The following is a 144,179-nucleotide window of genomic DNA, read 5'->3' on the forward strand; positions in this document are numbered from 1 at the left end:
CTAACTATAGAATTGCCATATGATCCAGCAATTACACTTCTGAGTATATATCCAGAAGAATTTTAAGCAAGGACATGAACAGATATATGCACACCAATGTTCATAGCAACATTATTCACTTTTGCCAAAAATTGGAATCAGTCCAAATGCTCATCAGGAGATGAATGGATAAACAAAATGTGGTACATGCATGCAATGGAATACTACTCAGCTGTATGGAGAAAGACAGTGCTAAGAAATGGGATAGTGCTAAGAAATGGGATAACGTGGATCAATCTTGAGGAACTTATGTTGAGTGAAGCAAGTTAGGCATTGAAGAACAAATATTACATGAAATTTGAGCAGAATCATAGAGCTCTTTTTGGAAGACAGGTTTACAGGAAATAAAAAGAGAGAGAAGGTTGTGAGCCAATGCCCTTGTGAGTGAATTCTATGATAAGTTGGAAGTGTGTAGTTGGCAGTGAAAGGATATGAAAGGAGTTTAGTGATGATATTGGATTGGGCAATACAGGTTTGACAGGGGGTATATTGGGGAGTGTGGGTTTGATGGTCCATGGAACTGGGAGGAAGGCTGGAGGAAGGACTAGGTGAACACTGAGGATTGGTAGGTATGTGGTTGAAAGTACAATGTTGGGAACACTCTTATGGCAATATGACAAGGAAGGGTTACTGGTTTAGGGTGTTGGATGGGGGAGCAGTCAAGACAGGGTGCAACTGGAGCAGGCTTCCAGGGCATATGCGAGCAATCATTTTGTCATAATGCATTGTATCATTAGGTGGAGACCCACATAATGAGCAGAAAGAAGTTGGATTCCCATGCCAGGGAGGACCCATGAATTCTCAAAGGGGCGGGATTCTCTTGGGAGCATGGGCAGTTCCTAATAGGGGTGAACAAACCAGTGTGTCAAGACCTCAGTGTTGTTGCAAGTAACTGTGAATCTTGTCATCCAAGGAGTGAAGCCCAAGTTGTTGTCATAGGCCCTGAGAGGAAGGAGAGGGAGGAATAGAATAGATGTAACAGAGGGTTTTTAGTGGGTAATGGACGTGTTCTACATGCTCTTGCAATGACGGGCACAGGCCATGTTAAATATCATCAAAATTTAAAAAGGGTACAATCTAAAATATAAACCATAATGTAACCCACTGACCATAGTTACTAGCTATGTTTCACTATTTGTGTATATGGGAGTCCCCTGTATTTTGTAAGTGACTTTACTGTGACCTAAAACTTCTTTGGAGACAAAATGAAAAAAGTAAGACACTGGGGAATAAATGGAAGAAAAATTCACTGTATATAAAGGACAACAGATATTACACTGATAAAAGGTCAAAAAACTTTTAAAATATTTTTTAATACCTCAATTTTGTAATCATTTTATTTTAGTTTTCTTAAATTTTTATGTATTTTATTTCTTATATTTAAACATATTTCATTTTTCTATTAATTGTATTTGGCTATTTTATTGGCTTCATTTTTGAAGAAGCTTTGGACACAGAAGGGTTACAATTGGGGCAGGGGGGGAAATCATTGGTGTGGGGTGTCAGTGATGGGGGACACATGAGAGGAAGTTCACTTGGACATACGTATAAGATGTAGAAATGTGTTCAAATGTTCACAGGACATTGTCACAGTGGGTGGGGGATTCACACAATAACTGAAAGAATATTGAATTCCCATCCTGGAGAGCTCTGCCACATTCTCTAGTGGAACAGCAACAATCCCCCAAGAATAGGGCCAAATGACTAGCAAAGGAGGATGGTCCATTGATGGACCCTTGATATTGACAACTATGCTTATAAGCCTTTCCTTTTGAAATTGAAACTTAGCCTAGTGTTATGGGGTGCCTTAGCATTTCCTCCTGAGAGTCTCATTGTTGCTCAAATGTGGCCTCTCTCTAAGCCAAACCCAGCAGATAAATTCACTATCTTCACCGCAGCATGGGACATGACTCCCATGCTGGTGATGAGTCTACCTGGAATTGAGGAATTACTTCCAAGCACCTGCTAGGATTTGCAACTGGAAAAAGACCTCTACTGAAAGGGGGAAAAGGTAAAAACAAATGGCTAAGAGACCTCAAAGTGAGTTGAGAAGTCACCACAGAGGTATTGCTTATATACATCTCAGCAGGATCTCATAGTCTGCCAAAGTAGATACTACCCCAAGTAGTGGGGCTCCTAAGGGCTCTGGAAACACCCAGGTCCTATGGTCAGGGCAGATAACTCCAGAGTTTGGTGCCTTGCCAGTGGGCCCTACCTTGGTGTTTGTGCTCCTGTGATTGACAGAGTTGGACTCAGATATGGTTTCCCTACAAATGGCTAATCTGCCCCTTCTAATTGAACCTGTAGTTGTTGCTGGAGTTGGTAGGTGTATATCCAAGAGACTTAAATCGTAGCGTTGTCCATGTGCCAGTTGGGCCCTGAGCCTCAGCAGAGTTATAACACCCACTTTCTAGTTCATTGTACTCATCTGGGACAACTAACAAGGAATTGAGGATGGACAACCACCATACCAAAGAAATGGAGACCCTACAACTGCAAGCAAGATAGTCCCATCCATTGGCTATATGGGATCAAAGCCCCCTCTCAATTAGAGGTGGAGTCGACACCACCATCCCAGAATCCTCAGGATTGGGGAATGAGCTATGGACTAGAGTAGACTTACTGGTATTCTCTATAGACTTATTGTAATTCTAGTAATGGAAGAAATTACAGCATTGTTGTGGAGGCAGTGGCCACTGGAGGTCAAGGAGAGGTGAAAAGTAGGTATAATATGGGGACATTTTTAGGACTTGGGAATTGTTCTGAATGACATTGCAATGACAGATATAGACCATTATATAACTTCCCATAACCTACAGAATTGTTTGAGAGAGAGCGTAAACTACAATGTAAACTATAATACAAAATGTGTTTATCAATGTCCCAAAATGTGTTTATCAATTGCAATGAATGTACCACACTAATAAAGAATGTTGTTTATGTGGGATGTATGGGGAATGGGGCACATGGGAAACTATATTTTTTATGTAACCTTTATATAATCTAAGTATCTTTTAAAAATTAAAAAGATATATATTTAATTAAAACAAAACAACAACAACAAAAAAACAAATGCAGTGATCAGTTATCAGACCTCACATCCTAGAATCTAGGAGAACAAAGTCTTTGTATCCCAACCTATCACCAGCAATCTGCACCAGGATCCTAGGTTGAGCACATAACTGCTGCTTGCCACAAGGCTGGGGGATGGAAATAGTAAATAGTGCCTGGAGAGTGAAATTCACCAATATTTATAGCAATTTACTAGTCTTCCCTACCAATCTCCCTCCCACTTTTGCTGCACAGTGTTCTACTAGACCTTAGAGTTTCAAATGGTTGATTCGGATAGTTTCTGTTTGTTTAATAGTTGTTCTAAAGGAGGTACGATTCCAGGAGCTTCCTATTTCACCATCTTCTAATAACAGTTATTTACATCTTGAAGAAATATACTTGGCTTAGTTTGCCAGGTTGCTAAGATAAATATCACACAATGGATTGGCTTAAACAGCAAGCATTTATTTTCTCATGGTTTCAGAGGCTAAAAGTACAAAATCAAGACTTCAACAAGGCTGTGCTTTCTCCTTAGAATCTGTGCCATTCTGGTGCTAGCTTACTGCAATCCTTGGGATTTCTTGATTTGCATTTTCTGCCTCTCATCACATGGTAATCACTTTCTCCTTGTGTCTGTGCTTCTTGTTTCTGCTGGCTTCCTGCTTCTTCCTGTGTAGGCTTCTCTGAATCCTGGCTTCTGATTTCTTCTCTTTATAGGTCCTTCAGTAGTGTGGATTGAGACTTACCCTGTTCAGTTGATCACACCTTAATTAATTAAATTATTTTCAAAAGATCTTATTTACAAATAAATTTACACCTATAGGAACGCAGATTAAGATTAAGAAAATGTCTTTCATCCGGGTACGTAATTCAACCTACCACAATGTTTAGTAAGTCTTTCATAGAAAAAGACCTTTAAATGGGGAGAGGAGCGTTAGGGAATGTGCTGTGATAGAGTGGAAAAATCTGGTTATTTATGATCTGTGAGAGTTAGGAAGGCAATGGACTGGTAGGTTAACAAAGCAGACATAAGAAGAGGAATTTGAGAAAGATGAAGATTTATTTTGCCTATTTCATTTTTTCAGAGACAGTGCTGATAAAAGTCACTGATACCTGGAAATGAACCATTCATTTGATCGACAGTCAGTGAGCAGTAATTAGAATAGCCTCCAATGAAATAAAGCACTGGGGGTTTAATAGATCATCAGTGAAGCACACTGAGTAAGTATTGTTCAAATTGTTATGAGCCAAGTGAATGTGTAAGCATGCAACTTAGTATTGTTTTCTAAGAACTCCTTCTAATGACTTCTAGCAGTAGGCAAGTATTATTCTTGTCACTTTTAAGAAAAGTGAGAAATGTAGAGCTAATTTACTTGTTGAGAATGAGGAAGAAATTTGATAATGAAAGGAGAATGAAAATCTAGTTCCTTCTATTACAAGTCACCTGTGGCCCTTGAAAATAATCTTAACTCTAGAGCTCCAAAATGGAATTTTTCAAGTAGTTTTACTGAAAGACAGTATGACTTAAAATGATACCCAAGCCCACTTAAAACATATCTTGGTTCTTCTTGATTCTTTAACTCCTTAAATTTTAATAAAACTTCTTTAAAGCCATATTAAGTATAAAAATCATCTTTGGCTGCCCTTAAAATGGAGACGTGAAATTTTCCTACTGCTGAGGTAACAATTAATGATTTTTCATATAAAAGTATAACATTTTAAATTCGAAGGATTATTAGGGATTATTTATTCCATTCCTTTTATTTCATAGATAAGAAAACTGAGAGTCAGAGGCATTAGTTGAACAGGTGAAGGACATATAACTAGCATGTTACACAGCCAAGACCCACCCACACATCTTCTGACTTTCAGATCCTTATTCTTTCCATAATAACACTGCCACTTTCCAAACCATGCACCATTTTTAGGGCTGAGAAATATAATCATTAACAATATCCTTTGGACTCTTGGTAGAAGATTTGAAATCAAATGATGCAGAAAAGAAATCAGGATTTTATTGCCTGTTTTGCTAAAGTACACTTTTAAAAAATATATGCAGAGGGTTATAGGAGAATCAGGAGTTCCAGAATCTGAATTCTTTTTTTGGTATATGGGTGCCATGAACAGAATTTTTAACTTCATTAATCAGTTTCCTTATTGATTACAAGGAAATATAGTCCTTACCTTGGCTATTCTAATGAAGCCTACAGGACTAAATATGCATGCATAGTCTTGTAAATTCAAAATTGTCAAGCAAATGTAAAGGATTGTTAGGTCCTCACATATAGTGAGCACTAGAGTAGTGAAAGAAGTGATATATATTATGTATTTCTATTTGAGGTTTACAATGATAACTTTTTTATGGTTTACAGGAACAACAGGTAGCTTATTTTATGTCAAAGTAATTAACACTAAGAGTTGCAAAAAACCCTTCAGAAATTTCAATGGCTTACCACAACAAAAGTTTGCTTCTTCTTGAGATATGTGATGGAAGTTAGTGGGACATTTTTGATTCTGAAAATAGAATTTTCCCAGCTTTGGCACCAAAACCTCAGCATGTGACTTCCAAGCAAAAAGAGAGAAATGGAGGTACATTGACTCTTAACTGCATTACCTGGGAAGTAATATAGTTCTTGTGCACAATCAATTGTCCAGAAATAGTTGTATGGTCCCAACTTGCCCAAAGAAGACTATAAAATGTAGGAGAAAATTTGATGAGCGCATCCTATCTCTGACACATCTATGGGCCATATTTGTTTACCAGTCTTCTCTCTTGCATGTGGTGTCAGAAACTGATGAGATGATATCCTACATCTGAGACCCAACAAAGGTAAGAGAAATTGAGAGAAACTCAAAAGCAACCATATTTTGGAGAACACATAAGAAAAAAATATTCATGATACTGGATTCTTTCTCTTCAGCTATATTAATGGAATTTTTATTTTTATAATTAAATGCTTATATATACATATTTAAAAACAAATATCATAGAATATAACTTCCTTGCTTAAAACCCTCTACTGGCTTTCCACTGAATATAGGGAAGACATTTCTGATCTTACCTCACACCATACTTGTTTGAATTCATTATACACTATCAAATTTGCACTTTTTCTATTTCTTAGATATAACAAACTTATTTCTGCCTCAGGAACTACATACTTTCTTATCATTCTGCCTTGAATGCCTTTCTCTGAGATCTACTGCAAAGTGACTCTTTTTCATCCATTAAGTTTGGCCCAAATATCAGCATTCTGACCTCTTTTCGAAAGTTGCTACTGCACCTTGTATCATGTTATTCTGCTTTACAAAGCAAAATAATTTGCTTGAATTAATACATTTTATGCATTATTGTATAATTATCTATTTATATGAAAATTAACCAACTAATTGTAAGCTCCATTAGAATTGGAACTATATTTTACTAACATTTTCATTTTCTCATAATGTCTAGTACATAATAAAAAAGTCAATACGTACTTTTTACCCTGAACATTTTGGCTTAAAGATCACTTAATAGTTTAGACACTAGGTTATGACTCATAATAAAAGAGGACATGAGAACATCCTCCAAATCATGTGAAGTAGAAAAGAGAACTTGTTCATTTTAAATGTTGCAGCATCACTTCTACCTTTTGGTCAGTTTTCCTGGGATGTTCTTCTATTCAAATCTCTGGGTAAATAGTAAAGGTCAGATAGCATTTTCTAAGCTTAAAGAGTCAAACCCACTTTTGGTTAGAATATTTAAAGTGATTCTAAATGTAATGCAAATTTACAAATTGCTAAAGATTCTCATTTGGCAAAAGAAAATAAATAGCTCAGGAAATTGTAAAAGGAAAATTGAGGCAATTCGAATTTTTTATTAATGTTGAGGTGGGCAACAATTTGCTAATTGGGAAGTACCAAACCAAAAGTGATAAGGAGTTCTCAGAGGGAGTGGGTAAACATGGAAGCAAGGGAGAAAATATTCTAATTGAATATCTAAGCTGCATTACCTTATTTAGGGCTGCGTCCGTGGAAAACCCTTTTCTAAATTATCTATTTCTGATTGGTTGTCATTAAGGCTCTACCTACTAGTACCTAGGCATTTATGGGAAAGGAAGTGTCTCTCAAGTTTCCACCTTGTTACTTGTGTTTGTTGGGCAGGGATTGGCCAAAGCTGCTCACTTCATTCTAAAGTCCTCCTCTTTTATATTAACAGAGTTCAACTGAATAAAGAGGGACAGGTTATGAGGCTAGGGCCGGGTGCAAAGAGATAATATGGACAAGTTTTAATTGTAGGGTAAGATGATGGTTTTCAGTAAGGATTGGTATATGATGAAAAGGGAGAAAGTAGAAATAAGTGTTACAAAACCGAAAAAGTCATCTGAGAGACCAAGAAAGATAGGTAAGCCATCAGTGTCTTTATAGAAAGGACAAGAATTACCTGTGGCTTCCTTGAAAATATCTGGTACATTTGAGAATTTGTTTAAGGAAATGATCTTAAAATGGACTTTTGTGAAACCCTGCCTTGGCAGAGGAGGAAAAAAAACAATCAAAAAAAGGAAAAGATATTTGGAACATAAAATTGTAGAAATTAAATAGGTGATTGTTTCCTATGGATTGTTAGTTCATTAACTAACTAATCATCTCCATTTAGAGCCTCCAAAAACCTGGTAAGATTTCTAGTTTTCTTAATCCAGCTTCGTGTAACCTACTCTATGTAATCACACATCTACTCCATGCCTGTGAATACAGTGAATTCTAACAACTGATAGGCTACTTTCTGTTGTACCAATACATTTATGCTCAGTGGCTCGAGCTGCATGCTTTCCAAGTCTGTTCCTAAACCTATTGAATTGAGAATTATGTATACAGATGAAATATGACTACAAAAGAGATATAGTAATAGTTTCGCTGAAAACTCTGAAGGCATTATACAGTTCAAGTAAAGCTGAGTTCCTAAAACATTGGAATTAAATCAGTTGGAGGAAAAAACAACTTTAAAACTCTTAGGAAAAATCATTTAAAAAATAGATGGATTCATCAGTCATATATGTATTTGTTAAGTCAGATTCCAATTAGCAAACATGAGCTCAAAATTCAGCATCCTAATTCAAAAGCTTGTAAAATGCATGTGCATTTTTGTTGTTGTTGTAAAATAAATAAAATATATAGGGCACATATAAATCATTAAAAACTCCTTTTCTTTCCTTGTGTGATTTGTCATTAATGACCGGCCTCACAGCCTCAGATAAAATATTTCAACTCAATTATGCTCATTCAATACACTGAACAAATGGAGCTTCAGAGTTGCTGAGTGACTTGGCTAACTGATAACAGCCAGAGCAGTTTCCCTAACTTTCTGCCTCGTCTTCCTCCATCATCTTAGACAGTATTTCTTCATCTCTCTTTTATGGTCTTGCATTTTAGAATGTTGCTTTAATTCTAAAAGTGAATTTAAAAAGAAATTTCTCAAAGATATAAATTAGTGGTTCGTGAAGAGAATATGGGAATTTGGAGATCTCTGTAGACAAGCGTGCTGTGGGGAGACAACTCTGGCTGCCACGCCTTTGAATCCACTAAGGTATTAATGCCAAGGCCTTTACCCAGGACATATTTGCCCCAGGGTGCTCCCAACCAGTGACGGAGCTCAGTGGGCAAATAAGAGCCAGAAGATTAGCGTTCCATGTGGGACTCCTCTAATGGGCAGCATGTGATGGGGACTCCCCATAGGCCTAGTCAAAACATTCTCAGATCTGTGTCTCAGTTTGAGGCTCTTTCTATCCAGTCTTTTCTTCTTTGTTTCTTTCACAAGGATTAGACATGCATCACAGTCTGAAAACTCTCCCTGCTTACTCTTGCTCTCTCCTGCCACATCCTTCACAGGTTACATTAGATTTGCCCAATAAATTATGTGCACATCTAAATCCATTTTTGGTGTCTGCAATTCAGAGAACTCACACAAGTGGTACTGGGAATGGTCTAAGAAAATAGGTTGTGGCGGTGGACTTGGCCCAGTGGTTAGGGCGTCCATCTACCACATGGGAGGTCCGAAGTTCAAACCCTGGGCCTCCTTGACCTGTGTGGAGCTCGCCCATGCGCAATGCTGATGCGCGCAAGGAGTGCCCTGCCATGCAGGGGTGTCCCCCGCATAGGGGAGCCCCATGCACAAGGAGTGCACCCCGTAAGGAGAGCCGCCCAGCGCGAAAGAAAGTGCAGCCTGCCCAGGAATAGTGCCGCACACACGGAGAGCTGACACAACAAGATGACACAACAAAAAGAAACACAGATTCCCGTGCCGCTGACAACAACAGAAGTGGACAAAGAAGACACAGCAAATAGACACAGAGAACAGACAACTGGGGGCGGTGGGGGTGGGCAGGAAGGGGAGAGAAATAAATATATCTTTAAAAAAAAAAGAAAATAAGTGGTAAGACCTGGTAAGATGGAGTTTAGGAATTTCTCACTTACTGCTTGGCTGGCAAGGAGGATCACAGTTTGATGGTAAAATGGGTATGGGTAGTTCCTAACACAAGGGGATAACCTGATGGCTGAAGATTTCACCAGTAGTAATTAGGAAAAAAAAAGTTCCACTAGAGGAAAATATACTTGCCAATGTGTGATTCAGTCATTTGAAACTTACAGAGGAAATAATGTCAACAAGCACAGTGGAATTGGTTCTCTATTGCTAACTTTGATGACTAGCAGAGGACTAATGAGACAATAAGGCAACAATAGCAAACAAAGGCTGAGTGTGAGAGCCTGAGGGCTTTTTAGGTAGTGTACTAAAGGGCCCTTATGCCTATAGTTCAGGAGCAGGACACAGCTAGGAGAAACTCAGGATCTGCTATTTGGTGTCACAAAGCAACAGAGACAGTAAGTGCTTAGCCAAGGGAGGGTTGTTTTGCCATGGTTAGGCTATGAGGACATCTAGGTTTATGCCCCTGAAGGCTTTGCCTTTGCAGACTCCCTATGAATCTTCCAAGTGAGGTGGCCCATCACTTGGTAAGTAAGAGCTGGCATGTGAGAAGTTATAATAGAGTCCTCTCTGTCTCTCAAGATGACAGGTTTTTGCTATAAGAGTTACCCCACTTCTTATTTTTATTTTTTATTTTTGCAGTTGGGCAAACACCTAGGGTTAAGTCTCAGCATAATTGGAAACACACAGAGCCTAATAAGGTAAGGCATATATCATACTCCCAAAGAACTGTAAGAATTAGCTAGCATATACCTACTGAAGCCATGGTAATATACATAGGATTAAGCTTTGAGGGTGTTTGATCAGAAGCCTAGACATAAGACTGGAGAAGCAAGGATTCATTGATTTGGTGACATGTTTTGGGGACATAAGATTTAATAAACTGGCAAGGATCTCAGGAGATTGAGTGACTTGCTTCTAGTATGGTTCTTAAAAGTCTGTAGGAGGAAATGGCTCATGCTGAGAAAAGTAGATAAGTCTGAGTTTCCCTGGAGACAGAAGAAGAAGAAATAAAAGGTGAAGGAAAGTGGTCATGTTTGTATGGCTATGTTCTGTGTGGTCATAAGACCCACCAGAGCATTATGTTTTATGGGAAGAGCCAGCACCCTTCATCAAGGCCATCAGGAACATTCTGGTGAGAGGGCACTAGTGGCACTATGTAGTTATTGTGTGGTTCTACAGGCCAGGGCTGACATTTGGAGAGGTGGTCACAGAGTCAGCTTCTTAATAGTCATAGGTATGGGGTCCCAAAATAATAGAGGCCAGGTAACTGAGCTTAACTGATGGAAGGTAAGGGCTACATTATCTTAAAAACTGACAAAGTCAGAGCAATGGCAAAGGAAATGTGACCTACAGGGAGTTGGGCAAATGGTTCATACAAGTCGATGTCCTTGAATATAGGTTACTGGGCAGCCATTGATGGTGCTATTTAACATCTATAAGAAGAAGAAAGCAAGAGGGGAGAAGCAGGAGGCTGAGGGCAGTCATCCTAATAAAAAGCCACAATCTTGTACTCAGTTCCAGGTCCTCAACCATTTTTTTTTTCTAGATACAAAGACTACTGACTAGATAGAGAGCTGATTCCCTAAGAGGAAGAAACCTACCACAACATGACATATATATATTTTAATGTTTTCCCAAGTGCTATGCGAATAGGACCCATAGCATTTTGCTTGAATGACTGAACACTGGGGAAAGTGGAATACTCAGATATTTCATGGATTATTGGACATAGGGTATTAGCTGACATTGATACCCAGAACTCCTGGATTTTACTGGCCCTGGTTAAGATAGAAGACTTGAGCTTAGGGTACTAAGTGATTGTGCATCTGGGACATCTGTCAGAAATCCAGTTTTGAACTAGGTTCTTTTAGACTGACTATGCCATAAAGATAGGCAGACACACTAGCAGTCCATTGTAAAATGGAAATGGTATGTCTGCTTTTGTGTTCATACAGAACCAAAGGACACTAGTAAGCAGGAGCTCGGATCCTCTTATCACCCACCATAGCACCATCTTTACCCTAGAGCTCTATGGAGAGGAAATTCTAAATGACCAGGTAACAGTAAAGGAAAACACTAAACTTTCTGTATTGAGTCATTATGTGAATTCAAGCTGAAAATGAATAGTGACTACAATATAGGAAAACATTCTGGGATGGCCTTGGAAAAAATGCAAAAATTCTCAATGGATAAAGCTGCAAGCGGTTCACCTGGTCTCCCAACTTTGTAAGAAAAATGACTAGGGGCAAAAAATATATGTAGATGCTTTAGTAGGGGTGAATGGTCTAGCTAGCTAGTCAGAAACTTGGAAGATTGAAGACAAAAAAGTTTGGGGTAGAGGATGTGGATGAACATATGGGTATGGGCATGAATACATTTTTTTTAGATCACATACAACATCAACCAGAAAACATCAATCATGGAAGTGGTATTGATAAATCAAGTAGAAAAAAATGACTTTGCATGCTCATGTTAGCCAGTCTTTGCCATTAACTCCTCACTCCGTCCGTCTAAAGAGGAAATGTTTCTTTTTTTTTTTAATTTTATTTTTAAAGGAGTTTTAGATTACAGAAATGTTACATCAAAAATATAGGGATTTTCATGTACCCCACCCCTCCCCCTTCACACATTTTTCCCTATTAATATCTTTCACTAGCATGGTACATTTATTGCAGTTGATGAACACATATTGAAGCAATGCTACTAACTGTGGATTATAGTTTACACTGTAAAATTTTATAGGTTTTGACAAAATATATAATGGCCTGTATCCATCATTGCAGTATCATGCAGGACAATTCCAATGTCCTGAAAATGCCCCATGTTGGACCTATTCTTCCCTCTCTCTCCCCTCAGAACCTCTGGTGACCACTATTTCTATATCAGTGCTACAAGTTCTTCCATTATTAGAATAATAATAACAACACTATTTTAGTCCATAGTTGCACTCTCCCCTTATATTTGTACATTCCTTAATTTTGAGGTTTTTTAGCATGGTGATGTCCATTTTGCTTCTGATTAAGAGGGGGCAGATGGATGGAATTGTCTTGCTTGCAGTTATAGATCCTCTCTGTTTTTGGGATGTGTGTTGTCCATCATCATCATTTTGTTAGGTGTCCTGGGTGAGTTTGATGATTTGGAGTGTAGGTGTTGTCGGCAAGTCTCCTGAGACTCAGGGCTCAACTGGCAAATGAACAGACTGAAGATTTATTTAATGAATATAGAGCTAATTATAGGCTCATATATTTAATGAGTATAGTGCTAATTATTGGTTCAAATGAAGGGGAGCAGAAGAGCCATATGAAAGGAAATTATAAATGAGTCTGACTCTGTTTCATTGGGGAAATAGGTTAACATGTATTCCACAAAAGGCCCACTAATGGGGTGCCAAATTCCTGGTGTTCTGTGACCTACCTATAGTGTCCAGATGTCTCTAGAGCCCTTGGTAGCACCCTTGCTTGAGGCACTGTTTACTGTGGCAGTTAGTGAGATCAGCCTGAGACTTGCATAAGCATAAACTCTGGAATGACTTCCTAACTCACTTTGAAATCTCTTATCCATAAAAACTCTTATATATTTAATATTTTCCCTTTTGGTCAAACTATCTTCCCAAATGCATTGGTACGTAGCATTTGATAGTAATCCCTTGGTGCTAGGAAGACCCATTCCTGAGAGTCATGTCCCATACCAGTGGGGAATGCAGTGAGTTCATATGCTAAGTTTGCCTTAGACAAAAACAGGTTTTCAGGAGCTAACTCTTAGGCAATAGATAATACTAGCCTAAGTTTCAATTTCAAAGAATAAGATTCATAAGTACAAGAATTACTATCAAGGGCCTGAGGTATTGGTCTGTCCTCTCTTTTACTAGGCACTGCCTATTCACTCTAGAGTTTCTTGCCACTCTCTTAGAAAATGTAGCAGACTCCCCAAGATGGGAATTTAATATTTTGTTGGTTATTGTATGGGTCTCCACCCACTGAGATAATACCCCATGGCCACATGAACACATTTGTATGCCATAGAGGAATGCTCCAGGTACATCCTTCCCCACACATCACCCCAAACCATCCTCCCCTGCCATAGCTGTAATTTTTATGTAATATAAAACCTACCCAAAAATAAAGCCAACAAATTTTTCTTGCATTGTGCCTTTCATCACCATAAGGTCTGTTATCTTTATGTATGAAGACAATTTCTTCTGTATGTTCCCCCAGTTTCTTCTTATTTTTTTTTTCACTTTATTCTCAAAGATGCTTTAAGTTACAGAAAAGTCACATTGAAAATATAGGGGATTCCCATATACCCAACCCCTCCCCCCTCACAATTTTTGCCTATTAATAACATCTTACATGAGTATGGTAAATTTGTTAAAATTGATGAATTAATGCTAAAGTGTTGCTACTAATCATGGTCAGTAGTTTACATTATGGTTTACACTTTGCACCATACAATTTTATAGGTTTTGACAAAATGTATAATGACCTGTATCCATCATTGCAAAATCATGCAGGACAATTTCAATGCCCTAAAAATGCCTAATGTTCCACCTAGTCTTAGTTCCTCCTCCCTGTGGAAACAATGGTAACCACCGTTTAAATTTTTCAATAATAAGTTTCATAGTTACATGCATTAATATTAAAGTCTTGACATATTGGTCTTTTCTCTTTTATTAGGCACTGTCTATGTAGTTGAGGGAATTTTGCCCCTCTATTTGAGAAGGGAGTAGGACTCCCCAGGACAGGAATTTGATATTTTCTTGCTTATTGTGTGGTTCTCCACCCACTGAGATAACATCCTATGACGATATGGAAACATTCATATTCCTTAGAAGTATGCCCTAGGTTCACTATTTCCCACACCTTCCCCCACCACCAACACCCTGCACCAGTGAACCTCCTCTGTTATAGACCAAAAAAAAAAAAAACATTCCCACAACTCTATTTTCAATCACAGACCTACACTTGCCTAGAGTTCACCTGTTCTTTCCTTTAGCCCTCCACCCAGACCCATGGGTAGATCAACCCACACCCCAACCCTTCTCACCCTCACATTTCAGCACTGTCAACACTGTGCATAACCCTACACCACCATCACTACCATCCACTGCCAAACCACTCCTTCCATCTTATATTAGGTTTTGCCCAGATTGAGCATTGGCTCATCACTCTCTACTCCCTGTCTCCTGGTAACCTGTCTTCCAGATTCTACCTCTGTGAGTCTGCTCAGTGTGCTGAGGTCTTGTCAGTGAGGTCATGCAACATTTGTCCTTTAGTGACTGGCTTAGTTCACTCAACATAAGGTCTTCAAGATTGATCCATGTTGCTGTGTGTGTCAATACTTCATTCCTTCTTACAGCTGAGTAATATTTCATCATATATATATATATATATATATATATATATATATATATATATATATGGTGTGCATATATCTGTTCATGTCTCTGATTTCAATTCTTCTGGTTATATACCTAGTAGTGGTATTGCTGGATCAAATGACAGTTCTATGGGTAGCTTCCTGAGGAACTGCCAAACCGTTCTCCACAATGGCTGCACCATTCTATATTCCTACCAGCAGTGGATGAGTGTTCCCTTTCCTCCACATCCTCTTTAACACTTGTAATTTTTTTTCAATAGCTTGCAGTTTAATAGGTATAAGATTATATCTCATTGTAGTTTTGGTTTTCATTTTCCTAATAGCTAGTGCTGTTGAGCATCTTTTCATGTGTTTTTTAGCCATTTGTGTTTCCTCTTTGGAAAAGTGGCTATTCAAACCTTTTGCTCATTTCTTAAGTGGGTTGTCTGTCTTTTTATTTTTGAGATGTAGGATTTCTTTATATATGATCGATATTAGACACTTATTGGAGAAGTGATTCCCAAATATCTTTCACATTTTGTAGGATGCATATTTACTTTCCTGAAAAACTCCTTTGAAACACAAACGTTTTTAATTTTGAGGATGTACCATTTATCTATTTTTTTCTTTGCTCATGCTTTGGGTGTAAACTTTATGAAACCATCATTTCCTACTATAAGATCTCTTAGATTGTTTCCTACATTATCTTCTAGGAGTGTTATGGCCTTGGTTCTTATATGTAGGTCTTTGATCCATTTTGAGTTCATTTTTATATAGGGCATTCTTTCGGATATGATTATGCAGTTCTCCCAGCACCATTTGTTGAAGAGACTATTCTGTTCCAGTTGAGTGGGTGATAATTGTCGAATATAATTTGTCAGTATGTGCATGGATCTATATCAGAACTCTCAATTTGGTTTCATTGGTCAGTACATCTAGGAATGGTATTTTAGGTGGTTAAGTTTAGGAGAAAGATCAGTCTGCCTGAAGAAAACATTTAAGACTTTTCTTCTGAATGCAGGCAGTAAGTTTGGCAGGATGAAAGCATTTAGTGGGTCATGAGGTAGAATGGGAGCATTTTCTGAGCTGTTAGAATGCTGACTCAAAATGAATGTCTAATTCAGGAATATACTTGTAGCAAGCACCCTGGAATTATGGGCCCAAAGACACAAACTTCAACAACTTATTCAGTAATAAAACTGATAATTTCTCTAGATCTGCCTGACTTCCACACCCATCTTGCCTTTGGTCCCTACACTAGGTTATATAGTGTCCCCCAAAAATCCATATCTGTTTGGACTTCAGAATGTGATCTTACTTGGAAGTAGGATGTTTTGAGATATAATTAGTTAAGATAAGGTCATACTGGATTAGGATGGGTCCTAACTACAATGATTGATGCCTTTATAAGAGAAAGAAGAGGGAGATTTGGATACAAGACATAGACAGAAAAACACACAGGAAAAAAGCCATGTGAAAATAGAGGCAGAGTTTGCAGTGATGTGGCTACATGCCAATGAACACCAAGGATTGCCAGCAAACAGAACCTAGGAGAGAAGCATTGAATAGATTCCAGAAGGAACCGACACTGCTGACATCTTGATTTTGTATTTCTAACCTCAAGAGCTATGAGGAATTAATTTCTGTTGTTTTGAGCTACCAGTTCACAGTGATCTGCTATGGAAGCCCTAGGAAACCATAGTTCCTAATGTGAGTGTTATTCATTAGCCTCTGAAATTCAAATAACTCACAAAATGGAAGGTAAAGATTATTCACAAGTCCTCTGTTTCTTCTGCATGAAAATTATTTTATACCAGAAGAGTAATTTATGAGAAAGAGTAGTCAATAGTTAATTTGATTTCTCTCATTATATTGTAGGTATCTTTCATTTCTCCTATTAAAAATTATATTGAGCGTATCTTTCATTTCTCCTATTAAAAATTTCATTTTTAAAAAGATAGAGATATCAATTATTCAAAAACCATACTCTATATCTACGTTTATTAAGTTTTAAAAGCCAGAACATTGAGCTCAGAAAATCTCTTTAGAGCAATGTAAGTCCAGATTATTCTCTTTGATGGCTGCACAGAGCTGGAAAAGCTCCCACATTCCTCAGAACAGAATCACCTGTACTACAGCATATAAGACCCAGGCATAGTGGGACGCTGCTTTCCCAGCCACCATTATCATTTATTTGAAAATGGTCATGTAGTGCTTTGAAGAACCTTTTGCATTCCTTACTTTTATTTCTGTAGCTGAATTCTTAGATTCTTGAAAGTATTATCCATATGCTATATACATATAGATATTCAAATTGCAAATGGAGGGGATTTTTTACATCATCTAGTGATATGGTTTTTAACCTCTTTTTTTTTTAATCAGTGATTTTTTTTCACTAGGAAGCCTGTAAGTAAAACAAATCAAATAGAAGCTACACTGTTTTACAGGGTAGGGATATCACAATTGCAAACCAACTGCCCAGAAGCCACATTTTGAGACCCACAGAATTCTGGGTCTAGCATCTTTGAACTTAGATTCTTTATTTTTAAATGGAAGTGTTAACCCTACCCATAATGTGTGTGTCTGTTTTGTTTTGTTTTACTTTCGGAGGATTAAGACAGAATAGCACCTGTTACAATACCTGGTTTTATTAGAGTCCTCATAAATGTTAGTTTCTTTATCTCAGGTTTGTCTTAGTCTCTTAGTTTTAATTTTGCCTCACACAGGCCATAAGTTAGTAATAAGCCTGGCATGGAGAATTGAAAATTCTAAGAGTGGCTCAATCTGGATGAATGGTCCAATGTCATTCTGAGCCTTATTTCCTTTTTTGCCAGTTTCTTTATTGATAGAATGGCAATAATCCAACAAGCACATAATGGAAGATGCACTGTTAATTTAAAAAGTTGGTGGCTTGTTAACCATTTGTCTTGATGGCAAAGTATTGATTTTGCCTATTTCCTAGATTGTCTTATAATGGTAATTATAAAAGAATAGAGCTATGGTCCAGAAGCAAAATGTGAAACACATCTAGAATCCCTTGAGTGAAGAGTATTCATTGATATTTGTTTTTAAAAAGAATATATTGGGAATTTTTCTATTTGCGAATAAAAGATACAAGACAAAATAAAACAAATACAATTCTAACATATACAATTTACCCTGTAGTTTTTTTAAGGTTTTTGAAGGCATTTAACACTTCTGCTTGCATTTCTAATAGATGAATCACAAACACCAAGATTATTTTCTTCACATTGAAAATGTTTTTTATTAGTAAAAGGAACAGATTTATCTATCATGTCAAAAATGTCAACATGAGTTAAAACAAATAATTGATTCAGCTTTGTTATTCCTAAGTGCTTTCCAACACTTAGACCAAATACAAACAGCTCATAGTCCATTACCTTTTAAGCTTGAAAATACAATGATTTACTCATGCAATGTGAAAATTCCTTCTATTAGGAAAAAAAGAAAACCAGGTTGTTATTTCAAAATTGCTATTTTGCGTGACAGATAAAAAATTAGAAGCAAATATTTTCTTTCAAGCATGAGAAAGATAATATTTCAATGATCATATTAAAATGTTTACTGTTTATAATACGATCTTCACTTTTACATATTGTCTTTTCAGCTCTCTCTTTCTTATTACTCTGTCAAACTCAAACTTACAAAGTTGCTAATTACTATTTTGAGTTCCAAAACAACTATTGGATTTAAGCATTTTTAGATCTGCATCTCAAGACTTCTTTGTGAAACTGTGGGTGGATTTCTCCTGTCTACGCCTGAGAGGAAAGTTTCTACTTTCCTCTGAAATTGTGTCAAGAGAATTGGACAATTTGTTCATGGTCTGCGGAGGATGGATGTTTATTATTGTGCTCATGTTCCTTTTTACTTGATTCTGCATAACACCATATCCTGTCAACTGCCTATGGATAGAAATTTCCAAATTGTCTGACTTCTTCAGAGACAAATAGTTCAATTTGGAACAGGGCGTACACAATGTGTGTGTATGTGTGTGTGTGTATTTGTAATGGGAGAATTTAATAATTATATGAACACTTTTAGCAAACTCTTACATTCTTTCTCTTCCTTTTCTCACCATTTTAAGAAGTCTGCTTTTAAGCTCTCCAAGTCTATGTACTTTCCCCCCCAAAACATACCACCTTTCTGCAAAGGAAAACAGTCCATGTTCAAGACCCAGCTCTATCACGTTGCAACTTCTACCAACTTTAACTTTTGACTGAAGGTTTATGCAGTCTTCCACTGCCTGTTGAACAATTTTCCTAGGATGCTGATATGGATGGCCAGTGAGCTCTGTTTCACCTGTCAGGGTGAAGATGGGTTAATAAAAGCAATTATTTCCTCAATTTAATTAAATTGCATCATAAACAAAGCTGTTGCTACTTTTACCCTTGAAGCAGAGGTTTTCAAACTGTTGTGATCATGATTCACATTCAGATACATACATGTGTGCAATGCCCACTCCACCGTACTGTCATTTCCTGTACCTTTGCTCCCTTGTGACCTACTCAGTCAGAAGACTTTGTAATTCTTCTGCATCATTACTATATTTTTGGAATTTTGAGGATGGCTTGCTTCCTTGACTTGACCCTGGGCCCTGTGCTCACATCTACTTAGTGCTACCCCATACATCTTTTCTAAGAGTCTCTAAATATCCTTTTACTTGCACTAAGACAACTTTAAGAAGGTAAATTGCATGAGTTAAAGAATTCAGCAAAACCTCTCTATTATTTATCAGTTATGGATTAGTTTCCTTCTCTAGCCACCCCCACAAGCTCTTTGATAGTCTCCCTGTTTCGATCCGAATGTTAAATTGGATGACCTTAAATAAAAACCATACTATTTCTCTTTACTAGGGAATAGGAAAAAGAATAGAAGCAAAAGATAAGATCAACAATTGGCAAGGGAAAATTTTAGAATGTGTATGCTTGTTTATATGTGTATGTGTGTAGGTTTGTGTGTGCGTATAAACAGTAAGTATATTCGATGTGTCCCATCATTCCATGAATGTATTCAAACTTGACCAAATGAGCTTAGTTTCAAGTTTGAGATGCCTCAGCAGGTGGCCCTGAAGATAACCAGCAGATTACCAAGCCAAAATTAATTTTAGAGTTTCTCATTAACATAGGTTAAGAAAAAAGAAGAGGGAAAATGTGTACATAGTTAGGGAGATGAATCATTATTTATTACAGGATATTTACAACAGCTGAATGACATGGAAAAATTTTCTGTCCAGAAACAAGGAAACCAGAATTGGGGAATCTATGGTTTTTATACATATGAAAACTTGCTATTGAAGTTTGTTTTAATTCTTTGTTCATACAGGCTTATCATTCTATAGGGATCTGCTGACTCAGCAAGTAATATCTCCACTTTTATCCTTAGTGAAGTGACCGATTTATTGGTGACTGAGAGTTTTTTATGGAATACGAGAAAATAAAGTTGCCACGAAAATTTTAGAGAATGCTTATTCCTTTGAACACTTTGGATTCCTATGAAAAAATAAGTATGTTAAAATGAAATGTAGTCTAGAATGGCATTAGGAAAGCAGAGCTCCAGATCTATGCCTGCTTCTCATTAGCTGTGTGACACTGTGTAAAGCTGTATTTCTTTGTCCAACAATATCCTCATCCATAAAAGGAATCTTGGACAAGTTCATTCCTAAGGACCCTTCCAGTTCCATTATTTTATGGTTGGACAATTTCAGATATTCTGCCTCTGCACTCTTCTTTTGGCTAACTTGGAATATTTATTCTCATAATAACTTAGTGCTACCCCATACATATAACAGTATGGATTATCACTTTATTGAGAATGCAGAGATTGACACACCAAGGTGAAGTGACTTGTGACAGTCTCCAAAAGGGTGAAAACTAGAATCTACTCTGCTGTATTCATTTTGTTATTCTATCAATAGGTAATGATGCATTCTACACTGAATGTATAAACTAGAATACAGATGTTCTCCAAATATACCCATAAGCCAATGTGGTAAGTCTTAGAAATAAAGAGTCTTTTCAAATCTGCCAGTACATATTAAGAGCATCATGCTTGCTGAGGTAATAGTATAACAGTATAGTGTAGAGAGAAGAAAGCAATGATGAGAAAAACTCTTTGACCTTCTGTAAGCTAACTTCTTTTTTTATTTTTTCATTTTTGTTTTGTTTTTCTTTCTTTCTTTATGCCGTCAAACTTCTTGAGATTGAGTGAGACCCTGGGCTGGACTGGGACTTTCTGGCTCCCTGTAATACTTCATGTGAGGTACTGAGGGTCTTTAATAAATTTGCCTGTCTGAGCATTGAAGTTACTTTTCAGGAAGGTCAGGAGGGCCTGATTGGGGTTTCTAACTTCAATCCAAATCTGCAGAGTCCTGTATCCTCCCCAAACTTTTCCTAGGATTGGGAAATGTGAGTCCAAACTGCTTACATATTTTGCCAGGTTTCTCTTGATATTGTAACAAATTACCACAGATTTAGTGCATTTAAACAATACAAATTTATCTTACAATTATGGATATCATAAATCCTAAAATCAAGTTGTTGGCAGAGCTGTATTCCCTCTAGATGCTCTAGAGGAAAATCTGCTTCCTTGCCTTTATCAACTTCTAGAAGCTGCCTCTATTCCTTGGCTCATGGTGCATTCCTCATTTTCAAAGCTCACAGCAAATTATCTTCAAATCTGTCTCTGACTCTGACCTTTCTGCCATCCTCTTATAAGGACTCTCATGATTACATTGGGCCCACGTGGATAATCAAGGACAATCTCCACATTTCAAGATCCTTAATTTAATCATATCTGCAAGGTCATTTTTTCCATGTGACATAATATAGTCACAGGTTCTAGGGATTAGGTAAGATGTGGCTGTCTTTGGGGGCTATTTTTCTGTCGATCATACATATTGTGATGGTAAATTTTATGTGTCAACTTGGCTAAGTTATAGTACCCAGTTATTCAATCAAACATTAATCTAGGTATTGCTGGTGATGGTATTTCTGTAGATGTGGTTAACATCTATAATCAGTTGACTTTCAATAAAGGAGATTACCTCAGTAATGTAGGAGGGCCTCATCTAGTCTGTTGGAAAAATTTCCAACTGTCTCCCTTACTTGTCTAGTCCACATTTTCCTGTTCTAGTTTAAAATTATCCATAGCACTTATTATTTCTTATAACTATATAATTTACTTATTTACTGTGCTTATTATTCATTGTCTTCTTCACCTAAAACTTACCCTAGAATTCAGGTTCTAAGAGGGTAGATGTTTCACTGATATATCCCAAGCCTCCAAAATTTGCCTGGCATATATTAGATCCTCAATAAAGATTTTAAATGAATGACTAGAGATAAATCTCAGGTACTTCAGCTAATATACCTTCATTGTCTCATTTTCAACTGTCCCCCACTCCATTTCAGTTTTAATAAATTACTAATTTTAACCTGTCAACTTTTTTTTTTCTCTCCTGTATTTTTAATTCGTTGATCAAAATTTGACTTTCATAAGAAATCTGGCTCAAGTTCATCTCTAACTTTTTCAACCATGGGTACATCCAGATTGAAAATTCACCCTAGCTCTGGCTTTGGAATGTAGACTGGCACCAGTTTACTTGGTCGGTACCTCAAGTGGACCCATCTAACTCAACATCAATATTTGGTAATTTTATAACAAATGCTTCTTTAAAGTACTTTCATATGGGTTTCCCGAAGTGGTTGGAGTTGTAAAGGAAGAGATTTGCTGTTCAGTTGTTTAAAATGTTTCTAAAGATAAAACTCTTACCCCTTTGACCTTTTCCTAATCTTTCTTTGTTTCCTTGCTTGGATTAGAAATGAAAATACTCTTCATACCTCTAAAGTGATTCATTTCCTCTGAGGTGTTTTTGCAGAATCGTACTATCCCATCAGTTTGCCAGCATGGCTTTGAGGCCAATGCTAGATTTATAAAAAACAAAACCCTGTGTGAGAGAGAAAAATTTTAGAGGTGGCATTGTAATGCCAGTTTTTGAAACATGCTGGTAACAAATATTGATGTTTGCCGCATTTGATGACCTGCTAGCTTAGCACATTAATTCGTCATATATGTCGCACACATTCTGTTTTCAAATATGTACAATATAAGTGCATGGTTCTCTTAACATCTACCATGTCATAATATAGTTGGGGTAGTGGACAGAGTTACTAAAATGTTAATAAACAAGAGAATAAAAATATTTAATTTTTCATTTCATTTGGGTCCTCAGGAAATGAAATCATTTTTGCTGGCCCAAGCATAGCTCCAGACTTCTTAACTCTCCCTCTGTTGGCTTCATGATTCTGCACACTGAGCTCCTTCTTGCATGTCATATTCTGCTGGAGAGAAGAGGATGACAAGGCTCACTCTGTATGTGCAGCAGCACAGCAGGTGAGTTTTACTTGGATGAGCCAGAAGCCATTCTCAGCCAAAGAGATGTCTTATTAGCAAGCATGAAAGGATGAAATAAATTCAACCGAAACTTATTTTAGAGGAAATATTTTGCAAGCACATCAGATGTCATTTATATTAATTTGTCAATTCCTTTATATAGAAAATAATTTTGTGGTTTAAAATGCTATAGTTCTATGGACAAGTCAACTCACCAAAGAACTTAAAGTTTTCTTTTTAAACCAAAACATATGTAGAGACATCAAATTTATATTACAAGCTTTTATTATCTGTATATTGGGTAGGTTAACCAATGTACAATGCCAAAATTGAGACTGAGGTTTGTCCATAGGTTTTCCATATTTCCCTCAGGTCATGAAATTTATAACTCCAATTTTGCCAACAGCAATTTTGTAAATGGATTAAGCTGAAAGAACAATAGAAAATTTCAAGACTGAAGAGAGTGAATTGAACTCATTGTGTCTTTTCAAAAGGAGCTTGCTTCTAAACACCCTCTGTTTCTTTCACTAACTTCCTAAATCTTCCAGGATGCTAGTTTAGGAGCCTTAGTCTTAGTTTCTTCTCTAATATTTCTCCTCCTTCATTCCATATACATGATATACCATACTTAGCCATATCCTGCAATTTTTCAAACTTGTTTTTTTTTAATCTGACCACCTCTTAGTTTCCATTCATAGGATCCGACTTGACCTGGTAATTCTACTTACAGCCAGCACCTGCCCTTCTCCAACACCCACAACTTCACCTATATACTCATCTTTTTACTTGGAATCCCAGAATCTTAAATTATTAATTCCTCCCTACTGCAGGAATATCCTCTTCCCTTGGAATTAATCATACCATGCTTTCTTAGTTTTTTAAATTTATTTTTTCTTAACTTCTCTCTTTCTTCCTATCAGTCTCTTTTGCTTGCTACTTCTTCTCTATTCAACTTTAAATGCTACATCTTCCAAAGAGAGTCCCTGCCCCTTTGGTCTCCAGACTCTTTCAAGTCTACCTAGTAATGCTGTCCATGCCCAGAATCTAATTGTGATTATAAAATTGACTTTCACTTAGGAAACGGATGTGGCTCAAGTGATTGAGCTTCTGCCTAACACATGGGAAGTCCTGTGTTCAGTTCCCAGTGGTCCATAAAGAGAAGACGAGCAGACACAGAGAGCACACAACAAATGGACACAGAAAGCAGACAGTGAGCACAAACAACGAGGGGGGCAGGGGAATAAATAAATAAAATAAGTCTTTAAAGAAAATAAGTTGACTTTCCCAAACTTATTTCTCTAGTCCAGTACTCTCCTCTTATCCCCATAACCATGCATGCTGCTGCTTCCAACACTGCTATAATTCAAACATACCTCAAAATTAACATGTCTTTATCTGAAATATCTCCTGCCCCTAACCAGGAACTTCTTCCGAGTTTCTTATAGTAAAAATATCACTACCACCTCAAATAGTTCAAGTTAAGTTGCTTTCTTTTTTATTTTTTTTAAAGATTTATTTATTTATCTATTTCTCTCCACCCCCCACCCCCCACCCCGTTTGTCTGTTCTCTGTGTCTATTTGCTGCGTCTTCTTTGTCTGCTTCTGTTGTTGTCAGTGGCAAGGGAATCTGTGTTTCTTTTTGTTGCGTCATTTTGTGTCAGCTCTCCTTGTGTATGCAGTGCCATTCCTGGGCAGGCTGCACTTTCTTTCACGCTGGGCAGCTCTCATTACGGGGCGCACTCCTTGCGCGTGGGGCTCCCCTATGAGGGGGACACCCCTGCATGGCAGGGCACTCCTTGCATGCATCAGCACTGCACATGGGCCAGCTCCACACGGGTCAAGGAGTTCCAGGGTTTGAACCGCGGACCTCCCATGTGGTAGGCGGACGCCCTAACCACTGGGCCAAGTTCGCCGCCTTAAGTTGCTTTCAATCAATCTCTGTCCTTCTGTTTCTGGTCTTTACCGATGAAGATCTCTTAAAGGCTTCCAATTCTCTCCTGCTCTTCACAACTTCTGTAATCCAAGCCAATTTCACCTCTAGCTTGGATCACTGAAATGGCCTCTGAACTAGTTTCCTTATACTCACTTTTAAAAACTAATGTCCCTAACATAGCTCTATAAACCCCTGTTATATAATTTCACCCTTGGCTATTTATATTTTTTATGGCACTCTCCCATTTGCATTTTACATTGTTTTACTCTTCACAAATACTGTACTTTATCTTTTAGAACTCCTATCTTTTCTTTTCCATTTATTTGGGACATTCTTCTCCATTCTCCTTCTTTTATATATTCTCATTATCCTTGAATTCTCAATTTAAATGTGCAATCCATCGAGATAGCCTTCCCCACACGACATTAGGTTTCCTTGTGTGTGCACATTTATTTACTCTAATACCATTCAATCTTTTCTTTTAGCACTTTTTTCCCCATCAAGTATACTTTCATTTGTATTTATCAATATAAATATATATTTGTCTTACACACTAGTCTATAAGCTCCATTGGGCAAAAGCTATGTTCATTTTTTTCAAAGACATATCATCAGTTGCTATAAAGATGCATGATATATAGATATCTCTCGACAGATAAATTCAATAACTGAAGGCCAGAGGAATCCTCCTAAAATTCAGCTTTCATTAAATCCCTTCATTATTAAAATAGAAAAAAAAAAAAAAACATAAAATGCTTTCTTATTTCTTGCTTGTAAACTCCCTTTAGTAGCTTTCAAGAGTATATAAGATTCAGCACTTCATTTTCTACATGACCTGGGTTCAATATACACATATGTACTCTGTTCCTACAGCAAAGTTTGGGAAATGATGTGGAATAAGTTGCATATACACGATTTGTTCCAAAGGTCTATTAGCCCAAGTTTTGTAAGAGAATGTAATTCAGAATTGTGGAACTGAATGAAATGACACAGAACAGAATACATTTAGGTACTTTAGTACCACTTGGTTATGAGCTCTGTAAGTGAAAATCAAAATTATTCTTAGATAGACTGACACAAATGGCTGGAAGTAACCATATACCCTGTGAGGAGAAATGATTTACACTGATTGTATGAGAATATGATGATTACAGAGTAAGAAATAAAGTGTTATGTAGAAGTGGAATTGTATACATGCAACATTTGAAGCAAGAGGAATTTTTGGGAGATAAAATGTTTTCAGTAAAATAAAGCAAGTTTGTTAAAGCCATTATAATATACTGTATTTTAGTAACAGTCCACTCCTTGACTCAATGACTTTGAAACAACCCAATTAGAATCTTGGACATGAGAAAACATGTAGGTTAACCAGGAAGGTTTACTCATTCACAGTTCATGGTTGCAACCAATAGAGATAAACTGTGACTGATGTACGGAGAAAAGAGCTCAAAGATTTGTATAGAAATTATCTGGTCCAGTCCTGTCAATTTTTAACTGACAAAATTAAGGATGGTTTAAGCTATCTCCCTCCCTGAGGTCTCGCTGTTCATTTGTATTAATGCCATTGGCCATGATTTCCCTTTATACTGTCATATTCCTTTTAATGTGTTTAATTTCACTCCAATGAGTTCTTGTGGTTCTTGGGTGTGAGTACTTATATGAATATCCTTCTTCACTTTTCATTCTTCTTTCTTATAGATAATGGATTAATGTAAATAGATTTGAAAAAAAATATGTTAAGCTTCACAGTAAATGTTATGAGTAAATTAAGAATTTGTATTTTGAAATAAAAAGGTATTAGAGGCCATTCTGCTAACCTTTACAACGTTGTGAGAGAGTAATATTTTCCAAAGCTTTGCCATTTGTGAATAACACAGACAAGTGAAACTCCTGCCAATAAATATTTGATGTTATGGCAGCATATTTATATGTCACATACCTAAATTTATATGTATAGGGAAGTACTATTAGCACTCTAATAAAAACATTTGTTTCTGACTTGTCATGAAAAATATTTCAATCTTGCATTCCTATGTTTCATTGTGCAATGTTATGAATTCTTTTGGATTGTAGATTTGAATCAGCAAAGCTATGTTTAATTTTTGAAGCTAGTTTAGTAAATGGATATTGTTCAAGTAGCCTTACTTCTGCTTTTCCTCCAAGCGTCCTCTTATTACCCCCAACCATAGTTTATTATAATTTAAGAATTTATCATAAAGAGCTAAGGTTTAATACCTATGTGGATTTTTTAAACAGCTAAGCTACATAGAAAAGTTTAAAATCAGGTACACATAGTTAGAATCTTCCTTTTTTTATACATATCAAATCTTTTGGTGAATTAAGTTTTTGATCAATCAATTGAGCCAACTGTATGCTTATTTATTGTTTTTGGCAAGGTAAATGGTATACTCCAGTAATAAAACAAGCAATTCTAATGATATAGAGAAAATTACTAAGGATATATTTAGTTAAGATTTATGTGAAATGCCAATTGATTTTTTAAAAATTTATAGAAAATAAAGTTTATAATACAGCTGAGGTAAAAAGGATAATTTGATAGCACTGGATGCATATTTCTATATGCATGTTTTGCTTCTTTTCTTTTTTATTATTTTAATTTTTTTATTTTTAAAAGTGTTTTAGATTCCATAAATGATATATCAAAAATATAAGTGGATTTCCATATACCCACCTCCTTCCCCTTCCCACACTTTTCCCCATTAACAACATCTTTTATTAGTGTGGTACATTTGTTACAATTGATGAAGACACATTGAAGTATTGCTACTTCCCATGGTCAATACTTTACATTATAGTTATACTTTGCACTACACATTTTTACAGGTTTTGACAAAATGTATAATGGCCTGTGTCCATCACAGCAATGTCATTCAGAACAATTTGATTGTCCCCAAAATGCCCCATGTTACATCTATTCTTCCCCTCCCTTCCCTCAGAAACTCTGGTGACTACTGCCTTTATATCAATGTTATAAGATCATTCATTGCTAGCATATTATTCTCTAATTTAATCCATAGTTGCTTTCCCCTTTGTATTAGTCAGCCAAAGGGGTGCTGAAGCAAAGTACCAGAAATCTGTTAGCTTTTATAAAGGTTATGTATTTGGGGTAAAAGCTTACAGTTACAAGGCCCTAAAGAGTCCAACTCAAGGTTACTTCCTCACCAAACAGTTGCCACATGTTGAAGCAAGAAGGCAGACAACATCTGTGAGGGTTCAGCTTTCCTTTTCCTTCTTAAAGCTCCATGTATCCAACTTCTTCTGATCTCAGTTGTAAGCTGGCATAAGTCTAACTTCCTGGGACTCATCTCTTTCCTGTCTCTACTGCTCTGGTCTCTTCACAAGGTCAGCTGTAAACTATCAGGTGAATGACTCATCTCTCTCCAGGACACCAGCTTCAAGTTTTCTCCTCTTCTGTGCCTACAAAGCTCTCTTAATTCCTCTGTATATCTTCTCCTGTGTATCTACTTCTGTGTTCTCCTTGAGTGAGTGTCTGTTGATATAGCCCACCAAGGGGGTAAGGACTCAGTCTTTCATGTCCTAATGATGTTGTTGAATTGAAGCCCTAAACTTAACATAATCAAGTAAATGTTAAACCTTTTAATTTAATACAATCAAAGGGTATCACACCCAGAGGAACAGACCAGTTTATAAACATAATCAATATCTTTTTTTGGAATTCATAAATAATATCAAACTGCCATACCATTTGTTTGTTCATTCGTCAGTCAAGGATTTTAGGATGGTGATGCTCATTCTGCTTCTGATTGAGAGGGGGCTTATATCCTATGGGGCAGGTAGCTGTAACTATGTTGCCTGCCATTGTAGTTACTCTGTTTTTTAAGGATGGGCATTGTCCATCATTTTGTTAGCTATGCTGGATGAGTCTGATGAACTAGAGAGTAGGTGTTGCAACACTGCTGAGATTCAGGGCTCAACTGTCATGAACAGACTGAAGATTCAAGTCTTTGAAATATATATTTATTGAGTATAATGCTAATTATAATTCAAATAAAAAAGGCAGAGAGACATGTGTAGGGAAATTATAAATGAGTATAACTTTGTTATACTGGGGGAACATATATTCCAATGTAAGGCCCACTGACTAGGTGCTAAATTCCTGAGATTTTCTGCCTTGCCTATAGTGTCTTGATGTCTCTAGAGCCCTCAGGAGAACCCTTTCTTGATGCACTGTTTACTGTGACAGTAAATGAGATCCTGCTGAGACATGCATAAGTGTAAATTCTGGAATGACCTCCTAATTCACTTTGAATTCTTTTAGCCATAAAAACTCATTTGTATTTAATATTTCCTCCTTTTGGTCAAGGTCTTTTTCCAAATGCTTTGCTAGTTGGTGCTTGGTAATAATGCCTTGGTGCCAGGGAGGCTCATCCCTGGGATTTATGTCCCACATTTGGGGGAAGGTAGTGAGATTATATGCTTGGTTTGCTAATTGTTAATTGTTTTTATGTGTGTTATCTTATTTTAAGTTTTACAACAAAACTGTGGGGACTTATTGTCACTTCCTTTGTCAAATGATGAAACTGCTATTTACACAGTATAAGTAACTATCTTAAAGTTTAACACCTAGTACATAAGAGAGTAGGTTTTGAAACTCAAAATGCCTAGCTTCAGTGTTTTCAAGAATACATTCACAAAATTGCATTGCCCACCAACATTTTATTACATCTTTAAATTCATCAACTTTAAGTCTTGATAGCTATGTGTTAAAATAATATAATTTTCATGAATATTATAGAATTGGCAGTTATTACTAGTTCTATTTGGAATATCAAACTTGTGAGACCAGGGAAGTAGGGGTGACCTGATTAAGAGCACTCAGAATAAAACCTTTGCATTGTTAGGGATTGATTTGGCACAACACCTAAGAAGGTTATATAAAAAGGATAGAGGAGAATCCTGCATTAAATATCTATAATTTTATGGACTGCCAAATAGTCGGCATTTATTTTATATTATTTATTTCTAGTTGTCTTTCTTCAAAAGTGGTTTTGCATCACTAAAAATTCCAAAACTATTAACTAAACATTATGTGATCTGTAATTCTGCTTTCTTACTAAGAATGCTTTTCAAACAGATTAGCAATACATTTAATTTACTGTGATTATAAAATATGTCTGTACATCAATTTAAACTTCTTCCATGAAGATAGAGAGGACATGACCCCTCTTTTTTTTTTTTTTTTTTTTTTTTTCCCATTTTCTAATCAGGTTGTCTTTTTTTTTTTTTTTTATTAATTTTTTTATTTTTTATTGACTTTGTAATAATATTACATTAAAAATATATATGTGAGGTCCCATTCAACCCCACCCCCCCACCCCCCCTCTCCCCCCCCCAACAACACTCGTTCCCATCATCATGACACATCCATTGGATTTTGACCCCTCTTTTTTAATCCAGAGGGGTCCTAGTAACTCACTTGTACCAATAGAAGGCAGAAAAAGTCACACTGTTGACTTAAGACTAGATCAGAGAATAACACGAAGCTCCACTTGGGACAATCTTGAGACACTTGCTCTAGTGAAAGCCAAATAACCATGTAATAAGTATGATGACCCTGAGCCTACCATGCTGGTGAGGCATGTACAAATGTTTTGGTAAACAGCCCCAAATAAGTTCCATTAGATAGCCAGCCTTTAAGAGTCAGCCATGTAAGTAAGCCTTCTTGGATGTCCAGCCCCGTCTAACCTTTAGATGACTGCAGGCCCGGATGAAAATTAAGTGGTTCTTTTATACTCTTATATTTTGGTATAATTTGTCCTGCATCAATAGTAAATGAAAATCTATGGTCAACAAAAACATTACTTCCAGGCCTTCCAGTAGGTAACAGGATGGAGATGGTCAATGAGCTTGGAAACACTGGGGTTGTCCAATAACCAAATATTTAGGAAATATAATATTTCTAAATATTATTCTGCATGTCCAAGGTAAGGACCTGCTGGTACTTAGGCCATCCTCAAATAAGAACTTTCCAAGACTTTTATACCACTCACATATTTCCGGAAATTATGTCATATTTGTATATTTGCAGACACCATCTTGTCCAATCTTTGTCACTTCCAACAGTAAGATTTTGGACACAATTTCTCAACAGTCACTAGAGTCAACTTGTCATATTATTAACAGGTTCTGTAAAAATGACAAAACATCAAACACGTACATCACATTTTGCTACTAAGTGACAACAACTAAGTGCTTGGCATATACCAGGCAGTTATTTGCGAAGTCCATGAGTGGAAGATCTCTGGGATGGTTTGGCTATGGCCTACCATAGAAACAAAGTACAAATGACAGTAAAGAAAGATATAATTTTGTATGGAACCCATATTTCTGATAACACTTTGAAACATGTTTTAAAATTGATCCATCACAATTCTTTTATTTCATCATTTATTCAGACATTCAACAAATTTTTACTGAGCATCTATTACTTATACACAATTATTGTAGTTGCTTACCCACTTCTTAACACTTGGTCCATTGTTTAGTAGAGAAAAATTGGACTTAAACCTTTTGGATGTGCTAAAACATGAATTTCACACCAGTCTGATGGGCAGATAATGCAATAAAATGCCAGTAGGACAATTAGTTGATTTTGGGATGGGTGAACATAATTCCTATATATTACACCACAAATTCATTGTCTCTGAAATCAACCTGATCTTCACATCTTCCTCCTACCTTTTTATGTTTCCATTTTAGCATTCTTTTCCCTTCTGTGTTCCTTAGCAATTAGTGACTGAAACAAACTGAAATGACATCAAGGGTTTTTTTGTGGAAGAAATAGATACCGTAACACGTGATATACATGTTCAGATTTACAAATCCATCTTCATCTTAAACCATAAAACCGAGTGGCGGGGCAAGATGGTGGCTGAGGAGCGCACCTGATAATCTCTTCTGCAAAGAAGCGGCTGGGCAGCGTTGGAGGTACTTCGGGACCAAGCTGTTTTGCAGGGCAGGAGGTGTCTGGACATCAACTTGGTGGGAAGATAACAGAGAAAATTCATGTATAAGATATAATTGAGACTCTAATACACGGAGGTGGGAGCTACGCATGGGATGCTCCCTCCTGGGGTGGGTGGTGCCGCGGCACCAGCGCTGCGGCGGCGATTTCTGGAGGCTCTGCGGTATTGGGGAATTCATAAGCCCTGAGAGGACTATTGGGGGGATAAGAGGGCAGGAGGCCTTTGCAGACCAATTTGGGGAGACAAACGGAAGTTTTATTGCGATGTGGGGAAGTTTTGATTGTGAACACAAATAATAGCGCTTCTGCCTAGAGCCCCGCCCCCCAAAGGCCGGCTGCCGATCTGCAGCGGCCTTAAATTCCTAGCAATAAAGAGACGTCACCAGGAGGCTGTTTCAGGGTCTGGCAGGGTGGGAGACGTCTGAAAGCCGATTAGGGGAATATTTTGCTAAGCGTGGGAATTTCGGTTTTGGACTCTGTCATCACCATTTCTGGCTGGAGCCCCACCCCCGGGCCTGGCTACTGATCTGGGTCATTAAATTGGCTGCAGTGTAGAGGCATCCCGAGGTGGCCGTTCCGGGGGCTTACAGGGTGGGAGGTGTCCTGAAGTTGAATTGATGATACATCCACAGAATAGACCCCAGTGAGTGAGTGAATTGTGGGGTTCAGACACATAGGATAGAGGTTGCAGATGTGACTTCTCCCATAGGGTTGGCACTCAGCTGTGGGGATCCCTGAAGGCTGTGTTGCTCTGCAGTGCTCCCAAGATCCCTGTTAACCAGATTTGAGGTTGCCAGGCCTGAGTCCCCTAAACCCTGGTGGCCCACACCCCAGAGACTCACACCTCTTGAGTCTTCAATTGATATCAGACTTTCCATCCCTGAATCCATCACTCCTTGAGGTCCATCTGAGGTCCTTGAATGTCCTAGCCCTCAAAATTTGCATTTTATCTTTTTTGCTTTGTTTTGTTTTTATTTTTTTATTTTTTTATTTTTTTAATGTTCTAATTGCTAACACTGCATTATCTCCTAGTCTTTTCTCCCAGTGTATCCCCCAAAGACTTTTTTTTTTTTTAATTATTTAGGGTTTTTTGTTGTTGTTGTTGTTGCTGTTCTGGTTGGTCTATATCTTTTTTTTCTTTTCCCTACTTGTTCCCCTCCCTTTACTCACCCACTTTTTCTTTCTTCCTTTCTTCTCTCTTTTTTTTTCTCTCTCTCTTGTCCCTCATTTTCCTCTTATTTTATTTTATCTTAATTATACAATAGGTGCTGCAGGGAACACCTCACATTTACTGGGTTTCCTCATCCTCTGCTGCCTCATTTCTGTGTGAATTGATTTTGGCTACCTACACTATCCCCTTTCCCCTACATCTTGATATCCCCCATCATCTACTGTCTCTCCTATATCCCACCTCCCTTTCTTTGATCCCCAAAGTGTCTAACTCTTAATTTCTAATACCTTTGTTTTGTTATTGTTTTGTTTATTTGTTTTTGAAAGTTTTGCCTTTGTTTTCTCTTTCCCTCTCTCATGAAAACACTAGCTTTTTAATTCATACCATATTCCTCCCATATTCAGTCGACTACCTCATTATAGGTACTCTACCTACTGCTATGACTCTACACAACTTACATGAATCTAATGTCCATCCTCCCAGATCTCATATTGTTGCTCTGTTAACATTTATCACCAATACTACTTTACACTTTTTCCTTGTTTACACAATTGCCTTTCCCTGGCCCTAATACTTTCCTTTAAAGTGAACTCAACCAGCAATAAGAAATTAGAATAAGAAGAACAAAGTGACAAAGAGAAGATATAACACTTATGCAAAAACAACAGCTAATTAATCCCCAAGACTAGACAAAGAAGCTAAGGAACTGATTAAACCCATCAAGATAAAATGATGAACAGACAGCAACAAAAATCTACAAACCAAACCAGTAATCAGGATAACATGGCTGAATCCAATGAACAAACTAAAAATCAGGAAGGGGAGCAGAACTTTGCACAAGTAATTAAAGATCTCAGAACATTTATCACTGACAAATTTAATGAAGTAAAGGAAGAGGTTAACAAGATGAAGACAACACTTGGAGGGGAAATTGCAGACATACGCAAAAAGATAACAGGTATGATGGGAATGAACACCACAGTTCAAGAAATCAAAAATACACTTGCAGCAAATATCAGCAGACTAGAAGAGGCAGAGCAGAGAATTAGTGATGTTGAAGACAGTACATCGGAAATCAAACAGATAGTAAAATTGATCGAAAAAAAGATAGAAAAAATCAAGCTAGGACTTAGGGACCTGAATGACAATGCAAAACGCTCAAACATACGTATTATAGGCATTCCAGAAGGAGAAGAGAAGGGAAAGGGGTCAGAAGGAGTGTTGCAGGAAATAATGGCTGAAAACTTCCCAAATATACTGAAAGAGACAGATGTACATATCCAAGAAGTACAGCACACCCCAGTCGTCATAAACCCCAACAGGCCCACCCCAACATATACATGTCAAATTATCCAATGCTCAAGACAAAGAGAAAATTCTAAAAGCAGCAAGAGAAAAGAAAACCATCACATACAAGGGGAGCTCCAAAAGATTAAGTGCTGATTTCTCATCTGAAACCATGGAGGCAAGAAGGCAGTGGTATGATATAGTCAAGGTACTAAAAGAAAAAAATTTCCAACCAAGAATACTCTATCCAGCTAAACTAGCATTCAAAAATGATGGAGAGTTCAAAATATTCACAGATAAACAGAAACTGAAAGAGTATGTCAACAAGAAACCTCCCCTTCAAGAAATTCTAAAGGGAGTTCTGCAGGAAGAAAGGAAAAAAACAGAACAGGCAGAGTTGGAAGAGAATGTAAGAGCAACAAAAAAGACAAAAAGAAAAGGGAAAAACAAAATCAAAAACAAAATATGACAAACACAAGTCCAATCAAAATATGATTAACATAAATAATTGCTTGAAAGTAATAACACTGAAAGTCAATGGATTAAACTCACCTATCAAAAGATTCAGACTGGGACATTGGATAAGGAAATATGACCCATATATATGCTGTCTACAAGAGACACATCTTAGAACCAGAGACTCATGGAGGCTGAAAGTGAATGGTTGGAAAACAATCATACAAGCAAATAATAACAAAAAAAAAAGGCAGTAGTAGTTATATTAATATCAGACAAAATAGACTTTAAATGCAAAGCAATTGTGAGAGACAAAGAAGGATAATACATATTAGTGAAAGGGACAATCTGTCAAGAAGATCGAACAATCATAAATATTTATGCTCCTAACAAGGGCACCTCTAAATACATGAGGCAAATGCTGGAAAATCTAAGTGAAAGAATAGATGCATCTACAATTATAGTGGGGGATTTTAATACACCACTATCAACTCTGGACAGAACATCTCAAAAGAGAATCACTAAAGAAACAAAATATTTGAACAGTATATTAGAGGAGCTGGATCTAATAGACATATATAGATCATTACACCCAAACACAGCAGTATATACATTTTTCTCAAGTGCACATGGATCATTCTCCAAGATAGACCATATACTAGGCCACAAAGAAAGGCTTAATGAATTCAGAAAGATCAAAATCATACAAAATAATATCTCTGACCACAGTGGAGTGAAGCTGGAAATTTGCAAGGGCTAGAGGCCCAGCTTTCAAACCATGATTTGGAAATTAAACAGCACACTCTTAGAAAAACAGTGGGTCAAAGAGGAAATCTCAAAAGAAATCAATGACTACCTTGAAACAAATGATAATGATAACACAACATAACAAAATTTATGGAATGCAGCAAAAGCAGTACTGAGAGGGAAATTGATAGCCATAAATTCATATATCAAAAAAGAAGAAAGAGCAAAAATTGAAGAACTAACGCACATTTGGAGGAATTAGGAAAAAAAACAACAAAGTAATCCAACAGGAAGAAGAAGGAAGGAAATAACAAAGATAAGAGCAGAACTAAAGGAAATAGAAAATAAGAAAGCACTTGAAAAGATAAACAAGACCAAGAGCTGGTTTTTTGAGAAGATCAACAAAATTGACAAACCTTTAGCGAGACTAAAAAAGAAAAAAAGAGTGAAGATGCAAATACACAAAATAAGAAATGAGAAAGGAGATATCAGCACTGATCCCACAGAAATAAAGACTGTCATAAGAGGATACTTTGAAAAACTATATTCCAACAAAAATGACAATTCAGAGGAAATGGACAAATTCCGAGAAACACATAAGCAGCCTATGTTGACAAAAGAAAAAATTGATGATCTCAACAAACCAATCACAAGTAAAGAGATAGAATCAGTCATTAAAAACCTCCCAACTAAGAAGAGCCCAGGGCCAGACGGCTTCACAGGTGAATTCTACAAAACATTCCGGAAAGAACTAACACCAATCCTGCTGAAACTATTCCAAAAAATCAAAACATTGCCTAACTCCTTCTATGATGCCAACATTACCCTAGTACCAAAGACAAACAAAGACACCACAAGAAAGGAAAATTACAGACCAATTTCTCTAATGAACCTAGATGCAAAAATACTTAACAAAATACTTGCTAATCGTATTCAACAACACATTAAATGAATTATACACCACGACCAAGTGGGATTCATTCCAGGTATGCAAGGATGGTTCAACATAAGAAAATCAATTAATGTAATACGCCATATAAACAGATTGAAGGAAAAAAATCACATGATTATATCTATAGATGCAGAAAAAGCATTTGACAAAATACAGCACCCTTTCTTGATAAAAACACTCCAAAAGATCGGAATACAAGGAAATTTTTGAACATGATAAAAAGTATATATGAAAAACCTACAGCCAACAGTGTTTACAATGGAGAAATCCTAAAATCCTTCCCTCTAAAATCAAGAACAAGACAAGTATACCCACTGTCTCCCCTTCTATTTAACATTGTCTTAGAAGTACTTGCTCGAGCACTGAGGCAAGAACCAGATACAAAAGGCATTCAAATTGGAAAGGAAGAAGTCAAAATTTCATTATTTGCAGATGACATGATCCTATGCATAGAAAACCTTGAGAGGTCTATAACAAAGCTTCTAGAACTCATAAACGAGTTTAGTAACGTCACAAGTTATAAGATCAATGCACAAAAATCAGTAGCATTTCTGTAAACCAATAATGAGCAAGATCAGGAGGAAATCAAGAAACAAATACCATTCACAATAGTAATTTAAAAAATCAAATATTTAGGAATAAATTTAACTAAAGATGTAAAAATCTTATACACTGAGAACTATACAAGACTGTCTAAGGAAATCAAAGAAGACATAAATAAATGGAAGAATATTCCCTGTTCATGGATAGGAAAACTAAATATTATTAAGATGTCTATCCTACCAAAACTGATATACACATTCAATGCAATCCCAATATAAATCAACACAGCCTTCTTTAAGGAACTAGAAAAACTAACTATGAAATTTATTTGGAAAGGAAAGAGGCCCCGAATAGCCAAAGACATATTGGAAAAGAAAAACGAAATTGGAGGAATCACACTACCTGACTTCAAAACATACTACAAAGCTACAGTAGTGAAAACAGCATGGTATTGGCATAAGGAGAGACACACAGACCAATGGAATCGAATTGAAAGTTCTGATATAGAACCTCATATATATAGTCATATAGTATTCGATAAAGCCACCAAACCCTCTCAACTGGGAGAGAATGACCTATTCAACAAATGGTGCCTGGAGAACTGGATAGCCATATGTGGAAGAATGAAAGAGGATTACCATCTCACACCTTATACAAAGATCAACTCAAGATGGATCAAAGACCTAAATATAAGAGCCAAGACCATAAAGACCTTGGAAAGCAGGGTAGGGAAATATCTACAAGAACTTGTAACAGGAAATGGCTTCATGAATATCACACCAAAAGCATGAGCAGCAAAAGAACAAATAGATAAATGGGACTTCCTCAAAATTAAAGCCTTCTGCACCTCAAAGGAGTTTGTCAAGAAAGTAAAAAGGGAACCCACACAATGGGAGAAAATATTTGGCAACATATATCTGATAAGAGACTTATAACTTGCATATATAAAGGACTCCTATATCTTGAAAATAAAAAGATAAACAACCCATTTAAAAAATGGGAAAAAGATTTAAACAGACACTTCTCCAAAGAAGAAATACAAATGGCTAAAAAGCACATGAAAAAATGCTCCAAATCTCTAGCTATCAGGGAAATGCAAATCAAAACTACAATGAGATACCATCTTACTCCCATAAGATTGGAAGCTATGAAAAAAACAGAAGAATACAAATGCTGGAGAGGATGTGAAGAAATGGGGACACTCATCCACTGCTGGTGGACATGCAGAAGGATCCAACCATTCTGGGGGACAGTTTGGCGGTTTCTCAAAAAACTAACCATAGATTTGCCATATGACCCAGCAATGCCACTGCTGGGCATATACCCAGCAGAACTGAAAACAAGGTCACAAACCGATATATGTTACACCAATGTTCATAGCAGCATTGTTCACTATCGCCAAAAGTTGGAATCAACCCAAATGCCCATCAACAGATGAGTGGATCAATAAAATGTGGTATACACATACAATGGAATACTACTCGGCTTTAAGAACAAATACACTACAAACACACGTGATAACATGGGTGAATCTTGAGAACCTTATGTTGAGTGAAGCAACCCAGGCATTGAAGGACAAATACTACATGACCTCAATGATATGAAATAAGAAAGCTGCCTCAGAGAGCTAGAGACTGGAAGATAGGCTTACAGGAAATCGGGGGGGGGGGTGGAGGAAGGATGTGAGCTGACATCTGCAGGGGTGGAATCTATGATGAGCTGGCGGTAAGTATGAGCACAAAGAAGAGATAAAATGGGGGCAAGGGGTTGCCTTTGGGTGGGGCTTTGCAGGTTTGAGGGGGGCTGGGGATAGGTGGATGGGTAATATTGCCCAAAAAATTGGGGGGAGGGAGGGGCAACATACGAACATTGGAGTGTGTCAGGTGTTGGTTGAGAGTAAAATGCTGAGAAAACCGTATCAAAATATAATTAGGAGGGTTACCTGTTTAGGATGCTCGGAGGGGATGGTTTGACACGGGATGGACTCCTGGGCAATGTCTGAATGCTCATTTTGCCAGGGTGAGTTGTACCAATGGGTAGAGGCCCAAGTAGTGAGAGTGGGGGTGGACACACATCCTGGGGAGGACTAATGCCATCAAATAGAGGGAACTGTATCTCTCGAGAGATAGGGTGGCTCCCAGGGCATTAGGGCAGTTGAGCAAGTCAGGCCCTGAACACTGTTGCAAGTATCTCTGGACGTGGCTCCTCAGGAAATGGAGATTGGCTGTCACTGTGGGCCCCAAGGGGAGGGGAAAATGGATGTTGAATGGATGGAACCAAGGTAAATGTGGGGTAAGAGAGGAGTTTCACGAGAGTACACAAGGATGGATATAAAACATGTAATATTACACCAAAAACATATAGGGGATGACAGACTAATAATATAAACCATAATGTAAAACATAGGATAACTAAAAAAATTTAGAAAACTGTATATCCTAAAGTATGGACCACAATGTAAGCACAGATGTCACCTTGTTTGAAAGCTATTGTCTCACAGTCTGTACATCAGTTTCAGTAAATATGATATGAATAAGTTAAAAGATTATTGCTGTGGAAGGGAAAAGGTTTTATGGTGGATATGTGGGAGTACTGTATATTATATATATGAATTACTGTGATCTAAGGTTCCTGTGAAGAGAAGCTAAATAATTAGGAAAAAAGAAAAGAAAAAGATAGGATGTAGAATTTTTCCAAATCAATATATCTTCTATATCTAACCTTTAAACTCATCGCTATATTCCATTTTACTAGTAAGGGAACCTGACATTATTTTGGGCTTCACTTTTCAGGAAGTTTTGGATCACAGAGTGGTTCAACAATGGCAGCAGAGGAATACTGGTATGGGATATTATTGACAGGCAATATATGGTTGACAGGGAGTTATACAGGGCATATGTCCAGGGTGCATGGAAATGTTTGGATATACTCATAGTGTAAACTATTAAAAACAACAGATGGGGGGGGTACTGGGTTCCTGGCCTGGGCGGGGGGGGCTCTGTCGTGGTCCCTAGGGGAGCAGCGGCAGTCCCCCAGGTGCAACAGTAAGGATCAGGAAGGAATGAGGGTCGAACAGTGAGCCCCTGATACTAATGACTATGCTTGTGAGCCTATACACCTGAAATAAGAACAAGGCCTAGAGCAGCACTGTGCCTAAGAGTTCCCTCCTGACAGCCTCTGTGTTACTCAAATATGGCCAGTCTTGAAGCCAAACTCAGCATGTAAATGGCAATGCCTTCCCCCCAGCGTGGGACATGACACCTGAGGATGAGCCTCCCTGGCACCGAGGGATCACTACCAAGTACCAGCTGACGACGTAACTAGAAAATGACCTTAAATTAAAGATTCAACATGGACCAGCAGAATATCCCTGTCTACATATAATAACAGGAGTTAAAAATGCTGTTTGACCTAAAGTAAGGGGGAAATGGAAAAGACAAATGAGTTCGTATGGCTATGAGTTTCTAAAAAAGAGTCTGGAGGTTGTCAGAAGGATTGCCCTTATGCACACCTGAGCAGAGTCTCAGAGGCAGATAAAGTAGATACAACCCCAGATATTGGTCCTTTTGAGGGCTAAAGAGAACCACAGGTTTTATGGTCATGGCAGATGGGGTTCACTGCCATGCCAGTTGGCCCTTCTTTGGAGCTGGTGTTTCTGCGTGATGGAGCTGGACTCAGATGGGATCTCTTTTCACAAGACTTTCATGCTACTTTACTGGAACTGTAGTTGGTGCTGGGGCTTAAGATATATCTAGGGGATTTGAATCTCTGGACTGACAATATGATAGCCAGGCCCTGACCTCAACAGACTTCAGCTCCTACACTCTGATTTATTGGACTTACTCCACTCAGCTAACATGGAGTTGAAGAATGTCAACCACCACACCATGGAGCCTAGAGTGCCTACAACTGAAAGCAGAAGGATTGCATCCAATATCCATGTGGAATCTAAACCCCTTCTTGACATAGATGTGGAATGGACACAACCAAGCCAAGGTCCACAGGAAGGAGGAATACAGTAAGGATCAGAGTGGACTTAATGATGTTCTATTCATGAACTATTGTGGTTAATAATCAAGAAAATGTGGCATTGATGTGGAAAAAGTGGCCATGGTGGCTGCTGGGTGTGGGGAATGGGAGGAAGAGAAGAGATGTGGAGGCATTCTCGGGACTTGGAGTTGTCCTGGGTGGTGCCCCAGGGACAATTGCCAGATGTTGTATGTCCTCCCATGGCCCACTGGATGGATCGTGGGAAAGTGTGGGCTATGATGTGGAACACGGGACATGGGGTGCAGCGATGCCCAGAGATGTACTCACCAGACGCAATGGATGTGACATGATGATGGGGGAGAGTGTTATTGTGGGGGGAGTGGTGGGGTGGGGGCGAATGGGGACCCCATATTTTTTTTAATGTAATATCTCTTTAAAAAATGAATAAATTGAGTAGAATTTGAAGGAAAAAAAACAACAACAAAAAAACCATAAACCCCACTGACCCTTCCTTCTGGTTATAATACTTGATGTGTCCTTCCATTTTTAAGGCTGATTACTCCACTAGTGCTCTTTTTGTTTCACCATGATTCTTGCCATATTAACCAGGTCCTTTCTTGTATATTTGGTCTATCTACTGGCTCTATCCCATTGGCATTTAAACTTTGTCATGCCTGTCTCTTAGAATACAAGTGAATACTAAACCGTATCTCCTTCCAGCTTACATTTCATGTTGCTTCTTTCTCTCTCTTTTTTTCTTTCTCTCATACACACACACAGACCCTGAACTTCTTGTTTCTAAACTCATTACCTCCACTTCCTCAAACTTCTATAAATTTCTTACCTTGTTATATCATAGTTACATGCCATGATATTCATCCTCTCAATAAAGTCACTACTGGGCTCCATTTTGCCATTTTTCCTGAATGACAACAATGGTGCCCAATTGGCCCTTAAATCCTCCCTTTCCCTTTTGCAATCCTTTCACTGTACTGAAACCAGAATGGTATTTAAAATGTAAATTGTATATGTTATACTGCTTTAAACTTTATAGTCAAGTCCTGATGCTCTTAAGATAGTGTTCAAAATCCTACAGTTTACAAGGTCCTCTGCTATATGGTACCTGCCAGTGTTTCCAGCTTCATATTTCTCTACTTTTTCCCTTTTCTTATAATTCCAAGTCATATCTAACTTCCTTTAATGCAGAAAACTCTTTTTTACCCTGAGCTTTCCTACATGCTGTAAGGAATATTTTGATATTGGGAATTTGGTACAGAGCTGCTCCCAATATAGGCAACTAGTAATTCAAATAAGATATCTAATAAATGTTTACACATGGGGCTTTGATTCAAGTGAATGCCAATTTCAAAGGAGTCTCATCTGGTGGGTGGTGGAAATAATGACTTTTCAGTAAGCAGAAGTGCTCAGAGAAAAATTGGTGACTGTTTTGGTTCTGGGTAATGAGCTTAACTTGGAATGACTCTTCAGTGAGCACCTTAGGCCATGTAGAAACATGGTCCCACCATTACAGAAGAACATGCGTGCAAAAGGTCTGTCAGAACCTTTGACATTTAGGACACCGATTCCATTCTAACAGATCAGAGAGACAATCATTAATCTGAGGCAGTTAAATGTGACCCAACATGGCAGGGTTATAGGTAGGTTGATGTCAGCCATGTACTTTGGATACTAGCTTTAGGTCTCATTAATGGAAATAGGATCCCTGGCTCAGACCTGATCATTGCTAAATCACTTAAAACTTACTTTGGTGAGACACATTCTATTTATAGACAGATATATAAGTGTATATATATATATATATATTTTGCCTACAGAGTTTGAATACAATTTAAAAATTGGTTTCCAATATTTAAACATTGGGATATTTCATGATATATTTTATATTTTTTAAATGAAACATAGAAATAACTGACAATACCAAGTCTACATTCTACATTGGCTAGATCTGAGTAGATGCTGCACTGTTTAGGAGGGTCATAGGGCTTACAGTTCTCCATATCCCCAACTCCCCTACCAGTCTATTTTGGTGCACAGTCCATTCCAGGCCTGGGCCCTTTAGTGATTCCTTTACAATCACTGCTTGGACTCAGTCCTGGATGCATCTTTGGGGAAGTCAAAGACTGTTAAGATTGATGTTTGTGTGTATTCAGCTAATAATGTTATGCTCTTTGGTCTAATTAGAAATTTCAAAACTAGAGGATCAAGTGAAGATGGGGCTTACTGTTCTCCCATGTATATAAAGGAACCAAAGTGTGGTTGCAAAGCACTCAACTTGAAGTTAAGAGTTCGTTTTAATTTCTAGATTGGAAAAAAAATCACTCTATTCTGTCAACATTAGTAAAGGGTTTCGTGGAAATAGCATTCAACAGATAAACTACCCCATAATTCAATACCAGTCTTGATGTAACTAATAATGAGATTATATAAAATATTTGAACACTTTCTAAGCCTCATTTTTCCATTCATAAATAAAAGCAATTGAAATTATGGATCTCCAAGACCCCTTTCCTTTCTAGCACTCAATTACTCCTTGCAAAAGCATACTGTGTTTAACCCTGAATTACCATAATCTCAATAGTGTCTAGGCATTTCTGGCCTCATAGCTCTTAAAGTAGAATATATTGAAATGATTCTTTATCTTACTAGTATAGTAACTTTTTTATCTGCTTTCTTATTAAAATACTAAAATAATGAAAGACAGCTCTATATCTGTGATTCTGAGTCTCTAGGTTTTAATAAAGAAATACATGAAAATCAGTAGAATATTTTTCCAGCATTAGTTTTTGATATCAATAGCAAGATCTGCTTCTGTACTTACTTTACATGTGCTGTAAATCAAGTTTTCTAACCAGGTAGTTTTCATTCAGAACCTATTGTGTCAGCATTTTTCCTTTGTATAGTATTCAAACTGTTCTTTTATCACAGCAAGAGTAAGAAAACATTGCTTAGATTGTGTTTATTTTCTAGCATAAATGTGCTGACAGCTGTTATTTCTGTTTGATCTCTTTCAAGGCACCATTTTATTATGGCAAGACTATATACAATTTAATGTAGTTTAGACAGAACGTTTTCCTCTAGCTCTATGCAAGAAATGACCTAAGTTGTGCTTACTAAGATCTAACATTTTGTATGACTTTCCCAGAAGATAGTATAGTTGGACTTGGGAATCAGGAAGCATCCAGTATTCTAATCCCATCTCTACCCTTTCCTAGAGGAGTAAAATTGTGCATGTTACTTAATACTTCTGAGACTTTTTCCTTATTGAAAAATCGATTTGATGTTAAAATATATTAGCTAATTCATGAATTGGTGTGAATCTTAAATGAGATAATGCATTAAATTACATAGTTCAGAACTAATACCAGTTGTTAACAATAGCAATACTACTAGTGTTGCTACTTTACTAATAGTTGCACTCATACTACAGCTATTGATACTACTAAGAAGCTTTGAAAGAAAAGGACTTTCTCTAAAACCCATTTCTCCAGTTTTCTTGGTAAATTAATTTTAGTATGACAAAAATATGTTTGATATGTCTTAAGAGTTATCTTGGATATTTTAACAAGAGCTAACATGTTTATGGAATTTCTTTCAAACATCTTACTCTCATAAAGTTATACTCAGTGATTTCAGAATAATGCTATTTATTTATAAAGAAAGCTTTGAAAAACATCCTAAAAATATAAGAGAATAATCTAATGATCAGCAATGGAGAAAGTAGAGTGATTAAATTACAGCAGTTAAATCTGAGATATCCAAGAATGAAAAGTTTATACAGGAAAGAGTGAGTCTGTGTTATTAGAGTTAGTTATAACAGATACTGCAAATGATTGTCTTCATCTTCTTGATCTTAATACTACCACACAGTAGTATTAGAAAGAATAAGAGGAGGAGGAGACATAAGTAAGCAGATCATCATGTAATTGAGGCAAAGATTTATTACCAGCAAGCCACCACCAGAACACTGCCGACTTCGGAAAAATGATGGCCTGCTGGTACCTTGGTTTAGTACTCTAGACTCCAAAACTGAGAAAGCAAATTCCTGTTGCTTAAGCCAGCCAGTATATTGTACTCTTAAAGCATCCCTGGAAAACTAATATAGTATTGATGAGTCTAGAATGATATCTGTCATTCAACATCCCCCATTGACTCAGGCAAGTACGAGGAGATGAAATTTAATGAAACAGAGAATAAAAAGTTTAGAATATTTTCAGGAACTTTATCTTGGAGACAATTGGAGGCAATAATCTTTTGTAAGCTATATAAATGATTTTCAAAAATTTTGCTTCTATACTTACAAAAGACATTTTAAAAGTTATATAATCCCAGCACATTTTTAGCTTGACTTCCTAACATTTTTCTCACAAATTTACATAGCTCCAAATGATTTATCTAATACACTGCATTTACTACAATTTTCAAAATAAAATTTCTATATCATTATTTTAAATGAATTCACTATCATCTAAATATATACTGAGTTCATATCACTATTTGTTTAAAAATACACAAACTGACTTTTCATAATCAAACAGAAATATGTGTTCCTATTTCTTCTTGAACTCCTATTTCCATTTTATTCCTGACAAACATTATCTCAAATTAAGATGTAATACTTAAACAATATATTTACATTTGAAAATATTTTGTTCACCCAACAACACTACATTGCAAGAAATGTTTGAATGTGGATTAAACCTTATTTTAAGAAGTCTAGTAATTATAAGTTTCTGTTATTTTTTCTCTTGGATTGAGTTATATTACAATATTATTAGTGCAGAATTTATGTAAATAGTATAATTTGTTTTAGATTTTAATTAATAACAAATAAATACAGTAAATATCATTGGAAATGCATTTTTTAATGACAGGAATGGAAACTTTTTCAACTATTTCATTTATGTATAGATGAGTAATTATTTATGACCAGATTGAGAAAGACTTCAATATCAAACTTATTCTAATACTCCTATCTATATATGTGAAATCTTGTTCATATAATAAGTAGGTGGGAGTAAAAGATGTTTTGTACTGGCAGTGTCCCTCAATTCTTAAAACTCTGTCAATGTATAACATTGATTCATAACATAGAACACTAAAAGTCACTTAGTGATCTACTATCAAAAGTCTTTTTAGTCCCTCCCTGATCAAGATGGCAGAGTGAGATACTTCAGGGTTCTGATGCCCACAAAAGCTTGGAACAGCCAGCAAGAACTGGCAGAAAAAACTTTGTCAAAGCTCCCGAAAACAGTTAAAGGTCTTCAGGCCCAGGGCGAGTGCTGAGTCAAGAAGAAACCTAGTTGAAAGCAATAGGATCTCATGGAGTGCTGGCTGGCCACTCCTCCAAGCTCCATGGGCTCAGCATGGAGCTGGACAAATTTCTCTGTATATGGATCCCTGGACCTGCTCACAGAAGGGAAAGAATAATCCTCATGCACATGCCTGGAGCATTTTTGTCTGGCCCAAACTATTTGATGTTGGACTGAAGGACTCCCTTTGCCAGAACTTGCACTGGGTGTAGATGGGAGCTCATGAAGTTCTCCTACAAAATGCTATGGAAGATCAGTCAAGTCCTGCTGCCTGGGTCAACGGATTTCTAGCTGTAGAACATACAGCGTTGTACCTGGGGCTATGAGGAAATAGATTCCTAGGGAAGAGGGGCCATTCAAAATTGTGTAAACAGGGGAATTCCTAGGGCCTTATGTCCATACCCATGACAAGACTAATGCACAGAAAGGATGGGAAGACACCTGTCCTTTGGCCTGGAGATAGTATTTAAATTCATTGCAAGGATAAACTCTGATGGAAAGCTCTTACACAGCTAAATCCACAAAGACTAAGAAAAGTGTTTATATTTTTTCCTTCCTTTTTTTTTTTTTAGCTACTAACATTCAAGAAAAAAATTCTGTCATGACTCTAGCTACATACAAACTTAAGGAACAGACACCACAGAGTCTAAATTCCAGCAATAACACATTAAAATCCCCAAATATCCAGGTTTCAACAAAAGGTTATAAAATAGATAAATAAAAAGGAAGTGATGACAAAGGCAAAAGAAAGGATTAAGGCATTTGAAACTATGAATGAGGAGGAACACACTGGTACATATCACCCAAAGAAGTTAGATCCTATAAATGCTCAAGAGGTAAAGGAAAACATGGGTAAAGAATGAAAGGGAATCAGGAAGATGATAGATGAACACAGAAAGACTATTAATAATGAGACTGAAATTATTAAAAGGTAGCAAATAGAGCAGAAGACCACAGTAACAGAAATTTAAAGTTACCTAGTGAATGTTTCACAGGTCCAAAGATAGAGGGAAATTGTGCCCCAGGACAGATGACACCCATTTTGTCCTGGATTTTGATAAGGCCTTGTACTTAGTTATTTTGACAAGAATAAAACTTTGTACTTAGTATTGTTACTGAAATGACTTAAGACTTTGGGGCTATTGTGATGAAATGAATGCATTTTACATATAGAAAAAACATGGGTTTTTTTGGGAGGCAAGATGTAGAGGGTGATGATTTGAAGCTATATGTACCCAAGAAAACGTGTCCTTAATTTTATTCCATTCCTGTAGGTATAAACCTACTGTAAGTAGGACATTTTGATAAGGCTACTTCAGTTAAGGTGTGACCCACCTTAATCAAGATGGTCTTAATCTTGTTACTGGAATCCTTTACAAGAGAATGAAATTCAGACAGAGAGAGAAAGCCATGAAAGCAAGAAGCTTAAATCAACCCTAAAAGAGAAGGGAAAGACCAGCAGACACCATTATGTATCTTGCCATTTGGCAGAGGAGTCAAGTGTCAGAGGAGTCAAGGATCACTTGCTGTTTGTCTTCAGAAGAAAGCATCACTTTGGTGATGCCTTGATTTGGAAATTCTCCTGGCCTCAAAACTGTGAGCAAATAAATTCCCATTGTTAAAAAAAAAAATTATCTAGTGGGGTTCAACAGCCAATTGCAGCTGGCAGAAGAAAGAATCAGAAAACTTGAATATAAGACAATTGAAATCATTTGGTCCCTGGAGCCGCAAGAAGAATGAAGAACATGAACAGAGCCTAAGGAATATGAGACATCATTAAACGTAATAATATATGCATTGTGGAAGTCCCAGAAAGAAAAGCTAGAGAGAAAGGGGAAGAGATAATATTCAAAGAAATAAAGATATGAATATACATATATAAGGTGCTCAATGAACTCCAAACAGGATAAACTCAAATAGACTTATGCTATAGCATATTATAATCAAACTGTTGGATGGTAAAGATTTTTTAAAAAATTCTGGAAGCCACAAGAGAGTAGTAACTTGTAACATACAAGGGGACCTCTTTAAAGGTAAGTGCTGATTTCTAATTAAAAGGCATGGAAGGTGAGAAGGCAATAGTAAGACTTATTTAAAGTGCTGAAATCATAAAATTTTAAATGAAGAATTCTGTATCTGGCAAAGCTGTCTTTCAAAGTTGAAGGAAAGATTAAGATGTTCCCAGATAAACAAAAGCTGAGGGAGTTTTTCAGCATTATATTGACCCTATATGAGATGCTAAAAAGGGTTCTACATGTTTTGAGGAAAGGACAATAGGCATTAGATGAGAGCTGAATGAAGAGATTAAGCTCTCTGGTGAGGGCAATCACATGGGTAAATAAAAATGCCAGTACTATTGTATTTTTGGTTTGTAACTCCACTTTTTACTTCAAGCAGGATTTAAAAGGCAAATGTAGAAAATGTAATGATAAGTGCCCTTGGACTCATAATGTATAAACATATAATTTGTGATAAAAACCACATAAAGTTGGGGTGGTGGCAGAGGGGCATAGGAGCAGTTTGTCTCTTCTACTGAAGTTAGTTTTGTAACAAAGCAAATGAAATTTTTAGTTCTAGGACACTAAATTTAAGCCCTGTGGTCATAATAAGATAATATCTGAAATATGCAAATTCACAGAGACAGAAAATAGAGTATAGGTTGTCAGGGCTGTGGAGTAGGAGAAATGGGGAGTTAATGTATAATGGTTATAGGGTTTCTGTTTGAGAGAATAGGAAACTTTAAGCAATGGAAGGTGTTAAGAGTACCAAAATATTGTTAATATGATTGATTCTATTGAACAGTATACTTGGAAGTAGTGGAGTTGGGTAAGTTTATGTTGTATATATTTTCTTATAGTCAAAAAAAGAAAAGAAAGAGCAAATAAAGAGACAATGAAAACTAAATGTAATGCATAATTCTGGATGGAATCTAACAAGGGAGGAGAAAAGACTCAAAGGGACATTAGTGGAATGTATAAATAAATCTGAATATAGACTATATAGATTATAAGCTTTATGTCATTGTTAAATTTCTTGAGTTTTATAATTGCACTTAAGGGGATTACATAAGTGAGTAGTATCCTTGTTTTTAAAAATATACATAGTAGTATTGAGTGTTCAAGAAGCATAATGTGCACAACCTACACTCAAGTGTTTGGAAAATGTATTGATAGGTAGACAGACAGACAGACAGATGGAAGGATCGTTAGATAGAAATAGATAACAGATATATCAAACAATGTGGCGAATGGAGCAAAATGTTGGAATTGGTAATTCTGGGTGTCTAGTGGATAGGGGCATGTTGGAGTTCTCTGTATGGATTTTGTATTATATTTCTAACTGTCTTGTAAGTTTGGTAATATTTCAAAATAAAAAGTAAAAAAAAAAAAAAACCCTCATTTTGATCTACCATCTATAAGTCAGTTAGGTTTTCCTGCAGTTTTATAAACAGAAAATAATTATAAACAAACAATTTGTTACCCAATAATTAGGTTTCTGGGAATTAATCTAAAATAATTTTACCAAAGGCTATCAAATGACAATTAAGGTACTTTATACTCTTCTACTTAGAGGCATCTTGTTTAATATGATATATATAAATTTTGAAAAATTGAAATAATTTAAATATATCATTTCTAATAAATTTTTTTGATAACACAGTTGTGCCTTAGCATGTATGTTTTTCACTTTGGTGCTGCAGGCACAACTGAGAAAAGGTACTTATTTACTGCGGTCACCCCTCGGGCTGAAGTGTGGTTTGCTGGCCTGGCGGGGGAGCAGCCGCGGCAGGCCAAGCTGCTGCTCCCATAATAGGATGGCTGGTCGGACTCACCGCCACCCCTGAAGGGAGCTCGGCATGGGCGCAGAGTGCCCTCGGGTCTCCCCTTCTCGGCAGCCATGCTTCCGCGGCCGCCCCTCCTCCCGGATGGCGCCACACGATGCCTGTGGGGCAGCACCCTTCTTCTTCTTTCTCCCTGCGCAGGCGCAGGGCAGAAAATTCCAGTCTGCCCTTTTCCCCGACCCCGACAGCAACAACAGCCGGGCGTGGGCGGAAAGATCCAGTCTGCCCTTTTCCCCTCCCCCGACAGCAGCAACAGCCAGGCGTGAGCGGAAAAATCCAGCCCGCCCTTTTCCCTTCCCCCGACAGCAGCAACAGCCAGGCGTGGGTGGAAAAATCCAGTCTGCCCTCCACCCCAGCAACAGCAGCCACCAATCCCTAAACCCTGCCCCTTCCCCCAGCAACAGCGACAGCCAATCCCTAACCACCACCCCTCCCCCGTCCAGTACCGCCCACTGACCTTTCGCTGGCAACCAATCAGAACAGGGCGTGGCTTCAACCAATCTGCCTTCACCAGCCCCTATAAAACGGTTGCCTCTCCCTCAATAAAGTGGACTTGCGTGTTTACCTTGTCTCCGCGGTAGTTCTTCTGCCGTGCGCCCTCCAGTCCTGAGAGCCCCCGACAAGGGCCTGGCCTCCCTTGTCCCCAGTTCGTCGCCTGCTTCTCTGGGCGACCCCTTCGTCGCCGGCTTCTCCGGGCGACCCCTTCGTCGCCGGCTTCGCCGGGCGACCCCATCAGCCAAACCACGCAACCCCTTGTGAGACTGATCCCTCGTCTGCTGCCGGACCGACCCCTCGTCCCAAGTGGGACCGACCCCTCGTCCCAAGAGGGACCGACCCCTCGTCCAGAGCTGGACCGACCCCTCGTCCGCAGCCAGACCCCACCTCTACCGACCGAGCAAGCCGCCGCAATTTACTAGTAGTTTGAAATTATTAAATAAAAATGCTGCCTGCTGTCCCATTCTATATGCCAACATGGATCACAATAAGAGTTTCTAATACCATGTTTCTACCCTAAACCTAAATATGTATAGGATTGCAAAAGATGTGATGTACTATGGTGCCTTAATTAAAAGACACTTGACTGCCACTAATAATTTGAATTATTTATTTGCATTGCACACAGAGGATTTTATACCCTAGAGCAGTCATAGAAAAATACATAATGAGTATGAGGTATACTTTTCTTTTATACAATGGGCCATGACTCCCAGGAATGAGCTTCCCTGGTGCCAAGGGATTATTACAAATCACTAACTGGTGATGCAACTAAAAAAGACCTTAAATAAAAGGGGGAAATGGAAAAGACAAATGAGTTTATATGGCTAAGAGTCTTCAAAAAAGAGTTAGGAAGTAATCAGAGAGGTCACACTTATGCATACCTCAGCAGGATATCAGAGACAGCCAAAGTAGATATGACCCCAGGTACTGGTTCTCCTGAGGGCTATGGAGACACACAGGTTCCACATTCATGGCAGATGGCTCTGAAGTTCAGTGCCTTGTCAGTGGGCCCTACTTTGGAATTTGTGTTCCTGAGTGTGATGGAATTGGACTAAGATGTGGCCTTTCTACACATGTCTCTTCTTTCACTTTTACTGAACCTGTGGTTTATGCTAGGGTTGGTATATACTTAGGAGACTTGAATCTCTGGACTGGCAATGTGCCAGCTGGATCCTGAGCCTCAGCAGAGATGCAACTCCTACTCTCCAGTGCATTGGATTTACCCAGGTCGGCTAACAGGGAGGTGAAGATGGTCAACCACCACACCAGGGAATCAAGAGTGCCTGCAACTGCAAGCAGGAGAATCACATCCATCAACCATGTGGGATCTAAGTCCCCTCTTGATTTAGAGGTGGAGTGGACATCATCATCCCAGGGTCCACAGGATGGAGGAATAAAATATGGCTTAGAGTTGACTTACTGGTATTCTACTATAGAATTATTGTGACTAGTAATGGAAGAAATTGTAGCACTGATGTGGATAAAGAGGTCATGGTAGTGCTGAGGACAGGGAAAGAGAAGAAGAGATGTGATGTGGGGGCATTTTCTGGACTTGAAGTTGTCCTAACTGATATTGCAGGGACTGATGCTAGACATTATATATCCTGCCATAACCCACTGAATGTACTGAGGGAGACTGTAAACTACAGTCTATGTGGTGCAGCAGTGTTCCAAAATGTATCTGTGTGGTGCAGAAGTGCTCCAAAATGTATTCACCAAATGCAATGAATGTGCCACAATGATGAAAGAGGTTATTGATGTGGGAGGAGAGGGTGTATGGGGTATATGGGAACCTCTTCTATTTTTTAATGTAACGTTTTTTGTCATCTATGTATCTTTAAAAATGCAATTAAAAATGTAAATGCAAAAAAGCAAATAAATAAAATGAGTTTGTAAAAGTAAAAAAAAGGGAATGAGGGATAAAAAATACTTTGTCTATGGATGTATGGTAAAAGCAAAAGAGGGAAATTAGAAGCTGGAAATTTGTTTTATTGAAACCATCCATGATTTTGTATTAGGATACAGGGTAGGGATATGTGTCACCCATGTTGAAGACTGTTTAAATATGTCACAGAATGTAGTTCCAGTTGGACATGGGAACTCAAAGGTACATCTCACTTGTGCTTGTACTTTGAGGAATATGATGTGCATCAGAAAGCAGACTCAGCCTCTGCCTGGAGTTGAAAAAAGGAAAAATGGCAGCACCCCTGGGCATTGCAGATGCTTTCTCAATAACCAGAATGACTGTAAGAATCTATGAGGAATATCTCATTCCTGGAACTACTTAGTGTACGTTTGAAGAGGATTGGAGATCTTAAGGAATGAATGAAGTCTGAGTCAGAGAAAGAATACTTTATACTTAAAGTGATTTAAAAAATCCTTACCAGATGAAACATAATTATATTTACCTAGGAAACTGATTAATATTGAAATTAGGAAGAAATTTTATATTGTGTTTTCTGAATTCTAAACAGATAAAATCACAGTGTTGAGGGATCCAAGATGGCAGAGTAGGGAATGGCAGGTTGCACTCTTCTTCCAGAAACTGCAGGTAGTTGAACATGGTCAACTACAAAGATTTAGAGTAAGTGGAATCAACTGTCAAAGAGTCCCCTTAATACAAAGCCAAAGTAAAATAAAACACTAGACAAGATGAGAGAAAACTAACCAACAACAACAACAAAAACATCTAGATAAACAAATGTCTAGACACCAGCAAAAAATTACAAGCCATACTAAGAAATGGGAAGACATAGCTCAGTCTATGCACAAACTAAAAAGCAGGAGACACATAATGTAGAACAACTAAACAAGGATATCCAAACAAATATCTAAAGTGAACTCAACAAGACATGGTAAGAGGAATAGTGTATTAAGAAGACACTGGGAGAAATACAGAAGAAATTATAAACATGCATAAAAAGATAACAGGCCTTATGGTAAAAAAAAGCATAATGAAAGAAATAAAAAATAATCTAGAAATTAAAAATACTCAGATTTGAATAAGCAAAGGAATGAATTAGTGACATTGGAGATTTGGAGATAGGACATCAAAAATCACAGAGATAGTAGAACAGAGAGAAAGAAATGGAAAAATCTGCCTGGACTCAGACAACTGAATTACAGCATGAAATGCATAAACATACACATTATGGGTGTCCCAAAGAGCTAACAGAAGGAAAATGGGGCAGAGGGAGTGTTTGAGGAAATAATGGCCCAAAATTTCCAAATCTTATGTGGAACAAGGATGTTCATGTCCAGGAAGTGCAGAGTACTCCAAACAGAATAATATACTAGGAAAAAGTCCTAGTATATCTATCCCAAGACACATACTAATCAGATTGCCAAATGCCAAATCTAAAGAGAATCCTGAAAACAGCAAGAGAAAAGATATCTATCACATAAAAGGGATGCTCAATAAAATTAAGTGCTTATTTCTTATCTGAAACCATGGAGGCAAGAAAGTAGTTGTATGGTATAGTTAAGATCCTGAAAGAAAAGAACTGCCATCCAAAAATTCTGTATCCAGAAAAATTGTCTTTCAAAAATGAGGGAGAGATCAAAATATTCACATATAAACAGAAATTGAGAGAATTTGTCAGCAAGAGTCCTGCCCTTCAAGAAATATTAAAAGGGAGTTCTGAAGGTTGAAAGAAAAAGACAGGACAGGAAGGGGCAGAGGAAAGTATATAAAGGAAGATTATTAGTATGAATAACTAAAAACATAAAAAGAGAAACAAAAGTAAAAATATGATTTGTATAAGCCTAAAGAAAAAATGGTTAAAGTAAGTACTGCCTTTACAGTAATAAAATTGAACGCTAATTGATTAAACTCCCAAATTAAGAGAAACAGATTGGAATAATGGATAAGGAAATATGACCCATCTATATGCTGTCTACAAGAGACTGACCTTAGACCCAAGGACAGAAATTGGTTGCAAGTGAAAGATTGGAAAATGATTTTCTTCACAAGTAGCAACCAATAAAGGTCAGGGGCAGCTAAATTAGTATCGGACAAAATATACTTTAAATGCAAAAATGTTATAAAAGACAAAGGACATTATGTATTAATAAAAGTGGTAACGCACTGAGAAGAAAGAACAATCAAATACATATGCACCTAACCTGAGTGGCCCAAAATACGTGAGAGAAACAGTAGCAAAACAAAGAGGAGAAATAGACCCTTCTTTTAATACAATCACAGTGGGGAATTTAATATACTACCATCACCAATAGGTATCTTGAGGGAGGATTAATAAAGAAACAGAGCAGGGAGGGGAGAGAAATAAATAAATAAATCTTAAAAAAAAAGAAAAGAAACAGACGGAAGTGGATTAGGCCCAATGGATAGGGTGTCTGCCTACCACATGAGAGGTCTGTGGTTCAAACCCCGGGCCTCCTTGACCCATGTGGAGCTGGCCCAATGTGCAGTGCTGATGCATGCAAGGAGTGCTGTGTCATGAAGGGGTGTCCCCCACATAGGGGAGCCCCATGCTTAAGGAGTGCACCCCGTAAGGAGAGCCACCCAGTGTGAAAGAAAGTGCAGCCTGCCCAAGTATGGCACCACATGCACGGAGAGCTGACACAAGATGATGCAACAAAAAGAAACACAGATTACTGGTGCTGCTGATAAGGACAGAAGCAGTCAGAGAATACACAGTGAATGGACACAGAGAGCAGACAAATGGGGGTGGGAAGGGTAGAGGGAAGGAAGGAAGGAAGGAAGGAAGGAAAGAAGGAAGGAAGGAAGGAAGGAAGGAAGGAAGGAAGGAAGGAAGGAAGGAAGGAAGGAAGGAATTGAATAATACATTAGAACAACTGGAGCTAATGGACACATACAAGATGGTCCACTCTAAAACAACAAGATATACATTCTTCTTGAGTGGTCATGGATCACTCTCCAGAACAGACCACATGTTAGTTCATAGAACAAGTCTTGATGAATTTAGAAAGATTTAAATTATACAAAGAACTTTCTCTGACCACAATAGAATAAAGCTGAAAGGAATTTATTAAGGAAAGATCTTACAGTTCTGAGGTCAAGAAATATCCAAATCAAGGCATCAGCAGAGATACTTTCTCACCAAGGTTGGCTAATGATGAATCTGGTGTCTTGCCACATGGCAAGGCAAGATGGCAGCCCATCTCTGCTGAGGTCCCTGCCGTCCCCTTAAGGTTCACTGTGTCCAAGGGCTCAGCTCTGGGTAAACAGGCATATGGCAGGGCTTGTCTCCTCAGCCTTGAGCTTCTACATGGGCCCAGCTTCTTGTGGGCTTCATTGCTTCATCTTTGACTGCTAGCAATCCTCAAGTCCTCTCTCATACATGGCAGGGTAAAAAATGGAGGCTCTCCCCTTTTCTGTGTGTGTATATGTTCTCATTTTTTATAAGACCCAGCAAGAGGATGGAGACCCAACCTGAGTCAAAACTCATTGACTTAGTCCAATCAAAAGTGATCTAATCAAGGTCTCTTAACCAAATCTAATGTAATCAAAGGGTCTCAAACCCATAGGAATGGAATAGTACAAAGGCCATTATCTTCTTTTTTGGATTCATCAAATTCAAACTGTCACAGATACTATCCTGATAATCTGGATGGACTTGAGCCAATAAATTAAAAGGCCTTAAAGTAAAACTGAGATTTCCCTGAGGAAGAATGACAGCATTAACAAGAACTACTATGAAATTTACATCTGATCTGTGGGACTGCTCCTAACATGTCACCAATGATTCTTTGGCAAGAAGTTTCTTTTCCATTTTCTTCTTGATTAAGATGAATCACCAAGCCTTGAGGACATTAGGACTTGGAGGCTGAAACAATCATGCTTTTTAATTCTCACCTGTCAAAACCACCAGGACTCACTTTGCAAACGTGAGCTCACATTTGTTTCCTTGTATACATGCACTCTCTTCACAGTTGGTTTTGGTGATTTAGAGCACATAAAAATAAGTTTTAATTATTCTGTAGGAAATCTCTGGGCACTCTAATAATCAGAGAAGCTGATGTGACATAATTTAGGTGAAAATCCTCATAAAAAGTCATAAATGATTAAGAGACTACCTCTATGACTCACCTTCCAGTTCTAGAACTCTTGTTTCCTAGTACTCCAAAATGCAGCATATGCTACTAGCTCAGCATTTGTCATTAAATTTTGAAAGGATTGCCATAGGTAATATTTTTTCTTCTCCTTAATATATTTTTATTACATAATTTTTCCTCATGGTAACATGAGCAATTTTCTCCCAAAGCTTGTACAGATTTCAAATGACTATGGCCTTTCTATAAGCCCTCAGGAAACCTAAATAAAAACATTGGATCTTTGCATCTTGCCATTTTCAGTGTCTTTCTAAAAACATGTAGAAATTGAGAATTTTCATTGAGCACCCACTATTTGCAAATCCTAACTCAAACCACGTTCAAGAAGAGAGGCAAAACAGTTGAATATGCCCAGGAATTCAAATTTTTTCAACCTTTGAATTCTCAGGGGAAAAATTAACACATTCTTGCTACATGTGGACCTTCCTTCATTGTCTAATGAGAACTTTTCATTTATTTTTTTCACTTATAAATACTCATTGCAGGTGGACCTAGCTCATGGACATTAAATAAGTTTTAGGCTTATTCTTTTTAAAAAAATTTTAAAGACACTTAAATTACACAAATGTCATTAAAAAATATATAGGAGAATCCCATATGCCCCACCCTCCACACCTCCCACATTAACAACATCCTTCATTAGTGGGGTACATTCATTGCAATTGATAAACACATTTTGGAGTGTAGCTATTAAGCATGCATTAATGTTTACATTGTAGTTTACACTCCCTTCCACACAATTCTGTAAGTTATGGCAAGATATATAAGGGTCTGCATCTGTCATTGCAATGTCATTTAGGACAATTCCCAAGTCCTGAAAATGTCCCCATATTGTACCTCTTTTTCCCTCTTCCTGCCCTCAGAACCTCCAGTGGCTGCTGCCTCCACATAAATGATACAATTTCTTCCATTGCTAGAATCATAATAAGTCTATAGTAGAATACCAGTAAGTCTACTTTAGTCCACAGTTCATACCCCAATCCTGAGGATTCTGGGATGGTGATGTCCACTTCACCTCTAATTGAGAAGGGGCTGTGATCCCATGGGACTGATGATTGGGATGTGATTGCTTGCAGTTGTAGACTTTCTTGGTTCCTTGATATGGAGCTGTCCATCATCACCTCCTTGTCAGTTGTCCTGCGTGAGTTCAATGAACTGTACAGTAGGTGTTGCAACTCCCTTGAGATTCAAGGCACATGGCCAGCCAAAGATTTAAGCCTCTTGGATGTACTCATACCAACTCTAGTACTAATTATAGGTTCAATTAGAAGGACAGAAGAGCCTTGTGTAGGGAAACCACAACTGAGTTTAACTCTTTCATGCTGGTGAGCATAAATTCCAAAGTAGGGCCCACTGGTAGGGTGCCAACCTTCTGAGTTGTCTGCCCTGACTGTAATATATAGATGTCTCCTGAGCTCTCAGAAGCCCCACTATTTGGGGGTAGTATCTGCTTTGGCAGTCAGTGAGATCCTGCTGAGACATGCTTATTCTTAAACACCTTTTCTAGAAATATGAGAGACATAATGCAAGGAGTTATAGAAATGATAAGTACTGAAAGTGGTGCCTGACACATTGAGCATAAAAGAGGAAGAGTGAGAAAAAATGTTACAAGTGAAAGCAATTTCAGAAGGATTGATTTATTGTGGTCCTTTATATGGGATTCCATTGGGAAGTATGGTAAATTTTGTGGATTATTTGTCTATATTTACTCAATTTAACAATATAAGAATATTTGTTATTCAATTTAAATTTAATTTAACTAGCAATATTAAGTAGAATTTATTGTGCATTACATATATAATTTTTATTTTTACAATAACCTTGCCAGGTAGATTTAGTATTTCTTCTACTTTCCATCTGAGGAAGCCAAACATAAGAAAGATTCATAAGAACCTTGCATGAGATGACCCAACTATTAGTTGGTGAAGTTGGCTTGGACACTTGCTACTACATTGACTAACTGCTTGAGATCAGAAATTGATCAAATATTAACACAATTCTGAGGATAATACCCTTACAGTTTCATATTTGTAGTGTGAGTTTAGTGCCAAAATGTCTTCCTTGGTTTAATATGGAGCTTGTTTAGCGTCTGTTTGGTTAATTCCCAATGACGTTAAGGATTCTTTGTGCACAATATATTGATATCTTTACCACCTGTATTGAGAATGTTAGCCATACTTTAAGAATAAACATCATAACCAGATTTTTTTTCAATGCTGCAGGGAGGCATTGGAGGAAGTATGGGAGAAAAAAAATTGGAGGTACTTGCAAGAAGAAACCATGAATTTTATTTTGGGAACTGAAGATGTATGTAAGATAAGTCAGACAATTTTTTCAAGGGGCTTAATAATGAAATCACCAGCAATGAGAAGACCCTCCAATGGTAAAATTGCAAAAAGAGAACCTTTGAGTCTAAACCTAGAACAGATAAAGTCATAGAATCCATCTTAGGGATGGCACAAAAGGTCCTAGATCAGGCACAATACTGATTTCTTTTTTATTACTTCTGAGACAATTTGTCTATACTAAAGATAAATGAAGTTGAAGTTTCTCATATACTTTTCTCATGATAAAATCTCCTCCCTTGTGATATGAATGGTTGTAGATGTATGTTTTTGCTACTTAGCCTGTTTTCCATAAGCACTTGGTGTAAGTTTAAGAAATATTGAAAGAAACCATAGAGTAGTAACCCAGGCAAGGATTTCTCCAAGCATGGGTGTTATATAACGCCATAGCTGTATATGTGCCTGTTGAGTCTCTGACATGTAGCTATTTTGTGTACCCTCTCTATATGTCCATCTATGTTAATGAGGCATGCTTGATAAAGAAAGATGTAACTCAATCCATACAGTTCAATTAAACCAGCATTGATTGGGTTACCACTGTTGATTATCAATTCATTGATAGAGTGGAAATCAAATACACAGAAATAATTCTGGTGGGAAAATAAAGTTTATGACAAAATGAAATCTATGACTATAGATTTTAATCTATAGGAAAGTTCAGGCTGTTGGCTAACATGGTGGCATTCTTCTGTAAATTACTTTTCATTGGTTGTCATAAGCTCCCAAACTAAGACAGCAGCAATTTTAAGAGGTGTTGTTCTTCAGCCTCAGCAAGTAACATAGTTATGCCTTCAAAACAAAGAGTATATTTGCTTTGGATCAAGTTTGCTTTATTATCTAATTAGAGTCACATGGATTGCTATGAGTTAATAGGTAAACTAAGACTTGGAGCATTGAATCTCAGCTGCAGCCCCCCAGGCAGAGATCATGTGAAATAAGTTGACTGTAATTTATAATCAATCAACAAAAATACATTGAATGCTTATTATATGATTAGGCTACATTGTTTGGGGTATTTCAGAGTGTAAAAAGCAACTAGCTTTAACTTTAGACTTGTGGCCTATCCAGAGGTAACATGTAGTACAAGCAACAGAAATATAACTTGATAAATCCTCTGATGTAAAAGACCTGTTTTTTTGCACTACCCATGGTCTTGATCATTATAATTAGACAAGTTGAATAGCCTAGATGCCAGAAATTATCTTGGTATCTTTGAAGTTAACCCAAGATTTGCAAATAATACAGAATTTATTAAAAAGGGTTAGAAAGAGAAATTTTACATGTTGTAATACAGTAAACATATGTGCAGCACTAATGAAATCATATAATCAATCATGTATGCATGTAAACTCCAATATAAATACCGACCTCAGATCATTTATTCTTTTGTTCAATGAATATTTATTGAACATCTATCATGTTTCAGGTACCATTATAAGAAATAGGGACATAGTAAACAAGATAGACAAATACTCTTGCCCTCTCAAACTTATATTCTTGTGGGAAATACAGTTAAACAATAAACATAGAAAATGAACACATTGTATAAGCTGTTATACATGATGGCAACACAGTTTTAGTGGTAATGCGAAGTAGCATTTTTCTGGGTGTGTAGTGTGCACCACTATTTATCAGTTTTGTTCAGGGCTGAGAAGGTTAATGCTGATGGTTGTGGCAGCATTAATTTAGTTATTGTCTTCCTTAATTGTTTTCTAGCTTTCTGACTTATCAGGTTAGTTCATCTCTCTAAGTCTTTTTACCTCATCTGTAAAGTGAAACTAATGCTAACTCTATTCTCAGAGAAGTGATATGAAGAATTTATAAAATAATGCAGATAAGATATTTAGCATTGTTGTTAGTACATACTAATTCTTTGATGAATTGCAGACATGATCGCTTTGTGTCCAAACATTCAAAGAGCTTCAGAACTCAAAACCAAGAGATATCACCTAAATCAATCTAATCATTTTGTAGTGAGAAGATGATGAATACCAGAGAAGTAAATGATTTAACTGGACCAAGTTTCTCTTGATTCTCAAACTCCAGGACAATGTGTCCATACTTGGACATGCTTGGGCAAATTCAAAGTTTTCAAAGTATATGAATACATACAAATAAATACTTTTTCCTTCTCTCAGACATACCTAAGAGCTAAATATCCAGATGACAAATATTACTCCCATCTCAATTCATCTTCCATGTGTTGGTTTTTGCCAAATTGCTGGACCTTGTCTTATTTTGTTATCACTCTACCTGCTGAAGTGATACACTATACCACAATTTGATTGATAGAGGGAAAATGTCTTTTATACCTGAACTCATAAACATATAGGATTTTAAAAAGATATTGCTTCAGAAGTGTGAAATGTTTTAATACTTATAACATATTTAATGTAATAACAGTAAATTAAGCCAACAGTGCCTCTGTCCATCTGTGGTAGACTGAATACTGTACCCCAATTTAGACATGTTCTTACTATTAATCCACATTCCTTTGGGAATGAACCCACTGTAAATAGGATCTCTTGAAGTTGTTTTATTTAGTCATGGTGTGGCCCAATTGAATAACCTTGACCAACTTAATGAGACCTTTATAAGCAGATGAAATTCAGAATTCAGGCATTGGGAGAGCTGTATGCAGGAGCCGAAAGCAAGAAGTCATCCAGAACCCAGAAGAGAAAGGAGAGGACATTGCCATGTGACAGAAAAGCCAAGGAACCACACAGATTGTCAGCCAGTCAGAACACTGTAGACCCAGGGAGGAAGCAAGCCCTCTCCCTCAGAAACCATGAGACAATAAACTCCTGTTGTTTAAGCCAACAGGAGTGTGGTATTTTCCATAGCAGCCTTGCAAACAAAGACATGATCAAATATAATAATTTAACAAAAGAGCACCATTCTTCATGATCATAGAACAATATTCTCTAGTCAGAGTAACTAGAGTAAAACTAATTACTGGAAAATGTGCAGTGAGGTACAGAAAGGAAGCAGAAAAAAAAATAGTGGAAAAGCCAGACAAAGTCTGCTCTATCTCCAAGGCTTCTTTGGTATTCTAGTATTACAAACAAATTTGGGAAATTGCAGCACAGATCTCTACATCACTAGAAAGAATGATTGTGATTATTGTGACATCTTTCCCCCATCAATGACACGTAAGGACAGTTTGGCTTTTTCTTTTCTGATTTTTGTTGCTTTCTTGCATTGGTTAGGGCTTCCAGTCTCAATATTGAATATAAACACTGACAGCAGAGAGATCCTTGTCTTTTCCTTGCCTTAATTGTCATGCTTCTAAATTTTCACCATTAAGTTTTATACTTACTGTAGAGTTTTAATAGGTATTCTACTACTCTTTTCAATTCCAAATCTGCTACATTCTTAAAACAATAATGCTGATTATTATTAAATTACTTTTCTTTCTATTGACATCATCATATAATTTTTATTTTGTTAAATCTATATATTTTATTAATAAATAAAATGTCCTTAGGTTAATTCATGTCTTCATAGGAAAATATATGCAGCATACAGATGTACAGAGTTAACAAAAGAGCAAGAATTTCACCAAAAATGCAACATTTAAAAAGAGAAGCTAATTTTAATAACAAAATGAAAAGAAAATACATAAACTAGATACACCTCTAAGTCACTTAAAAATTTATTTAAGCATACTTTTTTGTTAAATTTCAACAAAAATTGTAAGTCAATGGATATCATTTCTTAGAAGTTTTGAAGTTCTCAGAAAAATTCTGTAATCATCAGGAATTCATTGTACAAATACTTTATTTTCAGGATGCATTTCCAAACTTAATGAAAATGTAATTTGTCTTAATGTTATTCTTTATTATGTATTCTCTACCCACTAGTCCATGGTATTTCTATGGACACTGAAATGGTTTGCAGCTGTTGGGTGTTCTGCTTTGGGTCTTTCTCATCCTGATAAACTAAAATTATGTACAATGGAGAGTTATCATAGCTGCAAAGAAGCAACGATGCCATACCTATTGTAATTTATGAAAACTATTACCTTTGTTTTTAGGAAATAGACACTGAAATATTTAGGGGAAAATGAATATATATCAATATAGATGTATAAATATATAGATAGATATAAATGTGTGGATAAAATATTAACAATATAAGAAATCTGGGGAAGTTATATAAGAATTATTTGTATTATACTTGTAATTTTTCTTAAGTCTAAAATTATATCACAGGAGAAAGTTTAAAGAAAAAGTTATGGCAAAGAACAAGAACAAACAGAAATGTTTTTAATATATAATAGAGATGGCCTGATTAGTCACTTAGATTGTGAAGTTAATTTTGATGAATGATTTAAAGCATGATTTACATAGACTTTAATCTTCCCAATTAGAATATAAATGGGAAAAGAGAACTACAGATATTCACTTTATAGGTAATTTACTCAAATGCCATTAGCACAGAAATTGATGAGTGTTTCTTCACATTTTTGTCTTTTTTTTTTTTTAAAGCTGTTTAAAATTGATTATTTCTGATTCATATTTCTTTCAACCCACACAAAATCACCTGGCTTGTTACTCCTCCCAGCTCTGTGGAGAGCTGAACAAGACAGAGTTTGTAGGCAAATATGGCTATAATCTGTTTAAGGAACAACGGTGCTGCAGAACATTTATTTGAATCAATTTTGGTTCTTTAAATAGGGTTGTCTGATTATTTTGTGAATCTGTTTTAGGGAGAAATTTTCCTACTAGTCTTACAGATAGAGTGTGAACTATAAGAGGCTATTTTTGTTTAATGGTTTTCTGCCCTTAAGGAGTTTTTCATTTTACATATCAGGTTTCAAATTGGAAAGTTGCCAAATTGGCTCTAATTTAAGCTTTGATATTACAAATGAATCTTTTTGTAAGCATCATAAATCATCCTGTGAAAATATCGATACATCTGAAAGCCTGACCAAAACAACTTCATGTTCAAAACATCCCTATGCCCTATTGAACAAAAAGTTTAATCAGGCAGTAGATCAGGGCAAGCTTCAGTTACCCTCAGCTAAACTTAAATAAAACTTTTTTTTAATACGTTTCGGACTTTATCCATCCATTGAATATATCTTCTGTCATTGGTGTTTTCACATGCTCCCATTTATTAAGTGGTACTTTGTGACCAATAAATCTGCCTTTTATATAGTGTCACTCATTCAAAAACCTATCATGAACTGAAGTCAAATTTTCCCAGTGGATGCTATAAAAAAGCAGCTCACATCTGCAGTTACAGAGTCTCATTTACTTGTTAGTGGACCAGTCCTGTTTTTCCATTTATTTTCAAACTGTGATGGCTAAACTCTATTTAAATTATGTTTTGAATGATTCATTAAAATAATTTCATAATTTAAGTGACTAATCAGAATATTTCTATTTTATATTAAGCAAATTTCTATTTGTTCTTGTTTTTCAGTGTATTTTGTTCCTTTTTTTTTCAATTTGGCTTAATTTTAGACCTACAGAAAAGTTGTATCAACCATTTATTTGTTTGGGTTTCAAAGGATTGGCAGCATGGACAGGGCTCAGCTTCCATGGTTCATCTCTGCTCCTCTTGATGTCCACTGGACCCCTTCATGCTTTTGTGGGTCAGTTGGCAGGTCAGCTGGCTGGTCCCAGATGGCTTCGTTTATATGCCTGGCAATTGGCTGTCGGCCAGAGCCTGTCAGTTCCCTCCTCTTAGAATCTTCAGTGGGCCACATCCAGCTTTATTATAAAACTTTTGGTTTCTAAGAGGACAAGAACAGAAGCTGGATATCCTCTTGAGTCCTGAGCTTGGAAGACTAGCCTGTTATTTCCCCACATTCCTGTGGTCAAAACAAGTCACAAGGCCAACCCATATTCAAATGAAGGGGAAATAAGACTCCACCACCTCGTGGGAGAAATTGGAAAGTCACATTCAGAAAGTACATGTAATAGGGGTGAGAGAAATTGTTGCAACAATCCTGACAAATTATTCTAACCCTTTGATAAAAAAGTATTGGGATTTCATTTTTCCTTCAAAAATGGCTAGCTGATACCTTGCTAAATAGCAATTTTGCAAACATTTCCAATACACAGACCACCCCCTCTTTCACATTGTTATTGTTTTTAATAGATTAATTATAATATTTTCAAATAATTGTCCTGAATCTAAGACCACTTGTTTTATATGCCTTTTCCTTAAGAACATAGTGACTCCCTGTGGTGGGCTGAAATATGTACCCCAGTTTGGACATGTTCTTGAATATTCTAATGGGTGTGAACCCATTGTAAATAAGATCTTTTCAAGATGTTACTGCAGTTAGGGAGTAGCCCAGCTAAACTAGGTTGGGCTTTAATGCAGAGTGCTGGAGACCTTTATAAGCAGAAAGACAGACAGAGGGTAAGAGAAGCCAGGAGAGACCACCCACACCCAGGTGACAGAAAAGTCAAGGATTGCCAACAGCTAGCCCCAGAATGCCACAGTCTTTGAAAAGAAAGCATTACCTTACTGACATATTAATTTTGGACTTCTCCTAGCTTCAAAATCATGAGCCAATACACTTCTGTTGTTTAAGCCAAACCACTACATAATTTTTGTTTTAGTAGCCAGGAAACAAAAACACTCCCTTTTAACTCCAATTAGCTAGATATTTATCTTCCCACAGAGTAAATGCTGTTGTGTGTGGATCTGTTTGTGCATCTATCTGCTCTCTAACATTAGTTGTTAAAATCTTAGTGTTGAGCCTTTCTTTCAATAAATTGTAAAATTCCTATTTCTCCTTAATCAACCTCTTCCCAAATTACTCTAATGTTGTGCATTGTCTGGATATTTTACATGTAGCCTAGTATGATGATTGTGTTTTATTAAATCAATCACAAAATTTTAAAAAAATTATTTCAGTGCTCTTTTTGACAGGCATACTGAAATCTGGGTGGAGGGCTCCTTTGAAAACACTTGGGGATAATGTATGACCTTTCTTTTCTTATTTCATGTATTTTATGGGTGGTATCATCTCTATGTGTCATAAGTGCAGATGCAGAACAATCTGAATAATATGTATCCAAGAGTAATTGAACTTTAGATATAAGAACTTTATCAAACAAAGATTTTATAACTGAGTTATTATGAGAGAAATTCTGTAGGTAAAGTAACAGTCCAACATCAGGCAAAGGCAGATTTTCCTCAAGTCCTTATTTTTTGAGAAGTGGGCTTCAGTGACCACTATCCCATTTATAATCACAAGCATAATATATCCTTCTGGAAGACAAGTACAAAAGTGATGGGACAAATATGTGCTTTCAGGAAAATAAGCAGTTTTTGGAAATAGATCATTACTTTCCTCTCTTCATTTCAATCCTGCTCCAAACTTTAACATTTGTAGGTTTGGCCACTGGGATAGTTAACAGTAACTTACACCAGAGAGAATGTTTATTTCACTATCATATAAATGTCCAAGATGGAGGGCAGTCCTGTTCCAGGGTATGGTACTGGAACTCAGGATGCTTATTTCTCCTCAGGATATATATTTTTGTTCCTCCATTCCCACTTCTGCTTATCCAAAGCAGACTCTACACAACTAAGTCCAGCCCTAGAGAGAGGGGAAAGAGGGAACAGAGGACAGGCAGCTTCCTTTCATGGATCTAGCCTAGACAATACTACACATTACTTGGTGAAACAGTCCATTTTCCAGAGCAGTCAAATTATCACACCAAATTTCAAGGCGGATTAGGAATATAGTCCCTATCTGGATTGCCAAGATCAAGGTATAATTTACTAAAAAGACTGAGGATATACCAAATATCATTGATTGTACACTTTGGATGGGTATATGTTTTATCAATATGTATCAATAAAATTGATTTGTTAAAAAAAAAGACAATGAGGAGAATGACTTCTGGTAGATAATGGTCTCAGTCTCAGTATTCAACCTATATTTTGAAAACATTAATTAGTCACTTCCAGAAGACAGTTTGGCATTGCATATTAAAAGTCTTAAATGTGTATCATTAATACAACCATCTCATTACTAGGCATAACCCAAGAAGATAACTATGAATAGACACAAAAATTTTGTTACAATTATCATTAGCACAGTATTGTGAATAATATAGGGGTGAAAAAGATCTACAAATCCAAACTAGGTGATGGGTGATATGAATTGTTGAAGAGCAATATTACAATGTAGATATGACCAGTGAAGTGGTTTTTATTATTTAAAATATTGGATCAAGTGTTTTCACAGAGATCAAAATAGCATGGGTGGCATGGAAATAATTTTACAATGCATTGAATGAAAAGAAAGCTAGGTGTAATATAAACATGATTCCATTTATATAATCTTATAATTAAAATATGCAATGTATTACAACCTATATCAAATCTTAGGATTGATTATCCTTGGGTGGTCACATTCTTTGCTCTTAGGAACATGGGATACTTTGTAATAAGAAAGACATTTCTTTTTTATAAACTTACTTTCTTAATGATATAAAGGGAACATCTCAAAAAGTTAATGCAAAACAGAAATTTAGTACCCTATCAATCTCATTTTTATAAAGCAAGCCTTTATCTCAGCTGCATTTTTAAATCAGTATTGGCATGAATGACTGAGGAATCACCACACTCTTCATTTTCATCTGAATCTTTTTTGGGGGGACTGTGGGACAATAGAAGAAGTAATATGATTTGGCTGTTGTAATCTCTGCAACTGAAGCAAATTTCAGAGGGTTAGCTATTACTCTGGAAATCCAGAATCCAAATAAATTGTCAGGACTGCTCACTCCTTTCTTGGGCTATCTTCTCTCCTTTAACTTAAGCTCCAATTAAAGATTTGCTACATTTTTGTGAAAGCGACAAAAAGTTAAAATATTTATTGGCTTCGGATAAGGAAGCAATACTTTAACTTGCCCTCTAGACCTAATTTAAACTGGATAAATATTTCTAAACAAGAACTGCATAAAACAGCAAATTGAGAGAGTTGCCAAGAATGGATGAAAAAAATCTGCTTGTTAAAAAGTCTGGCCAGAATTACAGCAGTAACTTTTTTGCCTGGATTCTTTTGTGTACACAGTGGCAGGATCCAATGATGCCCATTTATTTGACCATCAAATTTCATTAAAGAAATGTAAATGTAATATCATAATAAATTTGTTTTTTACCAACCACCTAATTATGAGAACTTCATTATGTTAAAATGGATTGCATTTGTTACCCTGGCACTCACCAGAGTCCAACTTGTAAATAACCTATCAAGTTTTCATTTTCATTTCAACTCTAGGGTTCCAAGAGGACATGATTTGACTTTGAAAACTAGCTGCAGGTATCTACTTGCTCTGCCCCAATGTATTTTTAAGGTGTTTAAGTCAAATCATTTTATATCAATTTAACCTTTATTATGGAAAGGAGGACAAATTTATCTCTTGATCTGCCATCACCAGTAGGTTTATTTTTTCTTCCTCAAATAGTCTTGGAAGCTCCCATTAGTGTTCGAAATTTTCTATGGATTTATAATGATTGAGAGTCTATTCTCATGGCACTGATGGGCCTGCTGAGACACCCAGGCTTAATTCTGTCTGCTCCTGCTGTGAGTGTAATAGCAGGGTCAGGCTCATACTTGATAAACCATACAATTATTGTTGTGCATTGTTAGGCAAAATTTAACTATAAGAAATCTGACTTTGCTTTTATCTGCTGTGAGCTAACTGATCTGATTTGTCTCTGCTATCATAGCTCTCCATTGTTTCTTTGCCATAACTTTTTCTCCTAACCTTTTCTTTTGACATAATTTTAGACTTGCAGAAAAATTTTAAGAATAATACAAATAATTCTTAAATAATTTTCCCCCAGATTTCTTATATTGTTAACATTTAACCCACATATTTATATATTTACATATCTATATTGGTATATATTAAACATAATTTGATATATATTCATTTTGCCTTAAATATTTCAATTCCTATTTCCTTAAAACAAAGGCAATCATTTTCGTAAGTTACAGTACATATTTAAATAAGGATATTGGCATCGTTGATATATTTTTTGTTTTTTTCTCAAATAGTATAACTCTTCTTAAGAGAACTTCTCTGCTGCTCATTTTAAATTAGCTCCCAATACACCCTGACCCCTACCCCGACCCCACATCTACCCCAGTGTGGCACTCATCCCATTTTCTGGCAGATACCCCTCACGATGTCTATCTCTCTGATACACTACAAGCCTGTGTCAACCAGGGCCATATTCATTTTAATTCCCTCTGGATCCCAAAGTAGCACAATGCTTGTGATTTGATAAACTTACCACAATATTTTTGGACAAATTTATAGACTCAAGAATAAATGAAATTGCTTCACTGCTTTTTCTTTAATTCTTTTAGAATCATAATAAAAAAGGAGACTCAGCATTCATCAAGGCATATACAACTCCATTTAAAGCAATTTATTTTAGCATTTTAAAGATTAATTTTGCAGCTTCACCAGAAAGATTCAATAATAATTTAAGAGATAAATGTATTATTTTATTTACAGAACTAATTAATTATGATGGTATAAATTTTTTTAAGACTTGCTATGTTTGAGGTGCCTTGCAAATAATTTACGTATCTTCATCATGTAATCAGAATAACAAGTAGTGTTTAACAAGTGGTTACCATGTTCTAAACACTATGTTAAGCATATTATAAGGGTTATCAAATCTAATAATAAAGTAGTAAATTCTTCTAAACCTGTTCCTATGTTCCAGGTACAGGAGTGAGTACTTTAAACATATTAACTCATCTAATCCACATAAAAATGTTAGGATAGGGATACTATTTTTATTCCTATTTTACAAGAGTGGAAACTCAGACACAAAGAAATGAAGTCTTCAGTGGAAATTGTTATGTCACTTTTAAAGAAGAAAAAACCTAAAACTTGGAGAAGTAATTTACCCATAGCCGATTAGCTTCCTAATGGACTGCTAGGATTTGAACCCAGGCTCATCTGAACATAAAAGCCCATGTTTTTAACTATTCTGTTCCACACAGCATAAAAACCTCATTTTGCTTATGTTACTAAAAACACAAAGCTTGTCATTCCCAAAGAAAACTTTTTATCTAAAAAATTTAACATAACTCTGCTTATTAAAATCTTTTTATTTCCTTCAATAAAATGGTGGTTTTAATGAAAAAGAGTTTTGTAATTTCTTTTAAATTTATGTCATTAAAATTTTTATATTTTCACTGTTTAATTTTAGCATTTTATTATCTTATTTATAAATATGTAAATTGAACAATTAGTTGTTTTTGCATCTTTCCACATTATATTTTAGAACTCATCATCATTACCATTTTGAAATATATTCTTCAACATTTATTTTGTTCTTGTGCAGCTGACTGTACTCACCTAGTAATTATATTTAATAAATTTAAGCACAATTTATATTGCTATATAATATCAGATTTAAAAGATTAACAGAAATTAAGAGACCAAAGCGAAAAGATTAACACTATTTACTTAATCAGTTTCCTGATTTAGGGCATTAAGATTTTATAGGTCCTTTTAAAATATCTGCAGTATGGGGGAAAGATTTAATTTTAAGTAAACAGTTAAATCTACAGCATTTGCATTATTTCCGCTTAATCACATACACCATAGATATCAGTGTATCAGCTTGCGAGACCTTCCTAACTGATTTTCCGCTATAGTTTATGTCCACTGTAATCCATCCTGTATACCAAAGAAAGAATAATCCTTGTAACACTCAAATGTGGCAAGTCACTCCCTTGCTCAATACCAATCTATTGTTCTCAATTGCCTGTAGAAACTGAAGCCTTTCATTATCTGGGCCTAATCTACTTTTTCAGCCTCTTAACTCACCACTTACATTCAAATGCCACATCCTTCTCTCAAACTAGGAATTTAAACACGACCGCAATAAAATATAGTGGTTAGAGTTTTCATTCTAATCCCGTCTTTATAATTTATTAACTGTATGACCGTGAGCAATTTGTTATCATTCATTGAGCCTCCATTTCTCCATATCAAAAATAAGGATGTGAAGACAGTGGCCACCTGAGGTTCTGAAGTGAGGGAGAGGGAAGAATAGGTGTAACATGGGACATTTTTGGGACATTTGAAAATGTTCTGCATGATATTGCAATGACAGATACAAGCCATTATATATTTTGTCAAAGCCTATCAAATTGTGCAGTACAAGTATAAAGCATAATGTAAGCTCTAGAGTTTGCTTAAAGGCAATGTTTCCATATGTTTTCATAATTGTAACAAATGGACCACACTAATGAAGGATGTTGTTAATGGGGGAAAGTATGGGGAGGTGGGGGGCGGATAAGGGAATCTGCTGTATTTTTTTTTCTTTTCTTTTTCTCTTTTTTTTTTAATGTTACAGTCAAAAAATATAAGAGGTCCCCATATGCCCTCCACCCCTCTCACTCCATATTGTATATATTTTTGATGTAAATTTATGTAATCTAAAGTGGGGGTATTTTCAGGACTTGGAGCTGTCCTGGGTGGTACTGCAGGGACAGATGCTGGACATTGTATGTCCTGCCATGACCCACTGGATGGACTGGGGGAGAGAATAAACTACAATGTAAACCATTATCCATGTGGTGCAGCAGTGCTCCAAAATGTACTCACCAAATGCAATGAATGCCACAGTGATGAAAGAGGTTGTTGATGTGGGAGGAGTGGAGTGAGAGGGGTGGGGGGCATATGGGGACCTCTTATATTTTTTGACTGTAACATTAAAAAAAAATCATTAAAAAAAAGACCATTCAAAAAAACACAAAACATATTTATTAATGTGCCTAAGCCTAGAGTTCCTCATCTTAAAATAGATAATTCTACTATATGGAGTGACTATGATAATTAAATAATATAATATATTTAAAATTCTTATTACGGTGCTAACACTGATTAAGGATTGTCATGGATAATAGTGATTAAAATGATGATGATGATCAGGATGATAATATGATGTTGCATCTATTTAAATCAGGTACAGCATTTGGGTTTTTTTCTTATTGAATTGTCTGGATTAAAATTCCAAGTATCCATTCTGTGTGATTTCCGTGAATATTTATGTAGAAGAGCTTATGGAAAAATAAGATTTTACCCACAAATAAATTTTATCGTATTTATTTTAAATATTCTGTATGGTCTATTTTAGGAGGGCTAGTTCAGTCCTTCATACGTACTCCCAAATAAAATTTAATGCCTGTATCCTTGTAGTTTATCTTAGGATCAATGAGGTAATGTCTAAAAAGAACTGTGAATTATTTTTAAAAAATATACAAGGTGAGAATTCAAATTGCATCAGGACTTATGTTTGTGTTTATAAACTAGAAAGATGCTTTTCTATTTCTGAAGACTTAAGTTGCCAAGCACTCACCAATGTGTTAAAGAGTTGTTATTATGAAGAAAGAGGAGTGGGCAAAGATACAAGAACTGATGTAATAAGGGGAAAATGAGACATAATAAGAAAGAATTGGAACAAAAATGCAAGAGTAAGGTATATTTGAAGAAGCAGAATAATGAGATAGAGTCATCTTACTTAGTAGCTGCATGTGACATGGCTCATAACTCTCTTCCTTGGAATGCATTCCCTACTTAGTTTCCAGAAGAAAACATTTGCCTGGTTGTCTTTAGCTACTTTATCCTTGCCAGCTCCTTCTCATCTCTCTGACCTCTAACTGTGAGAGGGTTATTGCACTCAGTCATGGAGTCTCTTTTCTATCTGTACAGCCTCCTTTAATGATCTCATATAGACTCATGGCTATGAATATCATCTATATGCTAATAATTTATACATTTATATCTCCAGCTTGGACCGCTCCGCTGAGCTCTAGACTTTTATATCAACTGCCTATTCAACATCCCCACTGGAATGTCTTAGTATCTCAAATTTTACATGTCCCTAATTGAATTTTGGGTAGCTTCCTCCCACCTCCAACCTCGGTCCTTCACAAATTTTCTCTTCACACAGTCTTATCAGTACATGCCAAATTCATCTTCATTTGCCTTTTGCTTAGGCCAAAAAACTTTTAGCTATCCTGGATCCTCTATTTCCATCATACTCCACAGTTAATCCGCCAGCATTTGTGTCAGCTTTATCTTCAAGATGTATCCAGAATCTGACCACTTCTCAATATCACTACTTCTACCTCCTTCAATTGTCATAGTAGCTTCCTAACTGGACTCCCCACTTCCACTCTTACCTTTCCTCTAAACTCTCTAGTAGCATGCCTCAAGAGTCTGCATTGTAATTCTCCCAGTAAGCTTTACATGAACCCCACAGAGCACCTTTTCCTATCACGGATATACATAATACCACAGGTTCTTTCAGTTTAAGTGCACAAATATTAGGACCTCTTACACCAAATCAGGAAGCCTAGATCTGCTGCAGGGTCTTTTCCTGCTCTATGTTCTACTCAAACTGCAGCTTTTCATATTGATTGGTAAAAGGGCCAGAGCAGTATTCCAGGATGTGGCCTATCAGGCACTGTATTTCCTTCTTTCTGCTTTAATTAATTTTCCTTTATTTCAGAGGGTATTTCCTGGAATGCTACAAACCCTAAAAACATTATTAATGTGGTAATATCCTAACTCTTTGGATACCCTACCCTCTGAAAAGCATGTGTCTTTCCAAGCTCTCCAAAATACTTGCCACTTGTTGCTCATCTGGTCTGAGTAGCATGATGTGGTCAATATAGTGGGCCAATGGAATGTTCTACTGGATGTCCTTGAGTTCTAGGCCTCTTTGGAATATATTATAACAGAAGACTGAGGGTTAATGTAGCCAGGGGGCAATGTTGTTAATTTATACTGATGTCTATTTCAAGCTAATGTGAACGATTTCTGTTTTTTGTTTCTTTTAGGGATTAAACAACTCATTAACTAGATCAATGGCCATATACCAGGTATACAATGCTGTGCTTATGAAAGTTACTGCATTTGAAAAAACAGTTAAAATTGTGGGTACTACTTTGCTGAGTAATTTGCTGTCATCTTCCAGGATAAACTTAATTTTTGCAAGAGCTAGACAGTTGAATGGAATGAAGGTATGATGGCGACCACCACTATATCCTTCAGAACCTTAAAGTTGGCACCAATCTATGTCAGTTTACAGGCTACCATTACAAAATTTCTTATTCTACAGATCAAGAAACAAGTATGGGGATTCTTCCAACTACACTATCCACTTCAACTGTTAATTTGATGACTAAGAATCATCTACTTGGCAGTGTTACATATTTAGTGTGAATTAGATCTTGACCAGGACTCCATTTGTTACCTGGCTTGCATGTTCCCTCATTTTAATAGGGGATCCATAGTGATAAAGTTGGTTCCTGGGTGTCAGTATCAATTCTCTGTATCCGCAGTTTTCAAAATACCTTTTGACAGTACTATTTCTGTAGGGTATTGTGACCTGAGTAAATAACTATAGTCACCTGTGGGGATGGAAGGGGAAATCTTTATTGTGTATGCTTGCCATGGTACATAATGGTACTCTCACATAGGGATCTATCTTCTTCTTTTGGAAATGGTTCTGGGTCTGAAACTGGCTCAGCTCTAAGAAAAAAGGAATACTGATGTTTTATTTGGGTATCTGCCTTAATCCTTCTGATTATCCTTGATTTAGTCTGGTTGTATAGATTGAACAACACCCTTGTTGGCTGGCCAACTATCTTGGTTCTACTAACTGTCTTTATAGTTATCTGCAGGCCATTGCCTCTGGCTGCCACTCCAATGCTGCTACTCATTTCAGAAATTGAGATGCCTAACTTTGACAATTTAGTACCCACATTTGTTCTCTACTATTGAGAGATCTTATGAGTCCTACTAGTATCAGTAATCCCAATTCTGTTGCAACTTTTCTGTGATCTTCCCTGGGTTTTCAGTGATGTTGGTGCCCTTCTCACCAGCAATTTATTTATGCTTTTGAAAAACAGAATGATCTTTGGGATCTCTCATGGCCAGAAAGTCTTGTAAGTTTACAGTCCTTACCCATGTATCACCTAAGAAATGCCCCCTTCTCTTTGCTTTTGTTCCCTTCACCGACTGTCTGCGATGACAGTGTCATTTTTCCTTTTCTTAGAATGTTCTCTAGTTTTTCCAAGCTCCTCTATTAATAAACTCATTTTGATCCAGCTTATTTCTTCCCCACATGCAACACTGAAAAAATTCAGCTGCATACATTCTTTCCTGATTCCTTGCCATTATGTCATTACATATTTTCTGAGTTGGGCATTTCTTCTGTGGTCTTATTACTTTCCTCCTGTGGAAGTCCCAGGAACCTTCTTACAATGTTATTATGCAGTTTAATGTGGTTGTTGGTCTAGTTGTCAAGAGGGAAAGTGGGGGATTTCCTGAGAGGCTGATGGTTCCCTTGTGGGGGTAGAGCAGATGTCCACTCACCACCAGTGATAGGGCCCTTATTTCCATATGGGCAGCAGATAATCCAACTCTATTTCCATATGGGCAGCAGATAATCCAACTCTAAAACATAATTCTTGCTTCTTTCTCAGATCTTTCCAGAAAGTAGACTCTTAGATGGAGATTAGCTTATATGAATGTTATTAGGAAGTGCTGTAAATATTAACACCACTGGGGTGAAGGGGAGAAGGCAGGATTTGGGAAATTGGTAAATCTTGGTTTTAGGGTGGTCAGAATAAGGCCTCTGCCTTTTTTGCAAGGAATGTGCACACTTGGATGGCTGTTTAGAGTTGTCCTGAATTGAGGCAAGAGATTGGGTATTTATACCTCCAATTCAGTCATGAAATTCAGGTCACCCTGGAGTTGAGGGCATGACTTCGGACAAGGCAGCCCTCTTTATTAGAGGCAATTTCCACACAGAATTGAAAAGTGTTCCAGATATCACTGACACAGAGCACAGGAACTCACATTTTTTAGGACACTGTGCTTCTGTTAAGGTGGCTTTATATCTTCTTAGCTCTTTTGGCAGCTATATCGAGGATAATAGCTGGGATCAATGAAGCACATACCCCAATAACCCCTAGTTTAGTCAGTCAGAGGGGTGCTGATGCACAGTACCAGATCTGTACTTTTATAAAGGCTATTTATTTGGGGTAAAAGCTACAGTTACAAGGCCCTAAAGAGTCCAACTCAAGGCTGCTTTCTCACCAAAGTCTGTTGCCACATATTGAAGCAAGATGACAGGCAATCTCTGCCTGGTCTCTCCTTCCTTCTTCCTCTTAAGGCTTTGTGGGTCCAGCTTCTTCAGATCTCAGCTGGCACAGGGCTCGTCTCTCAAGGCTTCCTATATCAGTATGGCATAGGGCTTGTTTTCTTCCAGGCTTTCTCAGCTGCTTAGCTGCAAACTCTCAGGTGAATGGTTCATCTCTCCCCGGGGCTCCAGGATCAAAACTAACGAAGTCCTTTCTCTCTTCTTCTTGGGTCTTCTTGAGTGAGTGTCCCTTTATATCAGCCCACCAAAGGGGCAGGGACTTAACTTGAATTACACCTTAGTGATATGGTTGAAACATAGGCCTGAAATTGGAATGGAGAGGGAAGAATAGGTATACTATGGGCGAGTTTTTGGGACATTAGAGTTGTCTTCCATGACATTGCAGTGACTGATACAGGCCGTTGTATATTTTGTCATAACCTACAAAATTGTGCAGGACACAGTGTAAACTATAATGTAACTGTAATCCTAGTTAATAGTAATTCTTCAATATGTGTTCATCAATTTTAACAAATATATCACACTAATGAAGGGGTGTTGTTGATGTGGGGAACTGTGGGAGGGGGAAGGTGTGGGGCATATGGAATCCCTTATATTTTTTATGTAACATTTATGTAATCTAAACCTTCTTTAAAAGCGAAAAAAGTAAATTAAAAAGGCCCTAAATTGATTTAATTAAGCAAACTTAAAACCTATGAATTTAATACTATCAAAGGTTATCATGGTATCACACCCAGAAGAACAGACGCATCCATTTTTGGGGTTCATAAATTATATCAAACTGCTACAACCTCCAAATTTGAAATAAATATTTCAAAGATTTTTCTTCTACCACATATTATTTTTGGTTAATCTGGAATTTTTACTGGATTAAATGAGTCTCTGTTTGGGTAAGTATCAACCATAATTAGGACAAACAGAAATCAAAGTCACTCAGGATTAGAATGGGGACAGGATATTATCTAGTAAAAAACTTTAGTAGAACCTTGAATCTCCTTTGACAGCATTCTCAACAAATCTCTTAGGACACTTGCATTGTTGGATTACTGATTTCCTCCAGTGAACTCATTCCAGTTTTGTTAATTATGATCAGTTTTAAAGCTTTCCCTCTTGTTGAGTATAATCTATCATTTCTAACTTTTCTTCTAGTTTCTACATGAAGAATCACATATAAGATCAGCTTCTAATGAAAGTGCTTCAGAGACAAAGATGGCTATTAAATTATGCCCTATACCCCCCAATCCACTAAATCCAACTGTTTTTCATGTTGCCTAGTTTTAATTCCATCAGGGGCTGGTCACTGTCTTGGGACTTCACTCCAAGTTATCAAGTTTTCCAAGAGTCACTTTCATAACTGAACATAATGCTCCAAGGCATGAAGGACACAGCACCTCCCACTTTTGAACACACTGTACTTCTATTAAGGCAGATTCACATCTTAGTAGCTAATTTGGTAGTCCCATCAAGGGTCATTTTACTCAGCACTGAAAATTGCTATATCATTGTGTAATTAAAATATGAAAAAGACTATTCAAGCTAATTAATTGATATGGAGTTGCTTATTATTTTTATTTCCTTTTCTCACCTATCAGAAAATTATGAGAATGTAGTCAGTTGAATTATGTACCCTAACAATAGACATGTTCTTAGTCTTAATCTGCATCCCTGTGGGTATGAATCCATTGTAAATAAGACATTTAAAGATGTTATTTAAAAGAGGTGTGGCCACCTTCTAAGCCTTTATTTCTGCAGTGGACTCCATGTTACATCTGCCTGAAGCTCAGAGGTTTCACAGGAATTCCATATACTATCTTGCTGAGTTGTCATAATTGTATAGTATTCCTGAACCTGTTACTCTTGAAACAAACAAAAAAAATGGTTCAATAAATTTACAATCACCTGACTTCATTACCACTCTTTCCATAACATAGTTCTCTACTATCTTAACAAATGTCCCCAATGCCCAAGAAAAAGGTAGACAACCAAGTTTGGCTTTATAAAACATTTTGATCCACAAACAGCGTGTCTTAAAGGATCTAGGAGGCCAGAACACTTTAAGAGATTGCAGCAGGAGTTAATGCTAGCTTTCCCTAGGAATGGTAGAATCTGAGTGAGAGGATAATTTAGGACTATGGACTGTGAGACTTAAATTATTTATTAAGAACATTTAACTGGCAAATGCTGAGAACAGGAAGAAAGGCAAGCTTTGCTAGGAAGCAAAATCCTGAATTAAGCCCTTGTTGGTGGTTGAATCACCATGAAACTGCTATTTTACTTTTATTTTTATTTAATGCTCAATTATCTTAAATACTTAAATGAGAGTTGAAATGCTACCGTAATACACCAGTGAGACATTAATTATGTGTTTTAAAATGACTAAGATTGGAATTTATATTTTAAACATACGGTTATATTTATGGAATTCCTTTATAATCATTCTAATGCTAACTTTCTCAATTGACTTTCAGCTGTGGACAACAAAACTGTTTGACAAACCAGTTGGATCTCACAATAGCACTGACTGACAGGTAATAACATCCAAAAATAAGTGTTTTTTTGTGTGTGTTCTGTAAGCATGTAAACGTGAAGTCTCTAGTAGTTGATAGAATGGCAGGTGTTCATGTCCTGACCATTATTTGAGCTGAAATTTCAGGTTGTTCACTTGTTCACTTCTAAATATCCCCTATAAGATGTAATTAATTGAAAACAGTAGAACTGTAGTGGCAAAATTTAGGTTCTATTCCTTTGCTACCACTGCTTTAGTTTCTTCATCTGCTTAAGTAAATACTGTGCAATGGGTTGGCTTAGATAAGGGGAATTTATTACCTCACATTTTTGAGGCTAGGCAAAGCCCAAACCAAGTCATCATCAAGGCAATGCTTTCTCCTCAAAGACTGTGGAGCTCTAGATCTGGCAACTTGCTGTTGGGGTTCAGAAGTGGGAAGAGTCTTGTTCAGCAAGACTCAGACACATGAAGAAAGTACACACATACACTGCCGTTGTATGCTCAAAGAAGAAGCTCCTTTTTTATTAGTTTTTTCTTCCATGCATATCCCCGTTTCTAGCCTTGATGCAGAATTAACAATAGATCATAACTTATGAATCTATTTTCCTGGTTAATCATAAGCATGTTTAAGCTAGTACAACTCATGATTAAATGTCTCATTGTGTGCTTAAAGTAGGCTATGTTCCGAACGTTACAGTCGCTTTCATCCCCTTATGTACTCAACAAATTTCTATGGGTACTACATAACTTACAAGGCTCCTCAGCCAAGCATGATGGCAATGGTCGTTTTCAAACATCTGTGTTCAAAGTTTTCCTTGAATTTCCATTAGGGTCTCACAGAGGCAGCCTGGATTGCCACAGCTTGCGATCTTTGGTTTTGGCTCTTCCGTCACATAACAATGTACATGGTGACCTCTCCTGGCCTCTTCCCTCTTTTCCGGCTTCCATTGACCTTCAGCTTCTTGTTTCTTGTGACTTTCTCTCGCTGTGTCTAAATTTCATTTTGCTTATAAAGGACTCCAATAATAGGATTAAGATCCATCCTGATTGGGTTTGGCAATACCTTAACTTAAGTAACCTCAATAAAAGTCCTAAATAATTGGTTTATACCCACAGGAATGGGTTAAGTTTAAGAACAGGTTTTTCTGGGATGCATAGCTCCAAACTACCATAACCACAATTAAGTGACCATAGGCCAAGGTCAACTACTTTAATTATTTTAGTATCCCTTTTCCAAACAAGGAAGAGTAACAGGTGATGTCAATAGTCTTTCTCTCTCTAACAAGTTAGGATGCTCATCTGCTATGAATATTCTTTACCAGTAAATGATGGTAGATTCAAAGAGACTTGTTTTTTAGTCACAAGAGCTTACAATTTAAAGTTAATAGACCCCAGATAAGAATTAATATGAAAAGCATATTACATATGTTAAAGAACAAAGAAGTTACTGACTTCCTTATAACCAAAATGGATGAACAGAAATCAGATTTACCATTCCGGTGGAAATAACTAAAAAAAAAAAATTAAAATATTGTAAATGATGGTTCTCAATATATCATCCATCAGGTAATGAAGAACATTGATTTCTGTGGGATATGAAACAAATAGAACATGTCTTTCAATTGCCCTAGCCAACTCCCTGGAGAAAGTCTCCAGCTCAAGGTACAGAAAGAAAGAATCAAAGCAAAGCCCAGCAGTTTTCCTGAGTAGTGGAAGTAGAATTCTGAGGAAGCCGAGGCAGAATTCTCAAGGCAAAATGCCAAAGAAGAGAGAGGTTGTAGAAGTTTGATATTATTAATGAATTCCAAAAAGAAATATTGGATTATGTTTGTAAACTGGTCTTTTACTCTGGGCATATTAGAGTGTATTGAATTCAGAGGTTTTATCTTTATTTGCTTAAATAATGATTATGGCATTGATGAGGACATGTCAGTAGGATGTTCTGTCCCCACCCCCTTGGTGGGCAGGGACTCACAGAGAAACTGCACCACAGAGAAGGGAGGTTGGAGCCTTGACCTGGAGCCCCAGGAAGTAAGCACACAGAGGAACTTGGTTGTGAGGAAAGAGAAGCAAATCCTGGGAGAGAGGAACCCTGAGCCCAGAGAGAAGGAAGCCTCAGGAAGAGAGGAACAAAGGAAGATTAAACCCTGGCAGATGTCAACAGCCATCTTGCTCCAATATGTGGCAAAACTTTGGTGAGGGAAGTAATTTATGCTTTATGGCCTGGTAACAGTAAGCTTCTACCCTAAATAAACTCCCTTTATAAAAACCAACCGATTTCTGTTATTTTGCATTATAACCTCTTTGGCTGACTAATACAGAATTTGGTACCAAGAGTAGGGTAGTGCTTTTGCAATTATAAAAATGCTGGAACGGTTTTATAAATGGGTAAGGGGTATTTTTTGAAAGAAGTGTGAGATGCTTGATGGAAAAGGCCTAGATTGCTTTGCAGAGACTGTTGGTAGCAATATGGAGCTTAAAGTTATTTTTGAGAAGGTTTTAGAAAGAAATAATTGTGAGATGGATGCCAAAGAGACTTTTTATGATTCCTGAGAAATAAATGATGAAACTGTGATTGGAAACTGAAGGAAAGGTGGTCTGTGTTTTAAAGTTGCAGAGAACTTAGCAAGATTAACTCCTAGTGTTTTATGGAATGCAGAATTTGAAAATGGTGAGTCTGGGCATTTCACTAAAGAAATTTCCAAAGTAAAATCAGAGAATGTGGCTTGGCCTCTCCTCATAGGTTATAGCAAAATGCTAGACAAAAGAGATAAGCTGAGGACTGAACTGTTGGCACAAAATAAACAGAAACTGATTTTGGAAACTCTAAGCCTCTAGAAATCAAGTCCCAAGAAGACAATGCCCCATTTGAAGACTTAACTAAACTTGGAACTTGTAAATCAGGATTGAAGATGCAGTTATCTAGGAAAGACTTGTGGAAAGTCTTAGTGACTGATGGCTTGGACCCCTGTTTTTTGCATGTTAAACCAACAAGTTTTTTGAGAGAGCTGTATGAACAAAACCACTGTCAGCTTGGACTGAAAGGGACATGGAAGGGAGAAATTGAAGGAGAAACAGCTTTAAGAGGAAAACCATGGAAGCTGAGATCTGGAATTAAGACATTGCCTTGGGCCAAGAGAGGAACCTCACCCATTGTGTACTGAAAGGGTGAGTTTGCACCAACAGTTGAAGTTGATGGATGTTCCCACTCAATGTTTGGGGAGAATTTTGCCACCCCAGGGCACAGAGTGGGTGGAGCACATTCCTCAAGGATTAGAGCAGTTAAGGTCAGCACCCTAAAGGTCTGAGAGAGGTGTGCCTGTCCTCCATGGATTAGGGAAGGCCGGGTGGTCAACTTGTTGCTCTGAGAGAATTGAACCTGTTTGCTAAAGGTTAAGGAGGATGTTTCCTTTCACCTCACTAAAGGGGTTACGTCTCTAACCCAAAGTTTGAGTAATGTGTGGCAATCACCCCAATGCTCTTTGAGGGAGAGGTCTGGAGCTTGATCATCACCCAGATGCTTGATGAGGGTGAAACCAAGAAAATGTCCATTGGGCAAGCCCGTGGAAAGGGTGGGTCCACATATGACCCCAAGGAGAAGAAACTTTCTTTTAAGAATGACTCTCAGACTTTGACATCTAATGAAGCATGCCCTGCAAGTTTACTGAACTGTTCTGGACCCATAACTCATGTTTCCTTCCCAATTTCTCCTTATTGTAATGAAAATATTTGTCCTTTGTCCATCCATTTGTGTATTGGAAGCAGAAAAATGGTTTTGTAAGTTTGAGAGGTCTACAGTGGACAGGAATTTGCCCCAAGACAAACTATTTCTTTAAACTAATTATTAGATAATTTTGTACTTAGTATTGTTCTTCATTTAAGGTCTTTTTGGAATATTATAAAGTCTTTTTGGAATTCAGGGGGTGGAGTATAGCAGTTTGATACTATTGCTGAATTCCAAAAAGAAATAGATTATGTTTGTAAACTGGTCTTTTCTTCTGGGCACATTAGAGTGCATTGTATTCAGAGGTTTGCCCTTTACCTAATTAAATAATGATTAAGGCTTTGATTAGGCCATGTCAATAGGATGTTGTGTCCCTGTCCCCTTGGTGTGCAGGGACTCACAGAGAAACTGCACCACTGAGAAGGGAGGTTGGAGACCTGAGCTGGAGCCCTGTGAAATAAGCACACAGAAGAGCTTGGTTCTGAGGAGAGAGAAGCAAGCCCTGGGAAGAGAGGAACTCTGAGACCAGAGAGAAGGAAGCCCCAGGAAGAGAGGAACCCAGGAAGCCTGAACCCTGGCAGATGTTGGCAGCCATCTTGCTCCAACATATGGCAAAAGACTTGATGAGGGAAGTAACTTATGCTTTATGGCCTGGTAACTATAAGCTTCTACCTTAAATAAATTCCCTTTATAAAAACCAACCATTTTCTGGTATCAGTACCCTTTTGCTGATTAACACAGAGGTGCACAAAGAGAGAACTCCAAATATCTGCAAAGAGTCTCCACGAAGATTACTTTGAGTATAGATCAATATATACATGCCAGGAAACTACTAGAAGCTGGGGAAAGGAATACCCAAAAGGATTAGAAGGAAAACTGACCTCAAATAGAGCCCATTTGTCAGAACCAGAATAGAAAATCTCATAATTCATAGGGCATCAGGTAGAGTAAAAAGAAACTCACTTTATTAGGGGCACAGAGTTTAAATCAAGAAGAAAATGAATCAAAAATTTACAAGTAACTTAAACAATCTCAATACAAAGATTGAATATTTACTGGAATACAAAAGCATATGGAACCTAAAAAATTATAATTCACAATGTCTGGTGTCCAATCAAAAATTAGCAAGCATACCAAGAAGCAGAAAAATATTATTCAAAATAAGAAGAAATAATAATCAAGATAAACCAATCTAGAACTTACATAGCATTAGAATCACCAGGAAGGACCTTAGAAAGGTTATTATAACTGTATAATATATGTTTAGAAGAAGAAAGAATGAAATGGTTAAAGATGTGGAATATATAAAAATACATCAATTCCATTTCTATTCATAAAAATTATAATGTTGGAGATGAAAAAATATTTACTGGTTGAGATTAACACTGTATTAAACATTACAGAAAAAAAGATTAGTGAACTTGAAGACACAACAAAACAAGCTATCCAAAATGAAGCACAGAGATTTAAAAAAAAAAAGACTAAAAACATCAAACAGGCACAAAAATATTCTCAGTGATCTCTGAGACAACTTCAAGTGAGAAAATATTCATGCAATTAGAGTCTCCAAATGAAAGGAAAGAGAGGAAGGATACAACAAAATTTGAATAAATAATGGTCAAAAGTTTTCCAAGTCCCATGGAAATTATTAACCCATAGATCAAAAAAGCTCATCAAATCCAAAGACAGAAATCATGAAGAAAATTATAACAATGTACATCCCAGAAACAAATTGTTTAAAACTAGTGATAAAGAGTAACAATTAACAATAACCATAATGAAAGAGCACGTTACTGTTGGGAAACAATTCCCATCATCTTTCTCATGTTTCTTCATATAGTATAAGCAAGGCATTAACTGACTTGTATTCCAATCTTTTTTTTTAAAGATTTATTTTTTATTTATTTTTCTCCCCACCCCTCCCACTTGTCTGCTCTCTGTGTCCATTTGCTGTGTGTTCTTCTGTGACTGCTTCTATCTTTATCAGTGGCACCTGAAATCTGTGTTTCTTTTTGTTGTGTCAGCTCTCTGTGTGTGAGGCGCTATTCTTGGGCAGGCTGCACTTTCTTTCATGCTGGGTGGCTCTCCTTACAGGGTGCACTCCTTGCATGTGGGGCTCCCCTACATGGGGGACACCCCTGTGTAGCAGGGCACTCCTTTGCATGCATCAGCACGGCACATGGGCCAGCTCCACATGGGTCAAGGAGGCCCAGGGTTTGAACTGTGGACCTCCCATGTGGTAGGCGGACGCCCTATCCATTGGGCCAAATCTGCTTCCCTATTCCAAGTTTTTAAGACATGTTTATATAGCAAACAGTCTTGTTTCCCCCCAGAAAAAAGAACAATCATGCTTAATACCCTATTGAATGTAAAAGACTTGGATTCCCTAAGTCTAAGTTTCCTCTGTTGCAGTGCCAACTGTGTATGTGGTGTCATCGCTCTCTTTTGATGTCACCTTGTGGGAAGTAGAACCATCACAAAAAAGTTGATATTCTTATTACTGCTATTTTTATGAGTAATATATTGTTCTTTGTCTCTAACCCATGAGACTCATGTCTCCCACCAATATTCATGAAAATATGGCAAATTAACTTTCAAGTAGTGTAAAATCTCACACCCTTCACAGTTCTTGACAACTTTGGCAGGGAAGCTGATGTGCTGACAGAGACATAGTTTTGTGGAAAAGGAAGGTCAAGGCCCTGCCTCATGGGCCAATTAACAGGATTTGAGGAAATCAATGGGAATCAATAACATATTGATCAAATTGCATGGTTAACTAGGCAATAAATGCTCCCCTATGTTATTGCCTGTTAATGAGGAGGAATTGAGAATGTGGGTTGAGGTTGAGTACCAGGAATTAGGTTATTAGCTTCAAAGAGAATTGTCTAAATGGTGCCCTAAATCTCCTCCAGGTAAGCCACATTCCTTGCTAATCTGGCAGTTAGCTTCAGATCTGCATATTCTAACAAGCATTAAAATTCATTCTTGGTGGGCCTTTTGTGCAACAGTTACAGAAGGGTGCAGCTACCTTAGCATGAAAGGAGATAAATTAGCTACCACTGTGGACAGACCAGGCAAATGGTTAGAAGTTTAGCTGGTTTAGTTGGAAGATAAGGAGATGGTGCCCTAAATGCTTGTTAAGGAATAATGGTGAAAATTAGGACATTCAGCTCATCCTATCCTGCAGTTTATCATGCTAACTATAGATTCATTCAGAGATGAAATAAAAGTCTCAGGGTTTTGTTTTGCAGTGGATCTTGGCTGCTATGTAGGTATTTTGGCCCTCTTCAGGAAATTTCCCTAATATACACAACTCCTATAGAATATCATTAATGAAGCACTTAACTATATTTGGATTCTTATTGTTCCAGAGTGGATTTACAAAACTGATGAAAGTGAACACTGGAAGAAAGATAAACTGACTCAAAGGAATCTACATAAATTCTTACAGTAACCTCTGCCACCTTGAAAACTCTCTTAGGCCTTAATCAAAATCACTGAAAACTTAAGGGATTTCATCATCACAATGGAGTAGCATATGCCATAGATTGATGTGGACTCTAAAAAAATATTGACTCAGATAAAAGGCACAACCCTCTTGTCCCAAACTAAAGTCCATCTGGCTGTAGCTGCTAAAACAAGAGGTTCCCAGACCCAAAACAGGAGCAAGAGGGAGGGTTTACAAAGGAACACAGGAATCTTTGGTGCTGATGGTTACATGCACTATTTTCATTGGTTTGTGGGGATGGTTACATTGTGTATGCAAATATCAAAATTTGGGAAGCAGACTTGGCCCAATGGATAGGGCATCCATCTACCACATGGGAGGTCTGTGGTTCAAACCCCGGGCCTCCTTGACCAGTGTAGAGCTGGCCCATGAGCAGTGCTGATGTGCACAAGGAGTGCCCTGCTACTCAGGGGTGTCCCCCACATAAGGGAACCCCATGTGCAAGGAGTGCACCCCATAAGGAGAGCTGCCCAAAGTGAAAGAAAGTACAGCCTGTCCAGGAATGGCACCGCACATTATGGAGAAATGTCACACAAGATGACAGCAACAAAAAGAAACACGGATTCCGGTGTTGCTGACAACAGAAGTGGACAAAAGAAGAACATGCAGCAAAATGGACACAGAGAACAGACAACAGGGGTCGGGGGGGGAAGGGGAGAGAATTAAACAAAATAAATCTTTAAAAAAATATCAAAATTTATCAAGTTATATGTCTTTAATATATAAAGTTTTTTATGTCAATTATACTTAAATTATTTAAAAAATTAGAGGAATGTCGATATTTATTCCTTTCTCCCAATTTTTGTTCTTTTCCTCTTATCTTTTTTCATAACAACTAATGAAAAGTCTGAGCTACAAATAACATTGTCACTTTGGAGAATCTATTGTATATCAGACCCTATATTCAAGGAATTTGCATACTTGATCATAAGAATTATATTGGGTAAATTTTTAAACCAATTTTACAGAAATGAATCTGAGGTACAACGAGTTTAACCATCTTACATTTGCTTTTCCAATCTCAAGATAATTTTATTTCCTCTCTTACATTCTCTTGCATCAAACCACCAACCACTACACCTAAACACACACATAAACAGCAAAAGTTCTCTGCTCTTTGTTAACCATTTAGACCAGAACTCTGTTATGTTACCTCCAGATTGCCTAAATTATCTGCATCTATGACTATATTCAATGTCATTGTCTTTTTAGAATAAAAAGTATAGGTTCCATTGTGGACCAATTCTCTCCTCTTTTCCCCTGCATCCCATCCCGTTACTCCTGCTGAGACAAGTTGGTGTCGGGAAACAGAAAACGAGTCATAGCTGAAACCTGAAAGAAAACTCTGGCCGTGAGACACATGACCATGAAATCTCAGTTGAAAACTCCCCAAGAGAAAGACCACTACCAAAAAGGCTGCTGGAAGGACTCTGCAAGATCCCAGCCATGAGTACCCCATTTGAAATGAGATTGAGATGAAATCCCATTTGGGGTCAAGGGAAAGCCCCAGATACCCACAAAAAACCTCGCCATTAGCCACCTGAGAACTGACAGGTGGGACAACTAATCAAACAGCAAACACCTGGAGCCCCTCCCCAATATTATGCAGGGGGAGGAGTAAAAGTCTTAAAAGGCTTAACGAGGGGCCCCACATGCATGTCTCACTCTGCAGCTTGCCCAGGGTCTATGCCTCAAACTGTGTACTTTTCTTGTTTTCTTTTTTCTTAATCAACTCTGTCCTCCCTTGCCTACCTTATGTTGTGCCTTTAAATTCTTTTATGTAACATAAGTCAAGAACCTAGAAGCCTAGAACCCAGAGCCTTCCTCTAACAAATCTGATGAGCCAAACCAGGAGATAAAGAGGCAGGTAAACTTCCCCAACCCTGGTGAGTCCAGGCTCCCACAGGATAATCCCAGCCCTGGGGTAGGGGCTGGAGCACAGGACCCCTCTGCATCTACACAGGGAGCACAGGATCATTGTACCTGGTGCTGCCTGGGCTTGCATAGACATAGGCCCCTCCGAGGTGTGTCTGGGGTCATGCTTAGTGGTGACTGGGCCACATTTTCTGACATGGATGGAGTGTCCTCACTCCAAAGTCCTGGATTTTTATCAGCTGGTCCCTTACACGCATGGCAGCCACTGTCCTCTGCCTAGGGCAGAGTATGTGGCCATGAGCTGGTGCCTCTGGATGATCAGGAGGCCAGTGGAAGCCTACCCCATGTTGGCCATCATTCCTCCAAGTCCCATGATGACGGCAACAGTAGAGAGCCAGGGGCTCATGCTCCTCTTGGGGAGCATGGCCTCATGCATGCCCTACTCTGGTGTTGGAGCTGGGCCTTCTCCTCAAATCATCTTCCTGGTAGCAGGTTGGGGGTGGGGGACTGCATGACAGTTGGGAGGCACCTGTCCCACCCGGGGACTTTTTAGGCAAGCTGAGTGTGCACCTGCTCCAGTGTCCATAGCTCACCAGTCCACCTTCCTCCCCACCACTTTAGGGCTCCCCTGGTCTGGGATGGAGTGAAGGAGCAGCAGTGGCAGGGCCTATGTGGGTGCCATGGGGTGACCCACTTTCCCTTTCCTAGGGCTCAAGGGCCAGGGGGCAGTGCTCCTGCTTTGACTCTTGTCCCCCTTTAATCTTCTGACTACTGGTGGACTTCTCATTTTGGGTTTGTGAGAGGCTTTGGAATATCTTGGAAACTGAAAATGCCTTTGCTAGCAAGGCTCTGGTCCTACCCTTGGTGGGAGAGGGATGTTCTGTTCCTTCCAGCCCTGGTGAGGCCCTGATATTGCTTCAGGCCCTGAGGCTGTTGGTTTGCAAGCAGCAGAACAATTGATCTCTAATCTCTTAAAGAACTGTTAATGTCTGGTTTAACTTTGAAATTCCCTGGCAGTGACCTTAAAATGAGACCACTTAAGAGGCAAACCAGTCCCCTTTTTAGGAAGAGTCATATATTTGGGGGGTTTTGGTTTGGAGAGTAACATCTCCAAACATCTCCCAAAGGTTCGTTTTGGCAGCTTTGTTCCAGAACCTAGATCCAGATGTCTCCCAAGAGTAGTTCTGCCATGGGGATGCCCAGTGGCATGAGTCTTCAGGACACTGAGACCAGGCCAGCAGCTCCAAATGTCTCCTAAAGCCTATGCTACCCCTGAGTAGTCAGTGTCCCCTAACATCTTAAAGGGACAAATATTTTGGAAACTTTCGTTTGGTAGAAGTTTAGTCAGGCTCAGACTCTGGGACACCAGATCAGCTGACAAACTCCTCTTCATTTTTCCTAGAACAATGGATGTGGTCTCTAGCATTACAGCAGACTCCCTGTAGGGATGTCTTCTCAGGAATTGGGACAACTTGCCTACTGAGGGTCTATGTGACTGCAGTACGGCCGAGAGTGGCCTCTGAATGGAACCCTGAATTCCAGTTAAACCTGTGTAAGAAAGGAGAGGACAGGAAGGTCTGAAGGCCAGAGGCCCTGTGGTCATGTCTCCTTAAAGGGAGGATGCAATTATAAGCTTAGGGAAATTACACAGAGGCAGAACCTGGAAACCCAGCCAGTCTGCCTCAGATATCATAGAAAGCTGCAGAAACTTTCCCTGGGCCCCCAAACTTCCATTAACTCCCTTTTAGAAACAGCCTTTGCAGTTTTCAGCTATCAAGTCTAAGCTGCTGAGGAGAAGCAGGTGAGGAGGGAGCAGGGATAGGGCCCAGAAGTAGGCTCACCCTTTAACTGCTTACTTAACATGGGAGCCAAGTACTCAGTCCTGGGCTGCACTCTGGACCTCTCTAACCTCGGTTGTGCCTAATGAGGGGAGTAAATGGGGAATCAAGAGCTAGGTTCTTCACTAAGCCTCTCTCCTGTAGAATAATGAATGTCCTCATTTGCCATCAGTTAAGATTAAAAAGTTCCTGGAAAATGGCTTCCATCAGGTCTTTCTCTATGCTAAGTGTGTAAAATTCTTTCTTCTGTTCTAATCTGTGCTTAACTTTGTGTTTAACCTTTTAAATCTGTGTTTAACTTTTAAATCTGTGTTTAACTTTTTCAGTCTACTTGTGCCTAAGAAATCAAATTTTGGTTTTAACAATTGGATAACAGTAAAAGGTAACCTAAAAACGAATCTTTAAGGGTCAATACTATCTTTTAATTGGATTTTATGTATAATCCACAAGTAGAATTAGTTCAACTGCTGGAAAAGCAGGAAAACTTAGCAACGTTGTTACTAATAAAATTATTTTTATTGCTTAGTTTATAAATGGAAGTGCTCAAATTGTTTTAAAGTGGAAACAATAGAAACTAACTTTACATTATAAAACAGCAGAAGGATAATACCTGAATTTACTCTAACTGGGTGGATTTAGCCTAGAACCTACTACTGTGATGGTAATCTTAGACTAATTTACCTTTGTTTAGGTTACTTCAGGTCTAACCTCACCCTTGTGTATTCTAAACTGAGTTTGCCTTTGCTTATTGTTATTTATGACAACTCTTGCCTCACTATGGCTCAAGGAAGTGCAAATTGAAATACCCCTGTCTCCCATCTCCCATTGGTGTCAATAACCCTGTTTTCTTTCATTGCTCCACGTTTGGACTAAATTGCTGACTAATGAAATTCTTGAAACTTGGGGTTGGACATCTACTCTTCCAGTCCAATGGCCACCGGAGTCCTCTTACCTCCGAGGACTGAAGATTGGGGGACATCCAACTTCAGGTGTTGATGTTCCTAAAAGCAGCAAGTCATGAGAAAAAATAGGTTTCCATGAGACTTCAGACACCTTAGTGAGTACATACTGGAATTAGTGTTGCTCACCCAAGGTCTGTCAAAGTCAAAATGGGAAATAAACAAAGCTCTGAAGTAAAGGAAAATGGGATAAATTGTATTTTGAAGCATTGGGAACAATATGGTCATAAGGCAGTATATTAGTCAGCCAAAGGGGTGCTGATGCAGAATACCAGAAACCTTTTGGCTTTTATAAAGGGTATTTATTTGGGGTAGAAGCTTACAGTTACCAGGCCATAAAGTGTAAGTTATTTCCCTCACCAAAGTCTGTTGCCATGTGTTGGAACAAGATGGCTGCCAATGTTCAGTTTTCCTCCTCCTCTTAAAGCTCCATGGTCCCAGTTTCTTCAAATATCAGCTGTAGAATGGGATAAGTCTCATCTCTCTCCTGGGGCTCATTTCTCTAAGTGCTCAACTGCTCTGTTTACTCCACAAGATCAGCTGTAGACTATGAGGCTCTCTAGGCTTTGCCTCTCTCCCCGGGGCTTGATTCTCTCTGGGCTCAACTGCTCTGCTCCTCTGTGTGCTACTGGGCTCCAGCTTAAAACTCCAACCTCCCTTCTCTGTGGTGCAGTTTCTCTGTGAGTCCCCACCCACCAAAGGAGTGGGGACTCAACATCCTACTGATATAGCCCAATCAAAGTCTTAATTATTATTTAATCAAGTAAAAGTAAAACCTATGAATCCAATACATTCTAATATGCCTGGAGGAAAGAACCAGTTTACAAACATAATCCAATATTTCTTTTTTGAATTCATCAATAATATCAAACTGCTATAGATAGTAACTAAAGAACAAAAATCTTGTGCAAAATTGCATGGTTACATTGCAGATTAATTAGAAAGAAACTTCAAAGAGATCTTTTAAATATACAGTGATTTTACAGTTAAACTTATTTTTGTAAGAGAATGAGAATTATAAGTAGCATTAGTGAATTGTGTGTTTCTATGTCTAACACTCTATTTCTATTTGTTCAGTGTATATTTTTATACTTCAGGATGAAATATAAGTTCAATGTAAAACTTTTATCTACTTAGGCCAGGGAATTAAGAATTATAGTTTGTCCTGTAAGTCCCCAATGTAAACATTTTAAAAGCCTTAAAATAAGGGTGGTTAATAATCCTGTTACCAAATTTCAATAAGTAAAGGAAAAGTCCTTGAAAGCTAAGGAAAGATCTTTTAAAACCAATTAAACAATTATAATACACATTCCAGAACATAGCAGTCAGTACACTTTATGATGAAAGCTTTAAATTCATGTCTAATGAAATGACGTTAAAAATCTTATGAAAGGGGGAAGAGTAAAAGTCTTAAAAGGCTGAACCTGGGGTCCCGACATGTACTTCTTACTCTGCAGCCCACCCATGGTCCATGCCTCAGACCACGTACTTTTCTCATTTTCTTCTTTCTTAATAAACTCTTCACTCCCTTGCCTACCCTATTTCATGTCTTTGAATTCTTTTATGAGACATAAGCCAAGAACCTTAAAGCCCAGAACCCAGACCCTTCTGCTAACACTGTCACCTTTTTAAGGACTTCTTTATTGTTCCATCATCCACCTACTTCATTTTAATTCCCTCCAGTTCCTTTTCCTGAATTATTCCTATCAATGTACAAAAAACGGTCTAAGATACTAAAAAAAAATCTTCCCTTGGTCTCACATTCACCTCAAGCTACTGTCCCATTTTTTTCTGTCTATTATTATAAGAATATTTTTAAAAAAATAGTTGCCTCTATTTTTTTCTGTACTATCTATTCACCTCTAGTCTATTTCAATATTGTCTCTCATCCCAATCACTCCTTTTTTCTCTCCAACCCCGCTTCCTTCTCTCAGTACCTCTGAACTGCTCTTATGGAGTCACAAATGATCTCCATGTTGTCCATTTCAGTGGCCACTTCTCTGTCTTCATCTTATTCACTCTCTCAGCAACTTTCCCCACCTCCTACAAACTATAGCCCTCTTTTTGCAATATTTCACTTGACTCTCAGAGAACCACTGTCCTATGTTACTCCTATCTTTGGGCTATGCTTTCTCAAGATCATTACCTGAATAATTTTACTCTTTTCATCTTCCCTTTCAGAGAATTCCAGGGCCTTTTTCTCTTCTATCTCCACATTCTCTACCAAAATGATACTATTCAAGAAGTGGCTTTAAATTCCATCTTTATACTGATGATACTAAATATTTTATGCTCAGCCTAACTTCTCCCTTAGACTATTCAATTGTATATACAACTTCCTTGTTGGCATCTCACTTGCATATTTTATAGACATTTCAAATTTAACATGCCTGAAACAGAATGCCCCCTTATCCTCAGCTAATCTTTTCCCCAGCCTCCCCTCATCTTGCTTCTCCATGTTTCTACATTTGAATAAATTGCACTAGCTTCTATCTAGTTGATCAAGCCCCCAAATTCAGAGTTATGCTTGATTTCTTCATCTCTTCCATCTCATTCCCAAACACTTAGTATTTTTGAGCAATTCTATATCCTAACATACCCTGCTATGACCACTCTCTCCATTTTTTATCAATATTTTAGTTTATAGTACCCTCAATTTTTACTTTGACTTTATTCCTGATCTTACTTCTTCAGATCTTGCCCTTGATAATCAGTTCCCTACACAGTAGACAGTGATCTTTTAAAAATGTAAATCAACCTATGCCATTCTATATGGGTTCCAAGGACTTCCTCAGGTCCTTTATATTTGTTCTCTCTCAGTGAAGTTCTCAATTTTATGTCACTGCCACAGAGAATCTTTTAATGAAACCTAAATCACTTTCTATCATTTCACCCTGATATATTTCCTCTCTGGTACTTCCAACTGTGATTGAGATTATTATTTGTTTGTTTTCCGCTTTCACTATAATACATCTTCTCTGTGAGAACAGAAACCTTGTTTCTGTTGTTTATTCCATGCCACAAATATCTAAATTCCTGGCATATGGAAAGTACACAAACATATCTGTAAAATTAATAAAGAAAATTTGTACAATTCATAAGTAATGGATTTAGTATTCCTGTCCAGTTTTGCCTGATTTCAATTCCAAGTTCTTCTCACCTATGCTACATTGCCTCCATTCAGATTTTATGTTTGTGGGATTGGGTGTTACTTGTTAACAAACTAATAAACTATATAACCTATATTATATTGAAAAGTTCCCATTAAATTAAGACCTCAGTCGGTAGGAACTTTAGAACTTTAGCAGCCAGTTAGTGAGTGTTCCTAATAGATCTTATAATACAAATCAGAGTAACATCTTTCAAATCCTTGCTTCATTATCTCCTTATGAATATATTGTCAAAGCATCTCTTTAATTTCTGGTAGGATAGGCTGAATTAACATAGAATGTAAGGAAAACAACTAATATTCTTAATATCTTTTCTCTAAAATACTGTGATTTACTTTTCTATTTCTTTTTTCTTTTTCTTTTTTTCCTTGTTCAATCTGTTATACATTCATATCTCTAATGAGCAAAATTTCCCTTCATTTAGATGGAAAAATCTCTTTGACTTTTTGGGGGAATAAAGAATATATGGATACCACATTTTTTTTTTGCAAACAGAACATTTACCCAAGAAATATTGGTTTACATTTTTCCTTTTTGAAAGAATTTTTAGCAGCAATGGGCCCAAACTGAAATGCATTTCTCGGATGACAAGGCAAAAGTTAATGTATGGATTTGCTATATCCTCTTGATGTGTCCAAATAACTCTCTTTTGAAAGGGAAGATGGTTTATAGAATACACAGTTTTTCCTGATCTCCTGTCTCCCCTTCTTCTTTATGTCTTCCAGACCATCTATTAAGTGTAGCAGAAGAGACAGCTGCTGGGTCAAAATAGAGGAAAAGTTTTTTCCTACTGCTTGTTCAATGATATTCAGAAATGAGCAGGCAGGCTTTCAAATTACTAAATGTCTTTATTCTGTTGTTTAAGCCATCAAAGATTACTAATCATATGGTAAGGAATTTATACCCACTTTTGTAAGAAAGAAGTCTTCTTCTGGAAGACAGTAAGGCTCACCTGATTGTGGAGAAGAAAAGAATTTATTCTCAATCTTGCAAGAAGGGGCACACAACTAGAAAATGTGGCTGGCACCCCAAACAAAGAAGAAGGACACAATTTATAGCCCTAAGCCTAACACACAAGCCCTTCCTCTGTTTCTCCATAGACTAGATACTTCAGAGGTTACAACCTATCTGAGAAGATCTAACTTTCCCATGCAACAGTTTGTGATTAATTGCTTCCCCCATCACATTCCAACCATTTTAGTTTTTACCTGCTCTCCTTTGCCAAATAAGGAAAGGAATTTAGTGCTGAATTGGTATTGACTTAGCTCTTTCTTGGGCACCTTTTTTACTGCCTATAGGACTGGCTTAAACTGGTTTCCTTTGTTCCTGCTTAACCTGGGAGTGGGAGACTGAGGCAGTAGGCTGCCAGGTTATATTAATATTTTCTTCCTTTATGTGAAAACTAAACTAATCTTCATTTCTTACAATTGCCCCTCTTTCTTTTAAACTCTTTTTAGTTTTCACATTTCCATTCTTCAAATTTTCTAAGAGCTGTCTCACACTCTTCATCACAGGGATCTCCTTCTTTAAGGGGGTACAGATGGTTTTGCCTATATTGTATGAGCATTTGTTTGGTTAGGGCAGTTTCAAGGAGTCTTTGAACTAGCCCTTGGGAACATGGAATGATACAGCATCCAACTGTGGTAAGCACCCCAGCCGAGATAATGAGGAAAGTTAAGATGGACAGTGCAACCGCTTTCCATTTTCCAAACCAATTTTCAAGCCACCTTGTGAGTGAATCGCTAATGCCAGAATTCTCTGCTAATTCCTCAGTTAGGGCTGTTAGGCCTTGTAAAACTTTAGTGACAGTTCTGTCAGGGGCAGTGTTATTAGGGATGAATGTACAGCAACTACCTCCAATCATAACACAGACACACCCTTTCTCAGCTAGCATCATATCTAAGGCCATTCTATTTTCCCATGCCATTCTGCTAGTAGCATCTGATTGTTCTGCAGTTCCCTTAACTACATTCCTGGTGTAATTAATAAATCTCTGTTGATTACAATAAATATAATTAATCCAATCTACATTTTTATTAGTGATGACCCACCAGAATAAGAATGACTTAAACCCAGCAGCTACCTGATTTCTAGCCTTAAATTCATCTGGGACTCCTTGGGGAACTCCTGTATTGTCTAGATAGATCCACTCATCAAAAGAACCAAGTAAACTTCTCTTCTCTCTTCCTCTCTGAGATGTTTTTTTGCTTCTTTTTCAAATGCCAAGGTTAGGTCTTACCCAGGTCAGCTAACAGGGAGGTGAAGATGGTCAACCACCGCACCAGGGAATCAAGAGTGCCTACAACACTAAGCAGAGGAATTGTATCCATCATCCATGTGGAATCTAAGCTCCCTCTTGATCTAGAGGTGGAGAGGACATCAATATCCCAGGGTCCACAGAATGGAGGAATAAAATGGACTAGAGTGGACTTATTGATATTCTACTATAAAACTATTGTGATGAGTAATAGAAGAAAGTTTGGCATCAAGGTGGAGAAAGTGGCCATAGTCGTTGCTGAGGGCAGGGAGAGGGTAGAAGAGATGTGATATGGGGGCATTCTTGGAATTTTGACTTGTCCTTAATGATAATGCAGGGTCAGATGCTGGACTTTATATATCCTGCCATAATCCACTGAATGTACTGGGAAGAGTGTTAACTACAGATTAAACTATTATCTGTGTATTGCAGCAGTGCCCCAGAATGTGTTCACCGAGTGTGATAAGTGTGCCCCAATGATGAGGGAGGTTGTTGGTGTGGGAGGAGTGGGATGGGGGTGTGGGGGGTATACAGGAACCTCATATTTTTTAGTGTAACTTTTTTTTGTGAAGTATATATCTTTAAAAAAATACAATTTACAAAATGATGTGGTAGGGGGTGGGGAGTGGGTTATGGGGAGCCTCTTGTGTTTTTCATTTTTTTGTTTTTTAATGTAACATTCCTTGTGATCTATTAACTTTAATTAAAAAAATAAAAATAAAATAAAGTTCATAAAACAAGAACAACAACAAAAAATGTCAAGGTGAATGGGATAGCCAATTGGACCAGAGCACCGGTTCTGCCCCACCTCTCAGGCAGTATTGATTGGAGAACACCCTTTCCACAGTAACACCACAGGTCTGCTCGAGGTCTGACCAAACTGGAGAAATTGTCAGTATGATCACTGCTTACATTCCACACTTGTGCACATGAGGCCATGGTTCCAAGTTCCTGAAATCCTTTCCCTGTCTAGAGAGACAAGCAGAGTGATTCCCTGGGCCCTGATGGGAGGCAGGTATGGCCTTGATGTTTCTGTTTTTGACTAGCTGGAAGAGTGAGGACAACGTACTACAATTTTCACCAGGAGTAGCATTTTGGAAGAAATGTATCACGCACTTAAACACCTTTTCATGCTTTTCCATACCTAGCAGAAAAGGTACAATATGAGCTGTGGGCTGGCCTGTTGCACAAGCATAACAGTTGCTTTTGTTTAGACTCTGGACTGTATATTTGATCCATTCTACCCAGGCATTTGTGTCCCCATATCCTGACTCTACTTCTATGGTTTGCTTTAAATCTTTTGCCTTAAGTATCCTAACTGCTTTGGGATCACTTTGAATTGGGAAACTGGGTTTTGGTTGGTTTCCCTGCGGTATTTCTGAAGGGTTAGCTGGAGAGGGGGTTGTCGATGTCATATCTACAGGGGGAGGAAGGACTCAGATACGGAACCTCCCAGAGGATCTTTACCTGTAACATCTGCTCCCATTCCACATACTCTATTGACTACTTGGTCCCTGGTACTGTTCCCAGTTTCTAATTTGTCTGCTTTCTTAATAGTTATTACTACTGGATTGCACTGATGACTTTTGCGGTCTGGTGGGGTATTACCTTTATAATCCTTTAATGGCCTGGAACTTGGTGAGATCAATCCCATATTCACAGCCCATCCCTTATACTGGGTAGTCCACCATACATCAACCCAGGAGGGTCAAGGTGGGGCTCAACTGTAACCATTCCCCACTGGCTCTGGGTATAGGTATTTATTTTCCCTCAGCCATTGCTGGTGCTCTAAATTCCCACTGTCTATTACTTGGCAGGTGTCAAACTGCACTGTCTAGGACTCCAGAACTTCAGTCACATTTATAACTAATTTGATGGGGCTAGTTGCATCTTGGGTTTGAAACATCATGGCTAGTAAGATTATTTTCACCTATAACTTAAGGTCTGAATTTCTCCTTCGGTATTCTGATAGGACTAGGGCCATTGTTGACTAGGATGATACACAACTCAACCCCCTCCTTCTCCCCCCAGTTATTATTTATTCAGTGTGATATTTAAGGGATCTGGGGCTGAAATTGTTTTCCAAGACTCAGACGAAGTGGTTGGGTACTTATTGTCTGCTTCAGGTACTGGTCCTTTTACTTGAGTGTAATGAGTCCAGCCTTTTTCTGCTCTTGGGACTGCTGTTTCAGTTGTCAGCAAGACTTGATAAGGTCCTTCCTGGGTCGGTTGGAGTTTGGACTCTTTCTACAACTTGATTAGGACCTAGCTGCCAGGTCAGTGCAAATTCAAGAGGCAGAGTCTGAGCCAGCAAACCCTGATGTCTGAGGGATGACAAAGTAGAAAACAAGACCAGCATATACTTTTGAAGAAAGAGATCTTTCAACTCAAAGAAGGGGAGTTCTCCAGGCTTCCCAGGGAAGGGCAGACCAAAGAGCATTTCACAAGGAGAAAGTCCCAGTTCCCGCCTAGGGGCAGTTCAGATTCTTAACAGAGCTATAGGTAAACATTTAACCCATGGTAATTTGGTTTCTAAGACCAATTTAGATTTTTTTTTTTTTTAAGATTTGGTTCATACTTTCCGCTTTCCCTGAGGATGGTGGGTGCCAGGGTGTATGGAAGTTTCATGTGACACCTAGACCCTGCATAGTATTTTGCAACACTCTGTTTGTAAATTGACTACCATTGTCTGAATCTATATTTTCTACTAACCCATAATGGGGAATGATTTGTTCAAGGATAATTTTTGAAGTCCCTGATGCTGTAGCTGAAGCAAGAAGGTATGCTTCTACTCACCCTGACAGGTAATCCACAATAACCAAAACATACTTTAGCTGACCTACAGGGAGCATTTCAGTATAATCAACCTGAATACTCTGGAATGGTCTGAGGTTGGCTCCCTCCCCCCTGGCATTTACTTTCTTAAAAACTTCTTATTAACTTTCTGACAGATTATGCACCATTCACTTATTTGTTTGACTATAGTATAAAGGCGCATACACCTGAAATGCTTGAAGGCCAGGTCACACATAGTCTGTACTCCCCAGTGACTCCCTTGGTATAAAACTGCTAGTACTTCCCTCATTATTTGCTTATTCAACATCTGCTGACTGTCTGGGAGGAGCCCCTTCCCTTGGCTATCTAAGGTTACCCCCAATGGTTCTAGTTCTTTTACTTCCTTTTCAGAGAATACAGAGATTCCAATTTCTTTGGGGATGGAGAGTATCAGGACCATCAGTTCCAGAGGGGAACAGAGGGAAGCCTCTTTGACCTTCTCATCAGCCAATCGGTTGCCTTTTGCTTCAAAAGTATGACACTTCTGATGTCCATTTATATGTATCATGGATATTTCCCTTGGTAAGAGCAGACTGGCTAACACTTATTTTACCAGTTCCTCATGGACTAATTCCTTCCCTCTGCTATTGATCAACCCCATTTCTTCCCCAATTTTTCCAAAGATGTGGGCAATGCCAAAGGCATATTTAGAATCTGTGTGGACTGTACCATCTTTTCCTCTAACAATTTAAGGGCTTGATTTAATGCATACAGCTCACAAGTTTGAGCTGATGCATCATTGGGTAGTCAGCCACCTTCTTTCACCTCACAAGTTAGCCCATCAACAACAGCATAGCCATTGTGCCTTTTTCCTTCCAGGACCTTAGAAGACCCATCTATAAACAATTTTTCCTTCAAACGTCAGGGAAGGTCCCCTAGGTCAGGCTGGACTCAGGTTTGGTATTCAACTAAGTCTAAACAATCTTGTTCAGGAGTTTCTACCTGGTTGGGACCTTTCCAAAGGAAAGAAGCTGGTTCATCTGATTATGATCAATTGCCAGTATTAAATCATCCTTTTCCATTAGAATCACCTCATACTTTAGAATTTGGAAATCTGATAACCACCTTCCTGCTTTTTGAGACAAAATAGTCATGACCTGATGAGGGGTGCTAACAACTAAGGCCCGTCCAAAGGTCAGTTTCCTTCTTTCTTCTACTAAAAGAGCAGTTGCTGCCATGACCTGAACACACCCTGGCCATCCCCTAGAGACAGGGTTCAGGATTCTGGAAAGGAAGGCCACAGGCTTCCTTTGACCTCCCCAGATCTGCGTTAGGATTCCCAAGGCTGTCTCCTTATCTACTGTCACAAACAGATGGAAAGGTTTCTCGAAGGAGGGAAGGGCTAGAACAGGGGCTTGCACCAATGCCTGTTTGAGCCCCTCTAAAGCCTTTACTCCTCCTCCTTCCATTCTAATTTCTCAGACTCCTCCTCCAACAGTTTTTGGTATAACCCTTTGGTTTGGGATGCATACGAATCTATCTATAATCTACAATATCCCACCAATCCCAAAAATGTTCTTAGTTCTCTTTTTTGTCCAGGAAAGAGGTAATTCAGTAATGGCCTGAATTCTTTTTGGATTTATAGTCCTCCTTCCATCACTAAAGAAATGACCCAGGTATTTGACTTCATTTTCTACAAATTGTAGCATACTTTTTGACACTCTTAATCCTTGATCTCCCAGGAAATTCAATAAGCTCTTAGTAGTTCAGACCACTATCTGCCTTTCTTCACCTAATAATAGCATATCATCTACATATTGTAAGAGGGAAATTTCATATGGGGCTGCAAATTTCTCCAATACTTTTTCCAGTTTCTGCCCAGAGAGGTTGAGGGATTCTGTGAAGCCTTGGGGTAAAACTGTCCACCTATATTGCATCCTTTAAATATATTACACTAAACCATTTATGATGGCAGGGGATCTTGCTAAGGAGAGTGTTTGAATTGGGGCTACTGGGTGTTGAACCTGAATGATTTGATTAATGGCCCTTAGATCCTGTACCATCCTCCAACTACCGTCCGATTTCTCAATGGGCAATATAGGACAATTGAAGGGGAATATGCAGGGTCCAAGAGTCCATCCCAGAGGAGTCCTTTGATGATGGGTTGAAGTCCCTGCCCCCCCTTAAGGGGAATGGGATGTTGTCTTAAAAAAATAATTTTCCCTTCCTTTTTCAATTGATTTTAATAGGGGGTACCTGCAAACCCCCTCAATTCCCTTCTCTCACCCACACTTCCTATCTGATATCTTTTTCATCTTCTTCAGTGAGCATGGCCAAGACTACATCTATCTGCCCATCCCTTAACCTCCAAATCTAAACCCATGAATACTATAATACTATTAAGTCCCTTCCCAACAAAACTACTTCTGGCTTCTGGAATGTACAACAAAGGGTTTACAATTTGATTGTCTTCCCAACAAAAATTAGTGGGAGAAAGAATGGGGACCTCAAATCCTTCTCCTTTTACCCCACAGACTGTAAGGGAACTGCCAGAGAGTTTACTTCCTCCGGGAAGATAAGTCACAGAGGATTGGGCTGCACTAGTGTCAACTAGAAATGTAATTTCTTCCTGATATGGGCCCACCCTTAGATTTGCTAAAGGCTCCCAGTGGGCTTTAGAAGTGAGGATCCTCAGACCCCCTAATCCTCAAAATTCATGAGGGGGATTACCTGACTCCCTTCCTTTAAACTCCTTTTTGAAATGACCAGTCCTCACACAGTGATAGCACCCTGCAGAGCCTTGCATTCCCCTTGCCCCCCTTATCTAAATAAGCCCATTTTGCATCTTTATCTCACCTCTGCCTCTTCCTCCCTGACTAGTCTTTATCATAACCTTTGCTTTCTGTTTCTGCTTTTCCTCCTCTCTCCTTACAAACACTTTCTGAGACTCTCTCAAAAACTCTTCCAATGGCTTATCCATACATCCTTCTATTTTCTGAATCTTTTTCTGAATGTCAGGCCTAGATCCTTTCACACAGCTGACTTTTAACATTTCCTGAGCCACAGGATCATCAGGGTCCAACCCTGAATATTTCCTCACTTGGTCCCTCAATCATTGCAGATAAGCAGAGGGAGTTTCATTCTTCTCCTGGGCTACTTCAAAGACCTTATTCAAGTTTTGAGATTTAGGTACAGTCAATTTGATTCCCTGTATAATGAGGTCTCTAAGATCTTTCATTTGTGCTCTGTCCCCCAGGTCATTATCCTAATTAGGGTCTGTGTTTGGAACTTCTGTTCTGCTGCCATTAACCCCCACCTAGGCAGATGTTGCCTTTTCCACTCCTTCATAGTTGCCTTCCACACCATTCCTCTTTCTTCTCCTGTAAATAGGATATTCAGTATGGACATAAGTTCAGACCAGGTGTATAAACTAGGACCTAGGAATTGATCTACTTGTTCAGCCAGCCCCACTGGATCTTCGAGTCATGATTTCATCTCCTTTTTGAAGTTCCTTACTTCAGTACTTGTCAGTGGAGCATTTACATAATCAATCTCCCCTGGCCCCATTGGGACTTCTCTCAGCAGACACAAAGGCTCAATGGAGTTCTGTTCTTTCACTCTTCTCCTCAGATGCTCTGGGGAATGGAAAATTTTGTATATCTTTCTTACACTGTTCCAATTCTTTCCTCAGCTATTGGTGGGTTGTAACCAGTGGGGCTATTGACCCTGCTTGATTCTCCAGTTCTCTGGGGTTTACAATGGATTCTATTGGGCCCTCCAAGTCTAATGATCCTTCTCCTGGGAATGGAGGGGGAACAAAAGGAGGAGGGAGATTAGATAGGGGGCCCCAGGGTTTAGTTTCTACAACTTTTGTTTCTGCAGCCTTAGTCTTTCATAGGATAGAAAGTGGCTCCCTTTCCCTTGAACCAGCACATGGCATAGTCAGAATCTTCTTTGGAGAAGGGTGTTTTTCCATTAACATATTGTACAAGGTTGGCACAAAGCCAATCCTCATCTGCCCTGTATTTTGGCCAGAATATGTCAGGTGACAAAATACTTTCCTTGTTCCAGATACAACGGCAGTATTTAATCATTTTCTTCTTGTCTTTTCCCTTGGTCTGATCACTATTGGTCCAATACCTTAACATCCTCCCTAATGGGCTATCTGGAGGAATGTCTCCAGGGGATCCTTCAGATACCTCCTTCCCCTTTTTTCCCATTCTGTATTTTGTCTGGGTCTCTTTCTCTTGAATGTTTCATTTTTTCTGTCTCTGGCCCTTTCCCTCACGGGAGAAGGGAAACGTTTATTGGGACTCCACACTCTCATGCTGTATTTCACATGTCTCAAGTACACACAGTTAACCTCAGACTCATCAGAATTCCCAACCACCAAGGGAACAGTTAATAGACTTTGTTCTTACCTTGGCCCATGCATGGAGTCACCTGGTCAACAAGAGGCAGAGTTTCCCTTCCCTTTTTCTCATCCACAATCAGCAGATCTAAGCATCTGTTCTCAGGCCTCTCAGCTGCCAGAGGTGAGGTCCCCAACAGTGGAGTCTAAGACTGCTTAAACAATGGGGCACACCTCCCCTTCATCCACCCTGGGGGTCTGCTCTCTGAAGCTTCAGAATCCTGGATGAGTCCCCAAAGCTGTAAGAAAGAAATCTTCTGGAAGATAGTAAGGCTAACCTGACTGTGGAGAAGAAATGAATTCTTTCTCAATCTTGCTAGAAGGGGTGCACAACCAGAAAACGTGGCTGGCACCCTGAACAAAGAAGAAGGACACATTTTATACCCCTAAGCCTAGCATACAAGCCCTTCTTCTGTTTCTCCATAGATTGGATACTTCAGAAGTTAGAGCCTATCCAAGAAGATCTAACTTTCCCACACAAAAGTTTGTGATTAACTGCTTCCCCCATCACATTCCAACCATTTTAGTTTTTACCTGATCTCCTTTGCCAAATAAGAAATGGAATTTAGTGCTGAATTGATATTGACTTAGCTCTTTCTTGGGCACCTTTTTTACTGCCTATAGGACTGGCTTAAACTGGTTTCCTTTGTTCCTGCTTAACCTGGGAGTGGGAGACTGAGGCAGTAGGCTGCCAGGTTACATTAATATTTTCTTCCTTTATGTGAAAACTAAACTAATCTTCGTTTCTTACACTTTGATTACACTTTTTGAGTAACTCTTTTATTCAACTGACTTCACTGCATTATAGTTCTTTCTTGACATATCTGATTTGCCCATTCAATAGCAAAGTTCATTAAGGTCAAGGAAGTTATAAACTAGCACATCTGAAGGGCTTGATAAATATGTATTGTATAGATGATGATGAATCTATCTAAAATCGAATATAATATTTTTACTTCTTACAATTTTACCCTCAGGTAGAGAATTTGCATTGTGGAGTATGTAGTTCAATTCTGAGACAGGTATCAGGTTGTGTTGTAAGAAAAACTAAAGAATCATATTCTTATCAGTTACTGCCATCTTATTCCTACCTGTATCAATGTTAATTGTTGGAACTAAAAGCTGTTGATATTTGACAGATGGAGAAATCTTTTCAAGTATTTTACCATTTATATGTTTTGTGACATTTTCAGGATGAAAAATGAACTCCAAACAGGAAATTTTATTTTAGGGAAATAGAATATTTCTGAGACTTTAATTTCATAATGACACTATTAACTCTTTGAAATATACAACCGCTACTGTTGAAGGAAAAAAGAGTATTTCCAGTCAAATTTTTTGCAATAAGAAAAGGCTTTAGTTTTTAGCTCACTCCAATCAGACAGATGTGAAGGGACAATGAGAAAGTAAATCATTAATGTAAATAATTTTTATTAATAACTTTTCAGGAGAGAGATTTGAATAAACATGTTATAAAGAATTTGAGGTCCAAGGACTGTTAAAGGCTAAATAACAAAGTGGTCACTTTGTCTGGGAAAAGAATGGGTAGCTACAACAGTAAAATAGTCAGAATTTGTTACTACCTCCAGGTGTAAATATATCAAATAAATGTTTATATGTGACTCATAATGACCTTTATAAAGGTACCTTGGGGCACTAAATACAATATGATGCAAAGTCACATTGAGAAAACAGGATGGGGGAAGGTGCAGTGATAGTAAAAATTAAAACTTTGCAGGAGTGACAAAAAGAAAATAAACAAGATATCAAATATAATATTAAATACACAACATATACACACTTCAACTAAATAAAATCTGCATGCAAAGAAGAAATACTTCAAAAATCTAATGGTAGATTTTTACACTGTAATGAAATTATGGTTAGGTTTTGATCTTATTCTAATCTTTATTTTTCATATATTAAACAATAAAATTGTGTGTATTTTATAGTGAGGAAAAAAACACTGTAAACAGAGTGGGATGCCTCCAAAATAAATATATTATAAATCATTTATTATGACAAATTATACATGAGATAAATGACTATGATTGCATTAATTTAAATAAACTGTATTTTATGTCTCTCATGTGTTAGCAATTGGAAGAGGAAATAGCAACTTGTCTGTATTTATTCATATCCAATGAATTATATGGGCTTATGGAGCTCACAGTTCAGTGGAGTATGACATAAAACATACATGTTTATTATTTTATAAACTATACTCTCCAATCAATATTAACATTTTAAAATATCCAGCAGAGGGATGAAATATATTAAAAGTCCTCAATATTATTGAATGCCATGGTTGGTTTAACATTCATTAAAGGATTGCAGCCAAATGGCCATCAGAAATCTTATATCATCAGCTGCCAGGCTCACCTTCAGGCCATCCACACCTACTATCATTCTTTGTGTAGGAGTAACTCAAAAGTATGTAATTAGAGGTAGTTGCCTGCCATTGTATGTTTGTGTGTGCATGTGAATAGTTAGTAGGAGAATGGGAAGGGAGAGGAAATGGAGAAAATGCTTACATTTTTTATCTTTTGAAATAATTTCAAATTTAGAGAAAATTTGCAAGCATTATACAAAGAACTTATTTTTTTTCTGGATCATTTGACAATATATGACCAATATTATACCCATTAACATAAACGCTGTAATATGTGTTTCCTGCAAACAGGCATTCTTCTATAAACCACAATGTAAGCATCAAAATTGGGAAATTAACATGGATAGGCTGTACCACCTCCACAGACCCCATTCAAGTTTTACCAATTATGCCATTCTAAAAGTGAAATGGTTAGTAGCAATGCTTCAGTATGTGTTCATCAATTGTAATAAATGCACCACACTAATGAAAGATGTTGTTAATGGGGAAAAAGGTGGGAGGAGGGAGGTGGGAAGTAAATGAGAATTCCCTATATGTTCGATGTAATATTTATGAAATCTAAGCTTCTTTAAAAATAATAATAAAAGATTAAAAAAGAAAAAAAATTCTAGTTGATATCATACTTTGTACAAATTGTCATTTCTATTTAGTGTCCTTTAATCTGGAACAGTTCCTCAGTGTTTCCTCGACTCTCATACAATAACACTGTTGAAGATTAGAAGTCAAATAGTTTGTAGAATGTTGCTCAATTTGTGTTTGTCTAATGTTGCCTCATGATTAAATTCAGGGTATGCATAAATACAACAGAAATGATGCTGTAGTCTTGTTGTGGAATTTAAGAGAAGTTCAATTATTTGAGTATAGAGAGGCCAGGACTCAGGAATGATTTTGAGAAGGAAAAATGGTTTATTGACGGCCGGCCGGACTCGGGAGCTTTCTGTTTGAATCCCCGAGCCCGGAACAAGATTTTCAAACGTCTTTTATACAGAGAGGAAAGGCCAAATCGTCCCTTTGTTTCAGTTCTCAATAGGCTTCAATTAGCATATATCTCTTCCACATCTTAGGTAAGCTTTTAGCAAGGACTCCAGACATTTTAGATAAGCCTTGGTTTTTGCATTTCCCCTAAATACTTAAAGTTTATAGCCCTTGCTTTGTTAAACATTTCCTGGGACTGGAGCCTGCTGGTCCCTAAGAGCAGGACTGCAGCCTCTTACCGTTTCACACCCACAAGTCAAACAACTTAGTTATCTCTGAAGAGACAAAGAGCCTTCCACCCATAGCCCACATCAGTCTCATTGCCTCCTCTCAGGTGGTAGTTTTAATTTGTCCAATTATTGGTGATAGTAACCACCTGATTAAGTTAGTACCATATCAGGTTTCTCCATTGTCAAGTTACTTATTCCATTTGTAATTTATAAGAATTTTGTGGTAAAGTAAATATGTGGTTTCTCACCAAGCTTTTACCCATTAGTTTTTTTCACTGCTGCTTCTTGCCTGATTATTATTATGATGTGTGCTGGATGGTGGTTTTCTAATTCCATCATTTCCTCCATAATAATTGTTTATAATTCTGCTGTAAAGGAAATGTTTCTCTTCCTTCATTTATATATCCATTTATGTATGTTTTCCTGGATTTCTATTTTACTCCATGGATTATTATTCATTATAATCAATATATATTTTGATGTCAAATTGTTGCAGATAAAGCTGTCTTTGGTGTCTTTTTTATATTACCCCATTATTCATTGAGCACTTCCTTAATTTCTGGCAAACAAGGTGTTCCAGGCCTATTTTATTTTTTCCTTGTCCCCATCCCTGGAATCCACCATTTCTCCAAGGAACCCCTAGTCCTTTTAGTGGTGTATGCTCTTTAGAAACCAAAATCTAGGTCCTGGGAATGCTCAATACAATTGAGTGTCACTACTCACATACCCTCTAAGTGAACAAGTTAGGATATACCTATTCACATATATCCTATGCAGACATGCATATACATTTCTGTTTATATTTATCTATGTACATACCAGAATCTCACATTCATACCAATACTCCTAAATACAATCCAATATGATAGGGTTCATTTTTTGTTTTTCCCTTTCTCTATTCACCTCGATATATTTACTTCGTAGCTCACTCCTCCCTGATATAACAAATCTTCTATGACATCTGTCATCCCTGTGTGTGGAAACCTTCTTTACTCCTTGCAGGTTCTGACACCCAATGCCAGGCCACTGAGAGTCTCCATTCCCCTCCCCCAACCTTCCTCTGCCCATTGAATGGCTTTGGGAGTTATTCAGGAAGGAGAAAAGAAAGGAGAGATGGAAGACCAGCTATTTAAATGGATAATATGACCCTGAGCTGCATAAAACCAAAATTGTGATATATTTAACTAAAAACACCTCAATTTTTCTTTGTTTTCATAAGCAAACTAGGATAGGAAGAAAGAGAGAGCACTGGCTACTCTTTATTTGCGCCTCTACTGATGGTTTGAAAGCATTTGATAGCATCTGTAGGTTCTGGTCTCTACTGTCAAAGAAGGAGTGCAGAGGTGTGGATGAGGAAAATGGACTAGAGGAGGGTTTCCAACACAGTACACATAGCAGCATGCTTAATCAGAGTTTATTTGGTCACGTGAGGCATTAAATCACGCTTATGGAAAGAAATATATTTGCACTAATCTATGGATTAGATTCGAGTTAAAAGTCCAGAACTTCACAGACCTTTGTCTCAACTCTTTTCACTCTTTTTCAGTCTCTCCATGGGGGGTGGGGGAGGCACAAAATTTCAGTCTAATAGGTTGAGAATATAAGACTTGTGGAATGGGGATATCAGGCTTGTGATGTGGGTATTGCAAAATGCAGTCATTAATAATTCAGCCAATGTGAGATAGTGAAAACACTGGCTATTAAATTTTTTTCTGCCTAAAACAATGACTGAATATTTGTGGATGCCATATTGCCCTTTACAAGGAATAAACATGGATTTCAGATCATTTTGAACATACATAGCCCCAAAACATAATGTTATCCATAATTCTGCCACCTAGAAAAAGCTCCTAAGTGTATTCAATTGAAATCTTTTCTATACATACCTACGCGTATACATATAAATATAAAAATTTTAAATGAATTTTTAATCTGCTATATGTATTATTCATAATTTTTTAACTTAACAACCCAGTGTGTAATTAAATATTAATTTACAAAAGGCTTTTTGTTGGTAGAGAATTCCATTTTATACATGTACCATCTTATTCAACTAAATACCTCTTTTAGGTCATTTACATCATTTCATTGTTTCCTTTTTGTAGAAGTATTTCCATAATATACTAGTGAAATTTTTCTCTTTTTTATTTCAATTACCTAATAAAAGATCATAGAGGACCATTTCAACTCCAAATTTCTCTACAGAAAATATAAAGTAACAAACTCCACTCACCTATAGGAGAGTATCCTTGCTCCCCTTTACTATCAGATCTTTGAAAATACAGAATCTTTACAAATTTTAAATATCTTTAACAAATTAATAAATGAAAGTGGCATACTGTGATCGTTAAGTTCATGTGTCAACTTGGCCAGGTTATGTTGTCCAGTTGGATGGTCAAACAAGCTCTAGCCTGATTGTTACTCTGAGGAGATTTCATTGATTTAAATCATCAGTAAGTTGATTGCATCTATGGCTGATTACACATGCAATCGACTAAGAAGTTTGACTTCAACAATGAGAAAAATCTCACCCAATCAGTTGAAGGCCTTAAAAGGAGAAGTGATGATTTCAGCAGTCAGAAAGGGAGAATTTCCATTTCTACTAGAGCCAGCCAACTTGTCCTGGAGAATTCATTAAATACCTCATTGGAGTTCCCAGCTTGTGACCTGCCCTATGGAATTTAGATTTGTCTTATCCCCACAGTTGTATGAGATAATTTAAAAAATCTCATAATATTTACATAATCTCCTGTCTGTTCTGTTTCCCTAGAGAACCCTAATATGCATACCATTTTAATGTGCATTTTTTATATTAAGAGCCACTAAGTAATTTTTAAAATCTATTTAGAGGCTGTTTGTTTTCTTCTTCTGGGAATTACTTATGTGTATTAACTCATTATACATTGTTTAACACTTAGTCAGCCAAAGACCACCTGGGACTAATCTGAAGTCTGACAAAGTCAAATTTATTGACTTGATGCAGCAAGGGAGGGATTCCAGAGAAACCAGGGAATGCCACATTATATATAAGAAGTAGTAAATAAGCATCTTTAATCACTCATCCTGCTGAATGATTCTGAGGAATATCTAAGGAGAAGGTATTCATTCCATATTAGTTGCTTTTCCTAAGCAGATTTAGGAGACGTGAGGATTAACTAGAGATTGGGTTCTGTCATGAAGTGAGAACAGTTTAGCAATTAGGTTTTAGCAATTTAGCAATATTAATTGATGAGCAGAGTAAATAGCATTTGGGGGCATTGTTGGTAAGAAAACAGTAGTCATACAAAAAGGGGGTTGTTATAGCACTTTATAGCTGTTGACTAGATTTGGAGAAACAATGTTTACCATTAATTTGGGTACTGGTTTTGTGTGTGTCCAAATTTCCACCCAGCCTGATTTAAGGGAGGGCTACCTTTTCCTTTTTCAGTCCTAGCTGATACTCTTTCAGTCCCAGATGGGATTTTTGTTTGTTTTTTGTTATTATTTCAGAGTGGAGTTTAGCAAATACTAGGCCATGTATGTTATTGGTTATTAGTATAGAATTTTCAATTACATATTTTTGATTGGAAATTTGGCTTGTCCTTTTACTGATTATATAATTTTAGACAAGTTATTTAATTACTTTAGTTTCAGTTTTCATATATGTAAAAGGGACTAATAATAATAACAAAAATAATAATAGCATCATCTCATAGCGCTGTTGAGAAAATTAAATGTGATTATTAATGTCAAGTACTATCAAAATATCTGTCATGATGTAACTGCTCAAAAATGAATAGCAACTAAAAGAGTGTGTTTAATAAGGATTTTTTTGCATGAACTAATTAATAGGAACAATTAATGAAAAGGTCATGATAGCACATGTGTGTACATATGAGAAGTTAAGGACCTCTGGCTGTGTATTGTTATGGTGTGAATTGGCAAGTTATTTTTTTCCCATGATTCTAGATATCTGGAGGGGAAATAAGAGCAAAACTTTTGTAGATTTAGATATTCTTATAGGCATAATTCTCCTACTTGCCTAGTGTAGAAAAGTTGAGATCTAGTGGCAACTAGGTATTGTATTCTACTAAACTGCGGTTCCTATCAAGAACAAGGACATACCCATTTCTAGAACACTCTCTGGAAGAAGTGGGGAGTAGGTAGAATTCTATCTTAAAGGCTTGAACATAATGAACTGGAAGGGAACAAACTTAAAGAGAAAAGAAATGCATAAGTGGGTAGATTAATTAGATGAGAGTCAGAGGAACTTTTCTGCAGTTTTTCAAATCCTAATCATCAGGTTAGAAGAGAAACATCTTAGAAGAGGAGGAATGTCAATACATCATGAAAGTGAGAGTCAAGAAGCCAAGTACGTGTGGACTCAGCAAAAGTAATGAAAGGCAGATGGCTTTGACTTAAATGTGGTGATATGGCTGACGTAAAGCACAGATGCACTTTGGATTCTTCAAATGCCAGAGGACCAGCTGACTGTTTAGGCTGTGAAATAAAGTGGCCTAGGATGGTGAAGAAATTGTGCACTCTGTGCTAGGAAAAATTTTACTGAATCCCATCAATAAAACAACTGAAAGGCCACCGAGGTGTCCTAGAGAATATCCTTTTGAGTAGTAAATACAAACCAGCTGTTCTTGCTGAGGCCTCAACATATGACCATGGGAAGACAATGGCTAGGTCCTTAAAATACTGAAAATCCCTGAGGAATCCAAGTCTTACAGTACAACAACAAACCTACTATTTTTGTGCAGTCAGAAGGACAGAGTCATGCTGCCAATTGAGTAGAATTTACAAAATCTTAGGGGAGTTGCAGATAATGGAGGAGAGACAAATAAAATGGACATTTATCTATGTTATTTTAATAATTGGGTGATTCACAGAAACAAAGTACTTAAATAAAAGCTATGCCATTAATATATGGTATATGGTCCACTTCAACCTGGACCAGCTTATTCAAAAAGTACTCTTTTTAAAATTGAACAGTTAAAACTCTCCCAAAACTGAGTCACTGGCAGAATCAAATTTAGCTAAATCCAGGTCACTGATCACCCACTCTTATAATGCCTTTCTTACACAATTGTAGGGGAAGGGCTGTATTCTTGTTTTTAACTGTAATTTCATCCTTTTTGCTTGTTCTTATTTTTATTTTTTGGCTTCCTTTCATATATATATTGGTGAAGCTAATAATATTATTAAAAGAGGAAAAATTAATCAATCTTGGGCATGTCAAAAGAGAAGACAATAGAGCTCCAGATATGGCATCACTGTAAAAATTCTGAAACCGATCCTTTTGTCAGGACAGATTGTAACAACATACTACTTGAACATTCCTCTTTTGCCCATCTGACATTTCAGATGCTAATACAAGGGTTACTTGCCTTGAGTAGCCATGGAACAGCTGTTCAAACTCCAGTAACAAGGTTCTGAAAGTTTTCAGTACGCTATACTCAAATGATTTACAACCAGTGCCAGGCAAAAATTCCTTGGGTATTTATATGATATATCTACACACACACACACACACACACACAGAGTTTAGAATAAATTTAGAAGATTCAAATTCAATAATTTAAAATAAAAATTTAATGTCAAGCCAATTGAAGTTATATTAGAAAATGCTTTATCCTGAGAAATATGTAATTTCAGTTCAATAACCTTATATTTAACCTTTCAAATATCATTTGGTAGAGAGTCATATCTTGCTGTGACCTATACAGAGTCACAATTTTAAGAAATTTTACAGTTTTTCAGTTGTCACAAATATTCCATTTGGTGTGACGCATCTGGTTTAATTTTTAGAACTTTGTAATTTAACAAGCAAAAATATATTCCAAACTTACTGGTCTTTTTAGATCTCAAAAATGATTCAACATCTTTCTATCTTATATTTGAGATAATATGAAGACATTTCTACTCCATGAGACAAAATAGAAAGAATCCAAAACAAAACTAAAGCACAAGTGAAAAATGAAAATATGTATTTTTAGTTTGTTGGCTCTGCTCTTATACTTCTATAACATTAACATTTTCTATCAATATTTTTGACAACGTCTATCCAAATAATAAACCTGCATTTACACTGACTTATATTTGGGTTATATATGAACATTTATCTTTTGTTTTTCTTTCCCTCCCCCATTTCTCTCTCCCTTTCCCGCCCTGCTGTTTTTGTTGTCTGTGTCATTCCACTGTGTGATCTTCTGTATCTATTTCTCTTTTTGTCTTTTCTTCTTATCTTTCTCCTCTAGGATTCACCAGGATTCCATCCTGGGGACCTCTGATGTGGAGAGAGATTCCGTGTCAACTGCACCACCTTAGTTCCTGGTCTCTGCTGTACTTCACCTTGACTCTCCCCTTTGTCTCTCTTTTGTTGTGTCCTCATCTTGCTGTGTGACTCACTTGCATGGACACTGGCTCACTGTGCAGGTACTGGCTCGCCATGCAGACACTCACACGGGCACTCAGCTCACCACGTGGGCACTGGCTTACCATGTGGGCACTCAGTTCACCACACGGGCACTCGTGTGGGCCCTCGGATCACTGTGTAGGCACTTTTGGCTTACTGCACAGGCACTTGGTTTGCCATACAGGCACTGGCTCACCATGCAGGCACACTTTCTCTTCTTTTTCACCAGGAAGCCCCAGAGATTGAACCCGGGTCCTCCCATATGGTAGGCGGAGGCCTTATCGCTCAAGCCACATCTGCTTCCCTGAACATTTTTCTTAACTTCCTTTATAATACAGGTAGTATTAAGACATCGATTCATTGATAATTGGCAGCTTTAAGCCTAAAATTAATTAGTAAATTAATAATTAATAATTTACTATGTCTATATTCAATACATTTTTAAAAAGCATAATGGAATGGAAAAATCCTGAGAAGACAATTGATAATTCAACTTAAAAAAAACTTCCATAAAATGCTAATACTGAAATACTTTAGTATGAAATATAGCAGTAAGCAGGAGAGACATATGAATATCGAGTCCTTAACCAGATTGTTCTTAATCTTTGTCAAATGTAAATTCAACTATATGTCTTTCACATTCTGAAATATACTCTTTTTTGCTGCACTGAAATTTGCATCTCCTATTATTGAATATAAAAGTTATCATTTAAGCTCCTATTGAGGATTGCGAGTTTATGCTGGTAACCAGGACTTAATCAATATACAAAGAGACTGAGAGGCCAATAAGGAATTAATTTGCTCCAATCTATCCTCTTAGAGAGTGACAGATGGGGATTCCAGTTCATATTTCTTTGACCATAAAGCTTTTCCTCTTGTTCAGTAGTCCCCAATATTTTTAGTGTATCGATCTCTATTCAATCACGTTAAAAATAAGATTATTTAGAGATTAAAAGTTTGTTACTGGCATCAGGTTGTCTGTAGTTGACTCACAGCTTTGCCAGTCAATAGCTGTACAGTGTGATGTAAATTATTTACACTCTTTGCGACTCCGTTTTATAATCTCAAAAAAAAGAGGTTAATCATAACCTTTAAAATGTACTTATAAGTAGGGACTAAGTAAATAACTACATAAGATAGTTCATACTAAAATGCCTGGTACCCAGTGAGTATTAGCTGTTTTATATTGGCACTTTTGGTATCATTGTTTCTGAATTCTTTCAAATACAGTTTTTGTCATTAATATCTTTCCAAGGAATCACTATTCTTCAGTCAACAGACAAAGTTTTGTCCACACAGGGATCCACAGTCCTTCTTGAAAATGTCCAAGGATCCTTCTTCCCAAATCTCTTGCATGAGATTCAAGGCTTATAGCTTGGGAACCACTGCATTATACCTGGTATCACTTAATGGAGTTCTTTATATTTGTAAAGCAGGTAAAAATAATGTTTCCCTTTTTGTTGTTTTAATAAGAAATGGTTTTCTGTTTAAAATTTGATCTTTATTGGTACTTTAACCTGTATAGTCTCCTAATCGAAGATATCTCTCTTTTTGTCAGACTTAACTTTTCCCAGTGTGGTCTTTTCTCCTAACACATCAGCAAATTCCTCTCCACAATGGATGCCCTTATTTCCTACAGCTTATATTAGGTCTGGGAACAGGCACCTTCTTCTGTCTTTGAGCAGAGATCAAAAACTATTATGGCAAATGCAGCATCTGTTAGAAAACTCCCAGTTAACTGATAATACCTTGGGTTATGTTATTTTACAAAAGTTGAATATTTGTTCAAGTTCACACTGTTCATAATAGCTACAGATTTTCAGAGACCAAACTCCATTTAGTTAAAACATGATAGGATCTACTTTTTGTTCAATGTCTGTGCATAACACCCACTTTATTTGAAATTGCATATGTGCATCAGTAAAGGAATATTTTTATATTTAGCTTTTAAGAATAACAATCCAGAAGGAAAAGATCCCTCTTGGACCTCCAAAATTTCCCTATTTATAGAAGAAATGATTCTTTTGCAATTATTCTAAAAACTATTCAAACTACTGAAGCTAAGAAAATATGTTCACACTGATAAGTGTGTTTAAGTGGAAAGGAAAATCATGATTTCAATTGAATTTGTCCTGCTTTAGCCGTAGGGGACTTGATTGGCTAATATGTGTTTGCTATAAGAATCTGCCACAATATGGAATTTTGTTTGCATAACTTTAGCATATAGGCAATGATTCTAAAATATACATTTGAGCTTTATTATATGAGGTTTATGTTAGTACAACAATGAAATCTAAAAGAAACACATGGTTCAGAAATCAAAAATTAGTTATAAGAACAGTTTCATCATTACTGCAAACATTTAGAGACTAACATTTTCTATTAACACTTTAATAGAAATGTTTATACAAGTTTTTCTATATGGCAGCTTAAACATAATCTTACCTTAAATTCCTATTCAAACAATGATATCACAATCATGAAACAATAGACAGGATCATGGAAGAAAAACGTGTCCTGTTTAATTGTTCTCTAAATATGCCTGCATTTTATTTTTCATATAACATAACTGAAAATATTATATTTAGACAAACAAAAATAATGTGTTCATATGTTTTCTTTCACAGATCACATTTGTGCCATTTAATTTTATTACTTATTTTAAACATCATTTCTAAAAAACATGGTGTGGCTAAAAAAAGAAATCAATACATATTTTAAAGCCAAAAGATTCAGAAGACCTACCATCTAATCTAACTTCTACCACAGGAAGGCCATAAATGTATTGTTCTCTTGTCTGAATGAGAATTTTGGATGAGATAGTTTCTAAAACAACTTTTTCATTAACAGTTTGAATGTTGACCACTGTTAATTTTTATTAAATGTCATGGTTTGGAACTGCATGTACTCCAAAAAATCATGTTCTTAAATCTAATCCATTCCTGTGGTACAAAATATTGTAAGTAGGGCTTTTTCATGAGCGTACATCAGTTAAGGCATGGCCCAGGGTGGGTCTTAATCCTCTAACTGGAGTCTTCTATAAATGGGATGAATAATACGGAGGAGGAGGGAGAATGGGGGAGGGGAACCATGGAAGCAAGAAGCTGAACACAATGAAATCCAGAAGGAAAAAGAGATACCAGCAAATATTACCATGTACCTTACCATGTGGCAGAGAAGTCCAGGATCACTAGCAGCCAGTCTCCAGGAAGAAAGAATTGCCTGATGATGCTTTGATCTGGAAATTTTTCCAAGTCTCAAAACTGTAAGTTAATATATTCTCATTGTTAAAGCCAATGCATGTCATGTGGCTTCATGCAGCTTAGCAAGCTAAAACAGATTTTGGTATTAGAAGAGAGGATTGCTTGTTTACCAATACCAAAAATGTTAAAAAGGCTTTGTAATTGTAATAAATAGAGGTGGGAAGAATTGTGAGGTGCTTTATAAAAAAAGGTCTAGATTGCTTTGTAGAGACTATTGGAAAAAATATGAACATGTAAGTTACTTTCACATCCCTCCACTGGCTGCAGATGACCCCTGATTCCTCTGTCACATTGCAAGACACATGGTGGCATCTCCTGGTCTCTTCCTTCTCTTTCAGGTTCCATTTCAGTTTCTTGCTTCCTGAGGCTTTTTCTCTTTTTGTCTGAATTTCATTCTTCTATAAAGAACTCTAGTAATAGGATTAAGATCCACCCTAAATGAGGTAGGTCATACCTTAACTGAAGTAGCTTCATCAAAAGGTCCTACTTACAAAGGGTTCACCCTCACAGGAATGGATTAAATTTAAGAGCTTATTTTTCTGGGGTGCATACAGCTTCAAACCATGACAACATCCAAACTGCTCAATTGTTTAACTCTAAGTGGATAATGGTGTGGAACTAGTCCTGAGAGTGCAGGAGGCTAGTCTTCAAGAGTTTGGCTTTGTAAAATCAGTGAGGAGAATGTGGTTCAGTTAGTGGCTTGAATAAATTCTTCAGTTTTTTTCTTTATCCTAACTGACCTCCAAGTTCAAAGCAAGGAATCGAAAGTATCCCTGGAGAGCTGGCAGGAGAAAGATTCTTCTACAAAATTGTCCCTTAGTGTTATTGTGATTAATCTAAACTTTTAATGGAAGTCCATTTAATCTTGAGTAATCATATAGTCACTTTATTTCAACTTCTTTCTTTCTGTTTTTCTTAGATTTCTCCATCAGCAATCATATATGTGCAATTGATGATTCAAGGAGAGGAAAAATGAAGTCCTCACCTTGTCTGGTTACAAGATAGTTAAGAAGATAACTGATAAATTATTTTGCAATTAGGGATCTCAAGTAAGGACATTTAAGGCAAATCATCAGTACATTTGGAAATCCCTTTTAATGATTTGTTAATCAGAACGTTTTAATTTTATTTGCAATTAGTCCATATTTATTATAATTTGGTGACCGCAGGATGGTGAATTTGCCAGAAGGGGCTATTACTGGTTGAACAGAAAAAGAAGAAGCAATCTTAAATTTAGTTTTGATGGAATGTCCTCAGTAAATTTGCATTCTCCTGGAGCTGTTGTATAGAAACTGATGGCATTTATTCTTTTGTCCAAGAAATATTTATTGAGTACAAATCACATATTATATATCAGACATTATGAAAGGAACAGGATATTAAGCACAGTTCTGCCTCTCTACAGCCTGTCAGTTTTGAAGGTCATTTGTCTATTTTAGTGGTGACCATGGTTTCAGTATACTTTTACTCACTAACTCCCTTGTAGCTTCCTGATGTCTTGGCAAATGATGGTATGCCATAACATAGATGGAATAATTGCTATCTAGATTAGTCACTGACTTTGTTAAGAGGTATTCAGAAAGTCCAGATTGTTGGGACTGGTAGGAGAAAGTGAGGGAAGGAAATAGAATATTATGTGAGCTTAGGAAAGTCTAGAGGATTGGAGAAATGGAGAAAAGTTATTCTAGGAAGGCAATACTGCTTAAATAAATAAGGCATCACAAGTGTGCTGGAAATGGGAGTTACCTGGGAGACTGTAAAGAAAAAGGATCCCAACAGTGCGAAACACATCAAAGTTTCAGTGTTGCCAGATGCTTTATTGTTTCCACTTCTCTCTTAAACATTGAATTAGGCCAAGAGTTTACAGCACAGAGGATTTATAATGCTGGGTTCATTCAGATAAACTACGGCTCAGGTAAACCATAACTTTTCTTAAGGAGCTGTGCTGATATAACTCAGCCTCTAGTAGCTATATCTCACATTATTCTAACTTGAATGGGTCAAACTATAGTGAAACTACAAAGCTCTAACAAATGGATTTCTGATTTTGGAAAGTTCTCAAAATCATTCTTGCAAACATTAAATAAAGGGCTTGAGGTATACTAACATGCGGATAATTCTAATTTGTTGCATTTGTTAAAGGAAAGCCAACAGCTGGAAGGGGCAAAGAAAAAATTCTCCTCTCAATTCTGCAGAGAAAGGCCCTGCTGATACCTTGATTTTGAACTTCCTGTCTCCAGAACTACATAGCCACTGAGGCTATTTATTTCTTCTTTTTGGTGAGGAAATAACAGGTTTCTGTACATATCACATAGTCATTGGTGGGGGATGGGGTAGGGGGTGAAGGGTGGTTACTCTTCTAGAACCAATTTTACTGTAATTTTTGTTTATTTCCAAGTTTAAGACTGTTCTGGGAGCTGAGAACACTATAGATCTGACAGCTGAACCACTGACAATGTAGGAGAAGACCATATATCTAAAAGTTGAATAACTGAAAAACAGAGGAATAGCCAATTAGCTTGACAGAGACAGACATGGTCCAATATAGAGGTGGGCCTGGGCGACAAGCAGCTGTTGGGACATTGAGCCAGATGATGGCAATGGAAGAAAGGCCAAGAAAGCAGACTTCTCAGTGTAAAGAGTATAACTTAGAGTAAGAGGTTACTCAGTCTGCCAGTCAGCATCAGATAGAACAACAGCCTGTGGTGAGAGGCACCTTCTGACAGGAGAGGACAGAGAAGGGATCCAAGATATCCTGAGTAGCAGGAGAAGCCAGAACTTAGTCCCAAGGCTGGCTTTTATTTCTAGGACTGTCATTCATGGAAATTGATAATACAAAAATAAGGCTTCAAATCTGGAGTCTTTACTTACAATCAAGAGAGGTGCTTGGTGTGGGGATCCAAAGCACAAGCTTATATCAAGACAAGGGTATAAGATCAGGATGTAATCCCAGGGACAAGGTAGAAATCCATTAGACTGGCTCATGGTCTGTATCAGGCCAACTGCAGATATCTCCTGACTATGCTCAGGATCAGTTCTTAACATTGGAGTGGACTTGACCTTGCAAATAAAAGGTCAAGTGTCCCAACTGTAGAGACAGTAGCCATGTTGTGGCAGGAAAAGTCTGGAACAACCTTAAACTTGAGGAATTACCATTCCCTTCTATTTCTGTTTTTCTTAATGCTTTGCCCTTACTCTGATTGGATGAATAATCAGGATTGGGTTGTAAATGACTAATAAAATACTGAAGGAATAGAATAGATTAATAGCTTGATAGATCCTTATTTGCTCACACTGATATGTATGGTCCTCTCTCATCCCGTATGGTTCTTTTTAACACCTGTTCTTGAGTGACCCACAAATACGGCATTGCATAATATGATGCCCCTACATATTTAGTACTACCTTTATTCATCTCTATTATTATATCTATTTCTACTTCTATACGTTTTCTCAACTTTCATTCTTTAGAGCCATTTTCTGGTCTGTTTCAGTTCAACCAGCTTCCAGACCAGCTGTTCATTCTTTCCTCTGGTCTTGGCATTCAGTGCTAAGCAATTTGCTCCCAAACATTTACCTTGATTGTTTCACAATCAAATTTCATATTTATCAGTCTCCTCCCTAACTTCATACTTCAGATTGCATCAGAGTTTTCCTGGCCTCATGAACCCTTACTTCATTGCTACTCCAATTTGGCTATCTGGCTTGATCCAGCTTTTCGTTCAGGATTTAGGTTCCATAGCAATAACTGAATGATGCCTGCTTTAAGGATACACCCCAGTGTTCCCTGGAATCTGAAGAGACCACTCTTTCTGGTTTTTTATTCAAAAAACAGAAATAATTTCTACATAATCTGAGCCAGGTAATTTGAGAAATTAAAGTATATTCTTTTACATAGAGCAAGGAAAATATAAATTAATTTTGAAGAGAAGGAAGAGGAAAAATGAAAAAAAAACTTTTATTCAGTCAAATGGTAGCCTTTCCAGGTAAATATATATATAGCTATAAATAACAGGTTTTAAAAATTATTGAATCAAGTCTAGAGGTCTATACTGTAAGCATGTTTTTCCCTCTTAGTTCCTTTGTGACCTGGAAAAAATTATATATATATAATCTCTCTGTTTTCAATAAGAAATGGAAAGAGCTAGAGTAGAGGAGCTCTAAGGTCACTTTTAACTATATAATTATAATTATTTTCATAAATGTTTTCAGTCGTAGTCTCTAATTTGTTTTAAGAACCAAGAAAAATTGAAATCGTATTTTATTTTATAATTAGTCCTATTAAATTATTCTATTAAATAATCCTATTAAAATTTCTGCATATATTACTAGAAATTCTATTTATTAAAAAATACATATTTTAAACAATGACCATTTATTGAGTTCTTACTTTGTACCACACACTACCAGTCTTTACTTATATAGTCTCATTAATGTACCCAGTATCCCTATTAAATACTTACTAGTATTTTCTATATTTTAAAAATAAAGAAACTGAAAAAATGAAGTGATTTGTCCTGTTTTATACAGCTAGGGAATAGATTTGAAAAGTCCATTTCACTTGTGTTCTCCTACTCTTAATTAATAGCCATTCCTGCTACCAGAAAAAATAATGATAAGGAATTGAATGCTGCACTAAGACTATAGTAACAGAAGCAATTTATTTTAAGAGTTAAAACAGTCTTTAATGGAACTTAAGTACATGTTAATTATCAAAGGAAAAGAAAAAAATAGTACAATGCATGTTAACTTTCACAAGATGGATATTTGACCTTAAACTATGTAATTATTTATAAGATACATCTAACATTTTTTGGATGATAAAAATAATGCATATCTATTGTAGTATTCAGATAATATGGAAATATATAACTAAGAAAAGTTATAATCACATATAACCCCATTCTTTAAATAAAAAATACTTTTAATATTTCTCTTTCTTTCTGGCATTTCAATTAAATATATATTGTTACATTATATATAGTTTTAAGCCCTGAATATGTCACTTTAAAAAATATGTAGTTAACCTTCCTTCTTCAATTCACATTTTTGTTTCTTTGTATATTGAAATAATTTCAATAATTTCAGCAAAGTTGCAAAAATACTACAAAACACTCTGGTTTATCCTTCACCAAGATTTCTCAATTGTTAATATTTAACCGTATTTGTCTTATGTTTCCTTTCTGCATGTGTGTGTGTATTTCTTAAGAAGAATGGCATTGAATTGCATAACCTCAGTGTAATTATCAATATTAAGAAATTAATGTTGGTACAGTACTATGTTCTGATATGCACACCATATTTGAATTTTGCCAGTTGTCCTAATAAATGTCATTTGTAACAAAAAAAAATTCTGCCCCAAGATTTCATCCAGGCTCATACATTCTATTCAGGTCTTCAATTACCTGATCTTTTAAACTGGAACAACTCTTTATTCTATGTTTGTCTTCCATGGTCTTGATATATTTGAAGAGTACAGGACAGTTATTATTTAAATGTCCCCAAATTTCACTTTTATAATATTTCATCATGGTTATATCCATTTAGTACATTTTTGGGAGGAATAATACAAAGTGAGGTAAGACTTATTTCTTATGATATTCACTTTACCAAAAAGGTATCTGCCAGGTTTCTTCACAGAAAAGTTAAACCATGCAATAATGGCAAAAGAGACAAATAGTGGAATGGAACAGAATTTGAGTCTATCAACAAACTAACATGTATATGGTCAAAGGATTTTTTACATAGATGGTAGGTATTTAAGTATGAAGAAATATATATATATTCCAACCAATTGCCCTGAAACAATTGGAAATCCATATGCAAAAAAAATGGACAATGACCCTGACCTCACAATACATATAAAAATAATTCAAAATGGAGTTTATACTTAACTCTATGAGCTATAATTATAAAATATCTAGTTTAGAACATATATAAAAACAGTCACTTTAGGTTTTTCAAATATTTCTTAAATGAATGCAAAATTTCCAAACAATAAAAGAAAAAATAATCTATCAATTGTACTTCATCACAATGAAAATATTTGCTCTTTATTTTTCAATATGTTTTTCATTTTTTTTAAAGATACTTAGATTACACAAAATGTTACACAAAAAAATATAAGGGATTCCCATATGCTCCACTCCTCACACCTCACACCCTTCCCCATATTAACAACTTATTCGTTAATGTGGTCCATTCATTGCAGTTGGTGAACACATTTGGAGCATTGCCACTAAGCATCGATTATAGTTTACGGTAGTTTACACTCTCTCCCACTCAATTCTGTAGGTATTGGCAGGATATATAATACCTACTGTATTATTAACTGTATCAGTTATTGCAATGTCATTCAGGACAACTCCAAGTCTCCAAAATGGCCCCATATTACAGTTCTCTTTCCCTCTCCCTGCCTTTAGCACCTCTGGTGGGCCCTGTCCCCATGTCAATGATAAAATTTCTTACATTGCTAGAATCGCAGTAAGTCTATAGTGGAATACCAATAAGTCTATGCTAGTTTATATTTTATTCCCCAAACCTGAGGATTCAGAGATGGTGATGCCCACTCCACCTCTAATTGAAAGGGGACCTTGATCTCATATGGCTCATATTGCTTGCAGTTGTAGACTCTCTTGGTTCCTTGGTGTGGTGGTTGTCCATCCTCACCTCCTTGTTAGTTGTCCTGGGTGAGTCCAATGAACTGGAGAGTAGGTGCTGCACCTCCACTGAGGCTCAGGACCCAGCTGGCACATGGACAGCCCAGAGATTCAAGTCTCTTGGCCTGCACCTGCCAAATTCAATACCAACTACAGGTTCAGAAGGAAGGGACAGAAGAGGCACAAGGAGAGAAGTCACATCTGAATCCAACTCTGTCACATTCAGGAGCACAAATCCAAAATAGGGTCCGCTGGTGATGCACCAAACTCCAGAATTATCTGCCATGAATGTAGGACTTGGGTGTCTCCAGAGCCCTCAGGAGCCCCACTATTTGGGGTAGTATCTACTTTGGCAGTCTAAGAGGTCCTGCTGAGACATGCATAAGCATTACTTCTGGGATGACCACCGAACACACTTTGAAGTCTCTTAGCCATATAAACTCATTAGTCTTTACCGTTCTCCCCTTTTATTCAAGGTTTTTTTCCAGTTGCATTGCTCATTGGTGCTTGGTAGTAATCCCTTTGTGCCAGGGAATCTCATCCCTGGGATTCATGTTCAATGCTGGGGGGAAGGTAATACATTTATATGCTGAGTTTGGTTTAGAGAGAAGCCACATTTGAGCAAAAAGGAGGCTCTCAGGAGGTAACTCCTAGGCACCCTACAGCACTAGGCTAAGTTACAATTTCAAGAGCATAGTTTCATAGGCATAACTGTCAATATCAAGGGTAAATTAATGGAACATACTTCTTCACTAGTCATTGCCCTGCACTTGGGGGATTGTTGCTCTTCCATTAGAGAATGTGATAGAGCTCCGCAGAATGGGAATTCAATATTCTTTTGGTTATTGGTTGAATCTCCACCGACTGTAACAATGTCCCATGAATACTTGAACACATTTATGTACCTTGTATGTATACCCAGGTGAACTTCCTCCCATGTATCCCCCATCACTGATATCCCACACCAATGATCCTCCCCTGCCACAGTTTTAATCCTACTGTGGTCCAAAATTTCTTTTTAAAAAATGAAGCCAAGGAGGGAGGGGAGAGGCAAGAATGCATCAGGGGTTAACTCATTGCTTTGGGAGAGTTGAGCCTGCATGCCAAAGCTTAGGAAGGCCAGGTGGTCAACTTGTTGCTCTGAGTGGGTTGAGCCTGTTGCCAAAGGTTAGGGGGAATGTTGTCTTCATGTCACTGTACTAGGGGGGTTAAGACTCTAACCCAAAATTGGGTAAGGTGTGGCAATCACCCCAACACTCTCAGAGGGTGAGGTCTGGAGCTTGGTCAACACCCAGATGCTTGATGAGGGTGGAACCAAGAAAATGGCTGTTGGGCAAGCATGTGGAAAGGGTGGGTTCCCATAAGGCACCAAGGAGAAGTCATTTTAAGAATGACTCTCAGACTTTGAAATTGAATAGAGGATGCCCTGCAGTTCTACTGAACTGTAGAAAAACTGTGATTCATGTTTTCCTCCCAATTTCTCCATATGGAATGAAAATGTTTATCCTTTATCTTTCCATTTGTGTATTAGAAGCAGATAAATAGTTTTGTTCATTTCAGAGGCCTATAGCAGATGGGGTTTTGCCACAAGACAAACTGTATTTCTTTGATTGTGATATGAATTAGTTCTTGCATTGTTACTGATTTAAAGTTCTCTTTTTGCATATTGCAATATCTTTTTGGAATTCATAGGGTGGAATGTAGCAGTTTGATATTATTGCTGAATTCCGAAAAGAAATAATGGATTATATTTGTAAACTTATCTTTTCCTCTGGGCATATTAAATTATATTGGATTCATAGGTTTACTTGATTAAGTAATTATGTAAACCTCTTGTGCCAGTAAGTGGGTGGGAACTCACAGAAAAAAGGCATGGCAAAGGACAGAGTTATGGATTTTTGATGTTGAAGTTTTGATGTTGCCATTTGATGCTGAAGCTGGAGCCCCAGGGAGAGAGACAGAGACATTCACCTGATAGTCTACAGCTGACCTTGTGGAAAAAATAGAAGAGCTGAGTCCAGAGGAACCCAGGAAGCCTGGACCCTAGCAGATGTCAGCAGCCATCTTGCTCCAACACATGAAAATAGACTTTGATGATGGAAGTAACTTATGCTTTACGGCCTGGTATCTGTAAGTTCCTACCCTGAATAAATACCCTTTATAAAAACCAACTAATTCTGATATTTTGCATCAGCACCCCTTTGGCTGACTTTGGTTCCTAATCAGCAGTTTATCCAATTGCAAAGCATCAATTCTACTTAAAAGGGATGATAGCTTTCTGAAGAGCTAATCAACCCAACAAAAAAGGTTAGGTCAGTGGAGGAATATCTGCCTTGAATATCTGCAAGGTCTCTAGTTAGATTCCTGGCTTCACTTAGAGTAGTGAACCACAGGGATATTAAATATCTAGCAGATACTTTAGGACAGGGAAAACATAGACATTATTCTTGTATTAGCATCCCTTGGGTCTCTTAATTTTCCTAAAAAAAAGTTATTTTGTTTTAAATTTTAAGTTATTTTACTCACTAAGACCACTTCAAATTCTGCAGCAAGAAATCCACAGGGTAATTGATTGATAAACCCTGGCAGCCTGAGAAGTTTCACAGAGACTTAAGAGGGAAGGCTGTTTTTCCTCAATGTTTGGTTGACTCCCGGCTTGTGGGTTTGTTTGTTTTTTGTTTTTTTCTTGCCTGTCTTTCCTCTTTATCTCTTCCCTTTTATTTCTTTTTCCTTTTTTTAAAATTAGGTGCTGCCAGCTTGTTTCTTGCTTGCTGTGTTTCCTCTTCCTTGATTTCCTCCTCTCTGTGTGTGCTGATTCTGGCTACCAATGCTATCTCTTTTACTTCCTATATCTTTCTATCTTCCACTTTCTGTTCTTTCTCTTACATGCCAACTCCCTTTGTTTAGCCCCCAATTTATCTGATTTTTTATTTCTAACTCTTCTATTCTGTTTTCTGTCTTTTATTAACTCTTTATCTTATTATCCTTTTTTCTTTCCCTCTTTCCTCATCACTCTGGCCTATTAATTCATACTGTATACTTCTCCATCTTCAGTTTCCCATATCATTGTAGGTACTCCACTTTTTTATTTCTATAACTACATAGCTAACGTGAGTTAAATATTCATTTTCTTAGGACTTAAATGGTTCTTTTGCTAACTTTTACTGTCAATATGACTGTTATACTTTTTTTATCCCTCCTACCATGGCTTTTTTGTGTGCTGTCTGCTCTCTGTGTCCATTCACTGTGTGTTCTTCTGTGTCTGTATTTAGTTATTTTATTTCCTTCCCCCTTGTGGCTTGCTTGCTGTCTGCTCTCTGTATCCATTTGCTGTGTGCTTTTCTGTGTTTTTGCTTGTCTCCCTTTTTTTGTTGCATTGCATTGCTGAATCAGCTCTCCACAGCACTTGTGGGCCAGGAGGCACTCCATGGCACTTGCAGGCCGGGTGGCTCTCTGTGGTGTCTGTGGGCTGGGCAGCTCTCCACAGTGTGCAGGCAAGCCTGCCTTTCACAAGGAGGCCCTGGGTTCATGTCCCAGGGCCTCCCCATATGGTAGATGGGATCCCAACTGATTGAGCCACAGCCGCTTCCCTATTATACTTTTTTTTCCTTACCTCTTTGCTTTCTTTGGTCCTAATCTTTTTCATTTAAAGGAACTTGGACCACAACAAGGAAATAGAATAAGAAGAGCAAAGATTCAAAGAGAAAACTTAACACAAACAAAAAAACAGCAACTAAATAAAACCCGAGATTACAGGAAGAAGCTAATCAACTAAAAAAATCCATCAGGATAAAAAGATGACCAGACAGCAACAAAAAACAAACCATACCGAGAAACAAACTAAAAACCAGGAAGAGAAGCAGAGCATCAAACACCTAATCAAAGCTGTCAAAAAAAATATCATGGACCAACTGAATGAAGTGAAGGAAGAGATTAAGGATATTAAGAAAATACTTGGAGAGCATGCTGAAGAGATTGTAAACATACATGAAAAGATAGGAGAGATGATGATGATGAAAGGCACAATCCAAGAAATAAAATATACACTCTCAGCAAATAACAGCAGATTTGAAAGGCAGAGGAAAGAATTAGTGATGTAGAAGACAGCACATCTTAAATCAAACAGATAGTAGAACTGATAGATAAAAAGACTGAAAAAATCCAGCAGGGATTTCGGTATTTGAATAACAAGAAAAAGTGCACAAATATACACATTATAGGCATTCCAGAAAGAGAAGAGAAGGGAAAAGGGACAGAAGGGGCATTGGAGGAAATAATGGCTGAAAACTTCCCAACCCTATTGAGGGAGATGGATGTACATGTCCAGGAAGTACAGCACACCCCAAACAGGTCTATTCTGAGACATATACTTCTCAAATTATACAATGCTCATGAGAAAGAGAAAATACTGAAGGCAGCAAAAGAGAAGAGGACCGTCACATACAAGGGAAACTCAATAAGATTAAGAAGTGATTACCATGGAGATAAGAAGGCTGTGGTATGACATAGTCAAGGTACCAAAAGAAAACAATTTCCAGCTAAAAATTCTCTATCCAGCAAACCTTATATTAAAAAGTGATGGAGAGTTCAAAATATTCACAGATAAACAGAAACTGAGAGAGTATGTCAATAAGAAACCTGTCCCTCAAGAAATAGTAAAGGGAGTTCTGCAGGTTGAAAGGAACAAACAAGGAGAGAGAAAGTTGGAGGAGAGTGTAAGAAAAACTAAAAAGACAAAAATAGAAATAAAAGTAGCATATCACATACATAAAAAAATATGACTATTGTAAGTAATTCCTTGAGACTAATAACACTGAATGTTAATGGATTAAACTCACCAGCTAAAGACACAGATTGGCAGAATGGATAAGGAAATATGACCCATCTATATGTTGTCTACAAGAAACCCACCTTAGACCCAGGGATTCAAGGAGTTTGAAAGTGAATGTCTGAAAACAATCTTACAAGCAAACAATAACCAAAAAGGGCAGGAGAAGCTCTACTAGTATTGGAAAAAAATAAATAGACTTTAAATGTAAAACTATTGTGAGAGACAAAGACAGTCACTACATATTAGTAAAAGGGATAATCTTTCAAAAAGAAAGAATAATCATAAACAGCTCTAACCAGGTCACCTCAAATACATGAAGCAAACCCTGGAAAAACTAAGTGGAGAAATAGATGCCTCTACAATTATAGTGAGGGAATTTAATACACCACTATCATCATTAGACAGACAATCTAGACAGAGAATCAATAAAGAAACAAAGACTTTGAATAATATATTAGAGGATCTAGACCTAATAGACATACAGAATACAATACCCCAATACAGCAGAATATACATTTTTAAGGGTACAAGGATCATTCTCCAATATAGGCCACATACTAGGCCACAGAGAAATCTCAATGAATTCAGAAAGAGTGAAATCATATAAAGTAATTTCTCTGACCACAGTGGAATGTAGGTGGAAATCTGCAAGGGTCAGAGAACCAGATTAGGTACAAAGATATGGAAGTTAAGTGCCACAATCTTAGACAAACATAGGATCAAGGAGGAAATCTTAAAAGAAATCAGTAACTACCTTGAAAGTAATGAAAATTACAGCACAACAAATCAAAGCTTAGGGATACAACAAAAGCTGTAATGAGGGAAATTCATACATCAAAAAAGAAGAAAGTGCTAAAATCAAAGATCTAACTGCACACTTGGAGGAATTAGTAAAAACATAAAAAACTAATGCCAAAGGAAGTAGAAAGAAAGAAATAATAAAGATGAGAACAGAAATAAATGAAATAGAAAATAAGAAACACTAGGAAAATAAACAAAACCAAGAACTGGTTCTTTGAGAAGATCAGTAAAATTGACAACCTCAGCTAGACAAAGAAAAAAAGAGGAAGATGCAAATACACAAAATAAGAAATGAGGGAGGGGACATCATCACTGACCCCACAGAAATAAAGAGTATCATAAGAGGATACTTTGAAAAACTATATGCCAACAAGAAGGACAATTTAGAGGAAATGGACAAATTCCTACAACTACATTGATGAAAGAAGAAATTGATGATCTCAGCAGACCAATCACAAGTAAAGAGAGAATCAGTCATTAAATCCTCTCAACTAAACTGAGCCCAGGACCAAATGGCTTCACAGGTGAATTCTACCAAACATTCTGGAAAGAACTAATACCAATCTTGCTTAAACTCTTCCAAAAAATTGAAGTAGAAGGAACATTGCCCAACTCATTCTATGATGCCAACATTACCCTAATACCAAAGCCAAACAAAAATCCCACAAGAAAGAAAAATTACACACCAATCTCTCTAATGAGCCTAAATGCTAAAATCCTCAACAAAATACATGTTAATCATATTCAACAACATATCAAATGAATTATACAACCTGATGGAGTGGGTTTCATCCTGGTATGCAAGGATGGTTCAACCTAAGAAAATCAATCAATGTAATATACCACATAAACAGATCAAAGAAAATTCACATGATGGTATCTATAGATGCAGAAAAAGCATTTAATAAAATACAGCACCCCTTCCTGATAAAAACAGTGCAAAAGATAGGAATAGAAGTAAACTTTCTGAAAATGATAAAGGGTATATATGACAAACCTACAGGTAACATCACATACAATGGTGAAGTCCTAAAATTTTTCCCTGTAAGACTGGGAACAAGACAAGGAAGCCCACTATAATCCCTCCTATTTAACATTGTGCTAGAAGGTCTTGCTCAAGAACTGAGGCAAGAAAAAGATATAAAAGTCATCCAAATTAGAAAGGAAGAAGTCAAAATTTCACTATTTGCAGATGATATGACCTTATACATAGAAAGCGCTGAGAAACCTGCAACAAAACTTCTAGAACTTATTAATGAGTTCAGTAAAGTAGCAGGTTATGAGATCAACGCACAAAAATCAGTAGCATTTCTGCATGTCAATAATGAACAATTTGAGGAGTAAATCAAGAAAAAAATGCCATTTATAGTAGTAAATAAAATATCAAATACCTAAGAGTAAAGTTAACTAAAGATGTAAATGACTTATACACAAAAAACTATACAACACTGTTAAAGAAAATAAGACTTAAATAAATGGAAGAATATTCTTTGTTCATGGATAGGAAGACTAAATATCATTAAGATGCCTATCCTACCCAACTAATCTACAGATTTAATGTAATGACAATAAAAATCAACACAGCATTTTTACTGAACTGGAAAAACTAACTATGAAATTTATTTGGAAGGGAAAGAGGCTGCAAATAGACAAAGGTATATTGAAAAAGAAAAATGAAATCAGAGGAATCACACTACCTGACTTTAAAACATACTACAAGGCTATAGTGGTCAAAACAGCATGGTATTGACACAAGGATAGACATACTGACCAATAGAACTGAATTGAAAGTTCTGATATAGATCCTCTCATTTACAGTCATGTGATATTTGACAAGGCCACCAAGCCCACTCAACTAGGAGAGAATGGCCTCTTCAACAAATATTGCTTAGAGAACTGGATATCCATATGCAAAATGAGAGAGGAAGACCATCTCACACCTTATAAAAAAATCAATTCAAGATGGATTAAAGATCTAACTATAAGAGACAAGACCATGAAGACCCTGGAAGACAATGTAGGGAAGCATCTACAGCACCTTGTAATAGGAAATGACTTCATGAACTTCACACCCAAAGCATAAGCAACAAAAGAAAAAAGTAGACAAATGGAACCTCCTCAAAAATAAAACCATTTACACCTCAAGGAGTTTGTCAAGAAAGTGAAAGACAACCTACCCAATGGAAAAAATATTTGGCAACCATATATCTGATAGGAAACTTATATCCTATATCTTGAAAATAAAAAGGCAAATAAGACATTTAAAAACTGGGGAAGAAATTTAAACTGACACTTCTCCAAAGAAGAAATACAAATGGCTAAAAAGCATATGAAAAGATGCTCAACATCACTGGCTATTAGGGAACTGCAAATCTAAACTACAGTGAGATGCCATCCTATCCCCTTTATTAGACTGGCAGCTATTAAAAAAAAGAAGTCTACAAGTGTTGGAGGGGATGTGGAGGAATGGGAACCTTCATCCATTACTGGTGGGAATGTAGAGGGATACAGCCACTTTGGAAGACAGTTTGGTGGTTCCTCAAAAAACTAGTTATAGGTTTGCCACATGACCCAGCAATTCCACTGATGGGTACATACTCAGAAGAACTGAAAACAAGGACACGAACTGATATATGCACACCAATGTTCATAGCAGCACTATTCACCATTGCCAAAAGTTGGAATCAACCCAAATGCCCATCAACAGATGAATGGATAAACAAAATGTGGTATATACATATAATGGAATACTACTCGGCTGTAAGAAGGTATACAGTACTAACACATAGGATAACATGGATGAATCTTGAGGACCTTATGTTGAGTGAAGCAAGCCAGGCATTAAAGGACAAATACTATATGACCACTCTGATATGAATTAAGCAAATCAAGCTGTCATGGAGATCTAGAGTCTGGAAGATAGGCTTACAGGAAATGGTGGGGGGAGAGGAAGGTTGTGAGCCAATGCCCACATAGGTGAAATGTATGATAAGGTGGAGGTAAGTAGTCGGGGAGTAAAGGTTTGTGACAGGGGTATAGGGATACTATTATGCAGGCTTGATGGGGGCTAGGGTAGGGAGGATTTGATGGATGTCCATGAAATTGGAGGGATGGTTGGGGCGAGCAGGTGAACACAGGGCATAGGCAGATATGTGGTTGAAACTCTAATGTTGAGAAAACTCTTTAGACAATATAATAAGCAAGGGTTACTGATTTAGGGTGTTGGATGGGGGACATTTGGCACAGGGTATTCCTGAGGCAGACTTCTAAGTAGTATGTGAGTGCTCATCTTGTCATAGTGTGTTATATCAGTGGATGGAGACCCATTCAAGGGGCAGGAAGGTGTTGTACCCCCATCCTGGAAAGGCCTGATGTTCTCAGAGGGGTTGGTCTCTCTAGAGAACATGGGTGGCTCCAAATGGGGAAGGACAGACTAGTATATCAAGCCTTCAGCATTCTTGCAAGTATCTATGAATTTTGTCCTGCAAGCAGTGAATCTTGGTTGTCACCGTGGACCCCAATGGGAGGGAGAGAGTAATACAAAGATGGAAGTGGGAGTAACTGGGGACAATGGAAGTGTTCTGCATGATCATGCAAGGATGGATACAGACCATGTTAAATTTCACCAAAAATTTATAAAAATGTGCAGTCTAAAGTGTAAACCATAATGTAAGCCATAATGTAACCATGGTTAGTAGCTATGTTCCAATATTTATACATCAGTTGTAGCAAATATAACATCCACATGTGAAAAGACCATTGCTGGGGAAGGGAAAAAGGGGAGGATGTTGGCTATAAGGGAGTTCCCTATAATCTCTATGTGACGTTACTGTGACCTAAAACTTCTTTGAAGACATAATGAAAAGAAAGAGATAAGACACTGAGGAAGAAATGGAAGAGATTGCCTTGTCATTGTACATTCAGGGCATACCTATTAAATTGATGAAAGGGAAAATGTCAAAAAAAATTTTTTATAATACTTTTCATTTTTTAATACCCCAGGTTTTAAACTTATTTTAGTATTTCTAAATTACTATATATTTTATTTCTAATGTTTAAACCTATCATTACTATTTCATTTTCCTATTAATTGATTTGGCAATATATTAAGCTTCATTTTTTAAGAAGTTTTGGATCACAGAGGGTTTCAACTATGGCAGGGGAGGAGCATTGGTGTGGGCTGTCATTGATGGGGAATGCATGGTAGGGATTTTGCCTGGGCATGCATGTAGGATTTATAGATATGTTCAGATGTCTGTTGGGTATTGACACAGTGGGTAGAGATTCACATGGCAACTGAGGGAGTGCTGGGTTCCCATCCTGGGTAGCTCTGCTGCATTCCCCAATGGAACAGCAACAATCCCCCAAGTGCAAGGGCAATGGCCAATGAAGAAGGATGGTTCAAGAATGGGCCCTTGATACTGATGACTATGCTTATGAGTGTATTGCACTTGAAATTTCAACTTGGCCTAATGTTGCAGGGTGCCTAAGAGTTAACTCCTGAAAGCCTCCATGTTTCTTAAATTTGGCCACTCTAAGCCAAATGCATGTAAATGCATTACTTTCCCTTCAGCATGATACATGATTCCTGGGCATGAGCCTCCCTAGCTCTGAGGGATTACTACCAAGCACTAGCTGGTGATGCAACTAGAAAAAGACTTATAATAAAAGGGGGAAAATGGTAAAGACAAAAGAGTTTGTATAGCTAAGAGACTTAAAAATGAGTCAGGAGGTCATTAGAAGGGTCGAGCTTTTGCACATCTCAGCAGGATCTCGGAGACAGCCAAAATAGATACAATCACAGGTAGGGGTGCTCTTGAGGGCTATGGAGACACCCAGATTCTACGGTCATGACAGATGGCTCTGGAGTTCAGTATCTTGCCAGTGGGCCCTACTTTGGAATTTGTGCTCCTGAGTGTGATGGAGTTGGACTTAGATGTGAATTCTCTACACATGCCTCTTCTGTCCCTTTTTATTGAACCTATGACTGGCAATTGACTTGGTGTATGCTCAGGAGACTTGGATCTCTGGGCTGTCCTTGTGCCAGCTGGGCCCTGAGCCTCAGCAGTGTTGCATCATTGACTCTCCTGTACGTTGGACTTACCCACATCAGCTGACAGGGAGGTGAGGATGGACAACCACCACACCAAGGAACTGAGAGTCTACAGTCATGGGCACAAGAGCCAAAAGCACCAGCTGTGTGGGATCGAAGCCCCCTTTCAATTTAGAGGTGGAGTGGGCATCACCACACCAGGGTCCTAAGGATAGAGGAATAAAATATGGATTAGAGTGGGCTTACTGGTATTCTACTCTTAAATTGTTGTGACTCTAGCCATGGAAGAAATTATTTCAGTAATGTGAAGATGGTGCCATGGAGTTGCTGAAGGCAGGGGGAGGGTAAAGGAGGTGTTATAGGGGGTGTTTTCGGGACTTGGAGTTGTCCTGTTGCAGGGACAGATGCAGGACATTATATATCCTGCCATAACCCACTGAATGGACTGGGAGAGCATGTAAACTACAACATAAACTATAATCCGTGTTGTGTAGCAGTGCTCCAAAATTTATTCGTCAACTGCAATGAATGTACCACACTAAAGAAAGAAGTCGTTGATGTGGGAAAAGTGGGGTGTGGGAAGTGGTGCATATGGGAACCTCCTATGTTTTTTAACGTAACATTTTGTTTGATTTATGTGCCTTTTAAAAATAAATAAAAATATATTTTTTAAAAAATGAAGCTACATTATAGCCAAATACAATTAATAGGAAAATGAAATAATAATGATAGGTAAAAACATAAGAAATAAAATACATAATAAGTTAGATAAACTAAAACTAGAATTAAAAAATTGGGATATTAAAAAATAATGAAAAATATTTAAAAAATTTTTGTGACATTTTGTATCTCATTATTGTAATATCTTTTGTCCTGTAAAGTACAGTGACATTTTCTCCCATTTTTCCCCTAGTGTCTTACTTTTTTCATTTTTTCTTGAAAGAAGTTTTAGGCCACAGTAAAATCACATACAGAACACAGGGGACTCTCATATACCCAACATTCTCCCTCTTTCCCGCTTCCGTATCAATAACCTTTTTATATATGGATGGTACATTTGTTACAGCTGATGATACTGAAATAAGCCACTGACCATGATCAATAATTTACATTATAGTCTGTTAGAAAGAAATTTTCTTTGGAAGAAAATAAGGCTCACCCGATTGTGGAGAAGAAAAAATTTATTCTCAATCTTGCAAGAAGGGGCGCACAACCAGAAAACATGGCTGGCGCCCCGAACAAAGAAAAATCACACAATTTATACCTCTAAGCCTAGCACACAAGCCCTTCCTCTGTTTCTCCATAGAATGGACACTTCAGAAGTTACAGCCTGAGAAGATCTAACTTTCCTGCACAAAAGTTTGTGATTAACCGCTTCCTCCATCACATTCCAACCATTTTAGTTTTTACCTGTTCCCCTTTGCCAAATAAGGAATGGAATTTAGTGCTGAATTGATATTGGCTTAGCTTTCTTAGGCATCTTTTTTACTGCCTAAAGGACTGGCTTAAGCTGGTTTCCTTTGTTCCTGCTTAACCCAGGAGAGAGAGACTGAAAGCAATAGGTTGCCAGGTTACACTAATCAATATTTTCTTCCTTTATTTCTTTTAGTTAGTGAAAACTAAATTAATCTTCATTTCTTACATGGTCTACACTCTAGAGCATACACTTTTATACATTTTTGATGAAATTCAACATGGCCTGTATCCATCTTTGCAAGATCATGCAGAACATTCGCTCTTTAAAAATCACAAATAAATAAAGAGACAAATCACAGATGAGAAGTTTTACAAATATCTGTCTGACAAAGAACTTATACCTAAAAAATATTATATATATATATACTCCTACATCTCAATACTGAAAAAAACCAACCAATATAAATGAGTGAAATATTTGAGCATATACCTCAAAACGAAAATATGCAGACAGCAAATAAGAACATAAAAAGGTTCCCAGTACCATTAGTCATCAGGAAAAGAAAAATTAAAAGCACAATAAGTTACCACTATCCTATAAATTTAATGTTAAAAAGACTGTATCTATTAAGTTTTGGCAAGGATATGTAGGAGCTGGAACTCTCATACGCTGTGGTACTTAGGTAAAATGGTACAACCTTTTGGAAGAGTTAAGTAGTTTCTTAATATGTTAATCACATATCAACCATAGGACCTAGCCATTGTACTTTGCATTTTCCCAAGAGAAAAGAAAGTGTATTTCCATATAATGACTTCTAAATGAATGTTTATAGCAATTTTATTTTTAATAGCCCCAACTGGTAAAATCCAAGAGTCTATCATTATGTAAATGAATAAACAAATTTTGTTATATCCATGCAATGGGATGGTACTAAGCAATGAGATCAATATATGAAGTTATAAAAATCAAAATACTTGGGAGAGGAGGTGGCTCAAGCCATTGGGTACCTCCCTCCTATATGAGAGGTCCTGGGCTCAGTTCATGGTGCCTCCTAAAAAGAAGATGAGCACACAACAAACAGACACAGAGAGTAGACAGTGAGCACAAACAATGAGGGGCATGGAGAAATTAATTACTTTAAAAAATATATACCTGCAACAGTGTGCACAAAATAATGATGTTGAGTGAAACAGACCAAAATCCACATCCCCCAACCCCAAAACAGTATATTCTATAAAATTCCATATATATAAAATTCTAAAAAGTACAAACTAATCTGTTGTGTCAGCGAGCAGAACAGTGGTTGTCTGGGGACTGGTAAAGAAAAGAACGAGCCCAAGAAGACAGGAGAGGGAGAGATTAGAATGGGGTACAAGGAAACTTTGTAGGTAATGAATATGTTCATTATTTTGAATTGGCGTTTGTTCACAAATGAAGACATTATGTAGAATCTCATCATATTTTTGTATAAATACGTGCAGTTTATCATATCTCATTATACTTTAATACGGTTGAAAAATTAGTAACTCTAAAAAGGGATGGTATTCTTTCTGAAGGTTTATGATTTAAAAAATTTTGATGTTATCCAATAAATTATATAAATTGTAGCATTTTAAAAGAATAAAAAGAATTAACAGAAGAGACAGGGATGGCATTCCAGGGAGAGAAAACAGCAAGTGCAAGGACCCTGGGGCAGGTTAGAACTTTTCATTAATTCAAAGAAGGCCAATGTGGCTGAAATGCATGTGAGTCACGTAGAGGCCAGCACATACCAGTTCCTGCAGGACATTTTGAGCTAGATTTCCTTCCTTCCTCCCTCCCTCCCTCCCTCCCTCTCTCCCTTTCTTCCTCCCTTCCTTCCTTCCTTTCTTCCTTCCTTCGACTTAGCATTTTATATTAAATGCAACAGGATACCATTGAGGGACCTAAATAGGAAGGTTCTCTCCAAATTGATATTACTCTAAGCTCATGAGGAGCTAATAGCCTTGTAGAAAGACTATAGTATAAGCCAGTTGATCAGGAAGGAAGTTCTTTTATAGCCTACATGAGAAAGATGGTGTTTTGCATTAGGGTAGTGACAGTGGAGATGGAAAGAAGTAGAGAGAGAGAGTCAAATTATATTTTGCAGACTGAAATGATAGTATTTGGCATAGATATAGGGAAAGGGAATTGAAGACATGGGAAAGTGGGGAAATGCAGTAACATTCTTTAAAAATGTCAAGGAAGGAAAAATAAGTAAGGGAAATTTTTTTAAAATTCAGTTTTGAACATAATAAGTTTGAGAAGCCTATAAAACATATAAGTGAAATTGCAGCAGAAGTTAGTGGATTTATGAAACTAAATGTCCTTTAGCAAGATAGACTAAAAAATGTACAATCATAGAACTAAAAGCATCTTCATTTCATCCATCAGCTCCTTCATTTAAAATAGAAGGAAGCTATGCCTGTGGGAGGCCCAGGGAGAGGAAGGGACAATTCCACTCTCATATACTTAGTATCCAGGGCTTTTTCTCTCTACAGCATCAGCAGATAATTAGGAATAGGAACTTACCCTGTACTCTGTGACACTCTGTAAATTATTATAGATTGTATTTCATTCCATCTGATACAAACTGATATATGCACACCAATGTTAGAAGTATTTTTCAGTTAAGCCTTAAAAATATTGTGCAGTTAATTGAGAAAAAAAATTATAATCTGAATGTTCTGTCCCAGGCTTCACTAATTTCTGGGCACAAACAAGATTTCATTGCAACAAAATTAAAACAATGACTCCTGTCCTCCCACCCCCCATCTCTTGATGCGAGAGTGAGAGTGCCTTCTTCCCTTCCTCAACATATGCTTTAGTGAGAACTCCCAGGGAAATTCTGCTGACTACTCATGTTTCTCTCCATTCTTCATCAAGGTGTCTGGCTGCTCTCCTCTCCAGGCTAAGGAGGCCCCGAGCTCTGTGGTAGGAGCGATGAGTGTCTCCGAGTTTGTGGAGAGCAAGGATGAGTGCAATGGTAGTGTTAAGGATAGTGGAAAAATATCCCTTTCACAAATGAGACTCACTTCCTTCCCTGAATCCTTAAATGGCACTTCTTATAGCAGATTCTCCCAAAATTTTACGAGTTTTACCTCTCTCAGGTATAGCTTCAGTCCTTTAGACCTGATAGTGTGGAATAGGGAAAGGAGATGATGGCAAAGGCAAATAAAAACACAGCTTTTCTTCCTCTCCCTTCAGGCACCCTTGTGGGGTGGGATAAAACAAAACAAAACAAAAAATAAACAGCTCTTTCTTTCTTTAGTTAATACAACCGGCGGTATATCCACTTACATGAATAGAGATCAACAGTGGTTATGGGCCACTAGTTTCATAATGAAATAAATTAAAAATTCTGTATTTGGCTTCTTCTTAGAGAAAATATCATGCTAAATTTGTTTCCACAAATAAAAAAATTAAAACCTAGATATGCAAAATGACTTTCTCCCATAAAATGAAACAAGTTGTTCCTGGAACTGATTAGTGCCCCAATTTAGGTCTGTGCCAATTGTCACCTCTAACTGCAGAAGAATACAGTGGTCTCATTATTAAACAACAACAACAAAACAAACTTCCCTGATAACAGTAATGCAATGTTCTATTATGAACACATGGAATATATCATGTGATGAGTGATTATATGTCTGAATGTATGTGTATGTAATTCATATATCTATGTGTTTGTATGCGTATTTCCTTCAAATTGATCTTTTATACCTGAAATGTGTCTTCACAGTAGGTGCACTTTCTTTGATAAGCAATATTCTTTAGGAGGATATCAAAAAATAAAGGACTTTTTCAAAAATATAATAAGGAAGTTTACCTATTTAAGATACTTAAAGGGGATAATCCGACTCAGGACAGGCTCCTAGGAAGTACGTGAATGCTCATTTTGCCATAGTGGGTTATATCATTGGATAGAGACCCATATAATGAGAGTGAAGGTATACTCACATCCTGGGGAGGACTGATGTTCTCAAATAGAGGGAATTGTATCTCTCTAGAGAAATGGTGGCTCCCAGTGCATTAGGGCAGTTGAGCATGTCAAGCCCTCAACACTGTTGCAAGTATCTCTGAACATGGCCCTTCAAGCAATGAAGATTGACTGTCACTGTGGGCCCTAAGGGCAGGGGGAAATAGGTATTGAATAGATGGAATCAATGTAACTGTGTGGGCAATAGAAGTGTTCCACAAGAGAATGCAAGGATGGATATAAGACATGTTAAATTACACCAAAAATATATAGAGGCTGATAGGCTAAAATGTAAATCATAATGTAAAACATAAGATAACTAAAAATTTGGAAAATTATATAGTCTAAAATATAAACTGCAATATAAACCCAAATTTTATGTTATTTGAAAGCTATTGTCTCAATATCTGTACATCAGTTTCAGTAATATAATATGAATATGTAAAAAGATTATTGCTGTGGAAGGGAAAAGGGTTTTATGTTGGATATGTGGGAGTACTGTATATTGTATACATGAATTACTGTGATCTAAAACTTTCATGCAGATAAGCTTAATAATTAGGGGGAAAAAAAGATAAAGATAGGATGTAGACACTAAGGAAAAGACGGAAGTAGTTGCCTTGCCAATTTGCATACAGGGCAACACTTATTGCAGTGATGGAAGGCAAAATATCAAAAATAAAGCTTTTGCATTTTTAAATTTTTTGATATCCCAATTTATTTTTACCTTAATTTTCCTAAATTAATATGTATTCTATATCTAACCTTTAAACTCATCACTATATTCCATTTTACTATTAATGGAACCTGGCAATATATTGGACTCCACTTTTGAAGAAGTTTTGGATCACAGAGAGGTTCAACAATGGCAGGGGAGGAATACTGGTGTGGGATGTTATTGACAGGGGTCACATGGTTGGCAGGGAGTCCTACAGGGCATATAATCTAGGGTACATAAAAATGTTTGGAAATTTTCATAGTGGTTACAATTAAAAACAACAACTGAGGGAGTGCTGAGTTCCTAGCCAGGGGAGCTCTATCACAGTCCCTAAAGGAACAGCAACAATACCCCAAGTGCAACGGCAAAGAACCAAAAAAGAAGGAAGTTCCAACAATGAGCCCTTAATACTAATGACTATGCTTGTGAGCCTGTGCACCTGAAATAAGGGCAAGGCCTAGAGCTGCAGGGTGCCTAAGAGTTACCTCCTGAGAGCCTCCATGTTGCTCAAATGGGGCCAGTCTCAAAGCCAAACACAGCATGTAAATGTGGTGCCTTCTCCCCAGGGAGGGACATGACTCCCTGGGATGAGCCTCCCTGGTGCCGAGGGATTACTACCAAGTACCTGCTGATGATGTAACTAGAAATTGACCTTGAATAAAAGGGTCAACTCGGACCAACAGAATATCTCAGTCTACATATAATACCAGGAGTTAAAAATGCTTTTTGACCTGAAGAAAAGGGGGAAATGGAAAGGACAAATGAGTTTATATGGCTATGAGTCTCCAAAAAGAGCTGGGAGGTTATCAGAGGGGTTGCCCTTATACACACCTGAGCAGAGTCCCAGAGACAGATAAAGTAGATACAACCCCAGGTATTGGTTCTCCTGAGAGCTACGGAGACCCACAGGTTCTATGGTCATGGCAGACAGAGTTCAGTGCCATCTCAGTTGGCCCTACTTTGCAGTTTGTGTTTCTGTGCGATGGAGCTGGACTTAGATGTGATCTTTGTCCACAAGTCTCTCCTTTTACTTTTACCGGAACAGTAGTTGGTGCTGGGGTTTAATGTATACCCAGGAGACCTGAATCTCTGGACTGACCATGTGATAGCCAGGCCTTGAGCCTCAACAGACTTGCAACTCCTACACTCTGGTTTATTGGACTTACCCCACTCAGCTAACATGGAGGTGAAGAAGGCCAACCATCACACCAGGGAACCAAGACTGCCTGCAACTGAAAGTAGGAGGATTGCATCCAGCATCCATGTGGAATCTAAACCCCCTCTTGATATAGATGTGGAACAGACACAACCATTCTAAGGTCCACAGGATGGAGGAATAGAGTATGGATTAGAGTGGACTTGTTGATATTCTATTCATGAACTATTGTTATTAGTAATTGAAGAAAATGTGGCATTGGTGTGGAGAAAGTGACCATGGTAACTGCTGGGGGTAGGGAGTGGGAGGAAGAGATGAGATGTGGGGGCATTTTCGGGACTTGGAGTTGTCCTGGGTGGTACTGCAGGGAGAGTTACCAGACATGGTATGTCCTCCAATGGCCCATTGGGTGGAAGGTGGGAGGATGTGGGCCATGATGTGGACCATTGACCATGAGGTGCAGTGGTGCTCAGAGATGTATTTACGAAATGCAATGAATGTCTCATGGTGATGGAGGAGATTATTGTTATGGGGGAAGGAGTGGGGTGTGGGGGGTGGAGGGTATATGGGTTCCTCATATTTTTTCAATGTAATATTAAAAAAATAAATAAAGGAAAAATAAATGAATAAAAGGTGTTTTATATCTCCTTATCTTCCACACAAACAAAGTACATTGGAACAAATTCTATTTCAGCATCTTAGGTCTTTCCAGCTCTAGGCTAAAAACTACAGGAAATAAATGGATGTTCATTTCCAACTTTCTTTAAAGCTCCTTTTATTCTGTCCTTAGATCCATAATACAAGTAATGCTTTCAAATCAAACACACTATTTATGTACAAGATAGAATGACAACATCAAGAAGCTTGCAGAATATACTTTCAACCTTTTGGATGTTGTTTCTGTTAATGGAGATGATGGAATTTACAAAGTGACTCATTCCAGGTTTTGCATAGAAACAAGGTCATTGTCTACATTAATTTGCTAAAATAACATTTTTGTCATGATATATGGGAAACCCAAGATCCTGCACTTAGTTTTCCTTTTAAAATTTAGACAGAGCCTCTCTTCTCAGTCAATCCATTTTTTTTATTTTGCAGTCTTCTAACACTTAACAAAAGTGACTTTTCTTTTGTTTGCTGCAAAGATGCTTTTATTTGTTTTTTAATGAGGTTGACTTTTCAGACTAGAGAACTGTGGTTTGATGACCCGATAACCTGTCTTCAAAGAAGCAAGATAATCCTTTTTATTTCATTTAATCTATACATCCTAAGATCCAGTTAAAACTTTTGACTGTCTAATGCTTGCTGAGCTGCTTCAAACTTTTAAATTTAATTTGCCTTAAAATAGTATGAACTGAAATATATCAATAAGCTGTAGTGAGATTGGATATTTAAGATTCTGAATGATTTTTGCAAATCAAAGGGGCATAAATACTCAAAATCATTTCTGTATTTTTTATGTAAAAGTCATGGAAAGATTTTGCCTTTTTTGTTGTTCAGTATTTCAAATTCTTGTTTAGATTTTCAAATGTACTTAATGATTTCTCCTTTGTCAGATAGGACTTAGAACTTACCAGTATAAAAAGGAACCTTATGTCACTTTGAATTCTGACAAATTGCTAGAGTTTCATGATAGTAGCTTAAGACTACATTATGGTATTTAAATAAAAGTAAAGTATCTTTTTCAAATCCTCTTCTATAGAGAGCAACTGCAGGGTGAAAGCAGCCAGAGAACTCTAGTATTTTGGGTTGGGTTCTGATGCTTCTGGCTATAAAAGATGTTGAAGATCCTACCTACACTGCCTTTGAGTGCTAGGCTGATCTTGGAAAAATCAGAGACTCAGCTCCTTTGAAAATGTGTGATAATTTTTTTAGCATTTAAAAGATAATAAATATTATCAGCATTTATATAGAAGTTGTCCCAGTGACAGCTTTTTGACTAATTGATATATACATATATGTTTAAAAATTTAAAATATTTATATTGTATTATTGTATTAATGGAAAATAAATGAAAAATTATATTCATTAAATCTTGCAATATTCTTCAGGAAGTATTTCCCTTCCTCCTTGTTCTTCATCAGATATGTAGATAATACTACCTTAAGATACTAGGTGCTTTTAATATTTCAGAACATTTATGTTCCTAGACATCTTTTTATATATTCTAGAATATTTATGGCTCTCCTTTTTAAGATGTTGTGTAGAACTAGTGCAATATGCCTGCTGCAAAAGGATACAAGTCTGGAAGTCTTTGAAGGCTATAATTCTTTTTAAAAAGATACAGACATCATTCTTTGTGAAGCAAGAATAAAATCATGCCTTTTATTCATTGTCAGTGGGCCTGCTCTTCCGAATGCATTACTATCTTTTATCTAATAGCCTATTACAGATTGCAAAGTGTGTAAAAGCAGTGCTATTGCTCAGGGTCTGGAGATTTCTTTTTTTTTAATTTCAATACCATTATTAAATAACCCCTTAGATGGAAATTCAATACATGCACACTATATGATAAGCTAAGTTAATAGCTCATGTTATGCAAGAATTGAGCAATTACTTGAAA

The sequence above is a fragment of the Dasypus novemcinctus genome, chromosome 4, assembly GCF_030445035.2.
Source record: "Dasypus novemcinctus isolate mDasNov1 chromosome 4, mDasNov1.1.hap2, whole genome shotgun sequence".
Lineage (NCBI taxonomy): Eukaryota > Metazoa > Chordata > Mammalia > Cingulata > Dasypodidae > Dasypus > Dasypus novemcinctus.